The following is a 144179-nucleotide window of genomic DNA, read 5'->3' on the forward strand; positions in this document are numbered from 1 at the left end:
ACAGCAAAGATCTGTCAGAAACTTGCACTCCATTTGCACAATTTTAGGCCTAAAATGTAATACTCTGCTCAAGAAAATGCAGCCATTACAGAGAAATGTTTTTTTCCTCTCTCGGGACCAGTGGCTGAGCTTTATTCGAAAAACCGTTTTAACAAAGACAATCCGCATTTCCTCGGATAATATACAAACATTTATATAGCGCCATGACTTCATAGACTCACTATCAGTGGTCAAAAGGGGTATTGCAAATCTTTCAAAAAGCCTTCCTCGTTAGTATAGTGGACAGTATCTCCGCCTGTCACGCGGAAGACCGGGGTTCGATTCCCCGACGGGGAGTTTCTTTATTGCGCTCTAGGTCATTTTGACTCGTGTTGTAACACTATCTGTCATCTACACATTATCTACATTCTACTTTTTAGTGACGGTGGAACCACGATTTAAATATAGTCAAAGAGGCAAAAAAACACAAGGAAGACAAATGAATGAGTCTTAATATAGCGACTGGAGGGTGAATTAAGTCAAATGTATCCTGGTGGAAATGTATGGCCAAGATTTGGTTTTATAGATGCTTAAAGTTTTACTTTTAAAATACAAACCAGTCTGTCTTTAAGAGGACTTAAATCACTGAAAGAGAAACTCTGTGTTGATAAAGTTTTGTTGTTGCTTTTTATATAATTTGATTAAATCCTTAATCTGGTATACTGGGGTGAGTTTCAATAATCAGACGGGAGAGGTGAACTTGCACATGTCTTCACTTGGAGACGGCAGGTCACAGCTTGTCTAAACAAAGGACACGCTGGCCAAAACTGCATTTGTATGTTAAAACCACCAGGTGGCAGAATTACCCTGCATTTTTACAAATAGCGTCTACATTGCTGGCACTGGCCTTGAAAAATCTTCAAATTCTTTAAAGGGGATAAATAAAAATACTTTATTCACAGAGCAAATGACTTAAGAAAACAGAGTATTAAGCCACAAATGAAATGACCCTACCAACATGGTGTTAGGAAAGGATATGTTTGACTTTTTAATAAGAATTAAAATAACAAATCCTGGGCCCGTATTCACAAAACATTCTCAGAATACTCTCAGAGAGATCCTAACTTTACTTAAAAACTTCTAGCAAGGAGTCCTAGCCTAGGAGTGATTTAGGAACACTCTCAGAGCAACTCTGAGCAAGGAAGGGACAGAAACTTTTATCTTAGTGAGGAGGCGTGGTTGACCCCGTTGCGAGGTATGACACATTCTTTCAGAAGCTGCGATTGGCTGATCCAAAAAAAAAACACTCTTTCAGTGATGATGGGCAGAGAAGGACAGTGACATCTATCGGCCTAATCATAGAATTTACTCAGATTGTGTAATTATGAAAACCATTTTATGTACTGAACATCTCTGTTGAATAAATTGTGAGCCACACTTTAAAGTATAAAGCCTACAGAATGTTTGAAACACATGCTCATCTTCACATGCAGTTATATTTACTTGATCACTTTTATTTACCGTGCTGCTAATTTCAGTACTTGATCTAACTGATATTAACGAGGGAAAATTGCTCATCTTCGCAATTTGTGTGAATGCTGGCCAGCCTATATAAAGCTTATAAGAAGCTGCGTTTGCTGCATTTAACAAGAAGAACCAGAAAGCCCAACTGGATGGAGGGACAGTGTTTACTTTTATCTCAAGTAGTTGATGAATAAAAAAACATTTAAGGACATACATTCAGCCCCGGTTTTTCAGCTCAAACCAAGAGGCAGGCATGGGAAGATGTAGCGCAGCAGATAAATGCATCTTTCCCTCTGGTTGTGCGCACTAGTGAAGAGTGCGAAAAGTAGTGGTAGGCTCTGTATTAAAGTCTAAAGTGAGAGGGGAGACTGCAGCACCCAAACGGGAATCTGCAAGCACAGGTGAGATAGTTAACCTCTTACCTATAACTGCTGTCAAAGTTAACTTAAATGCAGAATTAAAATATGCCCGTGCAATAATACAGATGTGCGTCCCATACCCAAGCCCGATATACCCATGCCCATTCCCTTTAATTGTGATCACTCTGCTGATTGACGGCTGCGACAGACCCAAGTCATCACTGCTGCACTTAGCATTTTTCCAGTTGCCAAATATTTTATTGTTGTGATCACTTTCATTTCTGGCAATATCGTGTTGTTGCGTCGCATCTCTAATGAGATCTACCACAAACATGATCCCTGCACGATCCACTCTGTAGGCTGTTGTTTCATTAGTTCACTGTTATTCAGTGTTCTGAGAACTTTTCTCCTATCTCTCCGTCTTTCCGCCATTTTCTTCTCTGCTTATGAAACTCTTAAGCCTCTTAAAAGTCCTCCTCACTACTCGTAACAGTTTCTCACCTTAGGAGCTCTCTTAGGATCTAGTCTTAACTTTCAGGGGAAATTCTTAGAAAACATCACGATTCTAAGAATTTTCTTAGAACTTCTTCACTAGGAGCCACTCTTTGTACTAGGAAGCTTTATGAATACGGGCCCAGGTATCTAAACTTTAGGGAACGTGGTCCTATTTTGATTGACCCACAAAATACGTCAGCAGCCTAGTGATTGGCTGAATGAGGTCACAAGACTGAGGACCACTTCCTCGTTAGTATAGTGGACAGTATCTCCGCCTGTCACGCGGAAGACCGGGGTTCGATTCCCCGACGGGGAGTTTCTTTATTGCACTCTAGGTCATTTTAACTCGTGTTGTAACACTATCTGTCATCTACACATTATCTACATTCTACTTTTCAGTGACGGTGGAACCACGATTTAAATGTAGTCAAAGAGGCAAAAAACACAAGGCAGACAAATGAATACTGTTGTAAAATCTTGTCATAATCTCTTCCCCCAGTCTTAATATAGCGACTGGAGGGTGAATTAAGTCAAATGTATCCTGGTGGAAATGTATGGCCAAGATTTGGTTTTATAGATGCTTAAAGTTTTACTTTTAAAATACAAACCAGTCTGTCTTTAAGAGGACTTGAATCACTGAAAGAGAAACTCTGTGTTGATAAAGTTTTGTTGTTGCTTTCTTATATAATTTGATTAAATCCTTAATGTGGTATACTGGGGTGAGTTTCAATAATCACACAGGAGAAGTGAACTTGCACATGTCTTCACTTGGAGACGGCAGGTCACAGCTTGTCTAAACAAAGGACACGCTGGCCAAAACTGCATTTGTATGTTAAAACCACCAGGTGGCAGAATTACCCTGCATTTTTACAAATAGCGTCTACATTGCTGGCACTGGCCTTGAAAAATCTTCAAATTCTTTAAAGGGGATAAATAAAAATACTTTATTCACAAAGCAAATGACTTTAGAAAACATAGAGTATTAAGCCATAAATGAAATGACCCTACCAACATGGTATTAGGAAAGGATATGTTTGACTTGATCCTGGGCCCGTATTCACAAAACATTCTCAGAATACTCTCAGAGAGATCCTAACTTTACTTAAAAACTTCTAGCAAGGAGTCCTAGCCTAGGAGTGATTTAGGAACACTCTCAGAGCAACTCTGAGCAAGGAAGGGACAGAAACTTTTATCTTAGTGAGGAGGCGTGGTTGACCCCGTTGCGAGGTATGACACATTCTTTCAGAAGCTGTGATTGGCTGATCCAAAAAAAAAACGCTCTTTCAGTGATGATGGGCAGAGAAGGACAGTGACATCTATCGGCCTAATCATAGAATTTACTCATATTGTGTAATTATGAAAACCATTTTTTGTACTGAACATCTCTGTTGAATAAATTGTGAGCCACACTTTAAAGTATAAAGCCTACAGAATGTTTGAAACACATGCTCATCTTCACATGCAGCTATATTTACTTGATCACTTTTATTTACCATGCTGCTAATTTCAGTACTTGATCTAATTGATATTAACGAGGGAAAATTGCTCATCTTCGCAATTTGTGTGAATGCTGGCCAGCCTATATAAAGCTTATAAGAAGCTGCGTTTGCTGCATTTAACAAGAAGAACCAGAAAGCCCAACTGGATGGAGGGACAGTGTTTACTTTTATCTCAAGTGTTTGATGAATAAAAAAACATTTTAGGACATACATTCAGCCCCGGTTTTTCAGCTCAAACCAAGAGGCAGGCATGGGAAGATGTAGCGCAGCAGATAAATGCATCTTTCCCTCTGGTTGTGCGCACTAGTGAAGAGTGCGAAAAGTAGTGGTAGGCTCTGTATTAAAGTCTAAAGTGAGAGGGGAGACTGCAGCACCCAAACGGGAATCTGCAAGCACAGGTGAGATAGTTAACCTCTAACCTATAACTGCTGTCAAAGTTGACTTAAAGGCAGAATTAAAATATGCCCGTGCAATAATACGGATGTGCGTCCCATACCCAAGCCCGATATACCCATGCCCATTCCCTTTAATTGTGATCACTCTGCTGATTGACGGCTGCGACAGACCCAAGTCATCACTGCTGCACTTTGCATTTTTCCAGTTGCCAAATATTTTATTGTTGTGATCACTTTCATTTCTGGCAATATCGTGTTGTTGCGTCGCATCTCTAATGAGATCTACCACAAACATGATCCCTGCACGATCCACTCTGTAGGCTGTTGTTTCATAAGTTCACTGTTACTCAGTGTTTTGAGAACTTTTCTCCTATCTCTCCGTCTTTCCGCCATTTTCTTCTCTGCTTATGAAACACTTACGCCTCTTAAAAGTCCTCACTACTCCTAACAGTTTCTCACCTTAGGAGCTCTCTTAGGATCTAGTCTTAACTTTCAGGGGAAATTCTTAGAAAACGTCACGATTCTAAGAATTTTCTTAGAACTTCTTCACTAGGAGCCACTCTTTGTACTAGGAAGCTTTATGAATACAGGCCCAGGTATCTAAACTTTAGGGAACGTGGTCCTATTTTAATTGACCCACAAAATACGTCAGCAGCTTAGTGATTGGCTGAATGAGGTCACAAGAGGAAAGACCACTTCCTCGTTAGTATAGTGGACAGTATCTCCGCCTGTCACGCGGAAGACCGGGGTTCGATTCCCCGACGGGGAGTTTCTTTATTGCGCTCTAGGTCATTTTGACTCGTGTTGTAACACTATCTGTCATCTACACATTATCTACATTCTACTTTTCAGTGACGGTGGAACCACGATTTGAATATAGTCAAAGAGGCAAAAAACACAATGAAGACAAATGAATACTGTTGTAAAATCTTGTCATAATCTCTTCCCCCAGTCTTAATATAGCGACTGGAGGGTGAATTAAGTCAAATGTATCCTGGTGGAAATGTATGGCCAAGATTTGGTTTTATAGATGCTTAAAGTTTTACTTTTAAAATACAAACCAGTCTGTCTTTAAGAGGACTTGAATCACTGAAAGAGAAACTCTGTGTTGATAAAGTTTTGTTGTTGCTTTCTTATATAATTTGATTAAATCCTTAATCTGGTATACTGGGGTGAGTTTCAATAATCACACAGGAGAAGTGAACTTGCACATGTCTTCACTTGGAGACGGCAGGTCACAGCTTGTCTAAACAAAGGACACGCTGGCCAAAACTGCATTTGTATGTTAAAACCACCAGGTGGCAGAATTACCCTGCATTTTTACAAATAGCGTCTACATTGCTGGCACTGGCCTTGAAAAATCTTCAAATTCTTTAAAGGGGATAAATAAAAATACTTTATTCACAGAGCAAATGACTTTAGAAAACATAGAGTATTAAGCCACAAATGAAATGACCCTACCAACATGGTATTAGGAAAGGATATGTTTGACTTTTTAATAATAATAAAAATAACAAATCCTGGGCCCGTATTCACAAAACATTCTCAGAATACTCTCAGAGAGATCCTAACTTTACTTAAAAACTTCTAGCAAGGAGTCCTAGCCTAGGAGTGATTTAGGAACACTCTCAGAGCAACTCTGAGCAAGGAAGGGACAGAAACTTTTATCTTAGTGAGGAGGCGTGGTTGACCCCGTTGCGAGGTATGACACATTCTTTCAGAAGCTGCGATTGGCTGATCCAAAAAAAAAACACTCTTTCAGTGATGATGGGCAGAGAAGGACAGTGACATCTATCGGCCTAATCATAGAATTTACTCAGATTGTGTAATTATGAAAACCATTTTATGTACTGAACATCTCTGTTGAATAAATTGTGAGACACACTTTAAAGTATAAAGCCTACAGAATGTTTTAACGAGGGAAAATTGCTCATCTTCGCAATTTGTGTGAATGCTGGCCAGCCTATATAAAGCTTATAAGAAGCTGCGTTTGCTGCATTTATCAAGAAGAACCAGAAATCCTAACTGGATGGAGGGACAGTGTTTACTTTTATCACAAGTGTTTGATGAATAAAAAAACATTTTAGGACATACATTCAGCCCCGGTTTTTCAGCTCAAACCAAGAGGCAGGCATGGGAAGATGTAGCGCAGCAGATAAATCTTTCCCTCTGGTTGTGCGCACTAGTGAAGAGTGCGAAAAGTAGTGGTAGGCTCTGTGTTAAAGTCTAAAGTGAGAGGGGAGACTGCAGCACCCAAACGGGAATCTGCAAGCACAGGTGAGATAGTTAACCTCTAACCTATAACTGCTGTCAAAGTTGACTTAAAGGCAGAATTAAAATATGCCCGTGCAATAATACGGATGTGCGTCCCATACCCAAGCCCGATATACCCATGCCCATTCCCTTTAATTGTGATCACTCTGCTGATTGACGGCTGCGACAGACCCAAGTCATCACTGCTGCACTTAGCATTTTTCCAGTTGCCAAATATTTTAATGTTGTGATCACTTTCATTCTTGGCAATATCGTGTTGTTGCGTCGCATCTCTAATGAGATCTACCACAAACATGATCCCTGCACGATCCACTCTGTAGGCTGTTGTTTCATTAGTTCACTGTTATTCAGTGTTTTGAGAACTTTTCTCCTATCTCTCCGTCTTTCCGCCATTTTCTTCTCTGCTTATGAAACACTTACGCCTCTTAAAAGTCCTCACTACTCGTAACAGTTTCTCACCTTAGGAGCTCTCTTAGGATCTAGTCTTAACTTTCAGGGGAAATTCTTAGAAAACATCACGATTCTAAGAATTTTCTTAGAACTTCTTCACTAGGAGCCACTCTTTGTACTAGGAAGCTTTATGAATACAGGCCCAGGTATCTAAACTTTAGGGAACGTGGTCCTATTTTGATTGACCCACAAAATACGTCAGCAGCCTAGTGATTGGCTGAATGAGGTCACAAGACTAAGAACCACTTCCTCGTTAGTATAGTGGACAGTATCTCCGCCTGTCACGCGGAAGACCGGGGTTCGATTCCCCGACGGGGAGTTTCTTTATTGCGCTCTAGGTCATTTTGACTCGTGTTGTAACACTATCTGTCATCTACACATTATCTACATTCTACTTTTCAGTGACGGTGGAACCACGATTTGAATATAGTCAAAGAGGCAAAAAACACAAGGAAGACAAATGAATACTGTTGTAAAATCTTGTCATAATCTCTTCCCCCAGTCTTAATATAGCGACTGGAGGGTGAATTAAGTCAAATGTATCCTGGTGGAAATGTATGGCCAAGATTTGGTTTTATAGATGCTTAAAGTTTTACTTTTAAAATACAAACCAGTCTGTCTTTAAGAGGACTTGAATCACTGAAAGAGAAACTCTGTGTTGATAAAGTTTTGTTGTTGCTTTCTTATATAATTTGATTAAATCCTTAATCTGGTATACTGGGGTGGGCTTCAATAATCACACAGGAGAAGTGAACTTGCACATGTCTTCACTTGGAGACAGCAGGTCACAGCTTGTCTAAACAAAGGACACGCTGGCCAAAACTGCATTTGTATGTTAAAAGCACCAGGTGGCAGAATTACCCTGCATTTTTACAAATAGCGTCTACATTGCTGGCACTGGCCTTGAAAAATCTTCAAATTCTTTAAAGGGGATAAATAAAAATACTTAATTCACAGAGCAAATTACTTTAGAAAACAGAGTATTAAGCCACAAATGAAATGACCCTACCAACATGGTATTAGGAAAGGATATGTTTGACTTTTTAATAAGAATAAAAATAACAAATCCAGGTATCTAAACTTTAGGGAACGTGGTCCTATTTTGAATGACCCACAAAATACGTCAGCAGCTTAGTGATTGGCTGAATGAGGTCACAAGAGGAAAGACCACTTCCTCGTTAGTATAGTGGACAGTATCTCCGCCTGTCACGCGGAAGACCGGGGTTCGATTCCCCGACGGGGAGTTTTTTTATTGTGTGGTCTGTTTTACTGTTTGTTGTTGTCTATGAGGGAACTTGAATGTTCACGGAAAGATGAACTTTGTGTTGTGAAAGTTTTGTTGAAACTCAAAATCTTCCTACTGCATAAAACATGATTTAAGGCATAAAGTGACCGTGTTGGCTTTTTCCAATAGCCTGACAGTTTTATTCTAGTGTTACGTCATGTAATGGAAGAAATATGGATTATTATAAATTCTTTTTTTTTTAAATATACACTTGAGCATTAAGTTTCTATGGCCTATTAACTAGATATCACAGTTAAATCTGGCTTCATTTGGTGTTTGAATATAGTCCAGCCTCTGTGACAAAAGGCCCTCAGGATCATCTACAATATATGTTTTTGCGATTGTGTTTGTGTTTCCCACAGTCTCAAAGTGTGTTTGTCTGCATGTCCGCGGTCCACTTATCTCTATGTTCTCTCGGTCAAACATGCGGTTCAGTTTCTGACTTTATTCCAGTCTCCCGACCACAGTGTTGAAATTTCCAAACACCAGTGAACGCCACACCACTGACTAAGTTTGGGTTTCTGCTGTGATACAAATGCGCCTTACCTAGATTTGTTTAATATGGCCTGTATGAGTCCTGCAATGACAGTGGCCTTCAAAATTATTCTAAACATTTTCCAAGTCATCAAAACAAAATCAAAAGTTTGCACAGGCCCCAAATTCGCACTAACTCGAGTCTCATGGTCGACCTGTATGTTTAACTGAAACTGCATATTGATTGGACAAAAGTAGATCCGCTCTGTTTGTTCAGGTTTGTTTGTGTCGATCTTCTGTTTGCCCTCAGTTCAGGGCTGTGATCTTTTTCTCATTCCAGACTGTAAAAACACCAGTAGAAAGTCATCTCTTCCACCAACGGCTTTTTAAAAGAGATTTATGTGCCAATTAATGTGTGCTTATACTTAAATTAGTGTGCTTTCAAGATAATCTAGCACAATACAAACTAAAATGTCTTAAAGGACACACATTTTAACAATATTCTGATTCTAATATTCTGCTCCTATCCCTCCAAAACGTATAAGAGGCCCTCTGTTTCCTCACAAGATTGAGGCCAATACTTAAATATCAATATCACACTTAAAAATCAAGTGTTTTTCACAGCTGAAGCCTAGTTTTTTTTATATTAAATATCTAGCTAACTTTTTAAATTCACCTATATACCTTACAATTTGTGGTTTCCCGTTCAAAAAAAGTGTTTTGAAAGGTAAAAAATTGGACAAATTACAAAAATAAAATTAAGAAAACATTTATTTCAAAACAAGATATAAAATAAAGACTTTTAATGCTTTGTTTGATTCAGCAAGTATGTTTGCAAAACATGAACAATCAACAGGGAAATGACAGAAAGAGACTACAAGGCTTCATCTTATTTGTACATCTGATAGAGAAAAGATGCCTGCAGATCAAGTGGTAGTTGTAAATGTCCCTCGGCAAGAATCATATTCATTTTAATTTTTGGTCCATATAGTGAAATATTTCTGCTTTATTCTGGTATAAATAGTGGAACAAGTGATCTTTACACTACTGACAATGTGTATAAATATATATCCAAGTTCAGACGATTGAGGAAAGATGGCTGCCAACAAATATAACTGACATTCAACCCAGATTTACATATTTTCACGGAATGGTAAATATCATAAGGCACAGATTTGGTGACAGTTTATGTTGACAGTCCGGTCCTGAATAACTGTCACGTGTCACATGTCAGTAACATGTTTGAATTTTAGGAAATACATCAGAAATGGTTCAATAGAAAATAGAAATGTCCTGGTTGGTTTAGCCTTTTTCTTATTTTATGTTGTAAATGATGGCAAATATTCACAGATACAGTGTGTTTACATTAGACTGTGCAAATAGAGATTTACCCAGGAACAAGTCAAGGTCAACCCCCCCCCGGTATTATTGACATTGTCAAACTGTCAAATAGACCAAATCAGTTTACACATATTTCAATAAAACAGGAAATTTTAGATGCACAAAATAATCAATCTGCTGGTTGGCTCTATAGGTATATTCCAGGTCTTTGGAAATTTATTTGTGAAATGTTTACCTCCAATCAAAATATAAGTATAGTTTTTTACTTTGTTACGGAAGCCCTAAGCGGACATGCATCCATACATTTTATTTAGTCTGTTTTTCTCTGATAAATTATTTCAGTTGTTTTCTCGAGATTTGGACTCAATTATTTTGTTACCTCGGGATAACAAAGCTGGTTTTCTTGTGATAAAGGGACAATTTTTCTGCGATCTAGAAAACAAAATAACAGGCTGGTCAGTGTTAGTCTTGTACTTTGATTGTTGTCATTGTATATGTTCTTAATGTCTTTGCTGTTGTTGCTTCTGTTCTTTCTTTAATGTAAAGTGCCTTTGAGTAACTTTTAAAGCGCTATATAAATAAAATGTATTACCATTATTATTATTATTATTATTATTAATAAACCTGTTTCTATGTTTGTTCTGTGCTTTTCTGGGGATATGAGTTATGATCATCTGACATTACGGTGGTTCAGCGTTGTTATCTTGAGATAAATAAGTCGAGATCTCAAGAAAAACAACCAGAAATTACTCGCTACCACAGGAAAAGAGTAAATAAGACGTATGGATGCATGTCCGCTCAGGGTTTCTGTAATTATATGTATGTTTCTTTGATAAGAGAGTGAGGGTTCTATGTCATGTGTATTGTAGCACTTAGGCACTGAACACCCTTAAGTTCACTGACACACATTTTCGGCCATGTACAAACACAGTACACATTTACAGGACTTTTCTTCACAAAAGCTGAGCTGCTATCGAGGTAATAGACGTGAGTGATTTACATCAAAAGATCAAATATTCACTGATGAAAAACAAAATAGTTTGTTGCAGTCCAGTCATTCTCCTCGCTCATTTTAAACTGTCCACTGAATCTGTGAAAAAGCTTAAAAAGGACCGTCCAAAGTTTGCAGAAAGGCCACGAACACATTGTCACGTTGCCAGATTCTTGTGATACAGCTTTCTCATCTCTTGTTTGTATGTTTTGTATTGTCTTGTTGCTCCATCAAGCATTTAAGGACAACACTCGATTGAATTCTGTATATAAATACAGGTAATGGAACTTTAAATGTTATGGCACAACATTTGATGGAGCACCCTCAAACATAACCTGTGATGTCATATCCCGCCGCCGTGGGCTTCTTGGCTCCCTGACCAGCATGTGCACTCGACTGTGAGCTTCCTGTGTTACTGCGCACCAGTGTGTGCCCCCTACTAGCTGCGTTGACGCCCCCAGCCTGCATCGTGGGGTTGCGGTAGGTCTGTGAGGTTGTCCGTACCCCTGGACCCTGCATGCCACCTGGTACCGGATAGGGATACCCTCCACCTTGACGTCTCCCACGACCGCCTTCCTGCTCTTCGCAGCATGACACACACAGCATCCCGCCTCCTAGCATGGAGATGAGCGCAGAAGCCAGACCAACATACAGACACTCTCCCAGCTCAAACTTCATGCTGGCAGGAAGGCTGGGTCTGTAGAAGGTCTGGACGACCTCGTGTGTGGTCCACGCGACCGGTATGAGCGCCAGGAAGCCCGCTGCGAGGAATAATCCCCCACCGGTGCCTGCCACACGACTTTTAACTGTCCCTGTCCCCTCCAGGCAGAGTGTACACTGCATCCCCAGGACTGATACGGCGATGGCGAGGATGGACAGCACAAGAGAGATGACCATGAGGGCGCGAGAGGCCTGCAGGTCAGAGGGCAGAGCCAGCATGGAGTTGTATGTCTCGCACTGGAAGGCTCCGGTGCTCTGATAAACGCATTCCATCCACAGACCCCTCATGTTGGCCACAGCTGTGACGATGTTGGAGCCAATGTGAGCAGAAATCTGCCAGTATGGAAGTACTGTGGCGACCATAGTGCCCAGCATCCCCAGTAGGCCGAGGAAGAAGCCCATCAGCTCCAGAGCTGCTGATGCCATGGCAAGGACTGTGATGGAGGAGACCAAATCAAACGCAGAGAAGAGATGAGCAAAGTGGTCAAGCGGGATCAGCTCCTGTGGAAGCAAAACATTATAATTTGTCTCTAAAAGATGGGTCTAACAGAATACATCTGCGTAAGCCATTGTTCAGTCATCATGTCAGGTAAGTTGTCATCTACTTAAAGGGATGTTAAAATGACTTTCCAATGACTACTTGTCAATATATGTAACACCCAGACCAGAAAAAGAGCATTACCTGACGCAGGTGCAAGTTGCGTTGTTTTTGGTCAGTTGAGTAGGCTATGTATTCCAAAAAAGGCTGATAAATGTTTATTTCTGAATTTAAGTTGTTTAGAAAAAAACGTCAGAACTTGAGGCTCTAGGTCTACTAGCCGAAAGAAGCAAGTGGTTTTCTGGCTTGCTTAGCCTGCTAACTGTCAGGCAGGCTAATTTAGTGAAACAGCTGTTGCTTTGAACAAGCACCCAAAATGCTAACTTCAGCACTAACCAGAACAAGCAACTGGCTGTTGGCTCTCTTAGCTTGCTAACTGTCTGGCAGACTGATTTAACAATAGCTGCTGCTATAACACCGCAAAGGCTAATTTCATCGTTAACCTGAAAAGCAACAGTTTTTTTTGGCTTTGTTAGGTTGCTAACTCTCCAGCAAGCTAATTTAGTAAAACCGCTGCTGCTTTAGAAAACAATAATTTAAAGATGGTGTACATAAGTTTGAAGTTTAGAAGATAAAAGCTAGTTAGCTAGCTTACAAGGCTATGTTATTTGTTGTGGTTGTTAAATAATTTCATATTGATATGAAGTCGTAGTTGTAGTTTTCTATACTGGATTTTATGCTGCGTCCTGAAGTTTTAGCTTTGAACAAGCAGCTGGCTTTTGGCTTTCTTAGCTTGATAACTGACTGCAGGCTAATTTAGTTAAAAAGCTGCTGCTAAGTGCCGCAAAGGCTAATTTCAGCGGTAACTTGAACAGGCCACTGTGTTTTTGGCTTTGTTAGTTTACTAACTCTCAAGCAGGCTAGTCAAGTTAAATAGCTGCTGCTTAAACAAGTAGGCTATTTCAGGCAAATTCGACCACTAACCTGAACAAGCAAATGTTTTGTTTTGTTTTTTTGGCTTTGTTAGCTTGCTAACTTTCAAGCAGGCTAAATTAGATCTACTGCTTTAACAAACAGCTTCAACCAGCTAGGCTACATACGTTTTATCTATTCATTCATTAGTCCTGCATACGACCGGATTTTATGCTGCATCTAAAAGTTAAAACGTTAGCTAATCTGAACAAGCAGCTGGTTTTTGGCTTTGTTAGCTTGCCAACTGTCAAGTGGGCTAATTTAGTACAACTGTTGTGGCTTTGACAGCAACCCCCAACGCTAATTTCAGCTTGCGTTTGAACTTCACTCGGTGTGTATACAAGATGAACTAGTTAGCTAGTAAACAAACATTTATCTTTTATAATTTGGAATTCTCTTTTAGTTTTGAATTAATTCATTTTGGCTGCGTTCACACACTGCTGGAAGAACAGAAGGTAAATACTCAAATTCTCCTGTTGCTAGCCTTAAAGTCACCCTCCCAGAAAATACATTCAATTTGCCATTTGTATATTGCAAAAACCAGATCAAACAAGTATGTTTTTTTTTATTTTAGTCATAACTGTATTGGTTTGTTTACAAGTGAAATCACATAAAAACAATGAGACAAGTACGCTAGCCAACAGCAGCTAATTGTAATAAGCTGAAACAAAGGCAGTGCTCACATGAATTTTGTTTTAGCTTACAGGTAACTTGACAGAGGTGGCTTCTGCCACTGGTTTGTTAACTGACTTCTTTTATAATTATTTTTACCAAGAGGGAGCCAGTTGTAGCTGTCAGTAGTTCCAGTTATCCTTGAATCTGATACTGAATTAACCCACTTTCTGTGAGATAAGAAGTTAGGGCAGCATAGTCTGTGTCCTGGAAACTGTGTTTTTCTATGCGGCAAAGTCCACCCATCTAATACTGACCCACTTAGCTTTAAACTATAGCCTTGTAACCCCCAAAACACTAATACTTACAGAACTTACAACTCAAACCAGATAGGCTACTTAAATATAAAATAAAGAAGGTGGGGGAGAAAATTTTGTGTCAGCACTGGAGGGCCACTTAGGTTGCATGTTAGTTTACAGCATTAATTGTATAGCATACAGGCTGTTATATAATATGTTCATCATATCCCTCTTGATTGGGGTTTGTGACTGCTCTTCTCTTAACTGGGTCAGTTTGTGTTTGGTTTATGATGATGTTATTTCCCTAATCCACAACTTTTGCTTTGTTTTAATGCTGCAGTTTCAGCCGATAATTTGGCTCATTTTAAACTAATTGTTTTTGTAAATTCAGGTTGATTTCAAAACTCAAAATTTGGTGACCTGTTGAGTGTTGTCATGTCATTGTTTAATTAATTGTGATTTACACACAAAGTCAAATAAGGCTAATAAAATACACTAGTGTGAATTGCGAAACATCATTTAAATGCTTCAAAGCATCCAAGCCAATACATCCATCATTCTAATAGTATATTAAATCAAAGTTCAAGGAGATATCATTATTGCATCTACTTCTTGCACCACATTACATCTTGCCACCTGAAAATACATTAAAATGTACCTCACGCACACACAGCCCACTTTCATGCATTACCTGAGAGTGCTGCAGGTTATGGACGAGCCAGACGCCGGACTTTGTAGAGGATTTGATTTTGTTCTTTTCCTGCAGGAGCTGAAGTTGCAGCCGAAGCAGAAGGCGATGAGGTGGATGATGAAGACACAGAAAAGCCTGAAGCCTGTATGAATATTCACCGCTGGTATTTCTGCTCCTGCTTCTCCAGTAGAAATTTTTTTGCTTCCTGTATCAGACTCAGACTGCTTCCTCAGACCTTGACATAGTCTCAGCTGTTGTTCTGGCACTTTTACTCTGCTGGCTGAATTATCGGCCAAGTGAGCCAGAGAATAATACACTTCTCAAACAAATGCTTTACAATCCTGTGAGTTTGATTTACAGCCTGTTGCATAATCCACTTAAAACTACCAATAACGCAGCACCATAGACTCTGCTACAGCCTGCATGTTGTCTGTCTGTCAGCGTCTGTCTGGCTCAGATGCTCGGCTGTCTTTGTTTTAAGTGATCTCTGTCCCTCATCCAGACCTTCACCTCCTGTCATGTACACGCACACTGACACTGACACCTCTGACAGTAACACACATACACACACACACGCAGGTTAATCATTCTCTCATCCAACAACAGATCATCGGCAGCAGCAGCTCGCTCCACAAACACAGCGATCAGCAGACTCCTGCAAGAGAATGAATATTCAGGATATTCGTTTTCAGTGGAGTTGAGTGAAAAATGTTTAATTCAGCAACTTTATTGAAAACAAAAGAGCTCAAAAACAGATCTCCTTTCATGTTCAGTCTGCAGAAACACTCAAAAGTTGCTTGTGAGCTTTTTTTTGTATTTTTAATTAAAATTAAAAATTGAATAAAACAGCCTGAAGCAAGAGAAATGTGTAGAGAGGAATAACTTGTTTTATTCTAATCAAGTTTCCCTGTCTTATTTTACACCAATGCCTGTATAGCTTGCTTCTCTCTTGTCGATTTATTTTCTCAGTCATTGCATTCATTACTGTAACTGTTTTCATATATATGTTACAGTTTTGTGTCCAGTTCCAATGACTCAACAACATGTTTTATTTTACAGTTTATATAAATAATCTTTGGGACATTTAAACCAGAGTTTATATTAGAGACACTAAACTACCGTTGAAAAACGTACCTTAATGCTCCTTGCTCAAACTCTCAAAATGGTTGGGACACTTAATAATACAGTCTGCAAATTTACATTGTAGTTGTGTTGTGCGAATTAGATACCGATAATTTATCTACCGGTTACTCATTCTACTTGCAGGAGGAAGAATCAGCCATTCATTATTTATTTTTGTTAATGGCAGGGAGCTTTGGTATGGAAGCCCTAAGAGGACATGCAGCCATACATTTTATTTACTCTTTTCCCAGGATACTGAGTCATTTTTGGTTTTATTGTCGAGATCTCAACTTATTTTTCTGTTTATCTCAAGATAATGACGCTGGTTTTGTCGTGATAACGTGATAATTTTCTGCTGATCTAGAAAACGAAACAACAGGCTGGTCACTGTGATATTACAGACCACGACACGCCATGCTGCCATTGCACACACTAATGAAGTTCGGCCTGTTTCTATGTTTGTTTAGTGTTTTTGCAACTCTGGGGATACAAGTTCTGATCATTAGACGTTACAGTGGTGCAGGGTGTTATCTCGAGATAACGAGATTTTCGAGTTCTGCTTGATAGATTTATGATTGTGGTTGATTTAGACAAAGTTTGACTGGTTTCACTTGTTATTTCATGTCTTTTATTGTATTGTAATCATGTATCCTGTATTATGTTTGTATATTATGGCTGGAAACTTTGTTAATGTGCTGTAGCCTGTCTTGGCCAGGACACAGTAAAGTTTTTTCCCCCCGGTTAAATAAAGATCACAGGAAAACGGAGTAAATAAAATGTATGGATGCATGTCCGCTTAGGGCTTCCGTACTTTGGGGTACAATACTTGGAAACTAAACAGTTATCTTAACGTTCCTCTAGAGTTTAATTTGCATATTTTAACTGTAGACAATTTCTTATGAGGGTTCAAAGATGATATTTTTTCGACACTATTTTGCACAAACGTCTATCTTCCATTGCTACACTATGTCAGTGGCCAATCAATATTAACAAAAAAATACTTAAAGAATTAACTATTTATCTTTGGTCACATGTTGAGTTGCGGGTCAATTAGTACAACAGATTTTTAGCAGTCGTAATATTAGAATTTAAAGTTTACGAATAGGCTGCAGTGTGCAGAGAATTATTCATTAAATTCCTTATCAAAAATATTTTTCTTAATATTAAAAAGTTTATTGATACAGCATTTAAATGTTTTTTCTTTCATTTGTTTTTTAAACTTGTTTTTTAAATTCACTAGTTTTTTTTTAGTTTTTTATTGCTGTTTAAATATATATATATTTTACCATTTTTACTTATAATTAAATGCCTTAAACGTATAGAATTATTTTGGTGGCACCCTCCAGCCTCCACACAACCATCTGTCTTCCTGTCATTACATATTGTGAATTTACTGCTTAAATTAAGCTGACACCAAACTTGGCTGCCTCCTCTACGTCACCATCCATCAACTGTTTCCTGGCTTGTCCATTTTCAGATTACTGAGTGCTACAAAAACATCAAATCACATAAACAAATAAAACATACCATGTCAGTGTTTCCTCACAGGACAGATAAGGACACATGCTCCTCCTGGTGGGTGAGTCCCAGCGTCATCCACCCTGTTTACATGAGCCATCGGTGTGTGTATCCATGTCAGTAGTCACAGTCTCACAGTTTGCTGTTGATCCGGTCCTGAAGCTCGAGCCTTTAGCTTCTAATCCCTCGCATAGCAGCAGCATCATAATGGGATTAGCGTGTAATCCAGTCACTTCCCTTACAAGCGGACTGAGGGGGCAACGTCCACAGTCTCAGAAACACTGAGCCATTATTATGAACTACAGAGGGGCTTTATCTGGACACGCTGCATATTAATGAGGCAGCTCAGGTCGGCTTGTGACACTGTCGTACTGTTGTGACTAATGGTCAGATATTGTGAATGCATGAGAGGAAATTAGAATATAATGGTGCTTAACGCTAATCAAAACATTACATCTTTTGGTGGAATTAATCCAAAACAGGAAAAGTAGTACAAGGCCAGACGTATGTGGATAATTTCAACATAACAACCCAAAATTAAAGACACTGATCTGCTGCTGTAATAGTGTAAAGTCTTCTGGGAAAGTTTACCTCAAGATTTTGGAATCTGGCTGCAGGGATTTGCTCTCATTCCGCCACAAGACTTAGTGAAGTCATGCACAGTTGTTGTGTGAAAAGGCCGGTGTGAAGTCAGCGTCTCTAAGGTGCTGGATGTAGATGAGGTCAGGGTTCAGAGCAAGCCTTCATTAATGAGGCTGCTTAGGTGGGCTAGTTAGACTGTTGTGGCTAATGTTGGTCAGTTATTATTAATGAGTGAGAAGAAAATTAATGGGACCCTTCAAATTGTTGCCACAAGGATAAAATGTGATTTGCTGTTCAGAAACTCCAACTATTCAAAAATGAAAGTAACTTTTTACAGGAATTTAAAAAAATTATACCTTTCGACTGGTTTCTCTTCTGAGTTTTATTTATTCATGTGGTAATATCTAACGTGTGTAACATGCACTTTGAAACAATACTTATACATTACTTACTTTATGCATCCCCAGTACTGAAACACATTTTATAGTTAAGAAAATCAAAATTTCTTACAATATAACTCGTCTTCATCAGAACTAAATTACTTTTTTCAATGTTAACTTTTAAGAAAGTGCAAAAAGAAAATAGCTCCAACACTGCGGATAAAAGGTTTTTACACTACACCAACAAAATGTTAAGTCTTGTGTTCATGTTTTTAATTTCAGGAATAGACTACTATTTATCTAGTCTTATTTCCTGTGGTTGGTTACAGTTGTCACTAAAAGCAAGCATCTGGTCACTGTTTTTTTAACACCAGGAAAACAGGCTAACCAGTGAGATTTTACATATTTAAGAAAATGATTGAGAGTGTTTAAAAGGGATTGTAATAAAAGAACATTGAAAAATAGATCATTATAGACTTTGAACAGCGCTGAAGCTCTATGTGGAGGAGGATGTCGTTTGAGGCTCTTGTCACTAGATGGCGATAATGAGCCAGTTAGATCGTTTCTGAACTGTTTAATATGAACTTACATGCTGCTTAGAAAGAGACTTTCTTCAGTCAAATGTTTTAGAGTTAAGAAGAACAAAGCTATAAAAGCCCAGATAGACAATACATCAACAGTCATTGCTGCATTTAATATTGATTTGTGTTTGTTTTTTTTCTCTCGATGTGTTCCAAATCATTGTATTTTCATTTCAAAATACTGTGTTCATCTGCTCCAAACTGGACTTTTAACAGTAAGTTGCAATGTGAGCGTGTAAATAGATTTATGTCCCCATAAAATTAGTAACAGGATTCAAACAGAGATAATCTGCATTAAGAACCGAGTCTAAGAAATGAAACTGTCAGGTGTTGCATTTCAAGGATTCAATAAACAAATTCTGTATTCAATCCTCGACAAAGACCAGCTACATGGACATTTATTTATAGTAATATAGCAGAGAATATATGTTTAATTCACTTTACAAACATTAAATAATCATTCACATTATCTTCAAGGACCTCTAGTTACTCACATTATCTTCAGGTGTGCAAAAGCAATTATTGTGACACAAATAACGCACCGTATTTGACTCATCATATAAAGAACTTTAGGGACATCTAGTGGTCAAAAGGAAAACTGCACTGTTGGAAACTAACGCCACTTCAGAACGAACTGTACTATTATTTTGTCCAGTGTATCATGTCCAACTGTTGTAATCACTGCTTCATTTAAGAGTACAGTACATTGTCGCCACCTGCAGAGGATGGAGGAGGTTTCAGGACATTGTATGAAGGCCTTTATGTTCTCTCCTCTGGCTGCCAAATAGACAACATGTGCATGACCAGACTGCTGATGTCAGGTTTATGTTGAGCAGTTGAGAACCACAACAGAATGCAGTGTACCAGCTATAAAATGGGATTTACTGTATACTTAAAAATATTTGGACACTATATATGCTACATTATAGTGTGGTCGATTTATAATCATCACAAAGCTTATGCATTAACACATAAAACAGAAATGGAGCAACATTAGCATTCATGTTATCATGTCTCAGGTCACATGATGAATGCACAGCTAGTTGCTAGCCAGTGGAGGAAGCAGTACTTAGATCTCTTTTTCTTTAATTGAAATATAAAATACCACAGTGTAGAAATACTCCCTTGAAGGTAATTTGGGCATTACAAATTTTACTGAAATAAAAGCTCAACAATATTTGCATACTACATACTTATAAAGCAAAGTATCACTTGTGATTTTGCGGAACAGCCCATTTCAAGATAATGTGTGTATTGGCCTATTGGATTATAACTATTGATGTATTCTTCACTTTAATTTAGCTGAGGTGGGGTTACTTCCAAATACTTTTCAGTAGATTGATTTTGGTATGTGAATGGTGTGTTGAAAACAGCCACCTCTTGTGTTGGAAACAAGGTTGATGACAGCATTGTGACTGGATCAAGCTGCAGGCCATAAAACCATTGAGCAGAAAGATGCTCAAATTTTCTGTAGATCTAACAGGAACTACAAAGTTGTATACGTATCACTCACCATTAATCTTTTCTGTGGAAAATGTATAAATGTATGTATTCAATCTTAAAGGGATTGTCTCATTTGCTTTTGTAGGTCATATAAAGAAATAGCAATTAATTTCAGTCAGTTTCAGAGGGCTAACCAGCTAAAAACTCCTCACAGGACCTTTAAGATGTGCTTTAAATTGGATTATGATAGCCTTTTGGACCAATCCATTCTAGGTGTTTCCCCTCGTGTCATGCCTTAATGCTAAGCTCAGTGAACTGCCCAGCCTGCTGAAGCTTCATATTTAACACACAGGCATAAGAGTGGTAGCAATCTTTTTTTTATTTAACTCTTAGCAAGGCAGTGAATACCTGTATTTCATAAAAATGTGGCGCTATTCCTTTGACTTAAAAATAGCAAATGAGTCATAACATAGGCTTAAAAAACAACAACAAAAATAAAAAGGAAACACTAAGGTAAAACAAAGGAAGTGCTATAACTTAAACAAATATTTTAACATTGAACAGTGACATAAGGACTTGTTCAGTGTATGCAGTGTATAAGCAGAAGTCTCTATTTCGCGGTTTAGCTGTCAAACTGGGACACTCCCGGTAGCAGACAAGCTGACCAATCACGATGTTTCCCAGTGTCGACTTTTAGACCAACTGACAAATCAGAACGTTTTAAATCAAACCGGAAACGCCGAGGCGATCCATATGAAAAGGATTTGGCCCCGCCCACAGTATCATAGAAATATGAGAATGAATCGCCCACGCGCTTATATGGGTTCACGTGCTGACCGTGGCCATTGATTCTGAACTGCTAAATTGACCGTAACGTTCTTCCTCACTTTCTGTATCAGATATCAGATCTATGCCTGGAAACTATCCACAGCAAGCCTACATTGTGGCTCAAACTAAACCCTTCGCCAAACTACCATCAGAATTAACCCAGTTTCATTTTTTCTTACTTATTTGCAAAAACAGGAGTACTTTTATCTGAGTTAAGATCTTTTCATTAAGCATTAGACATCCGTTTTCAATTCGGCATAGGATATATTTAAAGAACAGCTCTGCTTTCGTGTAAAAAAAATACATTTTTAATTAGCTCGTCAGAAGTTTTCGAATTGACGATGCACTGTCGAAGACGGAAAAAGAACACTGGACGTCGCCTCAAAAATGTGACATTTTATAGTAGAAACTGTATTGTTTCCGATTTTAATGATGCCGGATGAAACAATCAGTACAAGTGATTGGGAAAAGAATGACTCATGCTTCTGTGAGTCATGAAATTTGACCGATAAGCAAGGGCCAATGTAAATCTCTACACTTTTAAACGGAGAACGTCACGGAGATGAGCTAGACCTAGTTTACACTCATCATACCCCCAGGAGGCTCTGCTTCCCAGCCCCTTTGTTCAGTCTAGCCGGTGGGTTGAGTCAGAGGGAGGCTGTGCTTACCCAACATACCCATACCACTGTGGGACGAGGGCAAGAAGAGGCCGAAAAAGAGCTACAGATACCGGGGACTCAAAACCAGGACTGTTGGCTTGATAAATCGGAGACAGACAACAGAAAAGTTGGCTTAGGTTGTTGCTGATGCTGCGTTTCTTTACGGAAACCTCCAGGACGTCTGTGTCTAGTGTTCGTCTTCTACTAAAACAGCGTACATGTCGAGTATCTTCGCCTTGCGGTGTCTGCTTTAGCTCTCATCCTTACAGAAATGTACCGGCAGGCTAACTGCTAAGCCATCACCGGTGTGTTGCTGCTGCTGACTCTGTGCAGTTGTTGCCATCATCCGCTGATCCACGCTGACTCTCCCTTTCAGTTTCTGCTCAGCATCCATATTTGCATCCCAGGGAGTGGCAACCACTAATCCCCCTCTTGCCTGGGAAGAAAATTGAAAGTTCGCCGGCTGCCGGACACCTCTCGGACGCTCTCATTTCACACAGAAAGGTGAGTATTTTCCGGTAATAATGTGCTTTTGTGCCATTTTCTGATGGGTGGGACTCTGTGTTGAAGTGAAGGGCAGCCTCTGGACCACGTTGCCGCAGTAGCTACAACAATGGATCAAACTGGCGTTGTGTTACATTTTGTTGAGGTGCGCATTATCATCCCAATGCTCTTATCCCGTTTTGCCTTAAATCATGTCTGGATTGGAAATTAAATTCATGCCCAAATGAAGACAAAGCTCAGGCCTTAAAAAAAAAGGGCCTAGTTTTGACTTCAATTATAGCAAAACCTTAATTCTCGACAGCTTTAACAGGATTGACTGCTCTAAAATGAAAACCTAGTTTATTTTATCATCTGGCTGAGGGTAGCCTAAATATTATTGGAAATTATTAACCGGCTTTGCTTAAAATCTGCTTGCTTTCTTCCCTAATACACCCTGCCTAGTTTAAAAGCCTGAACCAGATGTGTGTTGTTTATTGTTGGCTATAACAGCATTAGATCTTCTTAATGGGCTTTGGGCCATGATTTGTAGGCCATGCTCCACTTGGGCATCGGCCTACATTGGCTGTGTTATATCATTAGTCTGGTGAAATTGATAAATTGACCAATAATGAGGATATGAAGCTATGGGCGGTTATTAATTATGATGAATTTACTGTAACATATGTTATGAGTAGGCTGATTGTAATAACACACCTTTAAATGTTACATTCGGATTGCTGGGTGTTACACAGGTAACAAGAAAAGAAACTTAAAATATGTGAGCTTAAATTTGTAGGAGTATCTGTTTGCTACTTAAGTGTTTGGTTGTTAAATTTCCTTCCAGTGTAGTAGAGATATTACAATTTTGGAACAGGACCTACATCTCATTATTTTCAGTTTCTACTCCTTGTTTTGCTGTAAAGAGCAGCCAATACCCCATATTAGAGCCAGAAATAAGACCACAGTGCTTGGATATCTTTCTGTCACTGTTACCTATGAAGTCTGCTGCACTATTGTGCCAACTGGGAGCGGTTTGTTGCGAGTATTTCAGAGCCTTAAATCCCCTAGTGGACCTTTGTTTTAGTCATGGTGGTTGAGATTAAAGAAGGAATGACGACAGGGGAGATAAAAGGAAGTCACACATGTAAAAATAAAGAGCAGTTCCAAACATCTTTCTTTAGCTTGCAATGCCTTGTGATTTATGGCCTATTCTGGACATCAGTTAGGAGAAGTTCAACCAAAAAGTGATCTTTTGCTCAATTGGAAGGATTTCAGAAGCCCAAAAAGGAAGAAGTACCAACAGGAACAAATAAGAAAGTCAGAAAAGGACAGTTTTTATGACTTATGACTTATGTCTCACAGAAATAGCCTAGATAAAATGACCATAACATCTTAGGAAGTCGTGGTCATTTCACATTTTTTGATCATGTGTTTGATACCATCGACCATAATGGCAATGCAAAGTGTGAAGCGTACGAGAGGCTTCATAACACATGATTCAATTTGTGAGATAGTCACAGTTTGGCACCAGAACTACTTTGCAAGGCTTTGAGAATAAGATTGTGGTTTGGGTTAAAATAACTGTGTACGTCAGTAAAGTTACATACGCAAGTAACATTACATTATGGTTGACAAAAAGGGAAAAGGTCCTGTGTTGCTCTTTAAAGCATGTGTACAACTAAATCACCTGATTTTCTAAAGATAAAATAAGATAGAACTTTATAAATCCAGAAGAAAATTCTCGTGCCAGATTGTTTGAAAATTAAAGTGCATAACAAGAGTTACACAACAGAGCATCATATGTAATTGAAATATAAAGTGTATAAGGTTTAAATGCACATATATGCACCACAACAAGAATCCAAATTAATTTATAATTGCAAAATTTTGTGCTTCCTTTACATAGTTTTGACATTTTGAATACTTTCATCGCCTCATAATGTGTTGTTTACAGGTTACGTTCTTTTTATGTACCGCTGTGCTTATGACCCCTCAGATTTATCACAGTGACCCCCTTAGTGGGTCCAGACCCCCATATTACTGACCTAAACAGATTTTTTGGTCATATAGGAATACTTGCAAAGATCTGATTCAAGATGTTTATCGTCACTCAGGTTATACAGGTGCAATCCTGTGAAATTCTTTAGCTTGGGTGCTCCATTTAAAAGGCTAATAGTTATAAAAGACATATAAGACATATATAAGTATATAAAATAACAAAATAAGGAAGCGGTATTAAAATCTGATTGCTAATATCTGAGTGCATAAAGTATAAAAGATGGTAATAGATAGTACTTTACAGTTCATGATAAGATTAAACATTGCACAAATCGTTTTAGAATCTGATAGAAGATATAAAAGATATTAAAAAAAAACTATAACACTAGTAGTTTCTAAGTCATGATAAGATTGGAAATTGCATAAATGTTTTCATGTTTAGAATCTGGTTTATTGCCGTACACACACACACAAGAAATCTGTCCTGGTGTTTTGGTGCAACAACAAATAATGAACACAGAAAAGTACAAGAATAGAAAGTAAGTAAAAAAGAAAGTAATCAATACTTCAAAGAAACTCAAATGAGATAAAATAAACAGTAGAAATATTAAACATTATATAAAATATGCACAATTATGTACAAGCGTCATGAAGGTGGATACGTGCAGGAACGTGCTGGATAAAAGAAAAATACCTTTGCATTGTTCTGCTGTGTACAGTACAAACATCTACAGGTTGTTTGAAACCTGTCTTTTATTGTGAAAAACCGTCAGTCTGGTGCAATCATACAGGTTTGAATATTGAGTAAGTCTTATTTATGTCTCCTTTATTTCCTTTCTCCTTCCCTCAGCTAAACATGGAGAGTGACAGCCGCCACTCCCACATCTAGTGCCTGATCCACAAGCCTTCATCACGCAGGGAGGAGCTCTCAGGTCCTGGCCGTCTTCCCTGCCTCTCCAGAATGAATATGCTCAAGTCCAGTGGACTGAAAATCCCTGGCCGGGGGCCCAAACATTCCAGCCCAGTGGGACGGACCTCAGCGGGAGGAACTTCCAGCCCCAGCGTCCCGAAAGACAGTGAGTTATACACTTCCGTCTTTCTGGAAAATAGAAGGAATTTCTGTCTTCCAGTTATTCCCTCTCATCACCGGAAGTTTCTCTGACCTTTTCTCTGTATCATGACTGAGCTCAGCTGGATTACATTACACTCACACGGAAGCTGGGAAGTGTTTTCTTTAACTTCATCTCCCAGTTTATTTATTTAAGTGTGAGATATCCAATGCAACTTTTTTTTCTTCTTGTTGGCCTGTAGCAGTTTGGATGTTTCAAATAATGTTTATTTATATAGAAATTCATAACACTCATGTTTCATTCAGAGAGACTTTCATCCAACTGGGCCAGTTTTTGAAAAATAAATTCTCCCTGTTACGAATAGTTTGGCAACTGTTCACTTCATACTTGGTGGTTTTATGCAGATTCCTTGTGTATGAATTTTTTTTTAAAGCTGCACTTATATTGTTAATGATTTAAAATGGATTCAATTAATGTAAAATGTAAAACAGGTTATTGATAGTGAAGATCTACAAGGAATTATCACAGGACATTTTTCTCTCTATTGTTTCAATTTCTACAGCTGTTTTGGCTGAAAAGGGTCAGATAAACCTAATATCCATGAAATGTCCAACACGTAATAGAAGAGGGACAAAGCTAGCTACTAGCCGGTGAACATTATGGAGAATTTCGTAGCTAAATATCTTAGATGTTTCCCCTGGGAGTTGGTGGAAACCAAACCAGAGCTTAAAGGAGATCCAGTCTCTAAATCAACGTTTACGTTGCTCTTTCTCTGCTGGATGTTAATGAGACTTACCTACCCCTTTCAGCCTATAGAAAGCCTTTAGGACTGAATATTCAGCCTGATATCGTTCCGGTTTTCACCGAGTTAGACCTACACACTAAATGTCAAGATTTTACAGAGACCTGAAGTGACCCTTTGCTAAGTCCCACCCCCCTTGGTTACTGTTGCTACGCCTGTCAAGCTTTCACACCGGGATGTAAATACAGCATTTTCAGCTATAGCAGAGAGAGATGTTCCAAGGGAAATAATAGCACATTTCGTGAAAAATAAACAGAGAGAACTAGACAGAAAGGACGAGAACACGCATGTGAAAGCTACATCCCGAATATAATGTGTCAGCGGAGTGTCGAGAATGAAGAGCACATAACAATCGAGGCAAAAGCTCACCGGTCCCATTTCTCCTTGTTCTGAAAGCTTGACAGGCCTCCCGCGCCTAGTTACGGTTGCTAATGTAGGATTGGACAGTGGCCGTTCAAGGGAGGGGCTTAGCGAAGGGTCAGCTGTGCAAATAAGGCCTGATCTGTTGTTTCTTTCATGATTGTGATGATTTGATGCTAGGACGTGGCTCCCCATGAGCAAATGTTCCACCACGACAAGCTCCTTTCCCAAATCTATTTTACAAGGGCACCCTCGCTACAAACTAAGGTTAGCACTGCCAAATATGATTGTGATTGGCTGAACAAAACACAAACAACCCTCCATTCTCTAGCTCTAGTACGGCGCCAAAACAAAGTTTGGAGATAGCTCTGGCTATGCGAGACCAGCTGGATGTGTAAATATGCAACTGCTTGCTGACAAGTTTAGCATATCAGCGTGACACAACACAGAGGCTTATATTTCTAGCTCGTCCACCAGTCACTTTAGAACTGAAGAAGCATTTCGGATAAGAGGTGAAAACATCTTTAAGAACTTTAATCTAGTCCAGTTGCCTTTCGGATTAAACCTTTGAATTAGCATGACCTGGATGACTGAGAACATTCACAGACAACAATTATGAAATATATTTTAGCATGAAAGGAACAAAGACATTAAACAGCTACCATTTGAAATGTTAGTATGAGGATAATTCATAGTATGCCTTTTATGGAAATATGTTTTATGTTCCAGAGCTCTGACACACAGCACTTCAAAGACTCGTCATCTACTTGTACATGTCTAAGTCTAAAAATACAACACAGCTTTGTTTTAATCAAGATGAAAAGAATATCTGGAATATAAAACCTTTAAAAGATAAATCTGGGGATGTTCTGTGTTTTCTTTAGTGTCGACAAATCCAATTAATAAAACAACACCACTGATGACATATCCTGCTCAGAAGGATTTCTCTGTAAGTCCTTTCATTGGAATAAGTGACATGTTGACAACTATGACATCATCGCTACTGAAAATCCTTCTACCAAAATGAAACATCTGTGTAAAACATCAGATTCAAAATTACAATCCCTGCCTGCAGAAAGTAATCACAGCTGTCCTCGCCCTTAAACGCAGCCGCTGTGTTTATCCTCCCAGTTTTCAGCTCACATGACAGGGACATCCCACCAGCCTCACACGCACATGTGAGATCTGCCTCTGCTAAATTACAGCTTCACTCCCAGCTCTGAGCAGCACAACAGAAGAGTAGCCGGCCTTCTTTGGCTCATAGTTGGGTTGTTTTTTCATTAGCATCGGTGTGTATGTGGGGCTGCTTATCAGAGGCAGAAAGAAGTGTGTCACGCTCCATGTTGAGGGAGGAATTTCACCAAAGAAAGGGGGAAAAAAAGCAGGAGCTTTAGACAGGAAGTGTTTCCTGTTTCTTTAAGTGGTGAGCCTAAATTGTATACATTATGGTATAGCATACTGAGTATAGTTTCTTGTGATGTGCATAGTTATTTTAGTAAAGAATAATTTCTTTGACGTACATATTCTACCTCCTGCAGGTCATCTTTGTTTGACTAAGAAAGTCTTTAAAACCCTTTTTAAAAAATCGTTTTTACCTCCTAGAAATGACAAAAATTCTACATATCAGCTGTAACATCACTTAAACAATTGAATATGTTTGGATCCAATGAACCTATAATCAGATATGTTCGTCTGTCCATTATCTATACCGCTTATCCTGTTCAGGGCCACAACGGGTCTGAAGCCGATCCCAGCTGTCATTGGGCGAGAGGCGGGGTTACACCCTGGACTATCGCCAGCCAATCACAGGGCCGACACTTAAGCCCCCTTTACGCTGCAAGTTCAAGGCGGGATTATTACGCTTCTGTTACGTTCCGTCTTCTATGTAAAACGCAAAGACGTAATGGTGGGGTGAAGTTTTTCCGCTTCTGAGCCGGCATCAGAGGTAGTAACAGAGGCGATACAGCCTCATTGAAAACAGCGGAGCCGGCAGGGCAGAACAGCGCTGTCTGCGCGCTGTTTGTTTACACCTCGCGCACGTTTTGCTTCCGCAATGCAATGTGAAAACACACACTGGGGCAGCTTAACACCGGCGTTGCTTGGTCCATTGTAAAATGGCCGCATGAGGCACTGAGGCGGAACTGCAGTGTAAAAAGGGCTTTAGAGACAGACAACCTTTCAGGATCACATTCACACCTGCGAATGGACAATTATAGAGTCACTAACTAACCTAACGAGCATGTCTTTGGACTGTGGGAGGAAGCTGGCACATGCAAACTCACAGAAAGGCCCATTTGGTTGGAGCTGGGATTCGAACTATTAACCTCCTAGCTGTGAGGCGACAGTGCTAACCACTGCACCACTGTGCAGCCCTCATAAGATATGTGTTTGACTAAATCATATACTGCCACAGGAATCCATTAATCGATTAGTCGTTAACTATTTTGTTTATCGATTAATCTGTTTGAGTGATATTTTAAGAAAGAAAGTCACGATTCTCTCATTCCAGCTTCTTAAATGTGAATATTTTTGGTTCTTTTAACATATTCAGCTTTGGAAGACGCTGATCAACATTTCTTTTTAGAATTTCTTTTTATTTTAAAGACCTAAGCAACTAATTGATTGTTGGAGAATGTCATCAACAGATTATTAGGAAATGAAAATGATTGTAGTTGCCGCAGGACAAAATTGGTTTTGTTTGTTTCTGCTACTTGTAGATTGAATTGCTGTCCTTCATCCATCCAAGTGTGTGTTTGACATGGAGGTCAGTTTTGTTTCTCTCTGAATGGAGGGCAGAGCAGCTCAAATTGAGTCTGAAATCATCCTGAACTCGGCCATTATGAGCTCAACATCTAATCCTTTAATGTTGCATGCAGGACTGAACCTTTCAGCCCGGAGCCCGTCAGCTGTTAGGTAGCTGCTGTCCTTATGTGACGAGTTTTTAGTGGTTAAAATTGTTTGTTTCTCGCTGACATGAACTCATTACTTTGCTCACATCCTGTTTATCCACTGGAGAAGAAAATACACAGTCTGGACGTCTGAGCAATGCTTTCCCAATGTTGTAATTTCTGCATGAAACTTGACAAGTCAGAAATCCTCTCAGAATCTTCTATGTATTTATAGACATCATTACAGTTTTATCATTAACTGTTTTAGATTAATGTCTTTTACATTATGAATATCCACACTTCATTCATAACGAGTAATTTTGAGATATATCGGATTTTGACTCTCACTGGTCATGTGTTCTTAAGACTCATCAAAATGTCTTTGTGGAGCTAATTTAGTAATGCAGAAGTATCCCTCAAACATGTTTTAGTTGAAAATGCATCCTTGCATAACTTATATAATATCTAATAATATATCTTATGTCTAAAAAATTATTTATTTCTGTTATCAAATGAAATTCAAGATACGTACATTGTAGATTTGAAAAGTCGTAACTCCAGTTTGAGATAATTTTTAAAGTAGTAATCTAGCTCCGCCTACCCTCTTTAGCAGACCAATCACTGCTGGGTGATGGAAAACGCGTCACTAACTGGGCGCCACTTGTGATTTTTTCCTGCAAAACTCGCACCAGACACCCAGTCTGTAATACTGCACATGCAAAGGCTTTCATCAGTGGGCCATAGGCTCAATTACCATTGTGTTACCTCATTTGGTGATAGATAGTGACTTAACAGACATTTATTTAAATGAAAATCTTCGAGATTATCACTTTAATAGAAATATACTCAGTTATGGAATTTTGACTTTTAGACATTAAAAGATAATAAAGATGTGTGCAAATCCGTAAAACTTGTTTTTTAAACAACAGCATTGAAGATATGTTGTATTTTATTATCAACTAGCTGAAATTTGATTGGAAAAAGAGTCAAAATTTGCTTGTAGACTGAAAGTAAAAGAAGAAATCCTAAAGGAATGGTTTAAAATACGCTTTTTGCCTGTCTTGTTGTCACGCTGATAATTACATAGGAAAATTGATACCACTCTCATGAATACACAGTTAACATACTGTATAATGTTGGAACCAGTAGCTGGTTAGATTAGCTTAGCATAAAGACAGGGGACAGGGGGGAACTGCTATCCTTGGTTGCGCATAATCTTATTAATTTGTAATTTTAATTAATAACTTTTTTTGCATGTTTTGCAGATATCTTTACTGTTAATCATGTTAATCTTTAACATGCAACATCCACTCTCTATTGAAATGAATCCTTAATGTTCATGAACCAATCCATCAATCTGCACTTGAACGGGTGTGTCCAATACTATGTGCACAAAGGTGACATAGGAGCCTTTTCTTTAACCTACCAGGCTCTTTAAAGATGAGATTTATTGCTAGTGCGAGTGTCTCTGCTAGTTTTGAACCCATGGTTGTCATGATTTAATTATTTTTTTCAAAGATATACCTCCAGCTGCCTATAAAACACTAAAGATACATGTGGGACAGTACTGATGGCTCTGAGTGCAGGGAGGGATTAGTTTCCTGCTCCAGATAGTCTTAACCTCGACCTGGCCTCATACCCCAAGTTGTTTGTTGGTTTAAACTGGAAGATTGTGAGAAGGGGCCACCGTGTCGGAAGTTGGCAGAGTTTACTTTGCTGAATTTAAACTGAACTGTTTCCAAAGAACGCTGTAGTCAATGACCGAATAGAGGAAAGTATCCAAGCCTTCCTTCTCGCTGCTTTTTGATGTGACAATAGCAGAGCTGCCGTGGTGCCACGTCTTCTGTGACCTTGAAGCTGGTTTTCTTAGCAGAAATATCTCAGTTACAGTCGTAGGGTGTTTTCTTTTGTCGACATACAGCTTTCTCCAGCGTTCACTTCCTCACAAAGCAAACACCTGCACTTACTGCACCCAAAAGGCTAATTTCTGGAATTCTTCTAGTTTCCTGTTTGTCATTTGTGATTTAAAAAATGTATTAATGTATCTTTAAATGGTAACAAGCTGTAAGTACAGTTTGGCAATTTGAATTCAGTACTGAATGTGTAAGCAAAGTTCGCGGGGCAATACATTAAGCTAAAAAGAGGTAGCAAAAACTGAAGTTCCTCTGATGGCCACCAGGGGCTGGCTCCTAGAGTGAGTCGAGCCCCATAGAGCCCTATGTTAAAAGGCCCAAAAGAAAAAATTATTATGTTTATAGCCTTGAAAGCTAATTTACTAATTCAAAGCAAATTAATCCGTTTATAACTCACCTGTTTAAACTATATTATGGCTAACAGTTAAATAAATTGAGGGCAACTAGCTCTCACCTAAGCTCATTTTAGCTACTGTATCTATCCTCTTCTCCTAATATGGTCAACTCAGACTCCTTAAAACAGATATCAACAGCCAAAATGCCAAACCGGAGAGTTCAAAACGGTAGTCCTCAAAACAAAAGGGTTAAGCCGTGTTGGCTACGTCCACTTTATATACACAGTTCATGCTATTTATACAGCTAGCAGACACAGAGCAACATTAGCATCTATATTAGCATCTATAAGGTGTTGCGTTTCGGTTACCAGATGATAATACGTCCAAAATTTGCTTTCCTCATTGCTTTGGTTTGCTCTCTACTAACCTCTTGTAACTCTTAGCAGCTAAATGCTAAATCGTTAGCTAATAAGAGCTAATGTCATCTGTCTGCTGTTTGGCAATTGGTAGGTAGCGTACAGTTGCAATATCAGAGTTTTTTCTGCTCCTTTTGGAAACAAGGGCAATGAGAGTGGTGAAGGTGAACGAAAACAGAGACCTGAAATACTCAAAGGGTTTTTAGGGTTTTCTGTTGGTCAGTTTTCAGAGACACCTGCTGATTTGATCCATTTCTCAACACAATAGAAAGATCATCATGTTTGCAGCACTGCTCCAAATGAGGGGCTATATGTACTCATTAGGGCGGCTTCAAATTATGGCTTAAAACTAAATAACTGGTAGAGCCTGGACAGCAGACTGGAGGGTGACATGCAGATAAAGCTGCATAAGAGTCCAGGACATTTAGGGCACATGTTATATGCCTCATAAAACCAAGCCACAGACATACACTGTAAGGTTACAGATACCGGGAAAGCTCAATCAGCACCTTTTGGGAACTGTTTAATCGTCAAACTTAATTAGCCTGAAAAAAACATCATTTTAGGACGAATCTAGTAAATTAAGTCTGACAAATGAAGAGATTTAAATCCAAAAGTGACCTGCAGTAAATCAGTGCTGCTCCTTTACTTGCAGCAGTGCCCACAAAGGCCTGACACACCCAGTTATATTAAAGGGAGAGCTACCTGATATGAATCATCCACAATTTGATCCTCTGATGTTTCAGTCCTTTGTGTGTGGCACATAATAGTTGGTTGCCATCTTTAGTTTGATGGTGGATTTACTGGTAAGACTGCATTCTTTATCTGTATATTATATTCATAATGCCTGCTAGCTACAGTATTTACCAGTATGTAACTTGCACTTAACTCGTATCAGATGTCTGGCTGTGTGATGTAGGATTGCATAAAGAGGATATTTCAGTCCTTGTAAATACTGTTGCTAAAGGCAAATTCATTCATAAAAGAGCAGAGATATACATCTGACTGTAGCAAAAATTCAAATCTCTTTTTTTAAGAGTAATATGTTGAAGCAGCATAATAGCTGAACAGAGACAGGAAATGTGGGGAGGAGAGAGTGGGGGATGACGTGCACAAAATGATCACAGACTGGGAGTCGAATCTGAAATTAGTGCGTCAAGGACTGTAGCCTCTGTATATGAAGCGCCTGCTCGACCAACTGAGCTAATCCAGTGCAAAAAACACCAACAATATAAGCATGCAAATACAGCTGTTCCTCACTAGGACCGAGTGAACCGAAATGCTGTTAGTTTGCTAAATGAGGACACTGATCAGAGGCATTCAGAAAGAGAAATAAAACTTTATCTGCAACTTTTTTACCTGCGTTTCATTTCAGCAACAAGAAATGTAGGTGATATTTCAGCTTGGAAACAAGGATTTTATTGTGGGATTTGAATAAAAATTCTGATCAATAATACAATCTAAATACTTATATGCTGTGTCCATTTCTACAAGAACGAGATATGACATCGGAGGCGGGCGTCCTAGATTGAGGAAGTGTAGTGTAGCAAGCTCCCTGGCCTCCGCCAGATGACGCGTTTTACGTAGTCTGGCGGAGGTTTTCCAGGGCCCATTGGAGAAGCGGATAGAGTCCTCCAAAGGCTCAGAGAGAAATTGTATTTTTTTCCTACCATAATGGCATTAGCTCCCCATAATAGCATGATAGAAGTGAGGTTAAAAATCTTCGAACTGGCCCTTTAAGCAGTTTAGATATTAGGAAGATCTGATCAAAAGTCTTTGCCATTTGAAAAAAGCATGAATTGCGATTTGACTACTTTTAACACTATTTCAAGTTGAAGTTAAATGGACTGACAGATACATGAAAACACAGATTACTGTCCTCTCCTTTTAAGACAGCCACGGCTTGCTTTATAAGAAAACTACATCGTAGGTACTGTATGTCCAAAAGTTCTGTTAAATTGCTGTAAAGTATCAAAAAAAGAGTTATTCTTGACAGAGCTAATGCCTTTAACTGATTTGATCCTCCGTGCTTTCTCTACCACTAAAATGCAACATTGCCAAAATCTCTGCAGTTCATTCATCTCCATCTTTAAACTATCAAACTCCTTATGTACATGTGAAGCTCTGGATCCCCTGTAGGCACCATGAAGCTAAATTATACAAACCTATAACATGCTGTGCTTTAACATGAAGAATGAATGTTAGATTAGATGTTAAGACAATAACTAGGTAAAACAACACCACTTAAAACGTGTGTGTGCTCATAGAAAAGATCTTAAATGTGTGGATTTCAAACCTCAGTTGTTGGTCATGTGATGGATGAAAATGAAATCACCTTCAAACACTGAACATTTGAAAGAAACGTATTGTTCAAAGTCAGAAACGTTCACGCTCAGCCCCGTCCATCTGCTCTGCCTCACACAGCTGCTACAGCCACGGCACAATATGAGCCTTGACTGACTGATAAACACAATTTAAAACAAAAAGAACAACTTAGAGAGCGAGAATTATTGTCATTGTGGAAAATCATCATAAATAAGAGGAGCTAAAGAGGCGTAAGAAAGAGGTGTGTGTGTAACAGAAGTAGAGGAGAGATGGGGGGATAATTGGGGGAGGAGGAGGAGGAGGAGGGGAGGAAGCTGTGGAGGTTTCATTGTGCGGAGCTGATGAATAGTGGGATTCAGATGGTGGTGGGAGGTGGCCAAGCACAATAGTGAAAGTAAGGGCTGTGTTTCCTTCTGCTGAGGATCCTTTTACCCTCGCTCTGCTGTTGCTGCAGCAACCAAAATCATGGGGTAGATCAGGATTTTAAAGCCCGACCTCGAGTCTGCTGGTCGGGATCACATGTTGCAGTGTTTGATCTGGTGTTTCATCACAAAATAATAACTGTACGTCTCCCTTCTGCCCTGTGCAAGCAGCTTAACACACTTTAACTACATGTTGGGTACAAGAGGAACAATTGTTAAACTGCAGGAACACTGTCGGACAACAAATTAAATGAGTGCAAACAAGAAAACAATTAGATTCTATAAACACGAGTGGGACAAAATGTTAAAATGCATTAGTACAGGAATAAGAATATAAAAGGCAAATTAGTTACACGGTCTTTCATGCCAGGAAGAAATAGGAAGCGGGTCATCCATATGTTCCCAGTGCTCACCAATAACGTACAAGATTGGTGAGGGCATCAAATATGGATGCTAAAAATCTGTTTAACCACTGTGGAGATATCGATGTATTATGAAGGGTGTTTGACAAGAAAATTAAAGAGGCGTGTCAATATTTGCATGGCCCAAGATCTGACAAAAGTTTGAAAGTAGATAGACAAATAGATACACACAAGAACGGGGTTGAAAAATAATCCAACTTTAACCCCACCCCTGGGTCACTATGGGACAGAACACGTGCTGGGCTGGTTTGACCCAAGCGCTGGGTTATGTCTTGAATGTAGGGAAAACTTGCTAACTAGCTTGCTAACATCAGCTTAAGTTGTTAACTTAAAAATGTGCCAGGAGACCGCCACACATTGAATTGAAAGGTTTAAAAAGGCTGCAGATATATTGTGGTTATCAGCTAACGACAGAGCAACTGTAAAAGTTGGCTAACAAGCATCAGTCAAGAACTGCTAGCTGATTAGCTTGTTGTTAAGTGGCACAGAATAAAAAGCACTTGATGATCCCTGATAATAATCTTACTCTGAAAAGAGTTGATGATCGTGCTGTTATCAAAATCATCCTGCCCAGCCTGTGTTGTCTGAGCCTCTGTGAGAGAAGGATCCAGATCGATCCGGTTGACGAGCAGGGAAAATGAACAACCCAGCAGTTGGGCCAAAGTGACCCAACCCACTGTTTTGGCGGGAATGAACCCCAAACATCCCCTATAACTCAGCACAAACAACCCAACAGTGTATTTAAAGTCACTGAACAACCCAGAATTATGACCCAACATTGTTAACCCAGTTAAAATGTTTACAGACACAACCCAGCACTTTTTTTAAGAGCGTAGTTTGTAGACGTGTGTCCCTTTTCAGATGCACTGTTTAATGCTGTTAGCTTTAATTACTAAGGTGCTTCCTGACAGCCTCCTTTTGATATGACGATAGCAGATAGTAGCAACCACTGCAGTGTGTCTATGTGTAATGATCTAAAGATATACTACACCTAGCAAAAAAAAAATCCATATCACACCTATAATTAATTGCTCCAGTACTTCTCTGTAACATCTCTGGTGCTTTCCAGTGAGTTAATGATCCAGCTGTGAGTCCAGCTGCAGTTTGCAATACTGTGGGTCAAACACAGAGTGACTTATTGCTGATGTTGATGCTGTTTGACAGTTTGCCCTGGGCGACTTTCATTTTGGCACATTAATGAAGGACCTGAGCACTCCCACGGTTTGACTGTCAATACCTTTTGGTCAGCTATTTTATTAATTGTTCAGCAGCAGAACAAGCAGCAAGGAATAAAATGTTTAACCAGATTCAGACAAAAGCAAACGGGCTACAACTTTTTGAAGCGTCTCTTTGTAGTTCCTGTTTGAGATCAGTCCAAAGCAGGCAAAATTGTCAGTGACAGTTTTCCCCGAAATAAACATCGACTTGAAGGAGCAGACTTCCAGAAACTTCCTATCATCAAATCAAAAACCCTTTGAAGTTGAACTCATTTGCATTTGTGCCGAATACGTCTCACATCACAACATATGGGAGCAATTGAGGCATAAAGCAGCAACCATTGGGTGCTCACAAAGCCCCGGGCCCTCTCTCAGGGTGTCGGGGGAGACAGACAGCTCTGGCACCAACCCCTCCTGCTCACTAACGCGCACATACAGATAAACACAGACTTTTACTGGCAGTGCGGTGCAGCAGACCGCGTGCTAATGGTGCCCTGCTCAGTTTACAGGCTGCTGTGGAAAAACAACCATATGCACAGATCCAGCTCATCTGTGTGTCTAACAGGCGATATCACAGCGCTGCATGGCGGGGTTAATCACCGGCACATCACAGATACCGTCTCTCTCTGACCCACTTTTCAGGAGGAATTAGAGTAACGCCTAATCTTTGCACAAACCAAACTGTTGTGCTGGATGCCGCCACACAAGCAGTTTTTTTTTTCCTGCATGACTACCGGACTGTGAATGAGGCTGTCGTCACAATGTATGCAGTGTTTAAAAGGGGACCCTCCTTTCACTCCGTTATTTTTAGTCTAGTATCAATTTCTGACTATCTTTATGTACTGCCCTCTGTACCATAGACTTTTGATTTAAAATAGTTTTTAATCCTCTGTCTAGTCTGTCTTTTTAAAATTGTATGGAAAAACACAAGCACACAATTCCCTAAAAAACTATCGTTGGTTTTTTGGCTGTTATTAAGTTTGTACTTCCTTTTATATCTTTACACTGGACATATGACATTTCAGCATGGAGCTATTCTGCTATATGAACATTTTGCCAGCTCTGCCATATGATGAATAATATATTCTTTTTCCTCCAGATTGTCCACTGAAGCCCACCACACCAACTAAGTTAACCGAAGAGGGCGACGATGTTTTGGGAGACTACACGGTGGGCGAGCAGGTCTGGGTCAACGGGGTCAAACCTGGAGTTATCGCCTACCTCGGGGAAACCCAGTTCGCCCCCGGACAGTGGGCCGGCGTGATCCTGAATGACCTAGTTGGCAAGAACGATGGTTCAGTGGGCGGCGTGCGCTACTTCGAGTGCCAGCCACTCCAGGGCATCTTCACGCGGCCCTCCAAGCTCAACCGACAGCCGGTCGGAGAGGGAAGTGACAGCCTCTCCACTGACTCAGTCTCTGCTCATAATCAGCTGTGCGGTGGTGGCGCCCCCCAGAGGGTGGTGGTCCCGCTCAGAGAGGGGCTGCTCAACAGCGCGGTGAAGACGGGCAACGAGTCCGGATCCAACATGTCTGACAGCGGGTCGGTTAAGAAAGGAGGGGATAAAGATCTGCGAGTTGGAGACCGAGTTTTGGTGAGTGATTTCGACTTCGACTTTTACGCCTTTATTAATAGAGAGGACAGTGGAAAGTGTTGGAAACAGAGGCAGAAAGAATGGGGGATGGCAGGCGGGAAGGGGCCGAGGGTGGGAGTTGACCCGGGAGCCGCCGCATCGAGGACTGTAACCTCTTTATATGGGCCGCTGATTTAACCGCTGAGCTGAACCGGTGCCCCCAATTTGGTTTGTTTGAGATGGTTTCATCCAGTGATGGAAATTGTGAGTTATCATCATTGAACTTAAGGACAGGAGAAGTTTGGGAAAATATCTTCAGTTAGGCAAGGAGGTTTTAAAAGATTAAACAAAAGGGTCATTTGAAGGTATTTAACAAACTATAATTGAAACCAGATTGTTTACAACATTCCCAATTTGTGACTTTCCCACATGAATCAGTTTTGGGGAAGTCATTAACATTGTTATGGTTAAAACACAGACAATAAAAAAGAGACAAATGTGACTGTCACACAACAACGAAGTGAAACCAACATCCAGTTCATATGCAACACAAGGGCAAAGACAGAAATCCAGTCTGATGCTATTTTCGTTACATTTTCTGTAAAAGAGAACTATTTCCTCGATCATTTAAAAAGGACTTTTGGGCAGATAAGGAGGAACAACCCAGTCTGTGGGAATACAGAGATCACAAACTTTTCACTAGCATTAAGACTACAGTTTTAAACAAGATCCATGTATTTCCTTATCTCGAAGATCTCTGTTTCGTTCTCTTTGGCGGCACCTATGGTGATAAATGGTAATTGCGGGAGCACACTTCCCAGATATCCAGACAGTGTTGCATGTGTGACGTCCTCGGTTGGCTCTGGTTGTAACTCTTGATTTTCCTCGCTGATGGTCGCTTTCCTTTTTAGACTGTTTGCCTTCATCTGAGCGTCGAATGTTTCTTTTTCTTTGGATTTTCACTTATTGTTGAAGTTGTATCTGTAGTCATCCATCTTTTCTTTGTTTGTTCAGTCATAGTAGATTACTGTTTACTCACAACACTTGCAGAGACCGGAAGAGCAGCCGCTTAGCTCCACCTACCCTCTCTGGCAGACCAACCACTGCTGGCTGATGGAAAACGCGTCACTAACTGGGCGCCGCTTGTGCTTTATTCCGTAAATGTCGCCACAGACACCCAGTCTGTAATACTGCAAATGCAAAGACTTTCATCAGTGGGCCTAGATAGATAGATAGATAGATAGATAGATAGGTATACAGATAGATAGATGGATTATTACTTTAACAGCCAGTAACAAAACATAAAGCCCAATGAAATACAATATTAGCTTCTTTAGGCACTGGTCAGGTACATTGAGAGAATGTTGCTGCAGCCCAACATAGGTAAAAGTTGCAGGTGTAATGCTAAGGTAACATAAGTTCTCCAAAAGGAAAAAAATATCTTAAGATTGACTTCTCATCCATCTGTCATTATCAAAGCGTGTGTATCCTGTCTAGGTTTGCAGTGGATTTGGGGGCCAGGATAACAGTTTTCAGTCTTTATGCTAAGCTAAGCTAACTGGCTGCTGGTTGTAGCTTTATATTTTCATTACAGACCTGAGATTGATATTGATCTTCTCATCCAATATCAAAAAACACGTGATTGTCATCAAAAAGTTTGAATATTTAGAATTCATGTCGTGGCTTAAAGCAAATAGATTATTTTTAGAGTCCCTGTGGAAGATTAATCACAGTTTAATGAAGCCCTCAGTGAAGGAGGATTCATGCTGTGTAATGTGAGATGTGGCTGATCCCCAAAGGAAAGTTCTGCTTTTCTATTTTCCATCTTTTATAGAAATCAGCCTTCATCCATTGTCTAATGTATTTTTATCCTCTAGTCCACCCTGTTACAAAATATGAAAGGCTGTTACATAATAAGTCCAAGTAAACCTCTTTCGGAGGAACATTTTTATCCCCTCTTTGCTTATTTTCATATACAAAGCACAATGCATGGAATTATTGGCCCTGGGTCACGTTGCTTTCCATTAACTGATGGGCACAGGGGATCGTAACTTCAGATCCCGTCCAGCTGCAAACGGGGAGCCCGAGAAGCCTTCCTCCTGGTCAATATTGTAAATCACTCCGGATTACTTTCAGCACTTAAGAGAGGAGAGCCGATGCTGACACATTGATCAGTGAATCCATCTATTTCCTTAAGCCTCTCTCCCCCCTGTAATCTATCTTTCTGCGGGGGCTTGGTCGGGCTGCCACGCTGATGTCTCACGCCCCTTTCCTCTGCTGCTGGAAACACAACACTGCCTTGAAGATTTTCGGAATTTAGCACAAAATTAGACTTAGATTACGTGTTGTCAACAACAAACTGTTTCCCCCAGCTAGGTATTGAATTATTTGGTAGGAATCGGAGTATAAGACACTCTTTGATACCTCGGCACTGCCTGGTCCTTCTCTTTTGCAGAGAAATAATCTTAAACTGAGGTCGATATTTGTGTTGGTTACTAAACAGCAGCTATCTAGACGAGATGTTTCTCTGAATATTAAAAAAAATGTACTGCAGGAATGTTTCCAACCTCAGAGGCTAAACGCATGATTACTGTCTCCATTTGCCTTTTGAAGTGAGCAGACCTGCCTCTCTGCTGCTCAGTATAACCAGAGGCTGTCTCCGCTAATGGAGAGTTTGTGAAGGTTAGAGGAGTGTTTTCGTTCTGTGGTGTTGCATGTGATGTGGCTGCTGTTCATTTTGACATTTTCAAAGCTGCTTAAACTGCTGTAACTTGGTTAAACTGTTCCTGCATACAAGAGTAACCGGTGGTGGTAACAAACATAGAGTCTGAATGATTTGATTTAACAGAATAGGAGATAAATTAATTAATGCGTTCATTTTGCTATTGCCAAGAATTAACAATCCCCTTCCAAATTGATGTTTAATGTAGAATTTGTTATGGAAATGATGAAGCCAACCGACCAAGATGTAACTGGTTAATACTTATACAATACACGCCCATTAACTTACGATAACTTTGAAACCTGCCTTAGATCTTGCTACTTGTTTTGAGTAAGATGTTTTAGACTATAGTGCTCATAGATTAGTCTAATGCAAGTTAGACCGTTTCATGAAAATAAAGACTGACTCATTGTAAGCCCAAAAAATTAGACACCTTACCCCGAGGCTAACTCAGCTCTAAGACCCATGTTACCATGGTAACAATCAGTGACACCTGCTGACCAGTAGCACCAAATTTTAAATGTATTTGATGGTCCTTTCAAGGGTTGGATTAAAACTGTTCACTGTTGCTGCAAATTTTTTCCACAATTAACATTTTTGTTGTTGTTGTTGTTGTTATTGTTTCACTCTTTGCTGAATTTTCCAAGTAAAATGCCCTTGTCACATTTTCTGGTGGGGTTAACAGATTTGAACAGTTAGATGGGGTTACTCGGTCGGCTATTTTTTTTTGTTTTTTAAAAAATCTTAATTTACCCAGAAGGGGTAAGTGTCAGACAAAGTGATTAACTGCACGCTGCCTTTGTGGTCATTTTCAGGGGCAAAATTTAAAGTGAGTGATATGACTGTTAGAGAAAGCAGGATGAGATTTTGTGTTAAAAACCACCACTTAAGCATGAACAGAACAAAATAAGAAAAGAGATAATAGGTATGGCTTTGTCCACAGGGGGGCGCCAAAATCAACAAAACCGAAAGCTCCTCACAGGAGCTTTAAGGGATCACCAAAGTTATTACAATTCATGAATGAGGATGAATGTATGTACCAAATTCAATTTCAGGTCATCCAATAGCTTTTGAGACATGTCACTCAAAGTAACACATGAACAAAAATAGTGGCTCTAAAGATAAAGTCAGGAGACCATCCAAGTCTGTATGATACATTGTCTTTTTTTGACTTTTTTTCTTTGGCAGTATCCAATATATCTTTCCGCCTGGACGAGCAGACTGGCTTTGCCGAACCTAGAGCCAAGCTGCAGTTTGTTTGGCTTTGGGGACAGAAAGAGTAGCATAGCTTTTCAGGCGCTCAGAATAACAATCTGAGGAAAAGTGGATGCACTGTGATAGTGCACAGCTGCCCCCCAAGATTACATTGCAGCTCATGGCTGTGAGCTGACAAACACCAAAGCTTTTTGTACCTTTTAGTCACTTTGATTGAAGATTTTGGATTAAAATGGCAACAACAGGAGCCAAGATGGGTCTTGTGCTGACTTTGACACTGAGTCACTCAGACATGGCACAGTTAGGCAGACAGCAGACCCTCTCAGTTTAATGTCTTCTGACACCAGAGTATTTCCTGCCACGTTTTCTCCTCTAGTCTCAGAGTGTTAGGACACAGACAAGTCAGAGGAGTGGACCATAGAGAGCTGAAGAGTGACTCACACATGCTAAATCCAGTAGTCAGTAGTATATTATTATGTATACCGGTATATGGGACCTGTCAACATTACAGGAAATGACTTCATTAGGCCATCATTAGGCCTTTCATTAAATATTCTTCTCAGTCAAATGTTTTTTTTAGCTTTTCTTGGTTTGATATTGTATTCCTGTTCCTGCTTCTACTCTAAAACAACAAAATACATCGTGACCTCTGGGATGTTTCAATATGTTGATGAGTTTTTGTGTCTGACACATGTGGTCACCATGTGTGAATGAATTTCAGCAGCTGTGTTAGTGAGTCCTGCATGTTGGCTGACCTCAGTGCAAAGTGTGTATTTTAGTCACTGTCATAACAGGAAACCAGCTTTTCTGACTGGGAAGCACAGAGCCCTAAGGTGTGACTCTTCGGTACTTTTTATGTCTCACCTTAGACGGATGATTGCTCTTTAAGTTCGGACAATTCTTGACCAAAGATTGTTGATTCCCACAATAATGACTAATACATTTATATTCTTAAAACATGTTTATTCACTGTTGTGTCAGTTCCACAGAGCTGTCATAGAATTACTCATAATAAAGTTGCATTTAATGAGCAGCTTCATATATTCATGTAGGATGCAGGAAAAACTGGAGTGACAAAAAGGTCCCATTTCTGTTAAATGCAGCATTGCCCAGCCCTATGATAAAATATACTGTCACTACTAATCAGGTTGGTGTGCAAAAATTAAGATAAAAAACATAAATGCTTTTTTATGTCCAATACCTCTTAGTGAGTTGAGCGGTAAAAGTTGAGTTAATACCTAGATCTGCCTTTATGACATCAATTCTACCATAAATGCAAAATATATAGTGTGATGTAAATGTATAATGTATCAATGAAAACAGCTTTATTAAATTGCATTTACTACAAAACTGAGCCAGAACCAAGCTAAACTGCTGTAACTGCTAGCTAGCTTTGTAGGAGAGCTACATCAAGTGAAGCTAGCTAACCCAGTGGGGTAGCCACAGCTAGCCTTAGCTAAAGCTAAAACTAATTTATTCATTCTTCCCCAGCATGTAAAGAAGAAAACATTGTAATGAAAAGACTTCTTGATTATTCATTTAGTTATTAGTCCATATAACTAAATGATACCTTAGTTTAATCTCAAAGCTCAATGTCTCAAAATAGTACAGGTTGGAATTGACGAGAAAGCTAAGAGAACACATTTTTATACGGTTCCATTTTTCCAGTCTGTTAAGATTATCCTAAGGCACAGTGCAGTCTGCTTATTTTAGGCACTATGTTGGTTCTGTGGCAGTAATTGGGGTAAAATAATCAACCTAAAAAGGCATGAAATTAAGGCATCACAACATTGCCTTTTTAGGGCAGCATACGTGTTTGAAATGTCATTTTTTTCTGCTTCCATGGAGTAAATATTTGAGTGTGTATTACAGTGGGATGTGGAAAAGTGAAGGAGGAAAATATTTCAGACATAGCCCTGAGGAAATGGTAAAGATCGGGACCTCTATCATTATCTTTGTTCCACTAAAGCTAAAGGGATTATGGGAAATGTGGTGCAGATTTTTTTTTATATACTGGCTAATGCAATGTCATGAGGCACAAAATAAAGTCTACCAATCAAAAAGAAGTAGTTTGACAATTTGGGAAACATACTTTTTCACTTTCAGTGTCACTTTTATACCTCTATGCGACATATTAGGCTACTGCCACAAGCTGATTAGCTTAGCTTAGCTTAGCTTAGCTTAGCACAAATAAAGGAAACCGGGAGATAGCTAGTCTGTCTTTGGTTGAGCGTTGGCAAATAACAATGCCTCAATAAAGAAGACAAATTAACATGTACTGTTTTGTTTAATTCATTCAAAAATAAACATGTAAAAACTATTTATGGGATTTTTTGAGCCGGACTACTTCTTGGCTGGGTGCAGTTACTTCCTGGATTTTTCGGCTGGTTGTTTCTTAACTGCTCTTATTTTGACACTTTTGGACAGAGCCAGGCTAGCTGTTTCCCACCTGCTTCCAGTCTTTGTGCTAAGCTAGGTTAATTAGCCTCTGGCTTGTAGCTTCATGTTTACTGCACAGATGATGGTGTGGTGTTTATCTTCTTCTTTAACTCTTCTCCAGAAAGCTAATAGCAAATTCTTCAAAATTGGAAACTGTCTTTATCCACGTTTTTTCAACTATCACATCTAGTTTGATGATGGTATGTAAATGTTTTTCTCTTCTTTATTTGTGTTCTTTTTATGATTTAAAGAGTAACAGACCTTTTCCTCCTCTGTTGTTGTAGGTGGGAGGCTCGAAGATGGGAGTCATACGCTACATGGGGGAGACGGACTTCGCCAAGGGTGAATGGTGTGGGGTCGAGCTGGATGAGCCCCTGGGGAAGAATGATGGAGCAGTAGCTGGTACAAGGTACATCCACACAAATACACACACATATACACACATTATGCATGCTTCAGGCTCCCCAAATTCCTGTGCTCTTTCCCCTAAAAGGACACTGAGGGGAAGACTGTGGCTCCATCTGTTCAGTTGTTTGTTCTTTGTCCTTTCATGTGTTTGTCCATGAAATCACGCTGACAGACCCTTCAGCCCACAGCTGGTCTCTGCCAATTATTGGAGTCATTTCATGCTTTATATTTATCGCAATTATCATATTTAGGATTTTATCATTTCACAGAATCCAGACATTTTTCAGGTTTGCTTGAACTTTAAAGCCAAAAGAAAATGTAAAAAAAAAGTAAGAAGTCTCAGTAAGAAGCCCAGGCACTGACACATTTCTATAAAGACAGTATCTATAAAGACAGTCCAGTTTCAGAAGCACATATTTATTTCTTTATACTTAATACCACTTTATACCACTGATGAAAGCCTTTGCATTTGCAGTATTACAGACTGGGTGTCTGGTGCGACTTCTGCGGAAAAAAATCACAAGCGGCGCCCAGTTAGTGACGCGTTTTCCATCAGCCAGCAGTGGTTGGTCTGTCAGAGAGGGTAGGCGGAGCTAAGCAGCTGCTTTTCTGGTCTCTGCAAGTGTTGCGAGTAAACAGTAATCTACTTTAGCTGAACAAACAAGGAAAAGATCGATGACTACAGATACAACTTCAACAATAAGTGAAAATCCAAAGAAAAAGAAACAAACTCGACGTTCAGATGAAGCAAACAGTCTCAAAAGGAAAGCGACCGTCAGCCAGGAAAATCAAGAGTTACAACCAGAGCCAACCGAGGACGTCACACATGCAACACTGTCTGGATATCTGGGAAGTGTGCTCCTGCAATCATTGTTTATCGCAATAGGTGTCGCCAAAGAGAACGAAACTGAGCTCTTCGAGATTACCACTTTAAAGGTTGAAAAAGATCGAATCAGAACTACACGGTCCATGTCAGGGATATTGAAACTGTTTACTTCATGCACATTTTACACCAAATGAAACCACTAAACTGTAATCTAATGTAAATCCCCTCAAAAGCAACAGTCAGATGATTCTTTAGTAAGAAGTAGTTCATGGAAGATTAATATTGCTGCAATTAACGCTTATTGTTATTATTATTTCATTTTCTAATTAAGTTCTTGATTAATCCCTTAATCTTTGGTCTATAAAATGTTGTAAATGTGGAAAATCTCTGACTGTGTCCTCGATCTGAATGTGCCAAATTCATATTCACCACTCTAACATTGTTGATGCTTGGGCAACAACAAACAGTTACTATTAGCAAGTATTAAAACTGTATGCATTGTTGTTATTGATTTCTTCATAGGCAATATTTTGCAATTAACATAATATTTGATTGTTATATTTTAAATCTTGCTGCGTAATGCTGCAGCAACTCCAGCCCTCCTTCACTCTTCTTGCTCGGATTTGTTTTAGAGTTATTCAGTTTTATTGTTGGTTTTTAATGACGGACTGTTTAACTGGTGATGAAGAAAGAGCTGCGAGGCAAATTTGCACCTGGTTTGAATCTGAAATGTTTCCAGATGGGAGGAGAAGATCGTTATTTCCTACAAAGATGCCCTCTGACTATCCACATTTATTATTTCTACAGGGACTCTATAAAAACTGATTTAATGTGCAAAATGTAACCTCTTCCCTCTCTCCTTTCTTCCCTCCTGCAGATACTTTCAGTGTCTTCAAAAGTTTGGCCTGTTTGCTCCGATCCACAAGGTCATCCGCATCGGCTTCCCCTCCACCAGCCCGGCCAAGGCTAAGAAGAGCAAGCGGATGGCCATGGGGGTCTCCTCTCTGGCCCACAGTCCCAGCAGCTCCTCCATCAGCTCGGTCAGCTCCGTGGCCTCCTCTGTGGGCGGACGGCCGAGCCGAGCTGGACTGGTAAGATCACCACATTTTCTGTCAAGTACATACAGAAAGAATGCAGCTGTGAAATCATGTTCACTGAGCTGTTTCAAGGAATTTTTCAACTGTTTTGGTAAAAAATTATACGTGCTAAATTAATATGCAGCTCAGAAATAGTGCCGCTCCTAAAACTTGGAATATATATGTAGTCATTTAACACTTAAGTTTTTACAGATAAAAAACAAGATACAACATAATTACTCATGAGCTTTACAGGTGCTGGTGGAACCATTTGGTCAGCCGGGTTTCCTGTCTTTATGCTTAGCTGAGCTACCAGGCTGCTGAGTGAAGCTTTATATTTACTATAAACACATGCAAGTCGTATCAATCTTCTCATTTAATTTTTTGAAAAAAACAAGTAAGCTTTTCTCCTCAAAGTAATAATAAGTAAGTAATAAGTAAACAGTAATCTACTATAGCTGAGCAAACAAAGAAAAGATCGATGACTACAGATACAACTTCAAAAATAAGAGAAAATCGGACAACCGGAGCCAACCGTGGACGTCACACATGCAACACTGTCTGGATATCTGAGAAGTGTGTTCATGCAATTACCGTTTATCGCTCTTCGAGATTCGAGATTATCACTTTAAGATATTCCTATGAATTAATTATTTGCACATCCAAGGGATTTGAAGGGTTTCATCAGTGCACGTAAGTAAAATACCACCCAAAAACAAGAATTTAAATCAGGGAATCAGGGACATGTAGAGATTATATTAACTCTAAAATAAATTGTATGTATAGGACAAAAAACAAAGAAATAAAGTCCTTCTAACCTTGAAGGTACATTTTTTATTTATTTTAGTCACATAACTTAACAACACCTTTTAATTAATCATATTTTCCCCTTTTTACTTATAAATAAAGTGAAAGAGAAAAGTGAAACCATTTCACTTGCAACACTTTTAAATACCTATAATATGTGTAATACATGGTCGGATTACAGTAAAATGTTAAGAATTTGCTGTCTCGCATTTCAAACATCAGGAGCATGAATGGGTTCATTGTATTGAAACCCTCCTTTATGTGCTGGGCAGTTAATAATTAGCATTTTGTGCAGTGTGAGGCTCTGATTCTCTGACTTAGCATTTTGTTCCTCTGTGAGAAAAACATTCGGAGCTGCAGCTGAAAGAGGGCGATGTGTCTGTAAGACTAACATCCTGAGGAATTGTTGGCAACAATCTATACAAATGGGACTTTAGGGTATCTCTCATTGATTTTAGCTGCTGGTTGTGAGCCAGATCTTGGATGCAGGACACTCCCCTTTACTCTCCTTAATTGTTGGCAGACGTTTAAGACAGCAGATAGAGCAGCAACTCTGAATCATCAAGCTGAGCATGCTGCAAGATATACTCTGACTTCTTACTGTCATTCCTATAGACTATAGAGTGTAAGCCAGACTCAGACTGCAGGAGTGGATTTATACCTGATTCCCTCCTGCAAACAACCGGAGGAGAAATCTGGTCTGGGAGAGTAGTCCGTACTGCGTTTCGGCCCAGATAATCTGGTTATGTGAGAAGTTTACAGATCGAGCGTTAAACCTTTCAAACTCCCTGCAGACTCACCAAAGCCGTCCTGATATAATATTTTTGATATTTAGAATTTAAGTCCTGGATGATTACTTTAGCACCCTTTTTAGCTGGACTACAATAGCCAGAAGCAGTTGACAGAGTAGCAAATCAAGCTAACAACAGCTAGCATGCTGTTGATGATGACAGATATTAAAAATGACAGTTAAAATCTCACCTCCTGTTCTTGCTGAAAAATAGACAACCCATGTTGACAGCATCAAAAATGTATAATACAGAGGCACTCTGCTTTTGTTTTTGTTGCAACACTCAGTCTCTCCTTCTGCTTCCCTGTGAGCTCATTTAAAGAGATAGGTAGCTCCCTCTGTGAGTGATGCGCCCTTATTTTCATGATTTGTAGGATGTGCATGTTGGAGATTACAGAGAAGGAACTCCTGTAGTCCCAGTCTGGGCTTATGTTAATCATAGTTTATTTGAAACTCTGCCTTTAAGTCCCTGATTTGCAGGTAGTCACTGATGTTAAACACAGAGTTAAAATCAACTACGCACTTACTGCATCAGTTACTGTGAAAGTAAAGGCAGTAAAATATTTATAACTTAATATTAGAGTAAAAATCTCTTGCCTGTAGAACAGACAAGACAACCTACACAAAAGCAAGTATTTCTGACATTTGCAACATCCAGTAACCAAAGGTTTCTAAGCCAGAAATGCTGCAGACAAAAAATGCAAATATTTTAAATAAACTATATATTATCACAAAGAACAAGCATTGCCTTCTTACTGTGTTGAACCGAGCTCACAGTTCAGGCAGCAGTCCTGTCAAAGAGCACACTCTAGTGGTCAAACAAAATGTTGCATCTTTCAGGACTTCACTGAAACAAATACTTGGATGACAAGTTCTTAGTATTTAAATTATTTTTTTGGCCTTTTTATTTTTGGTTTTATTTTTATTTGAAAGGACAGTGGATTGAGTCGGAAATGAGGGAAGAGAGAGCGGATGACATGCATCAAAGGGCAGAGGGTCGGAGTTGAACCTGGGGGATGCGCCTCTATACATGAGGAGCATGCATTAACCGCTGAGCTAAATCGCCGCCCCGGGTGACAACATTTAACGACTTTCTTTAAAGGCTATTGAGGCATTGCTCTTTGAGTCCTCGGTTAGAATTTTTTTTTTATTAACTTAAAAATGTTTAAAATGTTCAAGTTCATGTGAGTCTGGTTCTGCTCGAGGTTTCTGCCTGTTAAAAGGAAGTGTTTCCTTGCCAATGTGCCGAATGTTGCTACTCATGGTGATTCATGTTGGGTCTCTCTCTAAATAATATAACAAAGAGTACGAGTTTTTTCTACAGCTTTCCGATCAAGTTAAAGCTCCTGTGAGGAACTTTCAGTTTGTGTTGATTTTGGCGCCCCCTGTGGACAAAGCAATATCTCAGCTGATTTTGTCCTGTACATGCTTGTGCGTGGTGTTTTTTGACAAAAAATCTCCTCCTTCTTTCTTTAACAGTCATATGCATCACTTACTTAAAATTTTTGCCCTGGAAAATGTAAACAAAGGCAGCGTGCAGTTAACCGCTTCGTCTGACACCTACCCCGTCCAGTGGTTTAAGGCATTAAAGATAACTTTATAGAAATAATCAAGCTTGTCTCTGATGGTCTGGTTTGCTTTTGTAGTTCATGTAGAGTCATCAGAATTAATTTCAGTCTGTTTCATAACCATTAAAAAACTCCTCACAGGAGCTTTCAGGCAAAATGATCTAAATAAAATCTTTAGAAAAAATGTCTTTGTCATCTTGAAACAGACGGAGCTCACTTCAGTGTTTACCCAACATCTTATCTACTTACAAAGAAATATAAACGCTTTTTTGTATCTCATTTCAGTGAAATAATTATTAGTTAAACACACCTTATTTTTTTCCAGGCATAACAAGCTTTGTAAATGAAATTGCTTTGCCTTTTTATTATCATGAAACACAAAATCTTTGATAACACACAGTCGGTATGTCAGCTTCACAAATGCGTGTTTTGATCATGAAACTAGTTCGGACCTTATATTTTCTCATAATTGGATAATAATTCTTTGAAAGTTTAAATGAAAACAGAACCTGTTATGTCAAGATCACAGAAAAGCTGTTTATGATCTCAGAGATAAGATGATCAATCTAAACCAGACGTGATCTGAAGGGAATGTATGAAGCTGTTTAACTTGTGTGCTAACTTTCTGTTTTATCTCCTTCCCTTTGTCAGCTGACAGAGACATCGTCACGTTACGCCCGTAAGATCTCTGGCACCACGGCTCTGCAGGAGGCCCTGAAAGAGAAGCAGCAGCACATCGAGCAGCTGCTGGCCGAGAGGGACCTGGAGCGAGCCGATATGGCCAAAGCCACAAGTCACATCTGTGACGTGGAGAAGGAGCTGAACATCCTCAAGACGCAGCACGTGCAGGTACACATTATTTATAGTGTTTGTCTCTTGTTTAACTCTGCAGAAACCATCTTCTAAAGGTCTAGGCAACAATAAATCTGTTAGTATTGCAGTATGTCTCATTATGTTTCTTCTTACTCCGCACAGTATGTAACAGAGAATGAGGGCTCTCTGCAGCAGGTCAAAGGCATGCTGGCCAGCACTCAGAAAGACAAACTGGAACTGGCCAATCAGCTGGAAGAAGAGAAGAGGTAACATCAAAGAGCAACATTTGTCCTACTTTAACTTTACTTTTTAAATTGCAGGACCCACTGTAAACTCCTCACGGAGCCGTGGACAGACTTTAAGAACCACTGTCTCAAAGGAGTAGTGAACATTTTGGGAAATAAACTTCTTCGTTCTGACTGAGAGTTAGATTAAAAGAGTGTGGGTGTGTGAAGTACAGAGCTCGAAGCAGGACGTGATTATCTTAGCTTAAATGAGCAGGGGAGACGAGTTAGCCTGGCTCTGTTCAAGATGAAAACAGTCTGGAAACACCACAGGATGTTTACTTTCTAACACGCGTCTTTACATAAACAGAAGTATGGAAGCAATGATTTGTGGTTTTAAGCAGATTTCTGTGCTGGATTTATTTCTTACAAACAACATGCTGGCCACAATGACTGTACATTGTATGCAGCTTCCTCCTGTCTTATTATCACAGTGAGGTTGCCAGTTTTGTAGCGTTGTGCCTTTACAGGGACTGATCAAATTTGGCAAATTGTGCAATAGACTGAAAAGCTGCACAGAAGCACCAAGCAGAAAACAGTCGCTTTTCAGCTTTTCAAGAAAAGTTTCTGCCCATAGTCTACTGAAAATGTCTTTAGATTCCTACTTATGTACAGTTAAATATAAATAAGAATCAACGTGTAAACAGGATAGTTGTAGAGTTTGTAGAGGCAGAAACTGGTCAAGTCTTGATGTCAAGCTAACTATCAGTGCAAAACTGTCATGCGTGTAGAAGTGTATGTAAACATGTTTGTGCACAGAGCAGGAAAAGACATGAGGGTTTAAAAACTTAAAGACCAGCTCCAGTCATGTTTTAAGACATATTAAATGCTCTGCTTAAAATGATTTGTTTTCTGCAGAATAAGTTTAATTACCTTGTAAAAATCCTCGCAGAATCTGCATAGTCCCCGCCCACTATGCAAATGTACAACGGCCTCCTCCGGCATGAAAACAAAACGCGTCTCTGCCATCGTTTAGTGGCAACTTGTTGAAACTTAGCTATCTTTAAATGTAGTAATTAGTAGTAGTAACGTTAATGTTAGTAGTCAGTAGTGAGTTTGCAAAAATTACGATGATGGTTACAGCTGGCTCGCGCATCGCCGAAGTGGTTGCCATAGGTTACACATAATGATATGCATTGCGTCACCCCGTCCATTAACGGGATTGGCTCCTTAGGTTTGTGACGTCTCAAACCTGCCAATCTGAAAACGTGTTGTTCAGCCTGTCCTTTGTACACTGCAGTTTAAAAGCAGCCAGGCCCAGCCATGGAGATGACTGCTTATGTTGTCCCTGATATGTCTTGTAGCACATGAAGAACACCACATGGAGATGTTTACAAGGTTAAACACTGGATTTTCACTGGAGGTTTTTTTTAAGTTATTGTTTATTAGAGCCTGCCTATGTATTATTATCAATGACTCAGATACTACACAGCTGCATATCCATCATGTTTTTCTCCTCTGTGACTATTTTTCAGGAAAGTGGAGGACCTCCAGTTCAGAGTGGAGGAGGAGTCCATCACCAAAGGAGACCTGGAGGTACTTATAAACATTATTAATACCTATAAACTGTATACAAAGTATAAAGTGTTTGCTTCCACATACTTACATCCAGCGTATCCTTAAATAACTCGATTCCTGAGAACAAGGTTTTGTTTGGGGTTTATATGTGCAGGAAACATAATATCTTTGTGAAGATGGCTTGTTTGTCCAAAAGCAAATTTAATGAGAATGTGTGCATGCCAACATTTCCTGTAGCACACACACAAACATTTAAATCTTCCCAATAAAACATGAGGAGTTCAGTGATGCTCCAGGAGTAAGGATGATCTGGACTTGAACCCCTCTCTTCAGATTGACAGCTTCCCCGGTCGTCCTGCTGCGCGCTGACCCCAGAAATACACATATGTTTTTTTGAAGAGAGCTTTTCCTTGCAGCTTATTTTGGGGCACAAGTCAAGCAGCCAGGAATAAATGGTTTACTTCAATGGAGGCTATGTGACTTGTATCAAATTTTTAAGCTTTGAAAGTCTGAAATACATTCGATAAGGTACGATATCCGTCCTCTCTCCCTTCAGAAAGAATCTGAAGGTTAATGTTATTCAGAAAGTGTGCTTTTAAACCAACTGTCACGACTTTTCCAAGGTTTTGACATCACATCTGAAGAGTTACTACAGTTAGAAATATGGATGGCATTTCCATCTAATTACCTCATGAATGAGTAATCAAGTAATTGCAAATTATATATTTTTTCGTCGGACACGGAACTCCCAGCCTGGAAATAAAAGGCTATATGCCTGTAAGAGAACATTAACACTTTTACATTAATGTAAATAAATAGCCAACAAACAAAAGTAAGTGCAATTTCAAATGCATTTAGTGAAGAACTTTAACAGGCAATTAACGTTGTAACATTTCGTTGTCACAGTGGTAGCACTGTAGACTGTATGGACTTCTGCTCTGTGTTACTTCACACTTAACTCACGTTTTCTACTCTCGTAGCTGTTGTGATGGTGGCTCGTACTCCGGCTCAACAAACGCCATCAGCTCACAGAAGCCCTCTCCTTCCACAACACTTACTGGGAGCATATCTCCAGTCACCATTTTCGTTATTAGCAGGCTAATCTTCTCCGTATCATCACAATGATGTGTGCTAACAGGGCTAGCAAATGATGTGATGCGAGACTGCCTGTTGTCTGTCTCCGCTGGCTTCTCCTTGTGCTTTAAGCGCATGTGGTTACAAGTGTAACACCACATATCTTGCACAGCACGTTATCGTCGTCTTTTTTGTCAAAGTACTTCCAGACATCACTTTTCCTGGTCACGGCTGACATGGTGCATGTAACTGAGTTAAACTGCTGAAGCCGAAAACAACGCATGCGCGGGTGTGCGAGTAGTGTAATGTTACTCGTATACATGACGTCAACAACGAGTACTCGAATATTCGTCCCCATCCCTAGTTAGAAATGCCCCTAAAATCACTCCGACCTTTTCTGTTATTATTTTACCTCTATTAACAAGACAACACCAAGCAGTCATTGTGTTGCTGATTTAGCAAGCTGCAATAGAGGATCATTTAAATGAAGCGCTGCATAATCATTGGATGTCAGTTGGCCATTTTATACCAGAGCTTTTTAATCCGAATTTGACCGTCTGTTCGGCTGAGTTCAGGGCTTCCTGCTTCCCCTAATCAGACACAACACAAAACAAAATGCTCTGTTCTTACTAGATATCCATAGAAAGCACAAGAGAGGAGATGCACGACTATATTGAGATGTTTTTTGGTACTTTAAACCAGACAATATTTTCTCACTGATATTTAAATTGGAAGTGCAAAAAAGTGCATTAAATTGTTCTTTGACTTGTAATATTTTTACTAGAGTAAATATTACAATTTAAAGGGGGGTTATTATGCTAATTTCAAGCTTCATATTTCACTCTGTAATACCTGTGGAGTAACTTAACATCATTCACAGTTTAAAAAAACTCATTTTTGTCACACTGGTGCTCTGTGCAGGCCTTCATACAGCCTCTGCCCGAAACGGCTCAGTCGGCCGTCCCTACAAGCCCGCTTTCTTCTGATTGGCCAGCTCTCCAAAGCCTGCTGAGGCTGTAATTTGTGATGTCATAAAGTGCAGCGTGTAGAAAAACTGTGTGAAACCTGGCGTTCACAGCAGCCTGCAGACTGAGCTGAGAAGCCTGGGGATTACTCCAACATACTTTGACCTACAGATTTGAGACTTCACCCACGTTTAGTCTGGACATCCAACATTGTAACATTATATATATGTTTTAAAATGGGAAACAGCATAATACCCCCTCTTTAATTAATGTAAAGTAAGTAAAAGTTCAACACATCATAAAACCAGTTGGTTAATTAAACATGCACACTGTATTTCATCCATGCAGGGCTTTTCTAATAGAACAGACAGACCTGTCTGTTTCAGGGCTCACACCTGTGTTACACACTTCACTCCCTGACACACCTCAACTTTATAATGAGCTTCACCTTTTAGCCTCATATCCCTAAATTTTCTTCATAATATGATGAACTGATTGCAGGTTTTATACTCTTGAGTGCTTCCTTCTTCACATGTTGACAGTCGTTCCGATGTCTATAATTCCCCATGGATCTTTATTGGTCTCTTTCCCTTTGAGTCCTTTTTTCCCTCTTCTTTTCTATCCCTCCTCTTTTCCTTTCTGTCTTTGTCTTTGTCTCTCTCTGTAGACTCAAACGAAATTGGAACATGCTCATATCCGACAGCTTGAGCGGAACCTGCTCCTCGAAAAGTCGAGAGCAGAGACGCTTCAGAAACAGTTAGAGAAGAGGAGGGTAAAAGAAAAGCACGAGCCCTCTGCCTGTAGCCCCGATCCCGTTTGGTTCTGTTTGCTTCTTTGTTGATAGTAGCATAACTCACAGGCTGCGCAGGATAAAGTCACATACTCCACCTGTCTTTGGTGCCCAAATTTACATCAAATTACTATTTGAAATCAGTACACATGATGTTTTATTGGTCAGTCTAAAATCTGCAGTCTCAGTTTGCCGGATATGCAAACAATCCTCAATTCAGTTGTTTTTTTGAAATGGGAAAATACTATATTGCCGGCCTTATCTTTTAAGAAACAATGTTTCTTTTCTACAAAATAATTGAACAAATTCGGGACCCCTTCATCTGCTTTTTCCTCCCCTTCTCCCCCTCATTCATGTATCACGAATCACAGTACTAATCCTCCTCACTCTTGACTCCCCTGAGACATCCACCTCTGACAGGAAACACAACGTCAGCTGCTTCAGCTTTTCAAATCTCTTCTGTTGCAGTTGCTGGTGTTAATTTTCGTTAAAATTTTGTTTTATCTTTTGATTTAAAGGTTGCCGACTGCGCATTGAGATGTCAGGATGCAACATTTCATATGACAATCCTTTGTTTCTAGCTCTGGAGAAAGATGAGGATGAATCTCTCCGAGCTTCATGCTACCCGTTTGAGCTGCTCTGTAAATAATAACACATCTATGGTTACTTTTGTCCCTTTATTATGCAATCAAACATAATAGTTTTTAGAGCAAAGCTATCGACACTGCAATCAAAAAATGTTTTATTGCAAGTGAAATACATTCATGATTAAAACATATTAATGCAAAACAAAAACTTTTCTTTGCAAATCCAAAAGCTTTGCGAGTTGTTGAGCTGAAGCTCGTGGGCGGGACCTATACGCTGAAAGACGTCAGATACATCTCTATTGAGCAGTCTCGATGTTATTTTCTCCGCTTCCTCTTTCTAAACTCACTCTTGTTTACAGAGGATGTTGTCAAGCTGTCACTCTGATCGAGACTGGCCAACAGAGACGTGTTTTATGTCTTTCAGCGTAGGTCCCGCCCACGAGCTCCAGCTCAACAACTCGCAAAACTTTTGAATTCACAAACAAAAGTTTTTGTTTAGCATTGATATGTTTTAATCACACATCACATGTATTTAATCACATGTGTTTTGATTGCAGTGTCAATAGCTTTGCTCTCAAATGTAACTTTTGATTGCAGTGTGGAAAGTTTTGCTCTCAAAACTATTAAGTTTGATTGCAGAATAAAGACACGAAAGTAACCCCATACACATTGGACATTTCTAAATTGTTCATAACTGGTTCTTATATTAATTTGACAATAATTATTCCCTTTTACCATCACTAGCTGAGTGTGGCGAAAGGGCCTCTTTTCACCACTTTAACATGCAGTGCTGCACGTCACAGAGAAAGCCTCTTTAATTATAGACCAGTGTGTCACAAATCAAACCGTACAAGCTTGTTGTGCTTTTAAATTTTCAGGCATCAAAAGATAACAAAACACTTTGAAACACTGGATTTGTATACATGCAGTAAGGTCTGCTTCTGCCAACAGGGAAGATGCTCTCATGATGCAGCATCCTTGAGGTTGGGTAAGAGAACCAAGGTGAAAAAGAGATTTGATCTTGTTCTGGCTTTGATCCGCCGCCGAGCTATCTCAATTCTTGACTTCAAATCGACTTCAGATGCTGTCGAGGACATTAACATTGCATAGACTCTCTTTACTCTTTTACTCCTGTGTGTCGTGCTGTAATCTGAATGCTGTTCAGGCAACATCTTTGATATGAGAGATTTGTGGATTGTTTTTTCCAGATGGTTGAAGTTAACACCTGTGCACTGTGCTGCAGGTTTCCTTTCTTAATCTGCCTTTATGTTTTAATTGGATACAAATGTGTGGAGGATGTTTGCAGTCGTGTGTGTGTGTGTGTGTGTGTGTGCAGTGTCACTGTGTGGAGGATGTCTGCTGTCGTGTGCGTGTGTGTGTGCAGTGTCACTGTGTGGAGGATGTCTGCAGTCGTGTGTGTGTGTGTGTGTGCAGTGTCACTGTGCGGAGGTTTGCTGTCGGCTTTACTATATTTGCTTGGCTGCTTCTAGATGATCAGAGAATGGCTGCGCTCTCCTCTCATCTTCATCTTCTTTGCACAAACAGAGAGCTGCACAAATATTTGGGCAGTGACAGATTGATCCTTTGGCTTCTTTGTTTTATAACTTTGGATGGAAATGATACAAAGACTATAAAATGAGAATATAGGTTTGTTTGAACTTTTTGATCTTATGAATGCAAACCTAATAACCAACTATAGATTGAGCATAGTATCCCCTGAACAATTCCTTTAAGGATGAGTTTCGTTTTCAATTTTAAGGGGCCTAACAGGCACGGACCAAAATGCCTTTGGGAGTTAAAACCAGCCCTATGATTGACTGCCGACCTGTCCAGGGTGTACCCTCCCTCTCCCCTAATGACAGCTGGATAGGCTCCAGCTCCCCAAGACCCTAACCGGGGTAAGGGGTATGGATAATGGATGGATGGATGGATGAAAGCTAGCATTAAGCTGCTTGGCTAGATAGCTAGTTCTAACTTCCAATTTTAGCTTGTAGTTCAACATAATACAAAGATATTTGTCTTGGTAAGATTTAGTAGCCGGCACTCACAGTGTTTGTACAAAAATTCAGAACAATCCACGTCAGCGGCAGCCATCTTGGTTGTATACTAGAGCAGTGGTTCTCAACTGGACTTGCCTCAGGGCCACCACAACCTCCTTAACGACAAATCGTGACCCAAATTTCGGAAAAATTTCAAACATTAAAATTTCAAAAATTGGACATGAGATGGACGATACAACACAGCATGTTAACATCACAAAAAATAACAGTATTATAGTCGTCCAAAACTACCAGCAGGTAGCAGTGCATGAGAGGAAAATATTCCCGTTACAATTAATTTAAATAACAGCAACAGAAATAAATTAAAAAGTGCAACATACAGTAAATGCAACTACTGTCGGGCTCATCAAGTTTCAGGATATAAATGTAACTGCAGCAGTGATTACCCAATCATAGAGTGTGAATAAACTACACTACTACTGCACACGTCATAGGAAACCCATGTCCTTCAAAATAAAAGCGCAGCATAGTCTTTTTTTAAACCGCTCCGCTGCCCACTTCTGGGTCCCGACCCACCAGTTGAGAACCACTGTACTAGAGCAACATTTGCACATTTGTCTGGTTCCCGAGCTAATGTTGGCCAACTAGTTATGGGTACTTGAATGCATCAGCGAGGTTAGACAAATAAGTGATTCAGAAGACTTAAAGCTGCAGTTATCATTCATTTCTATAAATAACAGATTAAATAACTTTATGTAATGTTTAAGAGGTCCAATATAATAAATACTACAATTATAAATAAAATGAAAAATAATACAAATACAATAAAATACATCTTTTAGAGAAGAAGAAGAAAATAGCTCAGTTAAACCCTCCTCGCAGCCTGTCCAACACTAAACACCGGGCAAATTTAGCAACTAGCTGGTGAGTTTTAGGGAGTCTTAAGGAAGCCAGTATTTATAATACAGAGAGGTACAGTTTTGGGTTTAAGTATTATAACTATATCGGACATAAAAGATTTACATGCAATCTAAAAAACATACTATGAGTAAGATCTGTATCAATACTGATATTGGTCACTTGGGTTAGGAGATCAGTCTTTGTATCATCTTGTATCGAAGGAGCACAGCAGGGAGCCAATAGGTTAATGTGTCATTGTCTACTTATGTAATCTACTTGTGCTGTAAATATTCACTTGAGTGCACGTGACTGTCTTGAATCTTTCTTTCAGAGATTTACCTTTGATTTCCTTTTTCCTGAGGCCTGATTTCTGCACTTAAACTTTCTGTAGAATGGCCTCGCTCTGTTGCCGTAACAGATGTTGTTCCTTTCTCATCAGCAAACCACGGTTGAGGAGCAGAGCCGTATCGTGCAGCTGGAGGAGGAGCTCAAGCTCCGGAGGGCCGAGGTCGAGAACCTCCAGACAAAACTCAGAGAATCCGACACAAGCACAGCAACCAACGGTGAGGTCGCCCCGGGGTCCGACACCCAGCCGGAGACCCTCCTTCTGCGCGAGCAGCTGGTGTCGGCGGGCCGCGAGCACTACAAGGAGAGCAGCGAGCTCAAAGAGAAGTACGAGACGGCGGCAGAGGAGAGCCAGCAGGAGATAGACTCGCTGAAGGCGGTGGTGGAGAATAAGAACCAGGAGATCAGTGAGATGAAGCAGAAAGTCCAACATGCCACCAAGGAGAACATGGAGATGATGGACAGCTGGAAGGTATCCTGCTGATGTCTTTATAATACATTACAACCTGTTCAAAGAACTTAGAACTGGAGGGTCACTTCAGTGCACCTCTGAGAGTTACTAATGAAAGTATGAAAGAGGATTTAAAGAGAAATACTGTTGGATTTATCCTTTAATATTTAAGAGGTTCCTTGCTTAAATACTCACAATGCTAGTAGAGAAAAAAGCAGCCAATCTAATTACTCTTCTTCCTTCCTTTCTAGGCTAAATTTGATAGTTTAGTGACCGACCACCAGCGCTCCCTGGAGGAACTAAAGGCCACATTTAGCGGTGATCATGCTGCTCCCGAGGGCCAGGAGCAGGACGCCCTGGAGCTGAGAGCTGCTCTGGAGAGCCTGAAGATGGAGCACCAGCTGGAGGTGGAGAACATGAAGGCCAAACACAAGATCGAAGCCGCCATTCTGACCAAGGAGCGTGAAGACCTATGCTCTCGACTGCAGGACGCCAAAGATCAGCTAGCCGAGGGAAACCAGACGTGGAGGAGTGAGCTGGAGGCCAAAAGTGGCAAGCATGCCCTGGAGGATGCTAAAGATAAACTCCAGAAGGCGGAGCAGAGGCTGGCAGAGATGGAGAAGCTTCAGATGGAGCGGGACAGAAGCACAGAGGAGCTAAAAGAGAGGCTGGAGCTGTCGGAGAAGAAGATGACGGACTACCAGGCTCTGCAGAAAGCTCAAGCCGAGAGCCAGGAGGAGATCCAGAAACTGGAGGAGAAGCTGAGGGTGACGGCCAACCAGCTCCAGGCCATCCAGGCTGACCGCTACACATCCCGTGATGCAAATGTGAGAGGCTGAAGGGATGTGATGAGATTTCTGAAATGCTGTCTTTTCTTTGTTTTAGGGTAAAATCTCTTTACACTCTATTCCTTTTCCAGGTGATAGAGGATAACGAACTATCAGATGAGAAGATGAAGCTAAAACAGAATATTGAAGGTAACAACGTCCTTTATTTTTAACAGCAAATTCATGAAAACAACCCACATATTCAGTTAGTTACTTTCTTTATGTATGATGTCTTCGACTCAGTATTAGTACTTCCCTCATAAGGAAACAAGATCACACTGTTGCTCTTGTTGAAGCGTTGCAAATCTCTTTATAGTTCAGTATTTATTTTATACAAGCCATTTAAAGGAAATTAGCAAATTAATTTTTGGAGGCAATTTGGAACACAATATTGATATCACTCATATCTACCTGTTAAGCATAACTGAACATTATTGATAGAGCTGAACTGCCTCTTCTTTCTAGTTTCACGACCAGTTTCTTTTCTTTTTGTCTTGCCACAATTTCTTTGTTCCCTTAAAGGAGTACTTCGCCCCTGGAAAAAGCCACTGTCAGTCAAAGCTGGTGTTCTCTGTAATCGATAGAAGCAATAATATTTGAAATTGGCACCATAGCTGTGGAGAAATTTGTTGAAAGAGCTTGTGGGTTTCGCCCATTCTACATTCCTACAACACCCAGCATGCATTGCGTCCCTCCCTCTGATAGGAACGGTCCAGCGAGAGATGCTGGAGTGAAACACTACCGTTTTCCAGTCAAGGAATTTATTCCCTGCAGGCAATGCGTCAGAGCGGTACAGAATCCGAAATATGACGAGAATATTCCAGTGGATCGTCTAAATAGTCTTCAGGTCTGCAGTCTACATTTCAAACCTGACCTTTTTCAACGAGACATGACATCAGAGGTGGGCGTCCTAGATTGAGGAAGTGTAGTTTAGCAAGCTCCCTGGCCAGACTATGTAAAATGCGCCATCCTGCGGAGGTTTTCCAGGGCCCATTGGAGAAGCAGATAGCGCCCTCCAAAGACACAGAGCGCAATAGCATTTTTTTCCTACCATAATGGCATTAGCAATAGCATGATAGGTCTGAGGTTGAAAATCGCTGAACTGGCCCATTAAGTAATAAATTTACACTTCATTTGCGAACTTTTTTGTTGAATCCATACAAAACAGAAGACTAGAAGTTGCTCTTTAAAGGGGTTGTTTTGGACTATTTGTCAGCCAAGCACAAATAACTTTGGTTATCATTACAGCACAAGTTCAACACTTTGGGAAATAAGCTTATTCGCTTTCCAGCTCGCTTTCTAAAGACCAAGAACAGGGTCTAAAATTAAGTTTCTCTTCATGTTAAGTTCCTTGAAGATAGTTAGCGGATGAGGGACTAACAATTAAACAAAACCAAGGGAAAAAGGAGGAAAGAACAATGTATAAGCGATTTAAAGGAATTTATTTACAAACTAAGGAAAATATGATTTAATCACAACTGAAAACAAGCTTCTATCACTAAAACAAACAAATCTTATCTTAAAAGTCTAAACACTAGTTAAGGAAGAAACGACCTCCTTCCACTGAAGGAGTAAGCACTAGTGCAATGACGATAGACACACACTCAGCCAGATGGCCCACTGGCACTGGCTGCCTCCTCTCTCCTGCTCTTCATACTCTTCTTGATTGGCAAGTTGGCACAGGTGCGCTTAATCAGCTGCTGCACCAAGGTGAGAGCAGCACCTGAGGAGCACACAGGAGAGAGACAGAAACACAGGACACACCACCACGGCACGTAACACTTCACCTGCCACTGTGCAAGGCCACTCATATTTTGTCTGCCAATTCTAAATCGGGCTAGTAGTACCCGACGGCAGAATTATGGAATATTTAATATAACCTTGATCCCTGAATATTCTTAACTTGAGAATTATTTTATTCTTTTATATTTATTCCTATAAATCTGTCTACAATTGTGGCGGGCGGCCTGATTTCTTTACCAACAGCTTACATGTACCCTGTATTCAGTAGGTGGAAGGGGCTTTTTTCATTCCCTGACACCACTCTCATACCTGTCTGTATAATTATAAAGCTACAGCCAGAAAACCGGTTAGTTCAGCTTAGCTTAAAACTAGGACTGGAAGCAGGGGAAAAGGGTTAACCTGGTTCTGTCCAAATCTAACAATATCAATCTACCTGCACCTCTTAGGGGTTCTCTCCTGTTTCTTATCTCTTTTGGCAAAGAAAAAGGTCCATGCATAACCCCTTTGAAACAGCATGTTATTGTTTTTACTCTCATTTTGAATGAATAAACACAAGATACAAGAAGTTAATCAACAAGCAGGAGAGAGAAACTGCATTTCCCGGAATATCAAAAGTATTCCTTTTGAAGAAACAAAACAATAATTGGGACTGTAACAATAATAGGGGGTGGGTGTGTCCGGCAGCTCAGTGACATCCCCTCCCCTGGCCAGAGAAAAATGGAGAGCGACACAGAGTCACAAGGCACAGATGCCACAAAGGGCTCTTTTGAGGTGGAGTACTTCTGCCCTCCAGAGTCCCCTGAAGAGCACTTTAGTGTGGTGGAGGACCATGGTGGTCCCGAGCCCTATCAATTAACGCCTGAAGCCAGAGCCAAGGCAAAAGCAAGTGCGCATGCACCGACCGCGTGTGCAGCCTGTTACTGTTATTTCTGATTCTGAAGAGAGAATGGGCAGAGTCTCTGAGTGGTCACGTAACATTAGTTTGAAGGCTAATGTACAGTGTGCTAGCAAAAATTGTGTAAACTCTAGTGAATGATGTGTCTCGATCAAGATAAAATTGAGACTTCTCAAAGACGAGGGCCCGGGGGTCGTGTCTACGTCACCATCGGCTGGCGAGGTCCAGGGCTGATTTGAAACAGTAGATGGTGTGTTGAGCCATTTCCAACCCATGATATTCAGATTTTTATAAATTTGGTAAGAATTGTCAATATTAACAGCAGCATTGATGTGTTTCATCACAGTTCAGCAATATAATTTAGAGTTCCAAAAACACAAGTGTGCAGTTAGTCTTTAAGGCTGTCCACTTGTGATCCGATCACGAAAACCACATGTTGATACCAGGTGTGATCAGGGTCATAGTTACATACTGGAAAGCATCCAGAGAGAGAGTATGCAGTATACAGTTTCTACCAATAAAGAGCAGTTCTCATTGTTCTAGTCTTTTAGGAAAATAAAGTTGGTTTCCTGACCAGCAGTCTTAGCATCGGAATAAAGACCCACAAGCTTCTACATCTACTCCTTTTTTCATGCTAAACATAATGTTAATTGCCTAATGGCTAAAATCACCAACACAATCCCTCCTCCCTTAGCTCTAAAGTAAATCTTTCCACCAAGTATAAGATTTGTTACGGATACCTACAGTAACATCAGGAGATGTAGCTTTTAACCTACTGCTTGCACCTTCCAGACTTTGATGAATGTGCCCCAGCTTCTGCCTCAATGCACTTAATTCTGGTTCCTTGAACTCTGACAGTTTTTGTCTCTTTTCAGAAACAATGGAGAAGTTGTTGAAAAGGGAAAAAGAGGTCTCGACTCTCACGTCCCAGGTCGAAGCGCTCAAATCCCAGATCGGAGGTAAATGCCATTTTCCAAACGGGTCCAGGAGCAGTCCACGACCTTTTCACAGCTCTCTTATCTCTCGTCTCTGTAAACAGATCATGCCTTTTCACACGCAGAAACAGTGCAAATACAAACAAGTATTTTTCTGAAGGGAATTTAGGGGTCACATTTTACTCACTATATTAAAAGAAAGATACGTTTTCTATTAGCTAAAGCCTTTCCCGCCCATCAGTCAATATGGGTTTTAGTTCAGAGGAAATGTGACATCTGTCCTCATTACTGTCATCCAGTCTCTCTTTGTACACCTGTGTGATGCCCCCGTATGTGTCCTGTCTGCAGACTTCACTTAAGTTTCCGTCAGTCATGCCGAGTTCACCACGAGGTGGATTGTGTTCCTTCTTTGATCATCGCTGCAAAATCTGTCGACAGGCTGTCTTTGAAAACTTGAAGTTCCATCACATCAAAAAGACCTAAAACACACTTCACATGGGTCAGATCACACTTTGAAGAAGAGATGAATCATTTAAATAGAGAGATGAACAACATGAGACACAGATTGAAGAAAAGTTTCATTACTTTACCATGTGACTAGTTTTTAATTAAATTACATTTAAGTGTATATTTATATTTACCAACTACTGACCTGTCAGCGTCAAATTGGGGGTCTCTTCCTCCGAAACCTACAGCCCTTACAAAGTTTAGTGGATGTTTCCTTAAGTTATTCTTTTTAGAAGTAACTTTAAACTATAGAGACTTATAAATCTGTGAACCAATCCTTTGAAGTTTTACCGGAAAAACAATTTTCAGTTTTTGTGCACTAAAGGCTTCAACCAGAAGTACCTGCAACTGTTAGTCCTCGGAGCTACTTTTCACGCAACTAAACGGTCCCTTCAGCCTTTTGTTGTCTGTCTAGAATAATGTCCCCAGAACCTTTTTTACACCCTTGTCGGTTTGGAAAGTCCCGTCGTCTCGTGTTGACTTTTTGTCAAAGAAAAGCTTTCAAACTAGTTGTGATGTCGCAAAGTCCTGCTTGTACACACATGGCTCAAAGGGAAATATAGGGTGAGTTCAGAGAATCTTTCTCCATTCAAAAGATTAATATGAAAACCACCCTCTCGACAGACAGACACTTTATTGATCCCGAGGGAAATTTAGGCATCCAGTAGCTTACAAGACATATCGCATCACACATCTGTCACCCCCCACTTAAGCCTTCAAGAAAATAATAAAACTAGAGACGAATAAAAATAATAGCTATTAAAATTACAACTACACACTGCAACATTGAGTAGTGGCTGAATGGAGATTTTTAACATGATGAGCAGAGTTAGTGCAAAAACAGTTTGGTGAAAAAGTGCATAAAGATTTATAACCATTAATAAGTGAGCGTTAAAGTGTCATGCTTGAATCCTGGGAATAGAATTCTAGTGTCATAATATAAATATATTTGTGTATATTTTTAACGGTGTAAAAAAAGAGTTACTGAATGTTTTAGTGCACAGCATAACATAGCCGTGATCATATTTAATGATATGTGATTTCACAAATTACCTTATATTGTATTATAAAACCATTATTAAATAATTATTCAAATGGACGGAGGATTCATAGGTGGAATGTAAAAACTTTTATTAATGTAACAGAGAGATTTTTAGCTTCAAAGTTAAATCATGACTTTGGAAATACAACAAGTTCTTCACTCTATGTCCGAACACAAGTTCCTCCAGAGCTCTCAACCAAACCTGGTGGCCTTCATCAGCAGATAGAGATGGGTCAGTTATCATGTGAAGAAGAAGAATTTATAAGTAAATAAGTACCCCATTAATAAATGTTTTTATGTAAACACTTAATGTAACAAATAAAATAATTATAGAGGATTTCTGACTGATTTTAAACACCCTATTTAATGCTGCAGGAGTTTAAGATGTTTACAGACACACTTTTACACGCCCTTAAATATGTTTACAACTATATTATATAGTCTTATCAACGATCTATTGGGTGTTTATATTATAGTAACATTATAATTGCATAATACATAGGAAAAATGTCTCTCCTTTTTCACCAGCACTGGAGACTAAAGTGCGCTCAGGGGAGAAGAAAGCTGAAGCCCTGGCCAGAGAGAAGATGCGAGTGGAGTCCGAGCTGGAGTCCATGACCAAAAAGTCCCATGATGCCTCTGGGCAGCTGGTCCACATCAGCCAGGAGCTGCTGAAGAAAGAAAGGTACGGCGACGTGGTTTATTGATTTTACAATCTGCCTCGGCACTTGCAGGGAGTGAAAAATTATATCCATGTGCATTCAGACACGACGCAGTAAAATACATCATATTATCAATTTGATAATGGACATGTACTTGGAAGCCACAGTTAGAGTATTGATTTGATTGTATGTATTGTCAACTCGAACCATATTATTTGAATCACACTATTTCATTTTGTAATGTTTCATCTGGATAAATCTATATTGCTTATTAGCCACGCCAGGAGTCGCATTACAATCAGCAGCATCTACAACAAGAGCTTTTATTTCCTGCTGCTCCCACCGGTGCGGTTAATAATAAGACTCTTTCTGTTGAGCTGTTCTTTTAAGAGTTGTTCTCTTAGCTGTTTAAAAACCAGCGTTTGTTGCAGTTAAACTTGTGAGTATCATTTCACCATCCAGCTGAGGTATTAATGAGGATGCAGGCAATATTTACTCACTTCCCTTTAATTTAAAACTTTGTTGTCCCACAGGAGAAATATGCTCGGAATAAGAAGTAAAAACACATAATAAAACGTATTGTAGAAGAAAAACCAATTAACTTCATAAACATATTCAGCCCGATGAGCTCAACATGCTGCATGAAGAAGAAGAAGAAGCCTCAAGCATCACAGCAGGAAAATGGTGTAAACTCCAGAACACCTTTACGATTATCCTCTTACACTGTTCATGTGTTATTACTTATTAATAGCATTGAACCGTAGACCCCAACAGCCCCTTAGTATTATACTAATGTTTTGTAAGGAAAAAATCTTAGTGGGACATTAAATATCCCGAATTTCCCCCCTGGGGAGCAATAAAGGATTAAAAAACGACACTTCTGTTTGATTTATACAATACTTATAACTGAGAAATACGTATAATAAGGGACTTTAGGAATATTTTATAGGTGTAAGAAATTAAAGAAATAGTTGTACAGAAATGTGAGTTTAGTTTCAGAACTTGTGGATATCTTTTTATGCTTCTATACTTTCCTGATGCTTTGGAGGTAGAAGAACACGGTTGGTGGTTCAATCCCCATTTTCTCCTGTAAACATTTCAAAGTGTCTTTGAGCAAGACGCTGAAATTATTCCTTATAGTCATAGCTCGCTGCAATTAGTGTCTGAATGCATGTCAATTAACGTCTACATTTGGCTCCGGTTGTAACTCTTGATTTTCCTCGCTGACGGTCGCTTTCCTTTTTAGACTGTTTGCTTCATCTGAGCGTCCAATTTGTTTCTTTTTCTTTGGATTTTCACTGATTTTTGAAGTTGTATCTGTAGTCTTGGAGCTCTGCTGTTAACCTGAAAAGAGACCATTTAAGTCCTGTCTCAGCTGCTCTGCCCGGGCATCCTCTAACATTTTAATTGTATTTTAAGGTGTTACTATTTGTAGACAAAGCCTTTAGTGGGCTTGGAACAAGCTACATTGCTAACCCTCTTGTTAAATACTTGTCTCCAAGAACACTGTGATCAACTGCAGATAGTTTATTAGAGGTTACCATTAACAAAACTTATCTTTTCACTTAAGCTAGATATAACTTTACTGATACAGGCTTTACCTTACCTTTACACTACACATATTTTAAAAAATCCTTTATTTTACTTAATTCCTGTGACTACTCCAGTTTAAACTTTATCATTTTAATTATTCAGTGAATTTTATTTTCCATCTTATGCATGTTTTTTTCTTATTTTACTATTAAGTTGATTTGACATATTATTTCTATTAATATGGCTCTCAATCTTTGTTCTTCGGTACTCTGTCTTTTTTCATGTGATGAATTCATAACGTATAATTTCCGTGTATTTATGTAAAGCACTTGAAGCTGCATTTCTTGTATAAAAAGTGCTCCACAAATAGCATACTGAAGCACATAGAGCCTCTGGTCTTTGCAGGCCTATTATGTGGGTCCAGATTTTTTCCTCTTGAGGAAAACATCTGATTGTATTAACAGTTGTTATTGGCTGTCTAACATCGTGCAGTTCTTACATTATTGATGGTTATGATGTTACTAAAGGCTTAAAGGCAGTAAACGTAAGTGCCTCTGGTGATGGCAGACTTTGTTCTGTGCATTATATCTGCAGCAATTATTGTTGCATGCAATAAAAGTATATAGCATCCATTGGAGAATCAGTGAGCTAGTGTTATTGGATGGGAATATCATTAGCTGCAGTCCGAGACAGGCTTTTAGAAGATACCACTGCACCTTTGGCTCAAGAAAATGTACTTTGAACTTTGATGGAAATGTTAGTCTTTGGAAGTTGACAGGCATAAATTTAGATACAAACTATGATAATAAGTCTAGTATAAATATGCAAATACCATCAGCAAAATGAGTTGTACAGAAGTAAAAAACATGGCGGCCACTGAAGGTAGTGTTTACAGTTTCACTTAATGTGCAGTGGAGGCCACTCCTGGTACTCCGGATTCCTCCCACAGTCCAAAGACATGCTCGTTAGGTTCATCGGTGACTCTTAAATCGCCGGTATGAATGTGAGTATGAAAGGTTGTCTGTCTCTATGTGTCAGCCCTGTGATTGACTGGCGACCAGTCCAGGGTGTACCCCGCCTCTCGCCCAATGACAGCTGGGATAGGCTCCAGCCCCCCTGCAACCCTGAACAAAATAAGCAGTATAGATAATGGATGGATGAACTGTGGCTTTTTGTGGAGCGATGGCTGCAACGTTTGTATGGAGGTTTGCCTGGATGCAGAAAAAGCTAGGAGTTAGGGTATGGAGACGTGAGTGGCTTCAGATTTCATCCAAAACGTGCAGAGTTGTGGCTGTTCAGACTGAGGTTGTGCTGCAAATAATAAAACATGTATCTAAATTGAGAAGACATAAGAAACTGGCTAAATGTGGAATCTTAAAGATTAGGATCCATGTCACATGTGAGATAAAAGAAAGCCTAAGTTTTGTCCTTTTTTCCTGTGGCGTGGTAGGAAACAGCAGAGGATGAGGAATAATACATTATCAGTGAGTTGCAGGGCTTTGCTTTAATAATGAAAATCAAACAACCAATTTGTCGATTTTCAACCTCAGTCCTATCATGCTATTATGGGGAGCTAATGCCATGATGGTTGAAGAAAAATGCAATATTGCTCTGTGCCTTTGGAGGACGCTATCTGCTTCTCCAATGGGCCCTGGAAAACCTCCGCCAGACTACGTAAAACGTGTCATCTGGTGGAGGCCAGGGAGCTCGCCAAACTAAACTTCCTCAATCTAGGACGCCCGCCTCCAATGTCATCTCTCGTTCAAAATTGTAAAGTTTAAAATGTAGACTGCAGACCTGAAGATTTTAGACGATCCACCGGTATATTCTCGTCGTATTTCGGATTCTGTACCGCTCTGAGCCATTGCCTGCAGTGATCAATGTCCTTGACTGGAAAACGGTAGCCTAGTATGTCACTCCAGTGACTCTCACTGGGCCGTTCCTTTCAGAGGGAGGGGCGCAAAGCATGCTGGGTGTTGTAGGAATGTAGAATGGGCGAAACCACGAGCTGTTTGTACAACTTTCTCCACAGCTATGGCGCCAATTTCAAATATTGCTTCTATCCATTACAGAGAACACCAGCTTTGACTGACAGTGGCTTTTTCCAGGGGAGAATTGCTCCTTTAAACTTGCAGTAAATACTTTTTTGTCCACTTTGCGGGCAGAAGAAACGAGCTGTAAACACAACATTGACATATTATCACCTCATAACCGTGTCAGTTAACTTTTTTAGGATGCTTTTTCACACATCCTACATCCATATCCCATCACACACATAATCATCTATAAAATATACGAATCTGGATTCAAGCAGCTTTCAAATAGGCTCCAACAAGTCCAGCACAAAGAAGGCCAGATGTTAAACTAGCTAAGCCCCTGGGTAACATGTGGTGTCTTGTTCATAGAAAACTTATTTGCAGGCACACAGCCAAATAGAAGTTTAAGATAGTTTGACTGTGTTTAGGGGAATCAAGTATCCAGTTTGACACATCCAGAGATGAGTCCGCCTCCACATCCCCATTGGCCACACTGGCAAACACAATGCTCATATAATGTGTTCCTAAGCTTTTAAATGTTAATGACCTTTGTGCAAGGTCTGAGCAGGTGTACCGCTAGTATAATTCTTGACGGCTAAATTGCATCTCTTCTCTATCATTATTGCACTTCTGAGCGTTGAAGTTCACAGCAAGTCAAGGCTGTCCTGCAGGCCTGGGATGCACTTGTGGAAAATGTGTTCTATATTTTTCAGTATTACAAAACAACATTGAAAATTTGTTTCTGTGCTATTCCGATGTTTTTGTTTTGTTCAAGGAGTCTGAATGAACTGAGGGTGTTACTCCTGGAATCGCATCGCCACTCACGGGACCTGGAGAAGGACCTGAACCGAGAGGTGCACAAGGCCGAGTGGAAGGTCAAAGAGCAGAAGCTCCAGGATGACATCAAGACCCTGCGCGAAAAACTGCTTCTGCTGGTGAGGGCTGAGGGCGGACTTTGTGATGATGAGCTAACACTGCTTCAGGGTTGAATCAATCCCAAGAGTTAATCATTATTTAGTTTAGAAACATTACTCTTTTTTTCTTGCTGTCACCCCAGAAATGTATTATTTGCTCAGCAAGGGGAGATTTTAGCAAATACATTGGTTTGGAAACAAGAAAATGTGCATTGATCACTGGACACAGGCAACATTCAGCTATGGACATTTTCTCTATTCACTCACACATGGTTGGAAGGGAAGGTCAACATTTTGGGAAGTTCATTTAAGGCTAAACTGAGCAATGCCTCCTGGAATTAGCTCCCTATTGATAAACAAAGAGTTACATCAATCTTCTTATCCAACCCTAACTCCAAAAACACTGGATTGTACATTTACCACAATGAGCTGTCCGCCTGACAGGCGCCCATGTCTTTCAAACTTCACACTTATAATCTGAAATGTGCGCTGCATTTTAAACTGAGAGGTCCTAACCATGTTGAAAATAATGATGTAAAATGTTCCTTTAAAAACTTAATCTAGACAGTTATTAGAGTATTATGTTTGCAGAAATAAACACAATTTCTGTCATTGTCTCCTGAGCTAAAATTTAGGCGCCAAACTAAACTGGAATGAGCCCTTATTCAGGCTAAAGTAGGGAGTATACAGTGTTAAAGGGCCAGTTCGCCAATTGTCATTCATTATGGGGAGCTAATGCCATTATGGTAGGAAAAAATGCAATTTCTCTCTGTGCCTTTGGAGGACGCTATGCGCTTCTCCAATGGGACCTGGAAAACCTCTGCCAGACAATGTAAAACGCGTCATCTGGCGGAGGCCAGGGAGCTTGCTTAACTACACTTCCTCAATGTAGGACGCCCGCCTCCGATGTCATGCCTCATTCAAAATCGTCAGGTTTCGAAATGTAGACGGCAGACCTGGAGATTTTTTAGACGATCCACCGGTATATTCTCGTCATATTTCGGATTCTGTACTGATTCATTGCCTTTCACTCCAGCGTCTCTCACTGGCCCGTTCCTTTCAGAGGGAGGGGCACAGTGCAAGCTGGGTGTTGTAGGAATGTAGAATGGGCAAAACCTTGAGCTGTTTGTAGAACTATTATTTCACAGCTGCTTTGACTGACAGTGGCATTTTCCAGGGGAGAATTGCTCCTTTAAGATCAACTGTAACTGTAACCATGACTATACCAAAGTAATGCTCACATGTTTATCAGTTCTTGTTCATACTGACTGCTGTGAGAGCAGCTGTTGGTTTATTGTAGAGTCTGTGCCAACAGACAGAACCCTGAGGAGACTGTTTAAGAATAGGCCTTTAAAATATGAAAATGTGTTCTTTATATGTTAATAGTGCATAATGTGTTTTTTACCAGATGTTGATCATATGAACCGTCCCATAATAGCAGTTTAACAGCAGGCATTGGCTATTATCCTCATGCCGTGTGTGTATTTCAGGGTCGTGAACGGTCTTCACCAGACCACCGGCGGTACTCCATGCTGGACCCCTCGGCCCTGGACTCGGAGGTGAGCCGCCTCCGCCAGCGTCTGTTCAACACGGAGGACGCCCTGAGGAACGCCTTGGAACACAACCAGCAAGTCGACCAGCTGGTGCAGGCCATGCGCAGGCATCCGGAGAAAAGCCCGGTAATTGCGGGGAAACTTTCACAGATACTACTAGTAAAGGCATGAAAAATGATTTAGCCACAAACTGTGGCTGTATTAATTTCTCTAACAGTACATTTGGTATCTGTGTTTTTCAGGCGCATGGTGCAAATTCAGCCAATGGGATTCATCATCAGGAGGCGGACAGCACTCGAGATGTTGGTATACTTTCTTTGTATTTTACACTATTATTAATGTGATGATATAAAAGATGCATTTCAGTGAGACTTCTTATTTTGGGCTTTTCAGGACCAACACTGATATGAGCAGAAGAGATCAGACTGAACTGGGACACGCAGACTCGTCCGACGTTTCTCCTGCTCCTGCATCGGACGCCTGACGAACATTTCAGTTTACAGTTAAAACCAAAACGGCGAATCTCTATCTCGAGTGAATTTATGTGTCGATGCAGAACGCACCTATTAGCCAATCATGAAGACCGCTTAAAGTACTATAAAATATAAACAGGAAAATGGGACATGGACGTGAAGAGTTATTATGGGTACAGCTCCTGAGAACACACAGTATGGCAACTTTTGATGCTTTACATTAGTTAGAAAGTTTGAATCTACAAGTTGCCGGGAACTCTGTGACAATTCTGAATTTTAACCCGAAAGGCAAAAACGGCTGACGGACAACGATGTGAAGAAGTGAAGAACTGGGTCTCAGTCACTTTGTTTGTTTTTATTTATTACTTTTTTTTTTTGCTCCTCAGCTTTGTTATAATCCTCTATGGGTGAGCTGTTTGGCCAGTGATACTCAGAGCACCCTTCAAGGATGACACTGGCTATTCTTTAAAGGAGTTTGGCTTATTTGTCACCTTAATTAATACCTAATAGGAGAATTGGTCACACAGTCGTTACAACTAGGTTTGTCCAGGGCTCATGTTCCTGCTTTATGGTACAATATGATAAGAAATAGTGGGCGAGTTGCATTCAAATGGACCCTTGAAAGTAATTTTACACTCATTTGAATATGAAACACAGAAGTGGCTGGCGAAGTAGCTGTAATAAAGTTTTTGTTTCATCCTTCCTGGTTGTCTCGGTTTAATCCATTTGCGTTATACTGGATTCCAACGGTGGACAGTTTTAAAAAATTGCAGCGCATCCACAAACCTTTTACACCACTTAAAAAGGATCCACTTTTCCAGTCTTCATCCATGTGTATGTTCCCAACCCATGTTTTTTTCACTGAAGCACAGCAAAATATTTCTGGTGTCTCATGCTGTGTTCGAAATCGGATACTATATACTACATGCTGCATACTGCGTTCGGCGGTAGTATGTAGTACGGAGCTGTTCCCATTTATTTTGCAAATCAGTACGTACTGCTAATATATTATGGCATTTCGAACACAGCATGGGAACTTTTTTTACCCAATACTCTTATATAATGGCAACTAGTCAAGGTCTGCATTACATTTTTAGCTTAAAGCTCCTCTTTGCTGGTTTTGTCCTGTACATGTTTAAGTGGTGTTTTTAACAAAAAAATCGTATCCTGCTTTCTTTCTTACAGTATTATGCATCACTCGCTTCAATTTTTTTGCCATGGAAAATGTAAACAAAGGCAGCATGCCATAAATCATTTTGTCTGACACCTACCCATTTCAGTACGTTTTATGCTTTAAGTATATGTTGCTCAAGTATCATGAGAAATCATTTAAAGCAGTAGTTAAACAAGTGACTATAACTATGTTTGAGGTTTTAGTAGCAACAAATCACACAAGCAAATACTTAAGTGCCCATAACATAACATAATTAGACCATTTAGCAACTGCTTACCATAATGTAGTCCTAAATAATCTAGCTTTTAAAATGATTTCATCCACCAGTTCTCTCTTCAGGTGTTGGGTAAGGTGACTTAGACCAAACTCCTTTTAAAAAATAGTCATTTTTTTAGCCGTTGCACATCTGTGGACTCCCTGCCGGGTGTCAAGATTAATATGAATGATCCTTGGAGGGAGGGCGAAGCGTAATCAGCTCTGAGTCATGTTACTGTGTGTTTATAGACTGAATATAGTGATTTATTCCAGACTTTTCTTTTAAACTGTCTGACCCTGTACCAATATACTTCTTATTCTGTGTCAGCTGTTTTATTCAAGGTGGACCATGTATCAGAGCAGACTCCATTCATACAGTAGTATTAATTAATTACATATGGTACATGATAGCAGCCCTATTTGAGCCCATTTTGATGCTGTATTTGAATGTCCCGTTGATTACATTTCTGACCTTTTTAAAGCTACTGAAGGGCTGTCACAGGAGCTAAAACCCAAACAATGGATGTAAGATGTCACACTCAACACCTAGATTTCATTTGCGTAAAGAATTTATACTGCAAGTCTTCCAAATATTGTTTTATCCATGTGTCAACTAAACACAGACATCCTGTTTGCAGTTGCTTTTGCTTCACAGGGGACATTACACAGAGGTGAACGGCGTGGAAATCCCGGGTCTCCCGAGCAAAACATGCAGGGCAGGCGCTGGTCAGCTAAGATAAAGCCTAAATTTTCCATTGGATATTGTACATGGCCTTTTCAGCTGGAGGGTTCATACCCTTTGGATTATTGCTGCAATGGTTTCGGAGATTGAGTCATTAAATATTAACAATGTTGGCAAGGGCTGCTGGTGTTTTATTTCACTCTCTTTCATACTTTTCTCACTTCTCTACGTTTGTTTTTGAGGGCAAAAGCACAGAAGATAAATATGTGTCTGCCACTTAGGTGGTTTTTGGGAAATTCTGCAAGCAGCCATAATTTATTCTTTCCTCAGCCACACTCACACACAAGCAGAAGATGAAATAAACCCGGTTGTAAATCCTACAATCATCTCAGGCAAATATTTGGCGGGTGCCGACCAGAAGAGGAGAGAGAGCGGTTCATTTATGTGGAAAAGGGGAAACAAGGTCCTTGATGGCGAAGATGAAACATCCAGACGTGGCATGTTTACTTACAATCTCTGGATTTCTAACCTTTAGATATATCACTTTTACTTGTTGCCGTTGGGAAATGTCAGGTCTTACCCACACATCCCAGTTTCTTTGCCAGAGGGCAGATTTGTTATGTTGCTGACATTTGAAAAAATAAGTGATTTTGACTATTTTGCAGAAGGGAGGATAAAATACAGCATATGTGAAGCACAGACAGAATGCTTAAAAATCATAGTTTAAGTTCATATCTGAAGGTGTTTAGGGGTTAAATTAGGGGCTAGATTAGTTACAGTGGTAAAGTGGAGTAGCCTATACATGTTTTATGATTATTATAAATGGTGTCTCACTATGTTATTAAAGCCCAATTATTTGTTCCCTCCCAACAGCATATGAACTTTACCCTATTTTAACTATTTTTAGCCATGACAAGTGCTGTGGCATAGCTGTAATGGCCAGAAGATCCATGCACTCGCTATATATTCACTTTGGATAAATCCTACAAATAATCTGGATACCGTGCAGCACATCAAATCACCTTCTTGCAGGATTTGTTAAAGCTACTGTGAGGAACTTTTCTGTTTGTGTTGATTTTGGCGCCCACTGTGGACAAAGCCAGACCTCTTATCATTTTGCTGATTTTGTCCTGTAAATGCTTAAATGTATTTTTTTTTTTTACCAAAAAATCTCAGCCTTTTTTCTTTAACAGTCATATGAATGTGTCAACTCCCCAGGTCCATCAGATATCTATATATTATTTTATGATGTCATCATGCCTGATATATTCACATAATGAAACTTTTTAAAGTGTACCAGGTTAAAGTGGAGCTACATTTAACTAATTTATATTCAATTTAACCTGATACTGAGGAGTTGACTTGATTCTCTACATTTTGACTCTATTCGACATTTTTTTTTTAACTTTATTGTCAGCATTGTTTTTGGATTGTATTCTCTACATTTCGACTTTAATCTCGAAATGCAAAACAAAACCAAAAAAAAGTGTTTTCTTTTTTCTTAATGTGGCCCTAATACTCCTCTTTTGTAGGTCATATAGGTCCTCACAGGAGCTTCAAAGCAAAACTAACAGTGTGAAGTTGCAGCCAGCTGGCAGACTGATTTCAACAGTCACAGTCCTAATATAAGAAAAATTGCACTCAGAATATTTCCTTTCCATGTAAATTGTGTTCCCTGGAGGGTTTTTCCAGAGGTTCCTCCGTTAATCCTGTATGTAAATCGCAGCCAATAGATGCTGTTGTTGAGTTGGGCTGGGATTAGCAGGAGGCGAATGAGTTTCAATTTTACTGGATTACAGAACAAAGAAAGGGGAAAGGGACACCCTGCTCTGTTAAGGGAAAAAGAGAAATAAACTTGGATTAAATACCCAAATAATAGACTGTAAAACGTGCGATCGAGGTCGACATAGTGATGATCGGGATTACGATGTTTTAGCAGACGGTACGGCTGCATTGTGGATGTGAATTGTGAACGATTCTGATGGATTAAAACGGGGGAATAAACCTATTCCGGGATTGACAGCAGCAACAAGGCTATTTAATCGCTAATTAAGGTGAGATTTCGCTGTTTGTTTTTATATTAATGAACTATTATATTGTATGTTTGCACTGAGTGTGTTGATTTTTGCAACTGCACAATTAGAAATTACAGATTATAACCTAATTTCTGGGCTGGGGGAGGAGATGAAAGGAAAAGTGCTAATGCTAGCTAGCAGGACGGCTAAGGCTGTCGAGCAAACGAGTTTAACATTGCTAGTTAGCTAGCTAGCTGAACGTTGCTAAGATACCGTCAGCTAATTATCCGTTGATCAGTTAGACAGACGTTAAGAAAGGTTATCGTTAGTTAGCTGTAAATCAAACGAGAGGGACGCCTCCCTGTAACCTTGCGAGTGGACTGCTAGCCTGTGTTTATTATTAGGATTCAGTGCCTGTCTGCTGGCTAAATTACCTCCTCATAGGCTATATCGCTAACAATAATAAGGTTACTGAGCCAGAACAACAAAGACAGTCAGCTAAAGTGTTTACCAGGAAAGAAACACAACAGTAGAACTTGTAGAAAGCTTCAGCTAATAGCCTTTCTACAGTAATTACAGCCTTGTTACACTGTATCAAAGAGCTTAAACAATAGATACTGTAATCAGTTGGCTGACACCGTCTGTTAAAATAATGTGTACTTAAAGTATCATGGCAGGTTAAACAGACTTAATAAACTAAACGTGTTTGTTGTGCGCTGTTCTGAAGCTACAGAGCTGTTTTGTTCTCCTTTTGCTCTCTGCTGTCAGGTTGAAGTTGATAAAGTTATTTTTTGAAGCCGACTGGAATAAAACTTTGTCAGCTGTAACTAACTTGCGGATTCAATTCACAAGACTGGAAAGGTACCAGAAAGATTTGTACACACTCATTTCGCTTTCAAGAGCAGACCTTGACTTTATTTATTGCACTCAGGTGTCATATCCTGTGGTTTCAAGCCTTTTCTCCTGGATCCAGCTTTTTAAAGTAATTTCTCTCCACTGTGATGTGAATTTAATAGTGGTTCACTTTCAGGCACAGGAAGCTTTCAACACAACTCTACAGGTGCAATAATATCTCTTATATAAATGCAGTATTAATACAAATCTATTAAAAATGTGCAGTTTAATGTTCCCATGTTTGACTAAGACAGCTAAAATATATTCTTTGACCGATTATGTAATAGCTGTCCATATATCATAATGTCAAATGACCTGACACCACAGATATTTAAGTACTAATCAACTTTAATAACAGTTTAGAAACGTAATTAGGCCTAACACATTTATTAGTTAACTGTTATTTTAAATTTGTCATATTTTCAAGGTCTCCCTTGAAAAAGATTTAGTCACAAGGTGCTTCCTGGTAAAATAAAGGTAGAATTAAAAAAAAAAGATGATGAATTAATTAACAAAAACAAGGTTATGTGACTAAAATAACCTCTGATAAACCCACCAAATTGTTGGTAAAATAATCAAATATTGTCAAGCAAATATTTTACTTGCTAATTTTTGGTTATTTCAGTTGCAAGATTTTGACGAAGTTGCTCATTTTGCACCTATGATAACTCACATTAGGGCTGCAACTAATGTTATTTGTCACTGTCTAATATCTCTTGAATATCTCAATTAATAAATAAATTATACGGTCTATAAAATGTCTAAAAGTTAGTTTGTTATAGGAAGAAAGGAAGCAGAAAATATTCACATTTAAGAAGCTTGAAAAAGAGAATCTTGACTTTTCTCTATTGTGTACAGTTAATTTAGTTATTGACAAAATCAAGTAATCAACTCAGCTTTTATTTTACTAACTGTAAATGTCATAAACATCACCTAACAGTATGAAGCTTTAGCTATTGTAATCCTGTGTCGGAGGATTGAATGTTTAACTCCATATGTGTTAAGCAGATCTCTCTGGTCCTGTCTATGTTATTGAATCTTTCCTGGCAACAGTTAAAAATCATCAACAGCTGATGATGACACTCCCTAAAGGCCACAGCCTGAGGCACAGGGTTCAAACAAAGGGATTATGTTGTCGTTTGCTTTGATCATAAGTTAGATTTAGCTGATACACCACACCCTGACTTGCTGTACTGTACATCGTTGCAGGTATGTCTACAAGTAAATTGTTCTTTTTTTGCTTCCTTCTGTCTAGAAGTTGCCCATTAATCACTAAAATTCAAAATATATAGTGACGAAAACTAATACACATGATGACTTTTAGCAACCTAACAATTTTAGCATGCCCCAGACCTCTAAAAGATTTAACAAGGTTTTTACACACAACTTGTAGAGACCACATCTTATTGCTGTTACTTTTCCTGCACTTGTTAGGGAATAGAGAAGTTACACTTTCATCTAGCTTGCTGCAGAAAATTACAGCGCGAGTATAAGCCCGTTCGACATGGTTTACATTACATTTATTAACACTCAACACATCCTGTACCACTTATGATGATGACCTAAATCAACCTCAAAGTGCGGACAAAAACAAATAACACGTGTACTAATAGCATCATTAGCAACACAGACACTTACTCCACACGGTTTGTTGTGACTGAAACTGAATGTTTCTGCCAACGCTTAAAAGCAGTAAAAAGGTACCCTGTGGAGTTAATGTGTGAAGATCTCTTCAACAAAAAAGTGTTTCAGTGAAACTCACCAAAGGCACTTGAATGCATTTGTTGAATGTCGTTTCAAAAATTGCATAGGTTTTTCGTGGTGTCTTACTTCCACCTGTTACAGTGGAAGAGTGTGAAACTATGAGCAAAATGTGTGGTGTCTATAAACTGATATATTTAACGTCACATACCACAGTCGAATGGAGCCATGCTGCCTTTTGTTTCGGTTGATATAGTTTGTGAGCACACCTGATTTCAGCTCTGCCTAATTTCAACCTGAGCACGTGTCTAATTAGCGAGGCTCATTGAAAGCAGCTGTGCAGGTGTTCATGAAGAGTGTTAAAGTACCACTGGAAGTTTGTGGGAAACTATAAAAACCCTGTCAATCCACGTATCTGCAGTGGTGACCTTGCCACATTATGGTTTTTTAAAGGATCTAAAATTAAGATTTTACCTCCTTTAACTCATATTAAATTGAAAAGTGTATGACGTAGGGGTCGGGGAGAAATTTGTACAGCAATATATCATGTTATTTTGCATGGCAATAATGTATTGCTGACACACACAAGTATCAATCTTTCATGAAAGAAATCTAGAAATATAAGAATAATATTTCAAATACAACTCTTTGGTGCTAGAATGCTAAAAATGAATGGGTTTAGTAGGAAGATAGAGACATCACAATTCTAATACAGTTTACTTTCAGTTACTGACAGGGCTGCATTACTTTGTATGTCAGTTCGACAATTTCTCTGCAAAAAAACTTTTTTTAATTTTGTTTTATTTTGAAAGGAGAGCTGAAGAGAGAAAGGAAAGATGGGGAAGAGAGACTGGGAATGACCCACATGCAGAGGGCCGGGGTTGTGCAGCAGGGACTCCAGTGTCCTTGTAAAATTTAAATCACAATAATGTTGTATTGCGACTTAATTATTGTGATTATATGGGATCATCTAATGATTCTCTCCCTTTACATAAATCATTCAGTCTGGACAAAGTTACAAAACCTCTTGATGTTTCTGGAGTGGCTCAGAGAATAATTGAGCTTTTATCAAAGTGATGGTTTGGATCAGAATCATTTTTACGTTGCTCTCCATGTACATACATAGAAATAGACATACACATAAGACAAGGACAACAAGCTTAACAAGGTTACACAAACATTAAACTAATAAACATTTAACCATTAAACTACTATGTACAAGCCTATAGATGTAAATATAGAAAAAAAAGATAAAGTTAAAATCATCCACTATAGACGAAGGTCAACTTTGAATCTTAACATCTTGAGTTTAAATATTCTCTGAGCAGAATCAGATCATGGCCGTGAAATGATCCTCGAGCTTCCTCTTGCACAGCAGTTGACATGGCGTTACCCTGAGCCTCTGTTCATCCCCACCTCTCTCCTCCTCGCTTCTTCCTCTGCCTTTTAAATATGCGAGGGAAAGAGGCCATCTATTTCCAGGCCGCAATAATTTAGGAGGGGGCTAATGTTTGCTGTGGCCTCAGGGGAGGCAGATTTAGATGGCCAATAGACTTGGCACGTTCAGACTGGTGCAGCTGAACCCCACCACAACACACTGCACACACCCTCCTCTTCCTCTCTCTGCCTCTGCCTATCTCTCTCTGCCTCTCTGTCCTCTCTCTATTGAGTCAGTGGTTTGGGCTTGCCAGAGGCTAGTATAATGGTTCCCAGTGTCTGGAGAGATTAAAGGCCAGGGCTGCATTGTTCAAATGCCCCGAGATTAGTTTCCAAGGAGACGGGTTTCATTTGCCATGAGAACATAGTGCCTGGCTTTAGCCGAGCGGTTTTTCTTTAGTTCCTGTCTGTTTACCACTTTACTTTTATTTAACATGGCCAGCTTGTTTTTCCTGGGTTTAGATGTTTTTCCTTTTGATGTCTATGTTAAAATGTTTTAAGCAGTCACACAACGGTGGTTTTCATGCAGTGGTTGTGGAAATTAATCCTGGTCATTTTAGGTCAGTTTCTCTTTTTCCTGCACCATCTGTCAAGTCGGAAAACATGGTATAGAAATCATCATTTATGACATCGTCTTAGTGCCCTAATTAGCCTCAAATGACAAAGGCAAAGCATATGTTGAAGTCAGGTGGATTGAGCTTTTTAGCCATGCTAGCTTTGTGGCTTTTTGTTGGTATGTCCACCAGTGATAATCTCAAAGATTTTCCTTTAAATAAATGTCTGTTAAGTCTCTATCTATCGCCGAATGAGGTAACACAATGGTGATTGAGCCTATGGCCCACTGATGAAAGCCTTTGCATTTGCAGTATTATGGCCTGGGCGTCTTTCGCGGAAAAAAGAGTGCTCAATTAATAGAAATCGGAAAGGTTGTAGTTCTTAAGTTAATACGCAATGAAACAGCATAAATATTACTACTGCAGCGCTGCAGAGATGACATGGAAAACAATTTGTTGTTTGTCAGATGTAAGAAACAGTTCTGTTTGTTACACACCCCCGAAAATGTCACGTCATCATGATTTTCATATTTACTGTCAGTGAAAATAAAATTCACGATGCATGATTTTTCTATATTATTCGGCCTCATTGTCAAGGAATTTAGTTCAGAAATGCATGTCCCCTTTAGATACATTCCCAGCTAGCAGGGAACGTTCCCGAAACATCGGCTAACATTACCTACAAGTTCTAATTGCGTTTGAATGAAAACGATTTAATCTAATATTCAAGGAACATTTTAAGGATGTTTATCATGTCAAATAAAATTCTTGTAACGTTAAAACGGAGAACGTTCTCCTATATTAAGAGGAGCATTCTGGGAACCAAATAAAAACTTCCTGCTCAAACCTTACCAGAACATCGCATGTAACATTCTCAGAACGTAGCTGGGTTGTTAAAAATTTTAAATGATTACATTTTTCCCATCTAGTACTATCATAAGTACGAGATACTTTGATAATGACAGAACACCTGCAAAACAAATGATTATTCCCATCAGCTTAATCTGTAAAGTATTGTGCTTATTAGCAAGTGTTGGAATGCTAACACGCTAAATTGGGATAGTTAATATGGTGTGTCATAATAATGTTGTTTGCATTTAGCTCAATGCACCGCTGTGCCTAAGGCTGAACAGCTTTTAGCATGGCTGTTGAATCTGTTTAGTATATAAAATAAGCCTACTAGGTTAGAAAACGCCTCAAAGCTTTCTAAATTCATTTATCTCTCAGCCTCCAGCATCAGGCTGATCCTCTGAATGCAAGCTTACATTTGCTTAAAGTCAAACGAAATTAACTCAGCAGAAACTGCTTTGAATGCAGGTCGCAGCTGCATGTGTGCACGCTCACATTCAGGTTTCTGTCTGTGTCGCGCTGTGGCCGTCTGCCTGAACTGTGTTCATCTGGTCCCCGCAGAGGCATGGCTCAGATGAGGAAGCTGGCAAGTGATGGCATCAGGACCAATTCCCGGGGTGAGCCGCTGGTGTCAGCCAGACAGGAGATCCTCACCAGCCTGGTGTCTGCTCTCGACTCTGTGGTATGTCCCAGATCAAGCATTTCATTTTGTAGATCTTACTCTGTGGTCTTAAGATAATTCACTTATCTTAAATTAGCCTTGGAAAAATACATCATAAAACATGTTAATAAACACCTACATTATACTGTGTTAGGGTGGAAATCAATACAGTTCTTCTAGTTTCCTCGTTTTGTTTATAAACTCCTTCAGACTTTCTGCTTTGACTAATTGATTCCTGTGTCTTTGTGTTGCAGTGCATGGCGATGTCAAAGCTCAACGCTGAGGTGGCGTGCGTCACGATACACGAGGACAGCGTGATCGCCGTCGGCACAGAAAAGGGCCGTGTCTTCCTTAACTCCAGGAGGGAAATCCAGACAGACTTCTACAAGTTTTGCCGTGAGTTTTGCTTCTCTGTGTAACTGTGGTTTCCATCATTCGTTCCTGTTAGATCATTGATTGCCCTAATTTTAGCTACAGCTACATCTTTTGTGTCTTGTTGTCTCTGTAGGACTTTTGCAGTTTATATGATGGCAAAAACGCAGAATCAGCCTGAAGCTTCAATAACTGCAGCAGCTTGCAGCTTTGCTTCATATCACATTACAATATTATATTATATAATTATTGAATAGAACAAGCAGTTGCATTTTCACACATTTCCCTTTTTCTTTTCACATTTCACACATCGCCCCTTTATCAGATAAAACCATATATCAGCAGACTTCCAGTCACGTCTCATTTGGCAACACCATTTGATGTGTTTTGTCTGCAACATAATCGACATAACGGCTCACAACTCTTGTTATTTATAACACAGAAAGCGTGACAGACGTGTTTAGGCAAGGCAAGTTTATTTACATGGCACCTTTCAGATATGGGGCCTCTCAAACTGCTTCACAGGAGCAGAGAAATACATTAAAAGTAAGACATTAAAATGCATTTTAAAGACCAGAAAACAAATAGTGAAAGATTAAAATGAAATTAGGAGGAGAAAGATTTAAGTTAATGTTGCATTTCTTTCTTGCCACTGCTTAAAACCAAGATCATAAGGAACTTAATAGTCCCTTTGCATGACAACATTTTAGCACATTCAGAATATAATGTTGATTTGCAGTTTTCTACATCAAGTTCTGGCTCAATATATTTGTGTTTTGTGAGAAAACTCTTCAGCCTTAACAACATTGTAAGCCCTTCTTTTCAGCCTTCATTTCCAATAAGCAAACTAGTATGCAAGTTTGTAAGCTGAGACAAATTCCAGATCTTTAAGCCCCACCTGCTGACCTTGAACACATCACTTATACAGCAAATGTTGTGCTCAGACTCCACAATGTGTCCCTACTAAAAACACACATTGCAGGGGTTGTAACGCTGCAAAAACGAATTAATATATGTGTATTTACTCCAACCTCACGCCACAGATCATTTGGAGCTGGACGCATCGAAAATGTTGTGCCTTTTTTTAGTCGATTTTTTATTTTGGTGCAATTTGCATGATCAGACTTCTGTCGTTTGTCTTTAGGGGTGCCATGTCTGCAGAATTTGACCACAACAAATGCCCATACCAAAGACCAGGAAGGCGATCTCATCAAACTGAGCAAGGATGGCGAACATGGGAAACCAAGAGCCTCATCAGACGCTCAGTCCAACATCTTTGTTCTGAGGAAGATGGTGGAGGAAGTCTTCACTGTACTCTACAGTAAGTACAATTCATTGTATTTTATTTGGTGGGGAGCACACTTCTTAGATATCCAGACAGTGTCACATGTGTGACGTCCACAGTTGGCTCCGGTTGTAACTCTTGTTTGTTCAGCCATAGTAGATTACTGTTTACTCGCAACACTTGCAGAGACCGGAAAAGCAGCCGCTTAGCTCCGCCTACCCTCTCTGGCAGACCAACCACTGCTGGCTGATGGAAAACGCGTCACTAACTGGGCGGCACTTGTGATTTTTTTCCGCTAAAGTCGCCACAGAAACCCAGTCTGTAATACTGCAAACGCAAAGGCTTTTATCAGTGGGCCATAGGCTCAATCACCATTGTGTTACCTCATTCAGCGATAGATAGTGACTTAACAGACATTTATTTGTATGAAAATCTTCAATTACTTTAAATTGTGAATTACTTACACTGTCCTACATAATGTGCAGGTGAGGCTGTGGGGAAGAGCAGCCTGGTCCCTGTGCCTTATGAGTGGATCCAGAAGGACCCCAGCTGTGTGGTGGCCCACGGTTTGCCTGATGGGGTCACCCTGAAGAAGCCTTCTGAGTACGACACCAAGACTCTGATGAAGATCCTGGAGCAGAGCCACAGAATCCACTTTACAGTAAAACGGTGAGTGTGCGCAGTGAAAAGCGTCTGTTGCTGTTCGGGATAACAGACTGCTGTCTGAACACTTGTATTAGATTATCAGAGCAGCTGTTTCACATCTGATCGCTCTGAAATGGAAAAAAAGGGGAGTTTGGCATGTCAGCTTAGCCTCTAATACTTTACAGAGAAATGCACTTATGCATGGCTGGAAGCACATAGCTTTGTTTGCAGCTAGTTGTTGGTAGCAGAGAGGCCGTGGTGCGTTAGAGAGGGATAGACAGGGTTTTAATTCAGCTGTGGAAAAGCACTCTCTTTGGTTACATGTTAGTCTCAAAACTCAGAACGTATATACTTCTTATTACAAACAGGAAGGTTTAACAGCCATCTTAGTTGAATCCTGTTAATAGGCTTGGTAAGGAGGCTGGGTAAATCCATAGAGGCCTAATCTGATGCCTCTTTCCTAGAATACAAAGCTCGTCCTGCATCTATTTCCAGAATAATGTGAAATGAAGACAATGACTTTTGCCGTTTCTCCTTGTGTAAGAGTTTCTTTAGAGATATGTCATTAGTATTGTCCTTTCAGCAAGATGTCTGACAGCCTCTGTGACTTCATGTAGGCCTGGGTAATACAACTATTACATAGTCCTGATAAAATAACTGTAATAATCCTTAAAAGTCTTCTTACTGAGTATGCATAGATCTAATAGCCTATCATACAGCAGAAATAAAAGCAACAATAGCCAGTCCTGCAGTTTTTAGCTAGTCAGTCACAGTCTTTTATAATTATAGTATAGCATTTAACAAGATGAAGTCGTTCAGTCCTCAGACGTCTAGATTGTGTAAAAGAAACAAGCTGAGCTAAAGGTAGCAGCAGCTCAGCCCACAGCCTCTTCTGGTTTTTGAAGAGGAGGAGACTTCTGTGGTAGCTTGTGAAAGTTGAAAACTGAAGGAATCCCAAAATAAACACAAGCTGAACACCTAAAACAACCTCAGCTAAAATAAGCAGCTGCCTAGCGTACAACCTCTCTGGACAAACACAGACTTTTAACGTGAAACTGCTTTATTTAGTGGATTTACCAGCTTTAATTAGCTTTACTTAAAGAGGGGCATTTTAAGACATATATATAATGTTACGATGTTGGATGTCCAGACTACATTTCGGTATAGTTTTAAATTTGTAGGTAAAAGTATGTCGGAGTAATTCCCAGGCTTCTCAGCTCAGTCTGCAGGCTGCTGTGAACGTCAGGTTTCAGACTGTTTTTTGTACACACAGCATTTTGTGATGTCACAAATTTCGGAGAGCTGGCCAATCGGAAGAAAGCAGGCTTGTAGTGGCGGGGTTTCTTAAAGGGACAGAGCTGACTGAGTCGTTTCAGGCTGTATGAGGGCCTGCACAGAGCACCGGTGTGAGAAAAATTAGGAGTTTTTTTAACTGTAAATTATGCTAAGCTACTCCACAGGTATCACAGAGTGAAATTAGCATAAGCTAGAGTAGCATATATTCTAGAGTTGAAGTTATAGACTCTCTTGTTTTCTTCTTCTTTGCTTAATCTGGTTTGGAACAGTAATATGGTTAAAGACTCTCTTCTCCGTGTTTGCTCCTTCAACACCAACTGTCACATGCCTTTGCCCACAAAAAATTAGGGAGTTTTTGGTCTCTATAATGGCACCAACTGGAATGTCATGTAACAAAGTGTGACTGTGACAGATTCTACAATTTTTGTTTGATCTGTTTGTTACTTTTTTTGGGGGAAGCACCGGATTAAAGGAAAAAAGAATAAAACGAAAAGAAGAAGAGCTGTAATGCTTATGAAAAAACAACATCTTATTTAATTTATCCGCTGATTACTTCTTTTAAGAGTCATAAAGGGGATGTCATGACATAATCAACAAGAGTTGTTGTTGCAGCAAATGTTGATATAAGCCAAGAGACACTTGGCAAGCGATGCAGTTTGCAAACAAAAAGCTCTGATGGATTTAATCCTCCAAATGACTTTATTCTTGATTTTGTGTCTGTCTGCAGGCCAACAGAAGATTTATCTCGAGAAGCCAAGTCCAGCACGGATGTCAATCAGAACTCTTCCTCCACCGTCATGTCGCCCAGCAGCCTCGTCCCGGGGAAGACTGCCGCCCAGGGGAACACGTCATCGAATCCCGCCTCGTCCAGTAACTCTGTTCTGTCGAGCTTCCTGTACGGGATGCCCATGTCCTCCAAACCTCACCCTGATGGGAAGCTGGATTTTAAACCCATGTCCCTCCTCAACCTGGGCAAGGACAGAGCGGCCAACTGGACAGCGGGGACGGACAAAATGGGGACATCTATAAATGATGGTAAGATGTTCATGTGAGTGGTTATAAAGTTGGTTTTAGACAACATAATATGATCTATAAAGGCTAGAGTTACACAGCCTGAGCATGACTGTATTGGCTCTCTCTCTGAGCCAACATTGGGGTGAACTTCAAAAGCTTGCCTTCATGAATAGAGGTGAAATGCAAGATTGATTTCACATTTTCCAAAATGATCATAGTGGTAGTAAAAGGAAGCATGCATTAGAGAATATGAATACCTCTAGTGTGGAGAGAAAAGTGGATAAAATGCAGCATGCTTTGAAGTCAGATTATTATACGGCTCGTTATTTCATTGAAAGCAGCCCTTTAGGTTTACACGTCCTTGTTATTCTCATATCTCAAAGGAGTCAGGCTTTTTTACAGTTTACATAAAATCACAGAGAGGAATTTAACATCTAAAAGGTAGAAAAACACCGCCAACGGGACTCTCACACAACACACTACAGTTGTTTTGTTCAATACATTCATGCAGGTATTAATGAATGCTGGCAGAAGTAATTGCAGAATATATACGGATGCTAAGTGAACCTTTCTGACTGGAATGAAACGTAATTTAACTCTAATTTGTTTCACATTTCCAGATGAGACGAGACCGCCTGGTGAGCAGGGTCAGAGTCCTCCTGGTATCCACATCTCCAAGAGACTTCTCTTCTCTATCGTGCACGAAAAGTCAGGTGAGGTTGAACACATTTGTAAGAAATTACAGGCTGCCGGTTTCATTTTATCCCTCTGGAGCTCAGCTAGATTAAGGTTCAGGTTTGTCTTTGTTTAGCACCTTTTAAACCTTTACTAACATGCATGATATACACCGATCAGCCATTACGTTATGTCAGCATGGGCACCCTGAGCGGTCTGCGGCTACGCAGCCCCATACGCAACAAGCTGCGATGTTCCACCTTTCTATCAGAACCAGCAATTTGAGCAACAGTAGCTCTTCTGTCGGATCGGACCACACGGGCCAGCCTTCGCTCCCCACGCACATCAATGAGCTTTGGCCACACATGACCCTGATGCTGGTTCGCCGGTTTTCCTTCCTTGGACCACTTTTGGTAGATGCTGACCACTGCAGACCGGGAACACCCCACACAAGCTGCAGTTTTGGAGATGCTCTGACCCAGTTGTCTAGCCATTATATTTTGGCTCTTATCAAAGTCGCTCACATCCTTAAAGTTGCCCATTTTTCCTGCTTCCAACACATCAACTTCAAGGGCAAAGAGTTAACTTGCTGCCTCACATATCCCACCCACTGACAGGAGATAATCAATGTTATTCACTCTACCTGTCAGTGGTCATAATGTTATGGCTTGTCGGTGTATGAATGACTCCCAAAATTAGCTGTTGGCAGATTGCCAATGCTTACATTTGCATATTTTCCCCCTAATTGTGGAGACTATCAAGTTCCTTGTGCAGAGGAATTAATATATCTTGTATGTCTTCTCCTATTGTGATGGATGACATTAAGATGCAAACATAAAATGGTCTTCAGAATGTACACATTTAGTAGGCAAATAAGAAAACTACTTCAACTTACGTAACATAAATGTACATACCGATACCTACTAAATCAGAGTGTTTGTTGTACATTTAAAGAATGATATTATCAGCCTTTCACAAAGGCAGACATTTTCTTCTTCGTTAAAGCCTTTAAGGGTCAATACAGATGGTATACCAATATTATCCTGCATCCCTAGTTTGATCAAATATCACATTGTGATGCAGGATGAGCCTCAAAAACTTCAGCTAGCTATAATATGTGGCCACAAATTCATATCATATTGTAGGATTAGAAGTTAAAATCTGCTACCCCAGAGGAGGATTTTGTTCTCTTGTGTCCTGCTTGGATTTACAGGCTCATGCAGAAGCCAAGTATTGTTTACTAAACAAAAGGCTCAGCTAACACTAACCCTTAAACATTAAGGACTAAGCTGCTAATATGTTAAGAATAATCCTATAAGAAGATTGCACTCATTGGCCAAGTTTGATATTGAGTCGATGGAGAAGATTAATATCAAATCTTTAGCGGTACAACAATGAAATAAAGCTCATTTGTAATGTTAAAGCTCTGTTGAAATACATTTGTCTGTGATTCAATGTATGTAAAGTTTTGACTGGAGTTGTTTCTTGTAGAAAAATGGGATTCCTTCATTCGGGAAACTGAAGACATCAACACTCTGAGGGAATGTGTTCAGATCTTGTTCAACAGCAGATACGGTAAGGACAGCTTCTCTCACTAAGGGGTATTACCACACGGTTACAAGAGACACCTCTGCCTCCTCAGACATTTTGCTCATGCACAGTTGATTCTGTGCGTACCTGTGGATGTTGATGTTTTGGGGTCAGTGCTTTGGTTTGATTATCTTTTCTTCGGTGATGCACAGGATATGTAAATGTAACCAAAGTGTACTGTCAATTCATATTAAAAAGGGGGAAAAGAACAGGCAAAGCTGCTGATTTCAGGTCAGGCAAAATCACTTCCTGAAATATTTGCATTGTTTTGCCATCTATTTAACCGTATTCAAAAGACTGCAGTGCGCTGAATCACTGGATATTGTGTGTCTACAGGCAGTTTCCACAAATTAAGGGTAGAAACATTTCCGCATTACGGCTCCTGGGATCTGTTTCCAGAGCATTTTATCTGAGCCCACAGCACCGATTATCATTCCCTTTAAGTTAAATTTCTCATTTAGCTGGAATTATCTTCACTTCTGTAAACCTTTACATGGGGGTGTGCATGCCACTGGAGGCTGCTTTTCCTCATGCAAATTCATGTTAGGAGAGAAACGAATGCACAAAGTTGTATAACCACAATTGCTTAAGAGTTAAAGTCAATATCTTTATAATATTGATCCAACAGCTTCTCATTGATTTCCCTGTGTCCTTACCCCTAGCTGAGGCCCTGGGTTTAGATCACATGGTGCCTGTTCCTTATCGTAAAATAGCCTGCGACCCCGGGGCCGTGGAGATCATCGGCATTCCTGACCAGATCCCCTTCAAGAGACCCTGCACCTACGGAGTCCCCAAGCTCAAACGCATCCTCGACGAGCGCCATGGCATCCGCTTCATTGTCAGACGGTAACCAATGTTCTGAAATAAGCAGGACTATTTTTAGCATGTTGGGGGAGAAACTCATAGAAGGAGGCTATAATTAGCTCAGCGGTTGGTCCCTCTTGTTTTAGCCAGTGTTATTATTATCAGGAAATCTGCCTTCCCATGCAATGAAATCAACAAAACTTTGCACATAGGTTCATTCTCATGCAACGCTTCTTCTACTTGAATTGTTTGGTATTAGTCCCAAATACAGCACTGCAGCAAACATTTAAACAGCCACGTCTAAAACTTTTAATCATCAGTCTCTTGTGCTGTAACTTTTCAACTTATACCTAAATGTTCTCCAGTTCAGCTCTGATGCAGGAATTAAGAAGTCAATCACTCTGTTCAGTAACTTTAAAACTAACTAAACCTAATTTTTCTCCTACATTTTGACACCAAACTTCATTTTCACAATGTCCTTCGCTAATGTTCCGGCCAAAATCTTTAATTTATCCCAAAAAATTGAGCCAACAGTGCATCAAAGCAATCAGTGGAACGATCTCCCAACAGAACTAATTGAATCCACAAACTTTCAAACTCTCTCCCGTCTGTAAAAACAGTGGATACAGCAAAGTTGCCTACATTTATTGTGATGATGAGCGGTTGGGGTGGCTTTGGGATGTGTACTTGTTAATGTCTAGTCTTATGTGCAGTCTTGTGTGGGTATGGGTAAGGGTGCTCTTTTAATGTCTAGTTTTGTGTGTAGTCTCGTGTGTGTTTGGGTGGCAGGGGATATATTTTGTTCTCTTTTAATGCCTTCTTACTATTTTATTTTATTTACCTGCCCAGGGACGACAGGCGGAAAATAGCAATTTGCTAAAACCCAGTGCGATACATCTTTCCTTGTTTTAAATAAGGTGAATGTTCTTTGTGCATTCTCCCTGCTCAAAAAAAGAAACATTACATAACGTCAATGCTGTTTTTACTGTAAACGGCTACCGCGAATTCTGGCTAAATATCTACAGCCTTCATATAAAAATGAGATGGTAGTTGTATTCGGGTAAATATCAGTGCTTTATCTCAAACACAGAACTTTTGATTATATTTTGAATCCCCATGCTAACTGTCACTTATGCAGCGATGAACCTTTGTAAAATGAAGTTACAGACATCTCTAAGTTGTCTAGACGAAATACACAATCTCTCAGAATTGTTTTTTAAGTACTTAATATTTTACACAAGATTAAAATCTACCTTTAAATGCATGAATAGCTGTTGTCACAGCCCTGGTGATTGCCAAAGTTTTCATGTACATATAATCACCTCAGACTTTTTAGTTTGCTCAACGTGAACAACATTTGCTGTTGGTGTCAAAGCTGATCAGAATGATGACGTAGGCCATGTCCACACGTACATGGGTATTTTTCAAGACATAGCCTTTTCTCTTTTTTTTGGCCTCTCGTGCACACACAAAACAACGTTTTAGGTCACTGAAAACGGATCTTTTGTAAAACTCCGGCCAGGGTGAAGACTTTCAGACACGGAGACGTGTAGACCGGGTAAAGACGGGGGTTTTTGGCTCGTGACGTCAGACTGTGAGCCGTTATCTCCATGGTGACGCGTCACTAATGAGGCGACATTCCTTGCAAAATGACGGATGTGACATAAACAGTGATGCTGAACAGGACTTTTTACATGTTTACACATATATGTACAGTTACTCGTCTACTACATTGAGGAACAAAGGCGTCGGGATAGATTTTTTCAGACTTTTGGTTGGCCGTGATTCTTCCTCTTCCTCTTTGCATGACCGGGTTATATCGCCGCCTGTTGGTGTGGCATTCTCACGACAGCGTTTCTGTTGTGTTTTTGCGTTTTCGTTCGGACTTTCAGATTTTATAACCGTGCTTGTGTGGACGGGAGGTGAAAACTCAGTTTTCAATAATACCCGTGTACGTTTAGACATGGCCTTAGATACACATGACTTAAAGGTGTAATCATACTTCTAGTCTTGAGCCCAAAATTCATGGTCTAGAATTATAAAGAAAACACATGAATGCACGACTCTCTGTGTAATTAAGTTTGTCACTGAGTGCTGATTATAGTTTACCCTCTCGCTGCTTCATCATTGTCCAGCTCCACTCCAGCAAACTACAGCATGGCATCGCCTCTGAAACTTTTAATAGGCAGTAACCGAGCGAGTCAGCCTATACCATCTGTCTGTTTAACGTCTGTTTCCTTCAGCACAATGTGTCCCGCCGACTGCTAAACCATTTCCATTCATGTCCCAAATGACTTTCCCTCGCCAGCATATTGCTGCTGCTCCGCCATCCATTTGTTTAAGCTCATTTGAATGAGCCACCATGCCTTGTTTGAGATAACACATCTCTGAACGAATCCAGCCGGCAGCTCATTAGTGTTAATACAATTAGGAAAGATTGAAAATGTGATTAATTCAGAATTGCATCACATTGTCATTGTCACTGAGAGATGTTCCAGATGTGGGGCCTGATGTTCTCGTTCGGCGTAGTCGTTGTTGACAGAGCTTTTTCATTTTTAAATGAACCCATCATTTGTTCTAATAGTCGGCTGCTTTAACTAAAAACCAAAGTTTGTTCTCATTTAAAGCTGCAGCATATTAATTTATTACACTCAGATGATATAACAAGTTACAACAACCTCATTTTATTTCCATGTTATGAGCGGTTCAGTTCCAAATAAAAGGCTTATAGAACACATCGGTTAATAATCTAATTAATACATCTAATTGAGTGTTTTGTCAACCAAACTGTAGTTGTGAAGGTGATGTTTGTTTGTTAGTATGTTGACACAATACTTTAACACTCCTTGAAGTGAAAAAAACATTATTCGTCCTCAAAAGACAACTTCAAAACATCGCTTAAATTCCTGTTAGCTTCAAAAGCGTTTTGAGTTAAATGCTAACATGCAGTGGAGCACTAGTACGCCAAAGTTAGCATGCTAACAAGGTAACATTCCTCCTTTTCTTGTTGTTAACAGGAGCAACAACAAAAACTTGATTGTGGCAAGTTATTTATTCAGCACCTTTCAGACACAAGGCACCTCAAAGTTATTTATTTATCAAAGGCAAGGACATGCACTGAAAACCAGCACGTTGAGAGAACATAGAAATTGCATTTCAAAGACAATAAAAGGTTAATCAAAACAAAAAGAAGACACAAATAAGATTAATCCAGTAAGTGCTCTGTAGAAAAATGATTGCCCAACTATTTTTCAAGCTAAAATTCTAACATTTGGTGGTTCAAGCTTCACAAATGTCAGGATTTGACATTTTTCTTTCTCTTAAGATAAACGTAAATTGCATTTGGTGCAGAAAACAGCTCCTGATCTGAGGGCGCTTTCACTCCTAAAGCCTGTTTGTTTGATCCCAATCAAAGACCCAGTTGTAACAATGTTGCATTTTGCCTCGAGTCTGGTTTGTGTTCACGCGGCAGCTTTTACCAGCGGACGAAAAGCTTAGATGCGCGAGGAAACTGCTTTCTGATTGGTCCGAATTTCCACGTGAGAAATCTCCCTGAAGTAAACAAACAGGGAGAGAGAGCACACTCCGCTCCATTCTCCTTCAGTTTCATTCATTCAGTTTGAATACCTCCATGTTCTTGTGTTTCCACAAGCATTTGTGAAATTTTCTGGTCAGCCCATATTTCTATTTCTTTTTTGGTCTGCACCAGAGTTCGATTCCGGCGTTCACACCAACCTAAATCAACAACACGGAGGGGACAAACGCTCCAGTTCGGTTCAGTCGGACTAAACCCGCCCTGAGTCTGGTTCTGACAGGCTCAAGAACGTTTCCTCTAACACTAGCCATCTTGATGCACGTTGCTCTTTCAACAGTCATCCTAGACCTGATCTAAATCTTCTGAATGTGTTAGAAGAGAACCTTTATTACCGGTAATTAAAATGTTATAATGGTGGAGTATCTTTTACATACTTTGAAGCATGTCTTGATCTAACTTAGGGTAAATGTTTTAACCTGCTAGTGAGAAGAAGAACTCAGTCACTAGTGGACTATTAGTCTTGTTCACCGATGACCTCAATATAAAAATGAGGTCATCTGGCTTTCGAAAGTCAAAGTGCAGTGATTGCAGATAAAAGTAGCCATAAACAGCACCATTCTTCACCAGCTGGACTCCAGTCTTAATCTGAAAAAGTTGAACAAACAGATGGAAATAAACACGACTTTGAGGACCAGTTTTGTCTTAAGATTAGGATCGTAGCAGCAGAGGAATGTCTCAGTGGCAGACAGAGCAGGAGCATGTGCCAGGAGGAGGAGGAGGAGGAAGCAGTCCCGAAGTACATTTCCCATCCATAGAGTTATTTTTAGTCAGAGGGATTCACTGATAAGAAAGGAATGACTCAGTAGCTTGATTGTTTGCCTGAGACTGATTGTTTAAAAAGCAGTTCATGTGCTTAAAGAGCTGTTAATGATGTGTTCCTCCACATGTACTCTTGTTTGCGTCATGATTTCTGCCCTGAGAGCTCTTTGAACTAACGGACTCTGTCTCCTTTTTATGTTGCAGAATGTTTGATGAAAGGATTTTCACCGGTAAGAGTTTGATTTATTATATTTTTGTTTGAATACAAGTTTCACATGATAATGAGCTGTGGTGTGAGCTCTCTATTAAAACACTGATCACTGATGTGCCTCTTCGTGACTTCTAATGCCCTTTTCTGTAATTATACTCAAGAAGTGCAAGGATCTTGTTTGGAAAAAAGGTGTCAGAAAACTGGAAAGAGATTCTAATTAAATTGTATTTTTCATACTAGTTAACCTACCTTTTTGAGACTGAATGTTATCATACAACAGTTAGTTCCGACCAAGTAATCTGATCGGACAAGAGGCATTCCATGAGTGCTGATGCAGAGAACAACATCACTGGGACTTTTCACAGCCAAAAATGATTGTGAACTACTGTCCAGTGCTCAATCTAACATGCCTCAAAACTGTTCTGAACCATCGCACCCTGTGTGATATGCAGTAAACATGTGAGGTTGCTGTTATTGCACAACAGAACAATTATTGACTGCTTCACTTTGAGGTAGATGGACTCAATAAACAGAAAGCAGACTGCATGAGATAAGTGTTTGACCAGCTGATTGGTGTGCACACACCTTGACTTTCAAAGCTAGTTTGGCTCCGAGTGTAGCCTGCATTTACATTACAATGAGAAATGATCTTTTCAAAGGGAAGCTTCAGCACAATGTCACGATTTTGGTTGGACTCCATGTGTTTGTGGACGCACAATAGTTGTCAGTATTTTTACAATTAATTAGAGGAACTGGCTAACAGAAAAGCACCCTGTCAAGTCTTTATTTATTTATTTACACCCCACAGATGTTCTTGGCTAATGGGATGCAGTGTTTGTTTATCTTCTGTGTCTTGTTCCTTGAAGCTGCTGGCAAGATTGCAAGGGAGGAGGGCAAGCACGACCTGGGCTCGGCGCCTGAAGACGGCTTCTCTGACAATCTGAGCATCCCGCCCACCGCAACCGAGTTGGTCAGCAATCCTCACAGCAGCAGGTCAGAGTACAGCCCACACACACATTTAGCACTGCCCTGCAGACTTTGTTTATAACGTAGAAATATGAGATAGTGGCAGGCACCCAAATGTTATACATTCATATCAAACATTGCTCATAATGTGGACTGAATTAAACAGTTTAAATTTACAGTTTTATTTAAAATTGTTATCGCCAGAATGACACATGCGAGGATAATCTAAATTTTTGCGACAGGCCGTAATTCATATTTTGATTTGTCCTCATTTTGAAGGCTTTTTAAAGATATCCTTTGATTTACGCTGTACAAGGCTATAGCTTGTGTATGCTGATTTAGGCGACAGTACCATGTTTATGTAAAAGATCAACTGACAAGGATGCATTTTATGCAAATCATGTGCTGGTTACCTCAAATATCCTTTCATCATACTTCCAGCTTCTGCTTAGTTTAATTTATTTTTTAGAGAAGCAACGTATTCATTATGCCTACAGTACCAAATAGGGAAACTTTTAAAAGAATAAAGTCTGACAGCCTCTCACATCTAAACACATTATTGTTACAAAGTATACAATTTTGCAAAGACTGGGTTTCTTTTAGGGTCACTAAGAAAACAACTTAATTCCTGTTGAGATGATTTCCCAAGAAGAATCATTGGAGTAGAAACAGAAGCAGCAACAACATCTGTCCTTGTATGTGCAGTGGTTTGTGTTATTCTAGCATTGCAAGCTAGTAGGCTGCCAGCAAGGCACTTCCTTCACCCCTACTTCAAACCATAACCTATTTACCAGAGCTATAAACATAATGATACCATGTCCTAACAGCAAGCAAGCGTTCAACAAGCTCGTCACATTCAGTTAGGACCACTGACCGCAGCTCTTGTTGTGCAGAGGCTTGTGCCTTCCCAGAGTCCTCTCCATGTTGACCCTGAATTCAACTGTGCAATTTGTTGACATAAATACTGCCTTATACTATTCATTTGTCAATAACTCTTATTTGTATTTTACTTTATTCTGGCAATTATATTTAATTCTGTCACTCATATTTAAATGACCATAGATCCACTTCTCAGCATTTAATCTTTACCTTTATTTCTCATTTTATTGTACATATAACACACATATTTGACATATTTCTTACTTCTATTTTTATGCCATGTATTTCTCCACGCTTCTCTCTGTATCAGAGAAACTGTAACGTCCCCCCGGGGATAGATGTCTAATGTTTACTGTTCAGCCCGTTTGTGCTTTTTGTTAATAACATTCATGTCATTGAACTTCAGTATTTGCACAAGCAAAGACTAAAAACTTCTGACAATACTGAACACGTTTGTTTTTATCAAATCAAAGCCAAGAAAAAGACTGTAGCTCAGGCTGAGTTTTATCTTACACCAAAGGAATGAGACCAGACCCCGCACTCAGGCAAAACTCTCCTGATTTAATCCTGACATTGAAATACCTTCAGTCTTTTGGTATAAGCCGACATTAACGTCATGTTTGTCCGATGTATCAGTTTTGGATTTTTTAACTCACCTCAGTATTTTTAAATTTCACAGATCGACTAGTGCATGTGTGAGTCCCCTGGCTGAGTGCGAAGCAGGTATGTGCAAATAAAATCATTTATGCATTATAAAACCCTATTTTTACTGAGACTTTGATGTCTGAAGTTCAAGCCCCAAGTATCATATTAAAGTTTTTAAAGCGATGTTAACAGTCCTTGGAAGCCTCTTCCCAAATTGTCCCCTCATGTTTTTGCAGTCCAGTCACTTCAAACACATTCTATCACCTACTTAAATCTGTTTAACACTGCCATAAAACACAGTGCCACACACCGATGGGAACTCTGTTCAATCCCCGCAGGTCCTTCAGGAGATTGCATTCCTTTGAAACGGATTAAAACGGAGCCTCCAGATGGGGAAATCATTCAAGTGACTGTGCCAGGTAAGTGTGCGCACGCTTGGCAGCCATTAGCTTTGAAAGCGGTTCGCTTCTTAAACTATAAAAAGTATCCAGAGATGTTGTGTTGATAGAAGACCACTGACATATTGCAGGTCTGTGATACAATGCCAGTAGTTAAAAATATAAAACTATGCTGTCCTCAGATGGACTTAATGGGACAGTTTGGAAGTGGATTTTTTATGAGGTACTATTCAAGACCCAAACAACATAGTGCAAAAGAAACAGGCTGTCTAGCAGCAAGGTGAACCAGTTAAATATTTAAAATATAGCTTACACTTACACTGAAATTAATTTGGTTTTTTAAACTTTAAGTGTGTAATGGTACAGAGCTTAGCGTCTGTGTCAGTTTTCTGGCCAGTCTACCCAGGCAGCATACTGGCCACCTTCTACTGTCACCATTGATAAATACACACTATAGCCCTGCTGCAAGACTATGGCTTGCTTATTTGACTTTAACCTGTAGTTTAGGGATTCCCAAAGTGTTGGCCAGGACCCCCTGGTGGGCTGCAATGGTACTGTAAGTGGGCCGCAACATGTCATTTACAATAAATAGGTACATTTTTTTGTTTTTATATTTACTATTTATATTTATTTTGTATGTGGCTTAATTATTTCTGCACTGCATTGCCACAGGCTCACTTTTACTTTTTATTTTTCTGTTAATAAAATAAAAATATATTGAGAAATACTTTATTGTGGGCTGCACGGTGGTGCAGTGGTTAGGACTGTGGCCTCACAGCTAGAAGGTTCCTAGTTTGAACCAAGTTTGGAGGAAGTGGGCCTTTCTGTGTGCAGTTTGCGTGTTCTCCCCGTGCATGTGTGGGTTCCCTCTGGGTACTCCAGCTTCCTTCTTGTTAGGTTCATTGGTGACTCTAAAATTCCCTGTTGGTGTGAATGAGAGCGTGAAAGGTTGTCTGTCTCTATGTGTTAGCCCTGTGATTGACTTCCTTACTCTGAATAGATATAAAATGTAAGAAGACAGTTTTGGTTTTGCTATTTAATTTAGATTCTCTCCTCATGCTTCTAAGCTTAAACAGATAATACAGTTATTCAGGAAATATTAGCAACCTGATATGTCCTAATGCCTTCCTGTTATGGTTTCTTCAGAGGCCGGTACGAGTGGCGAGGAGCCCAGCGAGTCTGTGGCCGAGCCAGTCACCGCTGCATCGTGTCCATCCACAGCCTCGCCTTCTACACCCTCTGCTCCTTCTGCTCCCCACCACCCGAAGGAAAACAATGCAGGTAACCTCAGCCTCGTCAGCTCCCACCTCCTTTACACCTTCCTCCTTTTCACCGCAGCTCCAGGATTGCCAGCTCCACCCCACAGCCAGGTGCAACACAACGTCTGCCTCTGCATCCCCCACACTCTGGCTGTTTTTTAGGGAACTAAATAAGCTGCTACACGTATGAAACGATTTTCTCACATACTTTTTTCTTCCACTCTCCAACTTCCCCCACAACCAAACGTACCTGCCGCTTGTAGCTACAACCCCAACCCGTAAGAACCCCCACTCCCCAACTCTGGCCTGTAGCTCTTCTCTTCCCCAAGTCCTACAATACCAACTCTGTGAAATGCACCATGTATCAACTGAAGCTATTTTACTGACTCATTGGTCACTCATGAGTCACATTTTTACAATATATAATTACAATTTTTTACATGTACCTCTGGTCATCTTTGCCATTGGAGTTGTTAAGATGCATTGTGCATATTTCCAGATTTGGAGTTCCAGTGTCCCGTAGTCCTGCTGCCCAAAATTAGACCTCAAAGATACTTTAAATACTTCAAACCCTCCCTCCATCTAACACAGAACAGCTTGTAGACTTCCACCTCTTTCCCCTTTAAGATAAAAGTAATTAGACCAAGACATCTGAGTAGACTACACTCTCTTTCTAAAATGCATCAGCCTCATTTACAAAGTCTTAGTAACACTGTTTCTTATGTATTATTTAACTTAAAGGATTGGTTAAGAATGTTTAGTTGCTCTGGCAGATGCATCTGGTCCCTCTCTTGTTCAGACAATTTTCCATATGACCTGATTCAGGTCGGGTCAGTCACAGATGTTTATCTAATATGGGGCAGGTTTAAGCTCTGGGGCGTTTTTGTAAACAAACCAATATCTCTACTGCTGATGTGTTATGTTCCGATGCTGCTATTTATTCATGATTAAAGGAACTGGACACCAGTTATCATTGTCATTATACAGTGGACCACACAACGCCGGCGTAAAGCCGCCCCAGTGTGGGTTTTTAAATAGCGTTCCGGCGCTGCGTAAGCAAATAGGAAGCATATAACAGAGCCGTAATAATCCCGCCTTGAACTGGCAGTGTAAAAAGCCCTATGGAAATCTAAAATGAACAGACGGTTCCAGACTAAGTAGCATATTCTGGTAATGCTAGGCAAGGTGTTTCATTTGAATTCAAAACATATTTTCAGATAGTTTTGGGGTTTTATTTGTCCAAGTTATTAGACACGGCATCTGTCACTGAGATTTGTGGTAATGCTGTAAACACCCCATTCAAAATGTCCTTTATCTCCATTATATTGAGATGGCAGCAGAAATCTTTGCTTTTATTTTAGTGAAAGGACCCTTTAAGCTGCCCTGTGCAAAAGAGACAAGGCATTCAACATTGACAGCATCACATTCTGGACATAGGTCCTAAAAATCTTAAAACCTGCTAAATTCCTTAAGTTTGTGTAGTTTTTTTTTTATGCACTTAACATACATGAGGCAGTTCTACATTTGGATGTAGTGCTATAACACCTTAGGAAGTGGAGTCTACTCAATGTGGTCTTGGGCTTAGCATACAGCGCTTTCAGGAGGTGTTTTGTTTTATTTTGTTGGTTTGATTGTGCTTTTTTAAGTTTTCTTTTCTTTCACAAATGACAACTAAAGGAAAGAAAATGAAGGTAAGTTCAGCAAATATCACACTGAGCATTATTTGCTGTTATACGCTCTTTAATTAAGTATCAATCTGTTGCTATTTTGCATTATGTTTAGTAAAGTTATACTATAAAAAGTGAGATTTTGCCCAGCATCTCCAAAACTACTAGAATTGTGTGAAAATGTGATTATGCCCAGCAGCCCAACTGAAGCATCATAATATCTGCTGTGCATTTATTGTGCTCCTAAATTTGATTATTATTACAGAGGAAATGAACATCGCCTTTGTAAAAGGATCAAACTGATGTTCATTGCGATACACTGCATCACATTAGTGGAAACATTTTGCATTTGTAAAACACGTACAATAGTTTGCATAGATTTTTTATTCATTTAAACAACTTTATAAAACAATAATATGACCAAACTTCTTCTGAACAAAGATGGCTGATAAAACTGAATTACTGTACCCCTATGGTGTAACTTGCTCCTGTTATACTCAAGCAGACATAAGCTTTTAATGAACAGTGGAAATATTATAAATGTAACAGCGACTGTTTGGTATTTCCCGGCTCTTAGCTCACACTGACAGTCGTGTTTTATGTGAGCACAACTAAAGCATCCAGACATTCACATTCAGTCTCAGTCTTTTGACCTGGATGATACAACACATATGTGAATTGTTTGATCTATAAATGTATAAACACAGCTGTTTTGTCTTCTCATGTTGCTCTTTGATCCTGCAGCTGAAGCTCTGTCCCCCGGCACGGCCCCCCAGAGCATCAGAAGATCCTCTGAAGGTACAATGGACTGACTCATTTACAATGTTCTGCTTCATCCAGTATATTTTTACTCTTCTCACGGTGTGCAAAATATTGTTCTGTTGGAAAGGCAGACAGGAGTAAAATAAAACAGCTTGAAACATTATTTCCTACTTAGCTTTATTAGCCCCATTTTGCACCTTTACCGTTCTCTCTCCCTGTGTCTGTTTGTTATGGTCTCCGCTGATTAATGCACCACGCAGTCTGTTGTTACCATTTATCAAAATAAAGTTAGCGAGGGAACAAATGGAAGAGTTCCAGACTGACTCTCGCTGACCTCATACATTCATTCTGTTAGTGTAATTGTGTTTCTTTGTTTGTCTCACTTAGCGGGCAGTTTGGTGGAGGACATTGGTGAAATGATTCTGCAGCTTCGGAGACAGGTGGAGAGCCTCTTCAGCATTAAGTACGGTAAGCTACCTGCAGCAGCGGAGCTTAACACTCACTCACACCAGGGCGCGAAGTTACTGTATGTCAGGCACATTTATCTTGCAGTAAGACTTTAATTTCCAACACTTGTGCACATCCTTAACAAGTGTACAGCAAGTGAAACATTAAGATTTTATAGTCTTTTGAGTATTAATATTATAACTTCTATGTTTTCTTTAATGATTTAACACTTCAGAATTAGTCAGCTCAGTGTGGGGCTAATTGGAGCGGAGAAAGAAGATGAATTTCAATTTCATGTCAAAGGATTTTAAGCAAAGAGATACCAGAATATGTATGACAGGCTGTTTGGGTAATTATTCTACTATTTTGGTTTATTTGTCTTCACATAACTTTGACTATTCTGCAGGCTTGTTCATCTCAGTGAATAATTGTAGTGAAGAAAATGTTGCTATAACTGATACGAATAATGTCCAAGCCTATCTCCTCTTCCTCAGCTGAAGCTCTGGGCCTTCCCGAACCAGTCAAGGTGCCGTACTCCAAGTTCCAGATGTACCCCGAGGATCTGTACGTCACCGGGATGCCAGAGGGAATCTCCCTACGAAGGCCAAACTGTTTCGGAGCGGCCAAACTGCGCAAGATCCTGGGTGTTAGCAGTCATATCCAATTTGTCATCAAAAGGTGAGATGATGGCAATATAGAGGAATGTCTTGCTAATGTGTTACTGTACAGCATTTCAGCTGCCAATTACATCCTGTATTTACACTTCTTCATCATTCATTACTTGCATATTACCAGAACCTTAAACAAAGGGATAAACATTTTAACTCACCTAATCATTCGCTGCTTTGTAAATAGTGTAATGATGTCTTTGTTTGTCTGCAGGCCTGAGCTGCTAACTGAGCAAGTCAAACAAGAGATGCCTTCCATCCCCGTGTGTGATCCAGGTACGCCCGTCTCAGTGCCTTATTTGACTTGTATTTAAAATGTATTTAAAGGGATTTTCTCGGAAACTCTGACTCATCGTCTTTTAAGGCTTGAATCCTCTGCAGTCATATTTGGGATATTATTTTTGCTATTTGGAGCGTAGTCTGGTAGCCAAGGTTAATTTTAAAGTCTCTCCATATTTATAATCTCAAAGATCTCACTTTTGTTCTTTTTGCAGCACCTATGGCAATAAACGGTAATTGCGGGAGCACACTTCCCAGATATCCAGACAGTGTTGCATGTGTGACGTCCACGGTTGGCTCCGGTTGTAACTCTTGATTTTCCTCGCTGACCACCGCCTTCCTTTTTAGACTGTTTGCCTTCATCTGAGCGTCAAATTTGTTTGTTTTTCTTTGGATTTTCACTTATTTTTGAAGTTGTATCTGTAGTCATCCATCTTTTCTTTGTTTGTTCAGCCATAGTAGATTACTTTATATTTTACTCGCAACACTTGCAGAGACCGGAAAAGCAGCCGCTTAGCTCCGCCTACCCTCTCTGGCAGACCAACCACTGCTGGGTGATGGAAAACCTGTCACTGCCTGGGCGCCGCTTGTGATTTTTCCTGCAAATGTCTCCGCAGACACCCAGTCTGTAATACTGCAAATGCAAAGGCTTTCATCAGTGGGCCAGAGGCTAAATAACCTATGTGTTACCTCATTCGGCGATAGATAGTGACTTAACAGACATTTATTTACATGAAAATCTTCAACATTATCACTTTAAAAGCCCTCGTGAAAGAATAACGCCACTTTGGGACCATCATGACCATGAATACGTCATTTTTTGGTAATCATTTTGCCTTTAGTCTTTCAATCATGCAATTTGCAATATCAGCCTTCTGCATAAATAATTTGTGTGTTTTTAATGGTTGCTGTCAATTCAGTAAGTCAGAACACTTAATTTCCCAGGGTGCTTTGTGGTGTATCTCAGGGTTCTCATTTTGAAGGTTTGCAGCAGTATTACTGTGAATATGAAAAACGATGTGAAGTGAGTGCCCTTAGGACCCTAGTTTCTTGCTCATTAACATTTAACCTTCAGCACACAAGCAACATATTTTTCTCACACTCTACTTTGAATGCAGAATCTATTTCAGAAAGATATAAACCCACAGCTATTTCAGATTTTGTCATATTTGCTCCGCTGATAAAATTGTATTTTGGCAGTCAGTGGGAGGCCTGAGTGGAGAAAATCCACCATCTGGAGGCACATAATGCTGGTTTAAGATGCTATTTGCTCTGTCCTCTGTGCGCATGAAATTGAGAGGTCAAATCCAGTTCAAGTGCTATTTTTAAAAGAGCTCTTCTAAAGGGAAAAAGAAAAGTCCTTGCAGGGATTTTCTCCAGCTATCACTACCTTTTATTTGTGACAAAGCTCAGCTGCTGGAACAAGGAGACGCTCTGAACGTTTGCTGTGTTCAGTAAATCTTAAGAAATGACAAAACAAAAGTTTAACCTCCGAAATGTTTTTTTCCCAAAGAGCTCGACGCCAAGGACACAGCACTAGCAACAGAGGACACTGCAGCTATATCCAAGAGACCTGGATTCTCAGGTGCGTTCAGGTTCAGCTTTAGTCACCGCTTTGAAGCTCAGATTTGATTGATGCTGTGTATTGTTTCAACTTAAATCAGCTTTGTGTATTGACATTTATCACCCCTCGCGTTTAAAACTAAACAGAAAAAGGCTGAATAACTGTTTCAAAGTTTATTTCAAAGTGTGCTCTGCCTCTTGTCTCCAGAGTGCCTGGAGTCCAAACTGTCCAGGATCGACCTAGCCAACACGCTGCGAGAGCAGGTCCAGGATCTGTTCAACAGGAAGTATGGGGAGGCATTGGGCATCAAGTACCCCGTCCAAGTGCCTTACAAGAGGATCAAAAACAACCCCGACTCGGTGATCATCGAGGGCCTTCCCCCCGGCATCCCCTTCAGGAAGCCCTGCACATTCGGCTCCCAGAACCTGGAGAGGATCCTTGCAGTTGCTGACAAGATCAATTTCACCATCACCAGGTGGGAATCCCTGTGACGTGATCAATTGAACACCAGTTACTTATTTTCTGTCCTTCCCAGTGGCACTTGTGTTGGGAACTCCAGTTTAATTTGTGCAAGAAGCATGACTCATTATGATCTGTCCATGACAGGTTACAAAAGAAGTCATCCAGATCACACAGTCTAGTGTGACGATAAATTGAAAGCTCATATTAGGTTGTTGGGCTTCAGTTTATAAATACCTGATTCTTCTTCTACTCTTATTTACTGACTTAAAATATGAGAAATAAATGAGGCCTTCACAACTCCCAAGAGAAGTAGGTAAAATATTAAGATCTTTCTTTTTGTCTGACAAATCATTCAAACTCAAAGTTAGTCAATTTAAAGTTAAATAAAACTGAAATAAGTAGCACCATGTATTTTTTAGAAGATTGGACCAGACATTTTTGGGCGTAAATTAGGATACACTGTGCAAAATATTGACTAAGGAATATGCTATTTTCCAGGCATAATGAATAAAGTATATGTGAGACATTAAGGGGGAATAATCCAAAAAATATTTTAAGATCTCACATAAATGTTGATGGAAGTGTCACTAAAGTACATATCCTCAAGGACATCTTTCTTGTTTAAAATATGTCTCCTCAACTTTTTTTTTTTTTTAAGGTTTTTTTTTGGATTTGCCTTTATTATAGAGGACAGCTGAAGATAGATAGGAAATGTGGGGAGTAGAGAGTGGGGGAGGACATGCACCAAATGATCGACAGACTTGGAGTTGAACCTGCAATCAGTGTGACGAGGACTATAGCGTCCGTACACAGGGCACCAGCCGAGCCAAACCATCGCCCCTCCTCAATTATTTTTAAATGTTTTTCGTATTTGTAAGACATGACTTTAGGATGACTTGCTGAAATCACTTTCTTTCTCTGTTTTCAGACCTTTTCAAGGACTCATTCCAAAACCAGGTAAGAAAACACTTCATCATTCACAGTGTAGTTAAGACAAGTGATCTTTAGGTGTATTTAATTTATCTTAACTTATAATTCACTGTTTTTATCAGCACCTCGACGCGTCACTTTACTAAAGAAGGCCTACGCCTCGATAAGTGGTGAGTAGATGTGTCATACCTTACATTCTTCTATTGTTACAACATCAGAGACTTTATTTTATAAGTTGTCACTAACTAACTCTTCATTTGACAGATGATGACGACATTAACCGCATGGGGGAGAAAGTCGTCTTTCGAGAGCAGGTCAAGGAACTGTTTAACAAGAAATACGGTAAATACTCATTACAATAATTATCTTCATAATTATCTTCATATTTTTGTCTTTCCAGTAGTAATCTATAATATCCCTGTGAAAGTTGTGACTTCACCCTTGATTATTAAAAACCTTTTGCCTGTCTTCAGCAGTTATTTTTAGTTGAGATGACAAAAAACAGCCGCCATCTGTCCTCCTGTTTGCAGCTCTTTGCAGGTGATCCAAAAGCTTAACCCCTGTCGCTGTGTGTGTGTTTTTGATCATATTTTTCTTGCTGCGTGTTCAGGCGAGGCTCTGGGCTTAGACCGCTCCGTCGTGGTCCCGTACAAGCTAATCCGCGGCAGTCCAGAGTCAGTAGAAGTCAGTGGCCTTCCAGACGATATCCCCTTCAGAAACCCCAACACCTACGACATCGTGTGCCTGGAGAAGATCCTTCAAGCCGCAGATGAAATAACATTCAACATCAAGAGCCAGCTACAGTAAGTGCTGAGACACCTGAATATTCAGCAGCCTGTTAGCTGTCACCACGCTGTATATTTCAGGGGGAGTTTAGGATTTTGCCTTTCTGTAGTTAAGCTTATTATGGTTTATTTATGCTTTGACATCTCAGAGGCTGGATTTAAACCCAAAGAATAAATCCTCAGCAGCAAATGTAAATAATATGAAAAAGTGAACAATATTTTGACGCTTAAGCAGCTAAGCTGTGATGAAAGAATGGAGGCAAAGACTTAATTTTTCGTTTGAGGTATAATTAATTCTCCTTTTGTTTTTTATTGTCAGAAATAAATGAAAATTAAATTGCCCTGCTTTTTCTCTCTACCACAGACCTTTTGCAGAAATCTGCAGCCAAGCTTGCAACACAGGTATGTTTATAAGTTTATTCTGTCAGTGTAAATAGACCTGTGTGCTGAAAAGCCACATCAAAGTTTAAAAAATAATCTGCTTTGTGTCTCCAGTAGGAACAAACGCCTCAACCAATCGACGGAAGCGCAAAAGAGTCCAAGAGAGCAACCGAGTACCACCGTCATCGGACCTAGGGATATCAACCAATCAGATTCCAGTAATGGTACGTTTGAAAAACAGGAGTTGTTCAGAGGGCATCTGTTACTTAGCAAGAGAAATTTGGAGCTAGAGATTTACAAAGTATGATGTAAGATAGGTGTTTTACATTGAGTATGCCTTCTGTTAATAACATGTCAAATTTTATCTTTACTGAAAATATAGCATGACTTGTTGAGGTCAACCAGTAAACAGTAATCTACTTTGGCCGAACAAAGAAAAGATCGATGACTGCAGATACAACTTCAAAAATAAGCGAAAATCCAAAGAAAAAGAAACAAACTCGACGCTCAGATGAAGCAAACAGTCTAAAAAGGAAAGCGACCGACAGCGAGGAAATTAAAGAGTTACAACCGGAGCCAACCGTGGACGTCACACATGCGACACTGTCTGGATATCTGAGAAGTGTGCTCCAGCAATTACCGTTTATCACCATAGTTGCCGCAAAAGAGAACAAAACTGAGATCTTCAAGATTTTCAACTTTTCATAAACAAAAGAATTACTGAGATGATGTATCCTTTAGCTGCACTCACATGTGGAAAAGTGATTCATCATGAAATAGCTGTTACACATACATTAGATCCGAACAAACACACAAGCATAGTCCTCCTTTGACCTTTTCGTTTAACCTCTTTGGGCCAAATTTCCATGTTGGCACATGTCTGTGTTTAACTACTGAAAGCTAATATTAAAGTGTTTAAAATTGTTTCGAGGCAAGGTCAGCCACCTCTTTGTACTAATGAAAGCATTTTCTCCTCCATTATGACTGACTTTCCCCTCTCATTGTCTTTCTGTGTGTGTGCCCGCAGCAGTGGCCCATGTACATGGTGGACTACAGTGGAGTGAATGTGCAGGTTCCCGGCAAAGTCAATTACTGAAGGGCAAACCTGGACTGCAGCAAAGGGATTAAAGGAGGAGTTTGTCGGAGTAAAATTCATGACTCTTCCACGTGCGACACTAACACTTTTATCAGAGTGCTACGACTAAAACAATCTCTCCGGACTGAGTATAGAGAGCTGAAGGTGTGACTCTGTGAATGACGAGGAACAACAGAATGTATGTGGATGAAAATGTTGCGGGGCAAAACGCGTGGCTTGTTTTCTGTCTCCTGCCTCCACACAGTGCCAGCAGGACAGCTATCAGTTTTTATTTTCCTTCTAAAGCTGATCAATGACAGTAATATTGTTTTTTACAAAGCTAAAGTCATGGTATTTGCCCTTGCTCTAACAAAATGTCTATCCACTGAGTCATGTTGTTGGATCCAGCATTTGGTTGCAATGTAATACTGACAAAAAATGTCTTTGATAACAATCTGGTTCCATAATATTCAGATATTTGTACTTTTTATTTATTATATTTATTGAAATATAACATTATGTGCAGGGATGTAAAATACATTATTCTGTTATACAGCTCCATTAGGAACTATCACAGCACTAACACACATGCTACTAGTAACTCAGTAACTACAGGTAACCGCTGACATTTAACTAAACAGCAGCAATGAAGTGTCTTAAACTATATTCACATGTCGGCCATTTTCCTCTGATGTTGCGCTCAGGGTGGGAAGCTCAAAATGTTTTTTTGTACGGCTGTGATTCAGGTTGTAAATTATGTTAACGTAGGTAGCCTTACCAATCGTTATTATATTGCTGATTCTTGATTGATCTGCAGCTGAAAAGACAATAGATAGTCAAAACAGCTACATTTGCGTTCAACCATTTTCTAGCTGACATAACTTTAAGCTAGCCTTGTTTTATCTTATCATGAATTACTATCAAATGGTAATCTTGGCTAGGAAGTAGTTGCAAGCTTACTTTAGCTGTTGTCAATTGTATGATTTAACCAGTTCCAAGCTAATGTTACAGTTAGCTAGCTAACATTACCATTAGCTATGAATTTACAACATAGCTAATGGGGCAGCTGTGGCTCAGGGAATCCCTGACTGCTACACTCGCATGTCGAAGTGTCCTTGGGCAAGACACTGAGCCCTAAATTGCTCCCGAAGGCATCAGGTATGAATGTACATAGATACTGATTGGAGATTGGCACTTAGGCCCTTGCCATCAGTGTGTGAATGGGTGAATGGGACATGTAGTGTAAAAGCGCTTTGAGTGGTCTGAAGACTAGAAAAGCGCTATATAAGTACAGTCCATTAACCATGACCATTTACAACTTTACTATCTTGTTGTGTTTACTATTAAACGTTCCTCGCTGTCATTACAGTTAGCTAGCTAACATTACTGTACTCTTAGCTAGGAATTTACGCCTTTCCTATTTCATCATGTTTCACTGTCAAACAGTAATGTTAGCTAAGAAGTGTTTGGAAGTGTCCTTTAGCTGTCAGTTGTATGATTTAATCAGTTCCTAGCTAACGTTACAGTTAGCTAGCTAACATTACCATTAACTATGAATTTACACCTTTCCTAACTTGTCATGTATTACAATGAAAAGTTCATGTTAGCTAGGGAGTTGTTCAAAGCTTCCTTGAAGCATTTCTAAGCTAACATTACAGATAGCTAGCTGGCATAACTGTACTCTGAGCTAGGAATTTACGCCTTTGCTATTTCATCATGTTTCACTGTCAAACAGTAATGTTAGCTAAGAAGTGGTTGAAGGCTTACTTTAGCTGTAATCAATTGTACGATTTAAACAGTTAATAGCTAACATTACCATTAGCTATTAATTTACACCTTTCCTATCTTGTTATGTATTACTATTAGGCTAAACCGTTTATGTAAGCTACGGAGTGGTTAAAAGCTTACTTTAGTTTTTGTTGATTTTATCATTTAACCAGTTCCTAGTTAACATTACAGATAGCTAGCTGACATAACTGTACTCTTGGCTAGGAATTTACAGCTATCATATTTCACTGTCAAACAGTAATGTTAGCTAAGAAGTGGTTTAAAGCTAACTGCTGTTATCGTGTCGCATTTAACAAATTCCTAGCCCACTTTAACAAATTCCTAGTCACATCGCTAATAATGTTACCATGTCCAGCTGCCTTTTGGATTAAATATTTTAATAATATCAGCTGTTAGCTTGGAATTTATGCCTTTTAAATCTTATCCTGTATCAATATCAAACAGTAATTTTAGCTGTTATCTAATGTTCGATAATGAGTTGTTGAAAAAAATGTTTTAATTCAAAATAGTGCGGTTTCTGATCAATTGGAAAGCATTGAAATTATGCTTTCAGATTCTTATGCTTCATACGAACCTGGAACAGCAGTTTAATATTTAACATTTAGCACCTGAACCTCCCATCCTGAGCCTGACACCAGAAGAACATAGCCATTGTGTGAATATGTGGAATTGGGTGTTGTGGCAACATGCAAGCCATCAGAAATTAAAATGAGACAAAATGGACTCAAAGTTTGCCAGACAGGTAGAACCTCTGCTCACACAGCAGCAGGAAGTATCTGCGGTAAACAAATAACACCTTCAGTAATCAGCCTCTTTATGTTAGCACCACAGTAACAACATGTAAAATATCTCATTTAAAGTCAGCCTGAATGTAACATGTAAAGGAAAGAATGGTATGTTATTCTGCAATGACTGTCTCTGGACTAACGATATTTAATATGCTGTACCTTAACGCCAATTAGGCCTTTCAAATAAATTGTGTTGCCTTGCACTTTCATTTTGTGAGAGTTTATTTTTGATGTAAATTCCTGCAGGGTGCCAACTGCCCCACAGAGATCTGGTTTGTTTAATATGCAAGAGTCAAGTCAGTTATAAATTTGTGAAGCCCTGTGCAAAATCCTTTGAGGGCATGATAATGTTTTTATAGAGAAGAAGGAAAAGCCGTAGACCTACATTATTTGTAATGGCCAGCAATATATATCTGTTTTATGATGACTTAATATGCCCTATAATTAGAACAGAAACACTGTAAATAACTTTAATGGCTTCTTATATGATAGGAAACGTAATTTTTCATTTAAGGTTTAGTTTATTAGTCCAATAGGCCGGGAGACAGAAACAGCTCAGGAGGTTTTTTGCTAAATTCTTTTTTCTATTATTTTCTGTTAGCCTATACACTGGGCCATCACAAGATGATAAAGACCACTCCCAGCTCAGGGCTGTTTGGTTTGTTACTTTCCCATAAGTGTCAGGACACTACCTGCCAAATTAAATAACGGTAAGACTATTTATGCAATTGTAGTGCCTTCATATGTACATTGACATCATGTAGCTAAAACGAGAGTTACGGATGTAACTCAGGTTCTATGAATTCTTACTGACCACAGGTATTTCATACCGTCTCTGGCGGTGAGTAAGAATAAAATAGAAGCATCTTTCAAAAATGCTGGTTTTTATGAGCCCCGAGACCAAAGGGCCCCGAGTTGGGAGTGGTCGTTATCATCTTGTGATGGCCCGAGGCACAAGCTAACAGAAAAGGATAGCGGAAAAAAAGGTAACAAAAAACATCCCGAGGCTTGGGCCTGGCTCCCGGCCTACAAGGATTGTCAGTCCGATGCATACAGAAAGTTCTTGGACCCCTTTACTTTTTCACTTCTAGTCATGTTTCAGGCATTTGCTAATTTTTTTAAACATTTTATTTTTTTACCTCAGTTTACTCTCAGTTCCCCATCGATTTTGTTTGTTTGTACTTTTGTCATATGTTACAAAAAGAGAAAAACTGAAATATCATATTGACATAAATATTCAGACCTTGTTCTATAAAGCTAAGGCTGGGTTACACAAACAAGGATTCATTTTTGAACCTGATTAAATCATGGTTTAACTTTAAGTTATGCTGCACTAAACTATAAAACTATATCTTCAAATGAAGAAAGATTAAATTTAAACCGCTCTTTAAACCTCAGTTTAGTTTTTACACTAAACCCAGATTCAATTTACTTCTGTTGCACCAAACCTTTAAACTCCAATTTAAAATGTGATCCAGTATCAGCTTCAAACCTACACTTGAGGAGGTTTAACTTTTAAAACAGCTGCTTTTTTGAAGTGGATTGAGGAAATAACCTTTTTATGTATGTATCTATTTTCATTTGGGTAAGCAAGCATCTCCATACTGATTAAACTTGGATTTACTGCTTAATTTTACATCTGTATTAACTCATTTTAAACCTAGTTTTGCTAAACTCTGATGAGAACTAATTTCAGATTAAATTAATCCTTGTTGGTGCAACCCAGCCTTGTAGTTTAGCTCGGCTGCCTCCCATTTATTTTAATCATCTCTGAGATGTTTCCACACATTGATTAGAACACACCTGTACTCACTTGAACTGACTGGTCTTAATTGTGGAAGGCACACACCTGTCTTTATAAAAGGTCCCACAGCTGACATTCCCAAGTCATGAAATTGAAGGAGCTGCCTGCAGAGCTCAGAGACTGGATTGTGTCCACGCACATATCTGGGGAAAGCCATAGAAAAATTTGTTCTGACTGAGACACAAGATTTGGCCTCTGTTCCAAGCGTCATATCAGGAGGAAACCAGACACTGTTATCACCTGTGCAGCAACATCCCAACGGTGAAGCACGGTTGTGGCAGCAACACACTGTGTGTGATGTTTTTCAGGGTACTGGTCAGTGAGAGTCATATTCTTTTAAAAAGCTAAACACTTTACTAAAGTCATGTTCTGGGAAAATGAAAAGCTGCATAATGCAAAGAAGAGAGATATCCTAAATTAAAAACCTGGTTTGGAAAATTCAGGACTTCAGACTTGGCTAAAGGTTCTCCCTCCAACAGGACAAGTGGCACAGGCACACAGCCAAGACAATGCAAGAGCCGCTTAGGGACAACTCTGTGAGTGTCCTTGAGTGGCCCAGCCAGAGCTTGGACATGAACCCAATCAAATATCTCTGGAGAAACCTAAAAATGGCTTTCAATGGACAGTCCACATCCAACCAGACAGCTTGAGAGCATCTGCAGAGGCAATAACAAAATCCACTTGTGCAAAGCCTGTCCCGTCACATCGGCTGTGCTTCATTAGGTACTGAGTTAAGGTTCAGAATGGTCAATTGTGGATTGATGAAGGGAATATTTGTGTGCATATTTAACTCCAAAGAAATGTAGCATACTTTTATCCATATGCAGTGGAGCTAAATCAACACATTGTCCTCCCTGAAGTCAGAGACGTGAACAAAACACTGATTCTCACTCTGTCTGGTTTTTCACGTCTGCCGTTCATCCTCAGACTGACCTGCCTTCCCAGCCAGCTCAGGAACCTTGAACCTGCACGCGTAAGAGTCCATTACTGCAGAGATAAAGTGAAATTCCCTGCAGTGCGGTCATGTTTTCCTCTTAACATTTGTTCTGCAAATAAATATTTGAATAAGAGACATTTATTCAGCAGGAAGCTCTGGGTTCAAGCCCCGCAGTCTGCAAGCAGCTGAGCTGCTGAGAAGTCACTGAGGGCATGCATAAATAGTTTACCTTAAAGGCCTTGAAAACACATTTCTCAGTCAGACTTTAAAGTCCGGCAATAAATGTTGTTCATTGACAGGAAATATTTTGATTGTTTCAAAGAAGAGGTTACAGTGCAACAATGATGCTTTAGCAATATCTGAATATAATGTAATGACAGTTGGGTTTTTGGAACAGTCCTGATGAGTGATGCACTTTAAATAAATATTATTAAAGGCTGTTTTTCCCCAGATTTTAACTTTGATTGTTGCACCCTTTGTCTTAAATACTTATGTCATTAAGAAATATTCAACAGCAGGAAACAATGCAATATATTCTTTATTATGCATACATTGGAGTTAAAATTATACCTTATTTATATGTAAACAAATACAATTAACTTCAGGCCATGCAGTACATACATCAGATGTAGTTCTACATGGTACCAATCCCAGCTCTGGAGACACTGGTACAGATGCCTCCATATAAGATCTTAATTTTTGTATATAATTTACATTTTAAACCATTTATTCTGTGTATTGTCTTGTCTCTCCATCTGGACCTTGAGTCTGTAATAAAGTTTTAATTGAAAATATTGTATACTTACTGGCTACAGGAACAATTTGCAATTTACAAACACCACAAAAACTTACATGTTTGTGTCATGGGTTGTTGTTGTTAAGTTTTGTATTTGATTTATTCTGCGTTTTGTCATGATTCAGTCTTGTTTAGTTATGTATTTCATTTGTATTTCGTTGTTAAGATCATTTCCTGTTTTACTTTGCCACCTTGTCTCTTGTGATGTTCCACTTCCTGCCTTTGTGTGTTTTCCTGATTGTCTGATTATGTGCCCTGCCCTTATTGTTTTCACCTGCCCCCCGATTGTCCCACCTGTGTCTGATTAGCCTCATCTACCCTGTGTATTTATTCTTTGGCCCAATCCCAATCTCCACCCTAAAGCCTAAGCACTGAACACAAACTTTAATGGCGTCAGGCGTGCAGTGTGCGAGGGTTTGAGAACTGCAAAAAATTAGGAGTGGGACACCCGATCATGGCATCGCACGTTGCCTGGAAACCAGATGGGCCATTAAATCTAATAAGTAAAAAAGCCGAGCTACAGCCTGTATTTGTGTGTCTTACAGTGGCCTGTAAGCCTATTTTAAGATAAGATAAGCTTTATTTAACAAACTATCAAAAGTCAGAAAGACGTGGTTTTCTCCGTTTCTTGTTGTGTTTTTTTTGGCTGAACCTTATGTTGGATCTCGTTTGCCTGGATTACAACTAAACTTTGTTTATTAAACTTATTTTCGTCTGCATGTGGGTCCTCTCCCATTTTGTTTGGACTCCAAACTTTGGAAGTTTTTGGAATTTGCTGTTATTTTACTTTACTCGCACATCTTTTGGGTTATTCATTTCTATTTTCTATTTATCTTCTATTTTGGTTCATTGTGTCTGAAGGTTAAAAACAAGATCACAACTTCAAGGCACTTCAAGCTGAAGAAAGCACACTCAAAGTTAGTCCCAAAACACTCACTGTTCTTGTTTTATCTTCCATGTTATTGCAGATTTTCTTACACAAGATTGTCTCAAATGTGAGGTTGTTTTTATTTCTCTGGAGGTCGGGACACGAGGAGGGAACTCTCAGCAGGATGATGGTTAATCTATAAAGCTACGGGCAGCCATTAGCTCTGATCACCTCTAAATGGTCATACAACAGCCAAGCAATAAGAAGGTCATAAAGAGGAGCAGGTGCACCCCAGGGTTTACACACTACAATATTCCCCGCTGCATTCAAGGATCATAACTGATTCACACTCTTCCCATGATCCTGGTCAAAAACATCCGTGCAGCATCACTGGATATAACCTTCCAACAAGGGGAGCATTGGTAAAACCTGATGAAATCATTCTGAAGCGGTCGGAGCTGGAGATGAGTGACAGTTTGGAAAATGCTAAGTTATTAAAGTTATGCAGCTACTGTATGCCAAAAGGCTAAGTCATTAGCTGGCTAATTAGATGACTGCCTAAGCTAAGTTAAGTTTACAAGCTCGACTTGGTGAACTCTCAGACAACTATAACTACTAATTAATACCAGAATATAACTCACCAAAAAAATGGGGCACTGACTTCCTGGAAGATGTGTAAGCACAATTAACTGTTCAGAAAGCTGTGATGTGTGAAGTTTGCATTTAAAATTCTCCAAAATGTACCAACACAGCCAGGAGGTTAAGTTCAATGACTCACAGTTGAGATGACGCTTAGAGCTAGTGGCTACCCACCTGTCACTCCAAGCTTCCCTGCCTTTGATTATGCACAACCTTGAGCCATAAGGTAATTTATTCTCACACAAAAATTCAACATCTGTTAAGTTGTCATGAATATGGAAATGAGCTATAGAGACCAAACCTGTGCCAGGCTGTAAACATGTTGAATGATGGCCTTTATGGCATGGCGTGAAATGGGGATTGACTCTCTTTTGGAGCCCGCCTCAAGTGGCCACTTCAGGAACTGCAGTTTGCGTTGGCTTCATTTTTCATCCCAGGAGTTGCTGCTTGAGAAAAACAGGATGCAGAAATGTATACATGCTTGAAGATCAGTTGGCCTGTGTGTCTCTAATTTGTTAAACAGTTAAGTTTAGTTAATAGAAGTTATACTTTACTCACTTTATGCTCCTACTAAAATTTGCTCATGATTCTTTTTACTGCTAAACTTTGCACGATTCATCTTGAACTACTTTATCAGTGTATTTGCACATTGACATCTCTGTACACTGTAATGACACATTTAAAACTGTTACGCGCCACCCTAAGGTGGCCCTATGGGGCTAACAACTATCCACAATTGACCCAAATATAACCATGTGAACACCTTCAGAGACTCAAATAGAGGGGATTTATTAAATGACAATTAAACAACCAACTCATTAACTGAGTCAACTAAAAAGCAACTAGAACACAACACAGAATCCCAGTCTGACAGCAGTCCCCACTCCAGAAGCCTCTCTTGCTGTCAGTGCTGGTGTCTTAAATAGGGTACTGATCCAAGGCCAGGTGCACTTCATTTGCAATAAGGTTCACCTGCAGAGTTGAGAACAGAAGGGGAGAAGGGACAAACAGAACAGGGAGCACATACAGCCGTAACAACAACTGTGAAGACTGTATGGTACATTTACACCTCTACCTCGCTGTAATGTTTGTTTACATTTAAGTTATATGTTTGTTTCATATTTAAGATTTACTTGAGTAGGTTTACTTTTCAGATATGTTCTGATATCTATCTATCTAGATCTATCTATAATCTATGTAGCTCTATCATCTATGTAGATTTATCTGTCTATGTAGATCTACTGTATGTAGATCTATCCATCTAGTTATCTATGTAGCTCTATCATCTATGTAGATTTATCTGTCTATGTAGATCTACTGTATGTAGATCTATCCATCTAGTTATCTATGTAGCTCTATCATCTATGTAGATTTATCTGTCTATGTAGATCTACTGTATGTAGATCTAGCCATCTAGCTATCTATGTAGATCTATGTAGCTATATTTATCTATCTATCTGTGTAGATCTATCTATCTATCTATTTTCTATCTGAGTGATTAATTATCCAGGGTTTGAGCCTTTCACAATAAAAGCATCACAACATTCTGAGCTCTGGCCCCGTTTAAATGTCTTTCCACGGTGTCCATCACTGGGAAACTTGTTAAAATTTTGTCCTAAAGGAAACTCTGTGAAAAATATATATTTATTTACGCGGCTGTGGCTCAGTGGTAGAGTAGGTCGTCTTTCTATCGGAAGGTCGGAGGTTCGATCCCCAGCTACCTCAGGCTACATGTCGAAGTGTCCTTGGGCAAGACACTGAACCCCAAATTGCTCCCAGTGGCATAGCCAACAGGTATGAATGTGATATCTGATTGACAGTTGGGCACTTTACGTAGCAGCCTCTGCCATCAGCTTTGAGTGGTCGCAAAGACTAAAAAAGCACTTTATAAGTACAGTCCATTTACCATTTTACCATTTACACACAGCATCCATCAGATAAAACAAAAGCCAGAGATGGAGTCAGGATTCATTTGCCTTATTTCTTTATTGCAGACGTTTTTTTTCCAGTTTTGCTTGTATACATGTCAGACTCAGTTCAGGACTGTACTGCAGTACTGTGAGCAGAATAATGCATGTGGATACAGGAGGTGAGTTTGTAGCCGGCAGGAACATCGACACGCTCTCCGCCGCTTCTCGTGTCTTGTTTAATCAAGACGAGTTTGATGACCTTGATTGTCACACTGTAAAATGTTCTTAACAAGAGCTTCTTCTTTTTTTTTTCCATCTCTGCGATACTTCCCATCTGTTGACAAAAGAATCGAGGTCGTCAAGATATATACGACAACCTTGTCCCCTCTCACATACATGGAATCACAAACTATAACATATTAAGTGACAAAACCGATGCCTGCAGAAGGAACTGCAAGTTCAATACATAAGAAATTAAAATGTGAGTGCATCAGACGTTAATTAGCTCAGGGAATAAAATATAGTCAAATTAGAAGTGGTGTTAAATGTTAAAAAATACACAACTTTATTCTCCTTGTGGACACAACCTGTTTTTTTTACATTTTTTCATCATTTTTAATTTATTTACATCAGTTAAGTATTGCCCCTTTTCATGAAGTCGGCTAATATATACTCACTTTGCTACTAGTAGTTTCAGTGTCTTTGTGCTAAACACAAACATTTTCACTTTAATTGCATAACTTCCCAATTTTAAAAACAAGTTAACTGCCCTTTTACCAGGAAATCAAACACCATGTCAGCTAAATGCACTGTCACAACTAAAGTGCTTAATGAGATTTTTATCCCCGATGAAAGCTGCCATTCTCATGGACACCAGACGAGGGGATACAGACGAGGCTCTCGATGAAAACAGCAACAAAAACACAAAATCTCCCGTGTGTGGAGGTGTGATAGCGGAGGCTCACAGTCAAGAGGAGCCATACTTTTCTCTGTCTCCTGGATTTATGATGAGCAGGAATGTAGTGGAGCGTTCTTCCAGAGAAGCTTCTTATGCAGCTCACGTTTCAGAAAGATGTGGACATTAACTGAACAACAGACGGAGGTTACAGGTGGTCCACTGGGCCGCAGAGGTGGAGTCTGAAGGGTTAACTCAGCAGTGAGAGGAAGTGTGTAAAGCTCTGAGCAGCTGTAACCTAGCTGCTGCCGCCAACGCCGCCAATGCCGCCGCCGGGAGCTTTGAGGCAGTCCTCCGTCACGCCCTGAGAGGCCAGCTCAGACAGAACATTGTCCAGGTAGTTTGGGTCGGGGTAGCCGTGGCCCGACAGGTTGGACATCATCTCCGTTTTGTGGTGGATGCCGTTCCAGACCACCGTGTCGGGCTCGCCGGTGGTGCTGGACGTTCCCACGGTGAAGATGAGGCGCCGCATCCACGCCACCTTCAGCAGCTCAAGCACCTGTTCAACAGAGAGACGAGGAGGGAACATTAGGGAGGTCTACTCCTCAACAACAAGGTCCTACAGAGGGTTTATGCATTTACTTTAGAGCCCAAACAATAAAAGATGACCTGTTTAGCTAAGCTGTCAGTCACTTTTTCAATAAAGCAATAAATCTAAATATACATCCAGTCTCAGCTTCTCATGTGAGAGAATTTGCTGGTTTTTTTGGTCTTATATAGACTTAGACTTAGACTCAACTTTATTGATCCCTTTGGGATGACTCCCTCTGGGAAATTCAGTCTCCAGCAGCTTATACAGTACAATACAATAGGAAAGAATCAGCACACAGAGGGTAAAAAAAATAAAGATCAAAATATATATATCTATCGATATATATATATATATATAAAAAGTACAAAATTAGATAACAAAATATATAAAATATACACTCTTAGAAAATATACAAGTAAAGAAGAGCTACTGGAGAGGCAGCCGTCTCCCACAGCGCTCAACTACTCCAATGTCAGTAAACTGAAAATATTTGGGGGTTAATGGCGCTGGTCGCACAGAACAAGCACTTAAAGACATTATCTTGGGCTCGGGAAAACTGCACTTTCACTATTTTTTGACACTGGATAAAATCACAAGTTATAAAGAAAACAATATTTACAATGTTTTAATGTTAGAATTTAATTTAGCAGACACTTTTGTCCAAAGCGACGTACATCTGAGAGTTAATACAACACAAGCAACGATCAAGACAGGAGGGAACGAAGTCAGTAAGAGCCAACAAACAGCTTCAAGTGCAGCCAGACACTGGCGCCAACAGGCAGTGTATAGGGCGTTTTTTTTTTTCTATACTATACAAGATCAGTATAGTCATCATCATCATCATTAGCTGCAGCTCTAACATACATGTGCACTTAAAAATAAAGAGGACTTTGTTCAGACTTGATTTTGTCCACATGAGGCTCTAACACACTTGATTTCTCTCAAGTACACATGTTGCTGCTAAAAGTAGCTGAGCTTCAATTGCATGAAAAGACTTTTATCCAGCACTATAATCAAATGGGCTTTTGATTATAGTACTTAACTGTACTTTAGTTTAATGACTGAACTTTGCCGATTCAAAAGAAAGTAAAAAAACACTACTAAAAGCTGAAAACTAAATTATGTATAATTTATAAGAGGGGGGAAAAATTCAGTTAGATATTTGTTAATGCTCCTGTGAGGCGTTTTTCACTGGTTATGAAACAGACTGAAATGAATTCTGATGACTCTGTATGAGCTATAAAAGCAGCTCAGTGACGTCCCCCCTCCCCTGGCCAGATAAAAAAGGAGAGCGACACAGAGTCACAAGGGACATATGCCACAGAGGGCTCTTTGGAGGTGGAGGACTTCTCCCCTCTGATGAAGTCAGATTAATGTGCCTAGACAAACACACATCGAACTCATCGAAGTCTACAAACAATTAAGCTTAAAGGGGACTGTGTACCTTCTGTCGATGAAAGAAAATAGGCCACCTAACTGATGGAAATTAACTGTGTATCCTAAAAACACTTCTCTGATTGAACTAATGAAAGGCTCTGTGCTCTGTGGGACAGTCTCAGATACGTCCATCGTGTTCTGCAGGGAGCCGACACACCAGAGACTGTGTGCTTGAAGTCTGAGGAGCAGCTGAGAAAAAGTACAGCTGGAATAATTTGATCCAATTTTCCATTAGTGGATTACATCAGAGATTATTTATAGAAGCTAAAGTGTGCAGCTGCAGATGCCAGCGAGCAGGAAATGAGCCACTAACTCACCATGGAAACAACACAACTTTATAATGAGCCCAAAGTATTGTTAATTTAATCACAATGAAGCACCGCGGTCCTGATGGAGCTTCATGCAGAGTCTTGTGTCGATGATACTCAGCTGTGTGGCCTCAACAGCTCTGCTCCTCTGGTAAATTATGTGACTGAACTTGTGATTTATTTGAGTCTGTGTTTGGGTGAAGCGTTTAGAAACCGTCAGGGCTGAGCTGTAAAGAGGAAATACTAAACAGAAAGCGTGAACTCTAATAGTTCTTAATCTGTCCCCTGGATGGTGAGTCAAATCGCATCATAAAACACTGAATTAGATTTCGTTGAATCAAATAGTGTCACGTTGCATCGGTAGTTGCTTCATATGCATCTTTATTTTGTATTGTTGGACATTACTTTATGTGAATTACAACGTTCTGCGCAGATTAAGTCCCAGCTGTTCGTGTGAAATGCGTTTCTTTCTTACCTTCCTACCCTTGTCGTTGTCTGGTAGGAAACAGAAGCGAGGGAAGCCTCTGCACGTGTACGGCTGTCCAGGGTTGGGATGCTCCGGGCCCTGGTGGAGGAAGACAAAAACTCACTGATGAATGGAAACATAGAAAGTAGGAACAAAAAAAAAAAAGCTTATAATAACTGTGTATTGGATTAAGAGTGGACAAACAGGTCGATAAAAATCTGATCTTAGTTATTGTTCCTTTCAATCAGTGATACATGCGGCTCTTGGTTACAGAAAGGACACAGAAAGAAATTAAACGTTTTCCCAACAGACTGTTAAAATAAAGTGGTCAGCGTGAACTCTGGACAACGGGGCAGCAGAGTACAAACATCAGTCAGTTACACATTTTAGTAACACTGAACAAGCTGAAATCCAGACTGCAGTTTTTCCTCAAGTCAATGCCTGAGTTAAAGGTCTAATCTCGAAGGTTTCAGTTTTGTTGTCTTTGGCGGCACCTATGGCGGTAAACGGTAATTGCGGGACCACACTTCCTAATTTAACCAGACGACCATTTTTTCTGCAAATGTCGGACACCCAGTCTGTAATAATGCAAATGCATTCATCAGTGGGGCATAGGCTCAATCACCATTGTGTTACCTCATTCGGCGATAGATAGAGACTTAACAGACATTTATTTAAATGAAAATCTTCCAGATCATTATTTTAAGCTGAGCGTCGCCATTTAAAACTTCAAAGGTAGATGATTGGTCAGAACACGTGTTTTTCTTCATCATGACATCAGTAACACTGGGAATTCTTGGCAGCTTGATGAATGATCTGGTACCTTGTTTGGTTTCTCTAAGAGTTTAGAAGATTTCAACTCACTTTCAACTCAGCTAAATACAACATGAGCCTTTGGAAACTCCTGTAGGTTAATCTGGACACTGTTAGGACTGGCTCATTTTAAGAGACTTTAAATGGACTTAAGGAAACTGGCTGGCCTTGCACCATATTTAATTATTTTAATAAGTGACACTTTTCCCTTTTTTATCTGTTGATTGTGTTGATTTTATCCCATGTTGTTTTGTTTGTCTTTGCCTTGCTGCAAAAGCCAGTTTGTCCATGCAGGACAACAAAGACTGGACTGAACATTAAGCTCCAAATAATCCGTAATGCAACTCTCTTTAGGAGCGGCTACTCTCTCCATTCAAAAAGAATATCTGAAGATGTCAATACATTATCTTCAGACCCTCCAAAATAAAATGGCAAACACTTTTTATCTTTTTATCAAGAAGAACAAAAAAACATTTAAAATCTAACCACTAGCCTGGTTTTTCCTCCTGTTGGGAGGAGAGCGAAATCTGGTGTGTCAAATAAATGTGTAAAAAAAAAATGTAAAAAATATGTCACTAAATGAAAGAAAAGTTTAACAATATACATTCTGAAAAAAAAAAATTAAATAATAATTAAAATGTTTGGTCATGCAATAACCTGCAGTCTTTCCTTGTATATCAGATACTTTAATCATTTTAATCTCCATGAAAACATAATAAATCATCTAAAGGAGAAATTCTGGTTTGTGTAAAAAGGTATGTTATGCACATGTCTTTCAGGCCCACTAAAAAATAATTGATTCCTGCAAAATAAAAGATTCTAGCAAGCTAAATTTACGAGCTACATTTAAAATAAATTCTACATTTGTCACAGGATGGATCTTCCCACTGGGCTCTATTATGAATTTCTTGTTTTATTTTTCACATACTGGACAGAGCGGGACCCCTATGTGTGCAGACGTACCTGTATGCCAGGCGGTATGCTGTAGATAATCTGGATGGTTCCACAGTCTGGGTGGCCCGGCAGCGACTGGGCGATGCTGTAAATTTCCATCTTGCCTTTGGGCTGCGTGCCGGTCTTCTCTCCGTAGATTGTCTTACACGAGGGGCACTGCAGGCTGCCGTCCTGAGGAGAAAGAACAACCAGAGAGCCTTTAAAACAGGGCCGATCGATACAAACCAGGTAAGTGCTGATCAAATATTCATCGATCCACCAGAGAGACTTTTGTTTGGTGATCCCCTCCCTCAGCGAGTCACTAAACCTCTGGTCCCATCTGCCAGGACGTCACTGACGCTTGTGCATATGGCATCTGATAGTTACTGTGTATTTAGTTTGTACCCTTCATCTGACATAAATTCCTCCACAATACAGATCAATAAATGTGAGAGCACATAACCTGACAAGAAAAGTAGTCCATTGAACCAAATTTAAGGGGACCCTACAACTGTTTTTAAATGGTTTAGCTCATTTACATTTATATTAGAATATCATTTCAGATGCATGACGCTGTCTTGGTCCAATGTTTTACCATCACAAGAGACCTCTGTAGTGTTTTTAAGAAAGGGGCTTTACATCTCTTTTTCATTCATGCTCTTCTGTATCATTTACTTGTTGTTTATATGTCACCATTACCCCAAATGGAATCAATAAAGTTGTTTGTATTTCATTTCCTTTCTTTAAAGGAGCCGTTCTCCCCTGGAAAGAGCCACTGTGAAAGCTGGTGTTCTCTGTAACTGATAGAAGCAATACTATTTGAAAATGGCGTCATAGTTGTGGAGAAAGTTGTACAAACGGCTCCTGGTTTCCCCCATTCTACATTCCTACAACACCCAGCGTGCATTGCGGCCCTCTCTCTGAAAGGAACGGCCCAGGGAGAGACCCTGGAGTGAAATACTACCGCTTTCGCTGCAGGCAATGGCTCAGAGCGGGACAGATTCTAAAATACAAAGAGAATATACCGGGGGCTTGTCTAAAAAAACTTCAGGTCTGCAGTCTACATTTCAAACCTGACGATTTTGAACGAGACATGACATCGGAGGCGGGCGTCCTAGATTGAGGAAGTGTAGTTTAGCAAGAGAAGCGGATAGCGTCCTCCAAAGGCACAGAGTGAAAATGCATTTTTTTCCTACCATAATGGCATTAGCTCCCCATAATAACATGATAGGAGGTCGAAAATTGGCCTTTTAATTGGCATTTTACTCAAGTAAGCTAATCGCTCTGCACAAACATGAAAATAATGTTCTCATCTTACTGTCTGCAAAAAGGGAATAAGAGTACGTCACTACAACTTCTAACTTACCTACTTTATCTTTAACTTCTGAGCCATGTGACCGTCACGAGGAATGTCAATGCAGACTTTACAGATCAATCAATACATACGACAGCATGACATCACAATGTGACTTTGCCAACTATTTGTGCTCATAATAACAAAACATAGTTTGCATGCAGTGCAGCAGTGCTGTACCTTTGTCCCGTTGTTGTACATGGCCAGCATGCAGAGCATATGCAGGGTGTGTCCACACTTGATGAATTTCCCCACAGTGTCTGGCAGGCCGCTCTGGCCCCCCTCCTCTGAGGACCCTGTCTCGTAGCCGGACGGATTGGACAGTTGATCCATGCAGATAATGCAGTCCTGAAGGGGGAGACAGGGAATGTCTGATTAGTGTCACACAAATCAGCTTACCAATCAACAACATTTAAAATGCTGTGTTGAAATTTCTCTCTTCAAAAAACTGACAGTTTGTAAGTTTAAAAGACAAAAAACACATCTTTTTTGTAAATGCCAGTGACGTGTGGGAGAAAAGAAAAAAAAACACCCTGATCCTGAAACATTTACCTCATCAGGTACTCCGGCCACTACCTCCATGTACCGCTGAATTACCTCCTCAGGTCTCTGAGCGGAGGCTGAAAGAGGGACAAAAAAAGAAAACAGAATGATAAATGAGCTGAAGCAGGACAGACTCTGAAACAGGAAGTACAGGAGACAGGAGGTGGTGATGAAACTATTTTCTTCACTTTGAACATTTCAAACTTTATCCACATAAGACGTAGCTTTCTCTATGTTCTGTCTCTTCTACATAGAAAATAAACGAGTCCAGGTTGCTGCTTGAATTAAGAAAAGCCCCTCTGACTGCACAGAAGGCCGAACATGCAGACTCATTAAGCCACAGACAGTTTGATTCATGACAATGAAAGAAACAGTATAATGTGATGAGCAGCATGAGGGATGGAGACAGACATTTAATACACATCTCTACCATATCTTCTCATAAACACAAACATGTGAGTGTCAAGACTGTTTAGGAAGCAAAATTCAAAAGCTACACAACAAGACAGCTTTATCTAATTTGAGATCCTGAAAGGTTATGAGGGTACTTATATTCTCCTGTTTCCTGTTGATGGAAAATGTTGGTATTTACATTTAAAGTGACAGGCAATGAGAGCGGAGGAAATATCATTATGAAGAAACAAATGGAAGCAATGAAATGAAACTTTGAAAGTTTAAAACACAACAAATACTGCGTTTTTGTTTTCCTTCTTTCTGGCCAATAGTACTAACTTATCTATTAATATATCCTGTTTTATATAAGTTTGACAGTGAGTATAATGTATAATACGTCTAGTAATAAAACTTCTTGAAAAATGACTTAAAATCAGTACAAGCTCTTTGCTGCAGCAGTGGCCCCTGCAACATGAGACAGTCTGCAGCTCAGTTATGTCTTCTGCACCATAAGAAGAAAGTGAATAACCATCCAGACCCTGATGTGTTGATGTACACAGAGGTGTCAAATGGAAGTAAAAACCAACATAGTCTCTCAGGGAGGTGTTGCGCCACTCTAAACCTCCAGAGCAACTTGAGGGACATCTTGGTTTTATCAGGGGCCAGAAGGGACCGTGTTTGAACGAGAGGGCGGATGCACATTGACTCTATAAAAAGATGGATGACATGACAGCTCCCTAAAAGTGAAGCCAAACCCTCTCCATCACCCCTGCTGACTAGCTGCAGTATAGGTCATAAAGCCCGCCTCCTCCATGTTAACAGATGGGACATGAATCAAACTATAAAATCTAAATACATGCCAAATAAACATGGTTTCTGTCATTATAGCTAGTTATTATCATGCTGATTTACATCCAAGTGTTCATATTAAACTTTTCCAAGTTTAGTTGTAAGTCGTTATTTGAGCTGTAAAAATGATGATTGACAGCTCTGTTGACAAATCCGTCTCCGGCTGCCGATCTGTTCTGGATTAGCAGAGTGGAGGAGGAACGGTGAGAGGAGACGTAACTAAAACAATCACTGTGAACGTCTGCCTCAGACCCACATAAGAAGCTGTTCTGCTGTTAAACATGCAGACGTGCGGGATCTTGGCTGTTGTTTTCGGTAAGTTAAGTGTGTGTTTTGGTTAGCGGAAACGGCAACGGTGGCTCCACCCGCCGATCTCTACTGCACAACTCTGGCTCCAAATGATGTCACCATCGCAAGATGGCAGCGCCTATCAGAGGGGCTATTTTGGCATCAATTTCGTACAATGACAGCAGATGGAGACGCGTCGTCCGTCTACATATACAGTCATTGGTGGATACACATTGCTCTGTCTCTATAATGGTATAATGGTTGACGGATCTACATGGTAGAAATCTAAGGTAGCCTTGCCTTACAGCATCCCCTGCTTGATCTTCTATTTAACTTTAAATGGGATCATAATTTACAATATCAACCTTTTGCTGTATTGAAGAAGACTTGAAACTAACAATAGAGACCATAAACTCAATAGGAACATGTTTACTGACATAACAAATCAAGTGTGAATTACAGTCATTTTCTGGTCATACAGCAGCATACAGTATATGTTTCAGACTCAGCAGTGAGCTCCTGCATCTTTTCAGGTTTTTCCTTTAGTTTCTTACCCATCTGCACACAGACGTGTGGTTAGATTTCAAGTAAATCCTGTTAAATATGAAAGTTGTTTTCTTTTTTCTTACGCTACATTTACACAGCTTAAGGCAGGGTTTGCACGGCTTCACAGTTTGCAGACGTCGGTCTACTTTTTTCTGTTAAAACTGTCTGGGAAAAGTTGGACGATTGCAAATGCAAATCTTTTAGAGCTGAAAAAAAACGGAGGAGTAGAAGCATGACGTGGTGGGTAAGCAGCTGGAACTGAGGAGAACAACTGGAATAAGAGTTGGAGGAAAGTAGCAGCGGAGAAGTCAGTGATAGCAGAATCAGACAGGGATTTTAAAAGGTTGTATATTTGCAAGACGTATGGAGAAGGGTGAACAAACCCTACAAACACATGAGGACAAATGACAGTGAGCGGATGCAGGATGAAATGTTCCTCAAGCCTGTGGAAATGGACCATAAGAGATCGATGGAGGAGAAAAAAAAAAAGGTGGATGAAGGGCCGGTGGCGTGGTAGCTACCTCTCCTGTGCTGCCTCTTTGCTCTCCTAACTGAACTGCTGCTGCTGCTGCTGCTGCTGGGGGGCTTGCTGGGCCTGCTGGCTGGGGGGAGGAGAGGAGGAGGAAGAGAGAAAGGAGCAGGTTGCTGTTGCTGATGCTGAAGCTGAAGCTGCTGCTGTTGCTGAGGGAGGGGGGCAGAGGTGAAGTGCACGCCGAGTCCCACTGCTGACATCAAAATGGAGGCCATGCCTGGAGCAGGGGGGTAGGGGTTGGGTGGGGGTGGGGGTTGAGGCGGGATGGGACGGGGGGCGGGGCAGAGTGGGGCAGGTGAGAGTTGAGAGCAAGTGGAGAGATGCAGGAGCAGAAAGGAACAAATCAAAGGTATGAGAAATGTAGCAGCAACTGATGTTTCCACTGTGTCCCTCATTCGTTCATACAAACACACAACATTGGAGGCAGACACAGCATCAGGTACTTTCAAAACAAAACCATCCTGATCGTGTTTAAACTACAAACTCTGTTTATTTGTCTTCCACAAGTTTTCTGTCCTCTCTTTTTGATTAATCGGTGTTTTTGCAATCAGGACTCGCATAATTCTCAGGAGTTAACCACACGTTATCCTGAAGTTCTGGAAAATGTCATCGGAAAACTGATGGTGCCCAGAAGCTGGAAGACAGAGCAATCACTCAACAAACTATGAGGGACTGATGACAACCACAATCCCTTCATCAATGCAGACTAGGTTTGGTCTAACATTAAGAATCTTAACCATCACTTTGCTTCTTCTCTAAGTTGTTTTAAAGAGAAAAGTTGAACTACTAAGCAATGAAGCACACAGATAGAGACACTCTGGGCTCTGCTGCTACAGCCTTTCTTCGGCTGGTATGACCAGCAGCTTCTCAGCTAGCAAAACAGCTAATTGAATACACGTGTACAAATTAAAAATGTATCGCCATCAAAAGTTTTCCAACCTTGTAATTTAACTTTAAATTGCACCGCTGCACTTCTTTGAAAATGCTGCATCAACTTGATTTTCCAAATTCTACTTGTTCTAATTCTTTGCTGTTACTCAGTGGGTCTTATTTTTCATCTTATGTTACACATCGCTTTTTCTAACTGTTATTATAGATTTCTTCTTATTGTTATTATGGCCATCTAGCCCTGTTTTTATGCTTAGTCCATTTAGTCTCTTGTGTAGCACTCGCTGCAGGAAATGTCCTTACTGTAGATCACTTTGAGCTGCAATGCTCGCATAGAAGGTAATATAAAACTAAAGTTTTATTGTTATTATTGTTTGGGCTTGTATTCCTTAATTTTCACTTCTTGCTGCTGTTAAAGTAAATTTACATACCACACTTGGGAGGACAGACCCTTCCTCATTGCTGCCCCCTCCCTCTGGAACTCTCTCCCCCAACACCTCAGATCAACACACTTTTTTCTAAGCTGTCATAGAGGTGTTAAATCAATGACATTTCAGTGTCAAGGTCATAAATGGTGGTGGGGCTGTACTGAGCTGCATTATATTCAGAGGTGTTTCTAATACTCTGGCCCCCTCATGTATGTAAACAGGGACGACACAAAATTAGAGACAACACCACCTTTAACTATGGCCTATTAGTTTATATGGCCTATTAAGTTTCTATGCCTATTTGTTTATACCGTCTTTGTTATTGTTTTTTATCATGTAAAGTGCCTTTGAGTACCTATTATTGTTATTAATGATCATTATTATCCTATTATTATTATTGTTATTATTATTATATAGGATCATTGGTCAGGTGAGAATTGAAGTTTACTACTGAAGCCTGACAACGTTCCCAGAGTAGCTGCCATATTTTCCGCTTTAAAAATGAAAGGCAAAACTCAGTGACAGCCCAAGAAGTGCAACATTCATGTAAACAGATTCCCTTTCTGTCACTTTATTTTGTCTGATTCAGTCACCTTTAAATAACGTTGGTCTACACCCGTTTAAGACAAACCTAACCAAAGCACAAGCTGAAAAAAAGGCCACCTTTGAAAAGCTAAATATGTGTTAAATCGTCCTCCAACACTAATGGAAGCAGGAGTGTTTAATGATGTGTTTAATACCGAAAAGGAAATATAAACAGCGTGCGTAAGATAGAGAGCGGGTTCCTGCTAATGTTCATTATTGACTAATGATCATTAAAACATTTGAAGAAGACACCACATGAGTGACCTTCCACTTTAAATGATTCTCCAAAGTCATGGTGCGGCGCTTCTCGCTAATGAGGTTCTGCTCCACCAGCTTCCTCCACACTGGCTCTATTGATTCAGTCGGCTTATCACAGCCAAGAAACGGACTTATAATTAGAGAAGTGTGCTGGAAGAAAAACACAGGTTGAGCGCTCACTTTGAATGTCAATTTTGCAATTATATGACATTTGCAAATGTGCTTGCTTTACGACTTGCTGAGAGGTATAGCTTTAAACTGGTCTTTGAGTGACACCATGTCAGGAGAAATCAATGCAGTAACTACGTGATCATGTGCAATTAAAAGGGAAAATTCTATTACATGTAAAGGTCGATTATAAAGTTCCTGTAAGCAATCATTTTTAATATTAGATACTTTAATGTCGGATTATTTCTTAATCAACTTAATACTTTTTTAAGGAGCGAAAAGAAGTTGGAATCAACTAGAATTAATTTTCTTAAACTAATGAATCAAACAGATTAATCCTTTATCAGAACTGTTGCTAATTACTTTAACACCTGACAAATAATCAAACGTTATAGCTCTAAACTTTGTACACCTGCAGCATCAAATAAGTCAGAAGTTATACAGAGAACAAGCTCTACTTAGTGTTAGTAAGACTTTGACATAATCAGGTGACCATCATGTGAGTGCTTTGTGCACCAAGAAACATCTATTCTCATTGCACTACATTTTAAAAAAGGGTATTATCATGGTTAACTTTAGATAACTGTTTTTCTCTTCTTTTCTTTTTCTTATCAGTTCCCGTTCCAGGAAGCCGCTCATCATGTTGAGCTCACATAATGGAGAACTACTGATATGGACATATTTCATAAATATGCATATTTGGAATTACCATGTTAGCTCTTGAAATTGCTCTTCTGAATAAGACTGAGGTTTTTTGTCCGATCCGATTATCTGTTTAAACAGGATGAGATGACAGAAATGATTTTGCGGTATGTTGACACTGGAGAGCCGGGCACAATGGGCAGGTTATGCATTATTAATAGCCTCTACTGATAAGATTTTGTGTTCTGCTGAGTGATTTTTCTTTTAAGAAGAGTTTAGATATCAGTAAAGAGGTGCAGGATGATGCTACAGCAAACAAGCGTGAGGATAGAAGACGGCCTTATGAAAGCAACACAGAATGAATCTTTAAGGCACAAGAAGCACGAAAAAAATCATCCTATCAATTTTGATTCAGCTGACATACATATTATTCCAATCTCAGACGCCATCGGCTTTAGTCTGACAACAATATAGCCTCTGGGGACAACGGTGAACATGCCGGGTGTGTAGCCAACGGTTAGCGATAAACATCTTCCAGTCAAATCTTCCTTTTCCGCGTGCTACATTGTTTTCAGAGAAAGAAACCGTGTGATTGACTTTAATTAACAGGTCTGACCTTTACTGAAATTTCAACATCATGATGCAGATTTGTAAAACGTCAAAATGAAGCTTTGTCAGGTCTGTCCTCTAGACGAGAAGAAAACAACTTTTAAAATGCTCGTTTGTTGAACAGACAGTCAGATCAATCATTTATGATGCATTCGAGGAAGTCGGGAAATCTGAACGCCAAACGGCTTTCGTGTCACAGCGTCAAGGGAATTAATCTCAAGATGAATTTTAGATCTAGAACGGATTGTTAACTGAACTTGCTGCAGATGTCTGATTATAGAGATTAATGAGAAGCTCAATCGTTGTCGCGACGCTGCAGCCTGCTGATACGTGATTGGTTGCTTATTTACAGGAATTAAAACTTCTGTATGGGGGTTATTAAAAATGCTGCTATTCTTCTGTATTTGGACACAATATTTATTAAAATCATAATAAAGCACTTGTTTAATCATTGACATTTTCATTCCTGTAAGGTTCAATGTAACAATATGTAGTGTATTTATGTGTTACTGTACAACTTGATACTTTGGTGTTTCTGAGACAGTTATTGTACTGTAAAACCTCACACAGTTTCAACTTCATGCTGTGCAAAAACCTACTGGCTATCAGTGATACATTTTTACAATTTCATTCATATTATTTGCCAGAGATGCAAATAATCCCAATAAAAGTATTCTCCTGAAAGAGGTGTAATGCATTAGATAGCATTCTCCGCACTAGTTCCATCTATTATGTTGTCTATTCTTGAGCCATTATATAATAACCAGTGCTGGGTGGAGCTGTGGGACAACAGCTGTCTTACTGGGTCCAAACTGAAAGCTGAAGTTAATATGCTTTTACATTGAGGGCCGAATGCTTTGTGCAGCACAAGGAAAATAACATCAGAACTGTGTGGGGGCTGCTTTCATGTATCCTGACACTTTTGTTCTTCCTTGAATGGAGCCCTTTCTTACTGAAAGGAGACATAATTTTACCCTGACTCTTTTCAAGTTTGCTTGACAGTTGAGATGTGTTCTCTTTTATTTTTAAACCTCCGTCTTCCAGCTTGTTGTGGCAAGATGTTCCTAACCAGACTGACACTCACAAGACAAATGCAAAGGGAAAAGGCACATGAAAAACACATACTGAATAAAACCTGCAAACATTTCAAAAGTGTGCTGCAGAAAATAGTGAGTAGAGGTCAGACAGGATGGATGGTTAGTGACCCGTTTACCTGCCAGGGCGGAGCTCACACTGGTGGATCCATTCAGCTGCACAGAGATGGAAGGAACACTGCAGGACAGGAAACAAGGACGGTCAGTCAGTAAAAACAGCAACAAAGAATCAAGCAGGAAAAACAAAAACAAAGAACTCTGTCAGTTTGCGTTCCACTTCACAGAATTAGGAGCTTTAAAGTAAATAAAACCTGCCTGTGAATTAACCGCAAACTTTGATTTATCTTCACTTAGGATCAGAGCAGCTTCTGATTGGCCGTTAAATGACTAGAGGGACTATCAAACTTCAGATTGATAGTGCAATGAGAAAGCAACACTCATTAAACTGAAGAATATGAGCCCAAGAAATCTGTTTACAGCGCAAATGAGAAATTAGCAATTGTCACTACTGGAGTCTGATGAAGCTCTATGCCAAATCCAGTTCGGGTCGGCAACTACAGATACAGATAATTTTCGATTTATTTGCAGATTCTTTTCAGGAGTTTAATCTATACATTGTAGAGAGAAAAACAGGTGCGTAAGAGATTAAGAAATCTGTCATAATTACAAATAAACTCCCGCACACCGTCCAACCTGCAGAAAATACACGACAGCAGACGTGAAAATGTTTCTTCAACATCATAATTAGGCATAATTAGGCTAATACTTTTTATTTCCTTACATTGAACAAAAAAGTTCAAGCACCGGTCGAGCACCGAAACGTTGCAAGCAAACAAATGTATTTTCTGCAAGTTGGACAGTGTTGGGGAGTTTACTTGCAATTTAGCCATTAATACATGTATATATACGTGTGTGTTTTTATACACATTTTCCTAGAGCCTACTTCTTTTCTGTTAAACCATCCGTCCAAAGCCAGACTCTTCATTTTCTGTCATAAATGTCAAAGAAAAGCCGCAAATGCCCACATTTAAGACCCTAAAACCAATCAATCTTTGTTTGAATAATGAATTAAACAAATCAATTTTGATTATTCAAAGTTGAATATATAAAACGGATGTCTTTAACAAAATTTAGTGTGGGAAAAAAAAAATGTGTTTAAAACTGAGAAAAGCAGAAAATGTTTGGCAGTTTTATCTCACAAATTACAACTTAAATACATGTTTGTCGAGGAGTTTTAGCAACAATATTGTTACTGATAGTCAGGAAAACACAAAAGATGATAAAAAGTAAAAGTACAAACATGTGAAACAACATTCAAATAACATAAAAATCACTGGTGTTTTTCCCTCATAGATTGCTTTGCAGCCTAATAAGAGGATATAGTGACACAACAGGAGGAAGTGTGTCACTGATAATATGAGGTGTGGTGGTCATTGGCTAACCGACAGTAAAAGGGAAGCTGTGTTGCATATTTATAATGTAATAGTGCACTGTACGGGCTAAAGGAACCAAATGAGTGTGAGAAAAACAATAAAAGATCTCTGTTATGAGTAAGAATAGCAACATTTCCCCCCTGACAGGTTTGTGAGTGTTAATAACCATGCAGCAGCATTAATAATACACTTCCATTCCACATGGTCAAAACAAATAATTATGCAAATTCAAAATAGGTAGAAGTGCTCTATTAAACAACATAATGGTCATCTATTCTAAAAAAAATACACTGTCCAGAATAATAATTCAGAACTGTGTGCAATTACAATAAAGAGGATGAGTTCATATTCATGCAGACAGCAGTGTTTGCTACAGTAGGCAGAGGACATCCAGCCTTTCACGTCTTATTATTTATTCCGGTGGCTGGGAAAACACTAAATTAAACTTAATGTGGAAGAAAATTAGAGCCCAGAGAAACAGCTAGTGAACTGCATATTCATTATTATACCACTTAGGTAAGCAATTCTTCTTAGAGAGCAGTTTTCTGTGCTGTTAGGGAAAGACGAGAAGGAAGGCTGGGGATGACACGGACTAAAGTCACAGGACCTGATCCAAAACAAACATACCACTGCAGGACTGAATCTACAGATTATTTTTTTTGTCAGTCCAGTTTTACAGGATGGGTCAAAGTGGAGACAGACAGGAAGGAGAAAGGAGAACAGGAGGAAGGGAAGGGTGGAGAGGGGCCCTCATGATACGCATCCTGGGACAGATAACTGATCCTGCACTCATGTGGTGTGTGACTTAACGGAAAACAAGTTTTTGACTGTGAAGGCCTTTTCAGTTGGAAACGACAACTAGGAGACACATTATAGCTTAAAGCTTGTTATTAGTTTGAATGAAGGGTGAAATAGCTTGTTTATTTACACTGACAAACACTTGTTTTAACAGACATGTAGCAGCTGGAATTGGGACCATATGAGGAGCATGTAAATGTAGGATGAGCTACAGGAACACCCAACTGCTGTTGCTTTACTCTCACCTGTCTAACCAAACAATTAGACACACATACAGATACCAACCTTAATCCGTTGGCACTGCTCGAGCTGCTCAGAAGCGGTGGAGGCAGTTGACTACCAGAGGGCGGGGGAGGCCAGGGGCTGCCCCAGGACATCCCCCCAACAGAGAGGGGTCTCCTTGGGTAAGGAGAGTAGACAGAAGTGGGGTGAGCTGCTACAGCCCTTCCCGTCCCTTGCAGGCTGGGCCGATTCAGACTGCCTGATGAAAAGGAGTGCCGTGAGCGGCTGGGCATGGGTCCTGTGCTGCTGTGGCTCAAACACTGCTGGCAGGAGCAGGCAGGGCCTGAGGGGATTGCTGGGGGGCCAGAGGAGGCCAGCGGGTAGGGGAGGTTACACTGGCGTCGGACCTGCCGTCTGAAACCCGAGGACTTGTTAACTTGGGCCAGAGATGTGAGATCCACTATGTAATTGTATCCATGCGGGCCCAGGTCTGCCGTGCCTTGGCGGGCCTGGTAGCTGTGCTCCAGAAGGATAGAGGTTCGAGTCTCATATGGAGTCCATCCTCCTTCATCGTTGGCCCATTCCCAATAAACACCACTGCCCAGGCCAGATGACTGAGCGAACAGGGACCGACGTACTGACCGTGTCTTACCTGGAAATAGGAAACATAATTTTTTAATATTGACAGTAAATTAATGCTACGTTATTCTTACTTTAATGTCAAAATATGTGTGCATTTTCAGCCAAAATCCCAAAGTGAGACATTGTAAGAGAAAACTGCACAGTACAAACAATTTAAATCCCTTTTATGAGGGTGTAAATACTGCAAACATGATAATCCAAGATTAATCCCTAATGTCAGTTGAGTTATTACACTAACTGTGAGGTTTTAAGGATTTGTTTGAGAGAAATTACTTCACATTGTTTGGAACAGCACTGCGACTGCTACATGTTTACAAATTATTTGTCATTGACTAGTTACGAGCTCTGTTGCCCTTCATGCAAAGTAGTAAACACAAATCAGCTGAGCTCCCAGAGGCAAAACAGCATGCTAATGTTACAGTCAACAATTTGACGGGTTAAAACAAGGCTAGATTGACAAGTTAGCTAACACATTCAAACATTTAAAAGAGTCCTCCAAATGTTCCGACTGCATCCTGGGCAACTTTACTTAGCTAAACTTCGCTATCGGCTATGTAAACACTAATCAAAACAACAGCGATCATGTCAGCTAAGCTAAGTAGCTAACGTTAGCCTGGCCCTTTAACTCTACGGTATCAAGTAACAACATTTAAACAAATACCTACAACTGTAATGCTACGTGAAAGTCGTTTGACATAAACTCACCTGTGTCCTGCCGAAACTGTTTTAAGCTCGGTATGTCAATGAGATAAGGCGACAAGCTGGGGTCTGATTGTCCGAGGCAGATGCTCGTCGAGCCGGGTCCTCCTCCTCTCTGGCCCCGCGGTGCCAGACATCGCTCAATGTAGGCGCTCACTTGGCCGCTGTAAGGCCGCCAGTACCCCAGATCATCCTGCCATTCCCACACCGCTATCATGGGCTGAGATTGTCCAACAGATCCAGAAGGTGTAGCAGACACAGACGGCCCATTTCTAGACCCGTTTACCCTGGCACAGGAGCCAGACACAATCGCCATATTCACCGAGCCTAAGCTAACAACAACTCGTTCTGGTTAGCTGCTCGACTGATTGTGGCTACGACGGAGAAAACGTCTGCTAGCTAGGCTAGCTCGGCTCGTTAAAAAATTCCATTGTAAATTTGTTAACACGCTTTTAAGGAATATACAATGTAAAGATCAATTGGTAAACAGCCAAGATTAACATTTAAGTGCATCTTGTTAAAGCTGATGCATTCAGGGGGCTTAACAGTACATGGATAACGTTAGCTAGCTTTGTGACAGCGTTGCCAGGGTTCCTTCCTCCGGCTGCCTTCAGGGACCACCGGGAAAATTGCAATTCAAGGCACATTTGTGGAAACCAACGACAGATGGGATTTTTTTTTTTTTTTTTACTGTCAAACGTATAAATGAAGGGAACAGATGCACAAAGGATGCTCCTATGGGAAGTAAGGTAGGGGTGATATAGATCTCAATAGTCTGTTTACACAGTATGTGGAGTATTTCCTTATCTTAATTATTTCTTACAAGGTGCACCTGAAGGTTGCATTCTTCCGCTTCTTTCTCTGCTTTTTTATTTGAAGGAGATTAGATCCCTCTCAATATTATTGCTGCCCCCAAATGGACATGGTTAGGTATAAAATAACAGTTAATCAAAAACCTAAATATATCAGTCTATAGATTCAGGTTGCACTAAAACAAACAAAAAAACAATTCATAGGACAATAAAACAATAAATAGAATTAAAATTAAAAACTACAAAGCTACGAAACAGCACTATTCTTACTCTCAATGAGCTTAAATAAAAAATAGAATAAACGGGGAAAAAAAAGTAAAACAAAACAGAAAAAATTTGTTGTTTTGTTTAATTCTGTGACAGTGGTGGACTCAGGCTGTCTGAGGAGCAGGGGCCAACAAACTAACAAGGGCACTAGTGTGGCATATGTGGCAGCCTGTATGGCGATATTACCTGTCCTCCATTGGACATTTTATAATTTTTTAAATCTATCATAACCCCCAAGCATTTGCTCCATTTTAAAGGCACCATGGAGAGTAATATTTTCTTCAACACTTCATGTAATAGGGGCATCCAAGGGGCACTTTTTAATCATAACCCCAGGCCCCAACTAAGATGACTTAAGATACAGTTTTCTTTTTAATAAATAATGACGGTATTGCATTTTCTCCATTAGAATGACACCCTACAGGGCCCTAAGGTAAATAAATATATAAGGCAGGCTAAACTTAATTGCCTCTGTCTACAATACCCAGCACAACATGGATTATATGAAAGACAAAAGACCACAACAAACTTGGTTCTGATCTTTATAGCGAGGCCTGGGAGAATACCGGCTTGAGTTTATCTGGTGGGTGTTCATTAAGTTCACATAAAAGATAATAGAACCTGACAGCTCTGACACCAGTGTGAGCATTGTTTAAATTAGAGCTCAAGGGGGATTTGAGCATATTCCATTTAACCCGTCAACTGACACATAATCAATACCCAGTCCAGGCCAAGTTGTCTCCAAATGACAAACGTAATAATAAGCCTCTAGCAAAATATTAGCTGGTGTTGCAATGTGCGGGCTAACAATGTGCAGCTCTGTTTTTGCAATTTAGCCTGGACATTAAATTGTATTACACATAATAAACAATACAAATGACAAAAAGCTTTGCAACTATTCCAAGCCAGAATTAACACAGGGAACACAGCTTTTATTCATCATTTTCCAAGACCTCCGAGGTTTGAAAGTCCTGCAGTTAAAATGGTGTTTGAAATGGAAGTCATGATCTGCAGAGTAAAATTTAAAATTGAATCCTTTTGTATCAGGCAATAAGGGAATGTGCTCCCTATCTGTATTTTTAACATTTCCTCCATTAATTTATTATATTTTTCACGGGCAAACAATAAAATATCAAAATTATCTTGTGCAAAATGCTGCAGGCAGCTAAAATAACCACCATATTTTCCTTCTTCCCTCTGGCCATGCAAACAGATCTTGTTTCATTTGTCCAGATTGTGAAAAAGCTGCCTCTAAGATTTTTGCTTTCATGTCAATACAATGAACATGAATTGGATTATCACTGTGATTCTTACACAGTTTCATCCAAAAAATTCTGCAGCAACAGAAACAGTTTGCACGTTATAATCGTTACACTTAACTATCAGTAGGTTTTATAGGGAATATTTCCTCTAAATAATCTGGGATATAATTTAGATGCAGGTCACACACTTATTCAAACTAAAGATTTTCTGCACAATTTTACAGTGAGTGCCAGGAAGCCAAAATAGGTGTTAAAGTGACCTGTGCTACAAGGTTATAATACTTTAAACCAGCTCAATTAGAAAGCCAAAGTTAGCATAGTAATAATACCCGTTTCCCTCCGAAATTAGGACGTTGATGCAGGTTTTTCAGACCCGGGAAGATCTGCTTATAGAAGCCGATTGTTTCTGTTCCCATTGCCAGTGAAGTATACTCCTGTAGGTCTCTTTTCTGCTCCGCCACCATCTGATATCACAAACGCACCAGGGGCAGGGTTAGTAAACAGTAAAGATGCTACCGAGGTTAGGTCTTTGTTGTATCTATGTTCGAGTGCTGTTTGGACGGAGACGGGCGGAATTTGTAGCTGAGACGACAAGGAGTCGCAGAAGTTACCAACGGAGCATAGCATCGCGCCGGAAAGGGGGCGGAGATTAGGGCGTCGACACAGGTATTGTGTTCCCATCAGTGCTGATCGGAGCCGAGGTGATAATTACCTGGGTCGACTGCAGAGTCATTTGACCCGGGTCTGAATGCCGGTTGTAACCTTTCCCACTCAGCAAAAAAGCCGGGTGTTGGCAGGTTTTTTGACCAGTGGAAAAAGGGCTAAAGTAATGAACAAATATGTTCAAACTCCCCTCCTAACACTAACAAATTAGAACGACAAACCCACACACATATAACATTTATTTGTATTCAGATTTTTGTATTTGTATGTTCACTTGATACTGTTATAAAATGCTGTTTGTGCTGACAAACTGCAGATACAAACACACTGTCATACTGCACCTAACGACACATTGCACACTGTGAGACACCTGTTGACAATGATGAATCACTCTCATAAACGTGGACGGCTGATTTTTCAGAAGAGGTCAGATGATGCAGATGTCTGTCTGCCACAGTGGAAAAGTCGAGTCTTATGTACTTGAGTAGCTATCTTGAATGACAAAGCAGCAGCAGCAGCAGTCAAGTACAAGCACTCAATAGACGAGCAGCAGAGAATAAAAGAATAAAAGGTCCATGGTCCACGTGAGTATCTTGTTTCTAATGTTTTTATTTTTTATTTTTTAGAGAAAAGGTGAAAACTGCATGACTCTGTGTTTTTCCAGAATTACATTATCAAAAAGGTCGCCTCTGAAATGGGCCGTTCAGAACAGCTGCAGGTTTCTACGTAGAACCTTGCTTTCGCTGAAATCGACCAATCGTCACTCACCTCAGACTGCCTTCTCGCACTAGCAGTCAAGTCTACTTACAATTCTGACACCTCCTGGTGATTCTGGCTTGTACATATGAGGCTGAATAACCGATCCTAGAGCAGCCATGTTTTCTACAACGTTGGGGTGATAGTGCACTATGTGACTATGCGGCCAAATACTGTCAGCCAATCATGGGTAAGTTCTAACCTTTGACAAAACAGCTTGTTCGTTTCAGGAGGAAGGAGAGGCTCCAAAAAATAATCAAATTAAAATACTGTATGTATACAATTTAAAAAATGAAACAAACTTTACCAACGTGATTAAAAAAAATGATTTGCAGAGATAAAATATGTCCAAGCATAATCCTCTCTGGTGCTTGTTTTTCCAACTGTATCTCTTCATTACCGATGTGCTGCCCAGTACCTTCAAGGTAAAGCATTAACAGCTACGTAAACTGGGTAAATAATATAACTAATGTTGTAATCAAATTCATTCAGGAGTGTCTTTGACATCAAATAAATGCACGACTACACTTTAAAGGATCAAATACTACAAAACAACACTTGATCTTGAACTTTATCTTTGTTTGAGTTGCACTTTTCCATCTCTCCTGAATGTATGTCACCAACACAGTTTCACTTTGTGCGGTTCAGCTGTGAGCTAAGTGATGGAAGCTGGAATGTAAAGAATGTGAACAAGAGAAGTTGAGGAGCGCTTTGAGCCCATTTTTACACCTGTGCACACCTGGCAGGTGTTTGGAAAGCACAGAATATTCAGTGTAACAGAACTATGTGTCCTTCTGTTTGATAGGAGCTTTTCAAAGCTTTCAGACGGCACGAACATGTTTGAAAGAGCATATAATGGCGGTCTGTCAGGTGCAGAGCAGGACCATGGTAAGTATTATGGGGGTGGGGTGGGGGGATGGATGGAGCAGAGGAATGTCTGGCACGCTGCCTGGCACACTCTGATCATATGAGAACTTACAGTAATTAAAGGGGACACTCGTTAATGTGTTATCGTCAGAAGCCCGTTTGTCATTTCTGCAGCCATGATGTCATCAGGGCAGAAGCACTCGGCTCCCTCATTAAAGAGAGCTGTAAGATATACCCCTTCCCCACCTAAATTTAGTGTGTTGACGCGGGAAGACCCAAATTGACTCTTTTCCCATTGCCAGTAAAGTATACTCCTTTTGGTCTCTTTTCTGCTGTGTCACCGTCTGACGACACAAACGTGTGAACACAGTTTTGTGTTCCCATCAATGCAGATCGGAGCCGAGGCGATAATAACCCGTGTCTACTGCAGAGTCATTTGACCCGGGACTGAATGCTGATTGTAACCTTTCCCACTAAGCAAAAAAGCCGGGTGTTAAGCGGGTCTTAGTGGATTTTTTGACCAATGGGAAAGCGGTTTTTGTTGCTCTTCCTGCACCAGCCTGCCTCATTTGAAGTATAAAGTGACGTGGTTTGGGCCAAATTCTTAGGTTTTCAAGAGCAAAATTGCTTCCCAAATAAAAGTGCAAGTTGGATATTCTGCAGTATTTATTCAGGTAAGTATATAAGGTCAAAGAAATGCAGCAGAGCCAGGCCAAGAACGCACCTTCTCACAGTAATGGTATGGTAAGTTTTAAAGCTTTATTGACCACCATGTGTACACAAAAGATACAAGGAATTTGATTCCTGTCTACAGGGCTCTCTATGTACAGACAAATACACAATTGACTGCACTTATATATCCTCTTCTGGTTTACACTACATGCAACATTCATCCATTCTCACACATTCTCATACACCGATGGTGGCAGCTGACATGCAAAATGCCAACCTGCCCATCAGGATCTTTTTAAACTCATTCACACACACACTCTCATAGGGATGAATAATCCTACGGGAGTACTTTGGGGTTCTGTATTTTTCATAAGGAAACTTTGACATGCAGACTGCAGGACATCCAACATGTGGATACCCACAAATTTAAGGAACCCACATGACACACTGACACCCTTTTAGTTTAGGACACTCAAACATGACACGGATCTATTAACGTATGTTCTATCCATGATGAATCCATTCATACAAAGCTGTATTTTCTTACTTTTCATGCACCTGAATATGCACTCTTTCTGTTTTTATCTCTATCTCTTTGGAGCTAGCTCCTCGTCTCTTATATGTCAAGATTATGCTCAATAAAGATGCCTCATCACCATAAATGTGCATCGCCAAACCCACAGGCCAAGAAATGGGTTGTGAACGGGGGTTGAATGACCTGTTGACCCTTTCAGATAGATTACCAACTTGGCTTTTAAACGTGCGGCTGGATCTATTGGAACAGCCTCATCCTTATCCAACATTTCCTGATGAAAATGAGACACAGAGCATTGAAGAAATGTAATTTTCCGCCCCACAGTTGAAAAACCTGCAGGTATAGAGACTTTGTGGTCAGGGCCCTTGCACTTTAAATAGAGTCAGTGACACGAACGAGCCCCACTGCATTCAAATTAAGCCTTTTATGGGCCAGGCCTATAAGGAGAGGCGTTCAGTTGAGGATAAAATAATGAAATATTTCCTGCTGGGGAAACGGGTCCCGGTGCAGCAGAAAGGGCCGCGACTGGCTTCAGAGGAGCAGAACAATCTCCATTAGCCAATGGCTGCTTGCCCACACTGGGGCTATCAGTATCAATGAAGAGTGCTCTACCTCACTCTTGTTAGTGTGAATGAGTCAGGGAGAAAGTGCTCCGAACAGAACCTGTGGTCTCTCGTGTATTCCCAAAGGAAATTACTGGTCCCTCCGGAAATATGTTGGGAAGTGAGCATTGTCCTTTGAGATGAGCAGTTTGACCTGCAGCAGTGACGAGATAAAAGGTATTAAACACTCAGAGTTGGTTGCATGCTGTTAATTCACGGGTGTTTATTTCATTGTTTATTCATTAATCAAACTGCATTAGAGTTGATCTGCAAAGCGGTCTTAGTCTGATAACCGGCGATCGATTGCTTCTGTCTTTACCTACGTACCTGGGTAAATTGCTATGTTTTCTTCATTCGACTACAGCTGACGATGAAAAACATCACGTTGTACCTCTGGAGATTATTTCTCCACATGTTTCAGGCATGTTGTTGATTTTAAACAAAGAAACTTGGCTGTAAAAATTGCTAAAATGTCAGGAGTGTCAAAAGAGTTACATTTTTTGTAAGTTAAAGTTGAGTATAGCAGAGAGTAGTGAAGCATATGTGTGGGTGCAAGCGGAGCCCCTGCTCAGTGACAGAGGAAACCCACGTAGCTGTGTCAAATACAGACACATTTAGAATCAACACCTGAATTCAAATGTGCAAATATCGTAGTATACAATCACATGTTCCTTGCACTTTAGAATATTTTGATGAGTTCTCAAAGCTTCTTTGTGCTTTACAGTAAGATGAGAGAAAATTAGATTCATGTTTCAGGTAAAATCTGTGTGTAAATGTAGCTGAGCGTAAGTTCAAGCAGGGAGACTGTTCAAACTCACTCATTCATTAGCATCATTCATTCGTGTCACGTTCTCTCTCCTCCTCTCTGTCCTTCCTGTCTGGTGATCAGCTGATTATGGGGGTATACTATTTCAGTACTAAACCAACCAGATTCAGCCTCAACGTCTGTCGACCAATCATCCCGCTGCTGTCAAATTTTAAAGCTGTTCTCCTCTCTTCCGCAGACAGTTTGTTGTTTCAGCTCGATCATTGCGACCCTCCTCCACCCCGTTCACCTCCAATCCATCTCATCAGTGTCCAAGTCCAGCTCCTCAGCTCATCCTGTCTTCACCATCATCATCACCACCACCAGTGTCTACACTCCATCGGGGGGTATCCTATCCTGCTCTTGACCTCTCTACACCTACAAGTACATGAAGACATCACAATGGGGTCTAATCGGCAAAGACGT

General features: G+C 39.9%; 4 protein-coding genes and 5 non-coding genes across 14 annotated transcripts; 7 read left to right on the forward strand and 2 right to left on the reverse strand.

The window, feature by feature from the left end:
• Window positions 1-264: 264 nt before the first annotated feature.
• On the forward strand, window positions 265-336 carry trnad-guc (transfer RNA aspartic acid (anticodon GUC)). The gene has a single exon. It is a non-coding gene; the product is annotated as a tRNA-Asp (tRNA).
• Window positions 337-2601: 2265 nt separating this feature from the next.
• On the forward strand, window positions 2602-2673 carry trnad-guc (transfer RNA aspartic acid (anticodon GUC)). Its single transcript has one exon. It is a non-coding gene; the product is annotated as a tRNA-Asp (tRNA).
• Window positions 2674-4948: 2275 nt separating this feature from the next.
• Window positions 4949-5020, forward strand: trnad-guc (transfer RNA aspartic acid (anticodon GUC)). Its single transcript has one exon. It is a non-coding gene; the product is annotated as a tRNA-Asp (tRNA).
• Window positions 5021-7222: 2202 nt separating this feature from the next.
• trnad-guc (transfer RNA aspartic acid (anticodon GUC)) lies at window positions 7223-7294 on the forward strand. Its single transcript has one exon. It is a non-coding gene; the product is annotated as a tRNA-Asp (tRNA).
• Window positions 7295-8147: 853 nt separating this feature from the next.
• Window positions 8148-8219, forward strand: trnad-guc (transfer RNA aspartic acid (anticodon GUC)). The gene has a single exon. It is a non-coding gene; the product is annotated as a tRNA-Asp (tRNA).
• A 3171-nt stretch (window positions 8220-11390) lies between these two features.
• On the reverse strand, window positions 11391-12212 carry cldn2 (claudin 2). Its single transcript, XM_069676196.1, has one exon. The coding sequence runs from the start codon at window positions 12210-12212 to the stop codon at window positions 11391-11393; it is 822 nt and encodes a 273-aa protein (XP_069532297.1).
• Window positions 12213-22340: 10128 nt separating this feature from the next.
• clip2 (CAP-GLY domain containing linker protein 2) lies at window positions 22341-75216 on the forward strand. 3 transcript variants are annotated; one of them, XM_069673376.1, is made up of 18 exons: window positions 22341-22515; window positions 25343-25568; window positions 37762-38255; window positions 44895-45019; window positions 46722-46935; window positions 50737-50934; window positions 51061-51164; window positions 52658-52718; window positions 57068-57118; window positions 59456-59833; window positions 60064-60639; window positions 60732-60789; window positions 64153-64236; window positions 66290-66446; window positions 70768-70927; window positions 72397-72585; window positions 72702-72765; window positions 72853-75216. In XM_069673376.1, exons 2-18 carry the CDS (start codon window positions 25454-25456, stop codon window positions 72867-72869), a joined length of 3045 nt encoding a protein of 1014 aa, XP_069529477.1. In that variant the 5' UTR covers window positions 22341-22515; window positions 25343-25453; the 3' UTR covers window positions 72870-75216. The 3 variants fall into 3 exon arrangements, with proteins under 3 accessions (XP_069529477.1, XP_069529485.1, XP_069529493.1); XM_069673384.1 differs by having other exon boundaries at window positions 72702-72761; XM_069673392.1 differs by lacking the exon at window positions 57068-57118.
• Window positions 75217-76761: 1545 nt separating this feature from the next.
• Window positions 76762-109285, forward strand: gtf2ird1 (GTF2I repeat domain containing 1). 3 transcript variants are annotated; one of them, XM_069670650.1, is made up of 27 exons: window positions 76762-77097; window positions 83055-83175; window positions 83409-83550; window positions 84671-84847; window positions 85297-85480; window positions 87480-87787; window positions 88387-88479; window positions 89933-90016; window positions 90694-90877; window positions 95394-95419; window positions 96267-96393; window positions 97925-97968; window positions 98229-98309; window positions 99435-99569; window positions 101959-102012; window positions 102364-102444; window positions 102918-103101; window positions 103306-103367; window positions 104884-104955; window positions 105142-105409; window positions 106325-106353; window positions 106449-106496; window positions 106591-106668; window positions 106937-107129; window positions 107476-107513; window positions 107607-107716; window positions 107875-109285. In XM_069670650.1, the coding sequence occupies exons 2-27, from the start codon at window positions 83059-83061 to the stop codon at window positions 107905-107907; spliced, it is 2952 nt and encodes a 983-aa protein (XP_069526751.1). In that variant the 5' UTR covers window positions 76762-77097; window positions 83055-83058; the 3' UTR covers window positions 107908-109285. The 3 variants fall into 3 exon arrangements, with proteins under 3 accessions (XP_069526751.1, XP_069526740.1, XP_069526749.1); XM_069670639.1 differs by having other exon boundaries at window positions 108520-109285; XM_069670648.1 differs by having other exon boundaries at window positions 107610-107716; window positions 108520-109285.
• Window positions 109286-118167: 8882 nt separating this feature from the next.
• dtx2 (deltex 2, E3 ubiquitin ligase) lies at window positions 118168-137103 on the reverse strand. 2 transcript variants are annotated; one of them, XM_069670102.1, is made up of 9 exons: window positions 136519-137103; window positions 135235-135823; window positions 132838-132896; window positions 128036-128263; window positions 125448-125515; window positions 125076-125243; window positions 123572-123733; window positions 121805-121894; window positions 118168-119551 (listed from the first exon to the last, which is right to left on the reverse strand). In XM_069670102.1, the coding sequence occupies exons 1-9, from the start codon at window positions 136826-136828 to the stop codon at window positions 119291-119293; spliced, it is 1935 nt and encodes a 644-aa protein (XP_069526203.1). In that variant the 5' UTR covers window positions 136829-137103; the 3' UTR covers window positions 118168-119290. The 2 variants fall into 2 exon arrangements, with proteins under 2 accessions (XP_069526203.1, XP_069526211.1); XM_069670110.1 differs by lacking the exon at window positions 128036-128263.
• Between the last annotated feature and the right edge of the window lie 7076 nt (window positions 137104-144179).

The sequence above is a fragment of the Semicossyphus pulcher genome, unplaced genomic scaffold (assembly GCF_022749685.1).
Source record: "Semicossyphus pulcher isolate SPU_LCO1_2020_fin unplaced genomic scaffold, fSemPul1.0.p SCAF_10, whole genome shotgun sequence".
In the NCBI taxonomy this organism is placed as follows: domain Eukaryota; kingdom Metazoa; phylum Chordata; class Actinopteri; order Labriformes; family Labridae; genus Semicossyphus; species Semicossyphus pulcher.

Excerpts from the sequence above, each read along its gene's own strand:
- cldn2 (XM_069676196.1), bottom strand. The coding sequence starts at position 12,212 with ATGGCATCAGCAGCTCTGGAGCTGATGGGCTTCTTCCTCGGCCTACTG.
- dtx2 (XM_069670102.1), bottom strand. The coding sequence starts at position 136,828 with ATGGCGATTGTGTCTGGCTCCTGTGCCAGGGTAAACGGGTCTAGAAAT. Across the intron at positions 135,824-136,518 it reads ACAGTTTCGGCAGGACACAG|GTAAGACACGGTCAGTACGT; the intron begins GTGAGTTTATGT and ends TCCTATTTCCAG. Across the intron at positions 119,552-121,804 it reads ACAACGACAAGGGTAGGAAG|GTGCTTGAGCTGCTGAAGGT; the intron begins GTAAGAAAGAAA and ends TCTGTTGAACAG.
- clip2 (XM_069673376.1), top strand. The coding sequence starts at position 25,454 with ATGAATATGCTCAAGTCCAGTGGACTGAAAATCCCTGGCCGGGGGCCC. Across the intron at positions 25,569-37,761 it reads CCCCAGCGTCCCGAAAGACA|ATTGTCCACTGAAGCCCACC; the intron begins GTGAGTTATACA and ends TTTTTCCTCCAG. Across the intron at positions 72,586-72,701 it reads GGCATCCGGAGAAAAGCCCG|GCGCATGGTGCAAATTCAGC; the intron begins GTAATTGCGGGG and ends TGTGTTTTTCAG.
- gtf2ird1 (XM_069670639.1), top strand. The coding sequence starts at position 83,059 with ATGGCTCAGATGAGGAAGCTGGCAAGTGATGGCATCAGGACCAATTCC. Across the intron at positions 104,956-105,141 it reads CAAGAGACCTGGATTCTCAG|AGTGCCTGGAGTCCAAACTG; the intron begins GTGCGTTCAGGT and ends TCTTGTCTCCAG. Across the intron at positions 106,354-106,448 it reads AGGACTCATTCCAAAACCAG|CACCTCGACGCGTCACTTTA; the intron begins GTAAGAAAACAC and ends TGTTTTTATCAG.